Here is a 144,179-nt window from a genome sequence, read left to right on the forward strand (position 1 = left end):
TGGTCGCATAAGTAATGCTTTTCGGTCTTGGTGATGCTCATCTAGTGCTTGAGCAGTAAATATATGCATAAAAAGGACATAAATTTAAGTAGTTTGACACTGAACATATATTCATGAGTCTTGAGGAGGTATAAGCTCCTACGTGCTCTCAAACTATCGCAATATTCATGGAGATAAGAGGAAGAGAAGGAAAAATGTTAGGATATATTTGATTGTTAAACTAAGCTTAACTTATCTCAAATTAATTATTAATGAGATTCATTATTTTTTTAATTTTTTATAAAAAAATTAAACCTATCTCAATCTTTTTATTTTTTTGATACATTTAGAAAATGGAGGTTTTGAACTCTAGACGTCTATTTTAAAAGTTGGAGGTTATGCCAATCAAGTCACAGATTTTTGATAACTTATCTTAATCTACTTCATATATTTTAATCTAAAAAAAATAAATATAACTTAATTTATAAAATATTATTATTTATAACTCAACTTATTTCAACGTAAAAAACAGTAATCCCTTCTTTATATCCCGTCCTTTGTCAGTTGTTATTGTAGCTTCCTGACAGGCCTCTTGTCTTATTCTTTATTCTATTATGGTGCGCTCTAATATAACAAGAAATGGGCTTCAACTGGGCTTTAATTATGGAGAGTTTTATTTCGTACACTCATGTCTCTATTATATTTGGACCGTGTGAAAATCATTGATTGGTAACATTAATGCAATGTTTTTTACTTCGAATGATAGAGATCTAGGAAACCAGTCAAACCACCCATAATAGTCAGCTTGTCATTTTAGTTAAAAGTTGTGTACATGGCTAAGAGCACTGGTGGTGGGTTATTCATTTTCATCTTTAAATTTACATAATATCTCTTTAAATTCATCTGTATTAGATTATGCATCTTTAAATTTTTACATAACTATAAATAATGTTTCTTCAAATTTTAAGAAATACTGTTCACTCTTCAAATATTATTTTTAATATTTTTTTTCTCTCTACCTGAATGACTCTTTCTCAAACTTGTACCCCAATGGAACTCTCTCGAAGCAACTAAACCCAGCAAGAGAAGCAACTCTCTCTCTCTCTCTCTCTCTCTCCACAAATAGCTTGCAAAAATCTCTAGAAAATCTCTCCCATGCGATTGCCTCTTCTCTTGCCCGATACTCGAAGGACCGAAGGTTTTCCATCGCATCAACTCTCGATTATGCAAAACTAGAAATTGAAGAAAAAAATGAAAGGAAAATGATAGGGATCCCATTCATTTATCCCGCTCCAATTTTTATCTTTATTTTTTTAACTTTTTAACTTAGTGATTAAGAAAATATTGTTTAATAATATTATGAAATTTTTCTTTTTTAAAAAAAATATTTAAAAGTGTTAAAAATGATGTAAATTTTTATTTTTGACATTATTTTTAACACTTTTAAATATTTTTAAAAAAAGAAAAAAAACTCACAATATTATTAAACAACATTTTCTTAATCACTACGTAAAAAAAAAGAAAAAAAGAGCGGGATGCTTGAACGGGATCCCTAGCATTGCCCAAAATGAAAACATCTTCAAAATTCTGAAACAGAGCATCCATGAGTGTTACCTCAAACCTCAGGAGATCAACAACGGAAAAATAACCATAACAAGAAAGAATGGAAAGAAAGAAAGAAAGAGCTAGCGACGGAAGAGCAGCTGGTGATGAGGAAGCAGAACCTGGAGAGAAGAAAAAAGAAAAGAAAAGAAGAGAGATGGAGAGAAACAGAAAAAGGGGAAAGAAAAATAAGAAGAGGAAAAGAAGAAGAACTAAAAGAGAGTGGAAAACCTATTTTATTATCAAAATTTTAATAAAATAATCAAATTTTATTTAGTTTAAAGATGCATAATTCAATATGATAGTTTTTTTTCATATGCAAAATCAATTTTCAAAATATGTGATTTTGCATAGGAAGATGCATAAGCCACTGTCAATACTCTAAAGACCTATAAATAGCATCTTCTAGTCTCACTATAAATAGCTTTCCTCTCCCACATTTCCATTCACTTTCTTTCTTTTCCCTCCCTACAAGACTTAAGTGCGACTTTCATAAAATTTTTTAAAAGTTTTAGGATGTTCAAAGATCGGTTTATTACCTTTGAATTTCCATAAAATTAGTGCTCCTCATCACTCAATCCATATTGTCCATACTCCATTTCAATCACAAAGATCTTATCCATGAGTGGCATGGATATCGCCATGTATGTCACTCATGGTCAACCAAAGCCAATTTCAGACAATCTCATACGTCTTTTTATATTACTAATTTATAAAATCATAACTTTTCATAACTCTCGTGATCGAGGACAAGGAAGTGAAGGTCATTGACAATTTCCCCACTGTGGTCTACAAAAATATTTTCCCCGTCACTAGTTCTAGTCTTCCTTTATATTAAACAATAAAAAGAAAAGAAAATGTATTACATGATATTCTAGATTGTTGCATTAATCGCTTTAATAATAACCCTTTCTTAGAAAGAAAATTGGAGATCAAACTATTGACTTGGCTCAACGTTCCACTTTTTTAATCTCAATTTTAGTTCTTTACTGCAATCTGGTGATATGATTATAGGAATTTTGATGGGACTCCCCCTTTTTCCTTCATAAGGAGCATAAGGAGCATAAAAAATTAATGGTATCAAAATCTTGATTTGGCCCCTAAGAAATTCTTGCAGAGAAAACATCTTGAATTTAAATGAGGGTTCATTGAATAATCTGCAACACTTCACACAATTACAAGATAAAGATTGTCCTACACGTGAAAGATGTGACAGAGGCTTAGCAGTATTTTAATGTACTAATAATAACTATTTAATTAGTGGACAACAACTTTAGCTCATAATTGGGCTTATCGTAAACTGAAATATATAAAAATAGATGACAACATGCCCAACAACCTTCTCTTTTAATTTTAAAAAAAAAAAAAAAAACCTCCTCTTTTAATTAATGTAAAATCTCCAATAATATATATATTTTCTTCTGTCTAGTATTCTTTTATAAACACGTTACTAACGTTGCAGGAGCATATTTAAAGAGTGAGGGCCATTGTAAAGTTTTTTTTTTTTGCCTCCTCAAAAGTTTAAAAGAATAAAGCTGTTTTATAGCGGTCGGTCTGTTATGTAGGCTTTAACAGCCCCCAATGAAAGGTCACTATGTCAGAAACTCTACACAAATGAACCTAAGATTATCACACCCGATAATTCCAAAAGTCCTGAAAGTGTGTTTATCGTTCAAGCCTTTAGCCCTACTATCGTCCAAGCCGCAGGAGTCCATAATAGTGATTTAGCCACTAAGTTCCCCGGTTGGGAATTGTTTATCACTGTCATACTCTCTGTCCATCACCGCCGTCCCCTCATCCATTTACATGGTAATCTTCCACTTTTCTATTTCGTATGGGTCTGTCATGTAGAAACTTGAAAGTTTTGTTTGGGATTTTCCTGATTGTTTGGAGTTTTCCTGATTAATCCATCAATTTCGTATAGTTTCGTTGCCCACCACAGTTTTTCTAATTTTGTCTGGGGTATGATATGAACCCGCAGGAATTAAATCCCTTAAACCTACAATCAATATGCTACATTTTCTTATCTTCTTCTTCTTCCTTTTTTTCTAAATGTTTTTTTCTTTTCTCCAATTATGAACCCGCGGGAATGAAATCTCTTGAACCCACAATCAATTGTTGCAAAATATCTTTAAGACTAGACCCACCTTGATTCCCATCAGGGTATTTCTGATTGAACCATCAATTGTTCATGCATTCACGTGTCTGTACTCTCTCGTATGAGGAGAACCAGTCCTATTGTATGTTAAACTGCAATAAATGACATACAAAATTCAAAAACTTCAACCCTTTGCACCACCAGGACATTAGTGAATTTTACTATGTTGGTAACTGTAATTAAAAGAAATTTTAGATGACCAAGTAAGATATGAAATAATGAAAGTGTTTGACAAAGCCACAATGATATTTGTTAAAAAGTTGACAAATCATAAAAGCTGCTAGCCATCAAACTTAAAGTGCAATGGTATCATAAAACGACTAGAAAAAATACTTGATATCGAGTGAAGGGGATAAATGAAAAATGTATTCTATATACATATACACATACACATACATGTGTGTTTGTGTGTATTTTCATAGAAGATGATAGATCAAGAACATTTCTGTTAATAAAAAAGTATTCAAGACATGCTTTGACCTTTTACCTGATATTTACTTAATATATGGTTCTGGTCATAAAGTGAAAACTACAAAACTAGTCATCCAGAACTTAAAACTACAGAACATTTCTGTTGATAAAAAAGTATCCACTACGGTTAAGTAGATTGTTCTCAGACTATTTTTTGTTTCTTGACTAAATTTGTAATGTGATTATTTTGTATTAAATGAAATGGGTTTTGTACTCTGATAGTGATGAAGTTGAGATAATGATGCGTGGAAACAGTCCACAAGTTGAGAATGTGAGAGTTGAGGTTGAAAGTGTAGAAGAACAATGTGTTATGAATACAGAAGACGGAGTGAATGTGGAAGATGGAGTGGATGTGTTAGATGGAGTGAGTGTGGATGATGGAGTCAATGTAATTTCCTCTTCGAGTAGTGGTCCTTTGGAGCCATTCATTGGTATGCTATTTGATGACGTCGAAGACGCCGAAGCAGTTTACAAGGCATATGCAAGATGGAAAGGTTTTGCTATTCTGAACAACCATACTCGATTGTCCAAAGACGAGAAAAAACTAATTGCAGTAGACTATATTTGCTCAAAGGAAGGATTTCGGCGGGAAAGTCACAAAGAAAAAGAATGAACAATTCCTAAACCTACAGAGAGAAAAATTGGATGTAAAGCAATGATGGGAATAAAGAAAGATAAGAAGTTGATAGTACCCAAGTTTGTGCTTGAACATAACCATGTTCTACTTACACCGAGAAGTACTAGTTTGCTCCATGGCTATATGAGAGTTACCAAAGTCTAAAAATTTTTTATTATGAGTTTGAATGAGTCCGGTGTATCGACGAGAAAGATAATGTTGGTGTTACGTAAAGAGTCAGGTGGTGATTTTAATGTTGGTTGTATTGGCAAGGATGTTGAAAATTTCTTAAAAAACAAAAGGAGAAAATTATTTGAAGGGGGATGCACAAATGTTATATTTCTACTTTCTTGATTGACAATGCAAAGAACTTGGGTTTGTGTACTCCATGCAAGTTGATGATGATGGGTGTATGTGAAAATGTTTTTGGACAAATGCCCGATTAGGAGCTGCATACCAATATTTTGGAGATGTTGTCACATTTGATGCCATGTATCTCACCAATATTTATAAGATGCCATTTGGGCCATTTTCTGGAGTTAATCATTATCACCAAACCATAATGTTGGGTTTTGCTTTGTTGGTTAATGAAACAGCCGAATCATATATATGGTTATTAAGAACATGGCAAGAGGCTATGCTTGGGCGTGTTCGTTCAAATATAATTACCGATGATGACAATGCAATGGTGAAGGCCATTGTAGAGGTACTCCCAAATACGACTCATAGATTATGCTTATGGCACATTTTACAAAAATTTCTCGAACATTTGTCTCATGTATATAACACATTTACAGAGCTTTAAAAAGCTTTTCACCACTGTATCCTTGAGACAATTACAACTGATAAGGTTGAGCACGAATTAAGTTCGATCTTAGTGAAGTATAGGATAGAAGATAATACCTGGCTGCAAAATATTTACAATCGACGGGATAAGTGGGTTCTACCTTACTTGGGTTCAACATTCTGTGCTGGTATGTCAACGACTCGAAGGAGTGAAAGCATGAACAAGTTTTTAAGGATTGTGTTCGTTCAAGTACTATGGTTAGTGACTTTGTGCATCAATATGAGAAAGTTGTAATTGCATGTTATTTTAAAGAGAAAGAGAATGATGTGTAGACAAAATCCACACGAGCAATTTTGAAAACATGTCATAAAATTGAAGAGGTGGCCATAGTTTATACAAGAAAATCGTTTATGATCTCCCAAGATGAGTTTTTCAATAGTCAGTGGAACAAATAATTAAAATTTTCCAAATGTGGTGAAAGCAAGATATATGCTGTGGCACCTCATGGCAAAGAAACACCGCTTTATCATGTGACATTGGAAAGTGGTGAAGAAAATGCAATATGTACATGCTATATGTTTGAGTTTATGAGGATTCTTTGTAGGCATATCCTTTGTGTCCTTGGTAAGAAATCGAAGTTAGATAGATTGTCACATCAATATGTTCTAGAAAGATAGACTATTAATGCTAAAAGTCAACCTATTCCCTACATACAATGTTTTGAAGGGCGAATCCTGACACAAGATGATCCTACGATAAGAAAAAGCAAGTTGTTGATACAATTTTATGACATTGTAGAACTTGGGTCGCAGTCAACAAAAAAACTCAACCACCTCTCTCTTGCGTTAGAGAAGGTCCACAAAAAGTTACTTATGATGGAAGATTATGTAGGTATTCAGGAAACGAATTTTGCATGTAGAAGGTTGTCAACCAATGATTTTCATATGCTAAGAAGGCAAGTCGTGTCGAACTTTTCACAAACTGTCCAAGATCCTCCACGGGTGCCAACGAAAGGATGACCAAAAACTTTGAGAGCAAAAAACTCAAAAGAAATGCATACAACAAAGAAAATACGTTGTAGTATTTGTAAGAATGCGAGACATGTTAGGAACAACTATTCAACAATGAGGTATAATAGCATTTCTATAATTGTGTTTTACACCTCTTTAATCGAAGAAGTTAATCTTTTTTGTGTTATATTGTGGTTTACGTAGGGATCTTGAACCAACAATTGACAACGTATCGCTGGATTTGGATTCTTAGTTAAATATAATTTAATGCTGTATGTGCTATTTATTGGTTTTTTGTTATATTAAAGTTAATTTAACCTCTCTTAATCGAAAAGTTAATTTAACACTTCTTTATTTTGCTGTGATAGGGAAGAACGCAGAAGATTGTGAGATTCGCAGAGTGGATTGAAAACTGTTTTGAGGAGGGGATGTTACCTGAAATCTGAATGTAATTCTGTTTTATTCATCCTAGATGTAATTTTGAATGTTTATGTAGTTTTGAATGTAATTATTAATGTAAACCAATGTTTATGTTTATGTAATTGTAATTCTAGGGCTGAGTAAAAATTTAAAAATCTGACTCTGCTCCGGCTCCAATAAGTCGAGTCGGAGAAGTTTTTTTTCCCTTGGAAGTCGGAGTTGGAGTCGGAGTTAGAGCTGTCGATGGATCAACTCCGACTCTGCTTCGATTCGACTCCGACTCTGACTCCAACTCCGCCTCCAATTTTATACATATTTTATAAAAATATATGTTTTTCTATAGATTAGTCATTTAAATTTTATACAACTATATCTTATATAGTTAGTTAAACTCAATAATATACTAGTATGAGCTAATTATTATAAAATAATATTTTTATACTATAATATATATAGACTAAATTGACTAATAATAGTTTAGTATATGTAATTATCATACTATTACAATATTACTACCATGTAACACTAAATTACTAATGTATAAATATAATGACATGTAATACTAATATATATACTATAAGCACTATAATGCAAAATAACATATAATACTAATGTATAATAACATGTAATTCTAATAGATAAACACTAATCTATAAATTTATAATAACATATAGTACTAATGTATAATAACTAAAGTATTAATCATATAAATTTTATATAACAATATCTCATATTAATTACGTTTTTTGGCCTAATAAATTCTCAATATATTCTTTTTAATAAATATATTAGTAATACTAATATACATTAGTATATTAATTACATTTTATGTCCTAATAGTAATACTATTAGTAATCCACTTTTTTTTTTTTTTTTTAAAGAAACTGATCTCACTAATAAGATAAAACTTACATCGACTCTATGGTCCCAAACGATATAGAGCTAAAAGATTACATCATTTCTTTTGCTACAATAGGCAAGATACAAGATGGACACAATTCAATATCATATAGATCCTCTAAACACTTGTGGGCGGCTTTTGAAAGTTGGTGAGCTGTCGTGTTTGCCTCTCGATAAGCATGAGATGTTGTCCAATTGGCACATGAACCCAACATTTGTTGAGCATCTCCAATTAGGCAACCTCCCAAACTCCAGTTAGAATTATGGCTCTCCAACAAGTCCACAACTTGTTTTGAATCTCCCTCTAGACAAACTTGCTGCAGGCCTAGCTCCTTGCAAAAAACTGCTCCTATTAGTAATCCATAAGCTTCAGCATAAAAAAGGCTTCCTCTGAGGGACCTATTAGCACAAAGGGCACCAATGACTTGGCCTTGGTGATCTCTGATTATCACTCATATCCCAATTCTCCCCACCCCAGTTTTTACAGCTGCATCCCCGTGAATCTTAAAACAATCCTCAGCTGGCTTTGACCACTTGTGTACCATTGCTGGAGACTTGACACTGATTTCCCGTGACTCTTTGAGTGCCTTTGTGTGAGATAAGAGTTCTGCTTTGGTCTGTTGACATAACATTGTAGGGTGCTTGAATTCTTTTCCATGAAGAAACTCATTCCTCCTTGTCCAGATTCCTCTCAGTATGGCAGCAACCTCCTTAAGTTCTGTAGAGTCAATAAGATCCACTAGAATAGACCAGATGTCAAAAACCATCTCACTATGGAAAGTCATCTTTTGCATTTTCTTACCACCTAGATTCCATACGTCTTGAGCAGCAGCACAACCCCATAAAGCATAACCAGATGTTTCAGGAACTTGCTTACAAATGAAGCATGAGTTGTCTTCCACTATTTTCCTCCTTCTCAAGTTGGCTAAGGTGGGGAGAGCCTCACTATATGCTCTCCATATGAACATCATGGTAGCAGGAGCCACTTCTAGTTTCCAAAGAGTCTTCCACACCAGTTTGTCCCTAGATCTACTTGATGTCTCCCCTTCCAAGTCCCTTTCCATTTCTTTGTTAAGGTGATAGCCACTTTTTAAAGTATATTGGTCATTTTTAGTGAACTGCCATACGATCCTGTCATCTCTCCCACCCAGACAAATAGGTATTGATTTGATGGCTTCAATCTCTTGTGGGGAGAATAGTTCATGAAGGAGGGGTTCCTTCTACAGTTTTAGGTGGGGGTCAATGAGGTCACTTACTTTCTCACACTAGCAGTCTGCAGCTCGAGAGACAGAACCTTGTATGAAGGAATAGATGGTATCCAACTATCTGTCCATATATTCGCATTGTACCCATTCCCTACCCTCCACATGAGGCATCTCTTAAGCAAATCTAACCCTACATGAATGCTTATCCAACCAAAGGAAGGCTTGACCCCAACTGTGCTTCTAACAACCCAACCTGACTGAAATATTTCTGCTTGAGGACCATGGCCACCAGAAAGGATGGGTTCTATTGAATCCTCCAACCTTGTTTTGAGAGCAAGACTAAGTTAAAACTCCTAAAGTCTCTGAATCCAAGGCCTCCAGAGTCTTTGCAGTAGCTAAGTTGTTTCCAAGTGACCTACTATATCTTGGAGGTGTCTTCATTATAACTCCACCAGAATTTCCTAAGCAACTTGTTTAGTTTCCTTGTAATTGAAACTGGTAACAGAAAAATTTCCATGGCATAGGTAGGTATGGCTTGAAGTACTGCTTTGAGGATGATTTCTTTTCCTACAATAGATAAATGTTTTGTCTTCCAGTTTGCCACTCAAGCCTAAGTTCTGTCAAAAAGAGAATGGAATGCAGCAATTTTTGCTCTACCCACAAATGCAGGTAGCCCGGGTACCTCTCAAAGGTTCTAGTTGACTTTACCCCTGCCAATTGTAGAATATGTTGTTATGTCTCCTGCTGAGTGTTCTTACTAAAGAAAATTGAAGATTTATCTTTGTTCAGTGCCTGTCTCGAGGCCTTTTCATATAGATAAAGTATGTTGAGGATACAAGTGAGTTCCTCAGAGCTTGTTTGACAGAATAGGAGACTGTCATTTGTGAAAAAAGGTGGTTCACTGTGACTGGGCCTTTCCCTATTGGGGCAGGTGTTAAGGAACCACACTTCTCAGCTCGATTCAGTAGTGATGTAAGGGCTTCAACACAAAGGATGAACATGTACGGGATATGGGGTCCCTTTGTCTAAGTCCCCTCGTAGGCAAAAACTTTTGTTGAGGCTCCTCATTTATAACTATTGAGTATGAAACTAAGGTCAGACAGTTCTGGATAATGTTGATCTAGTGCAGAGGGAAATCCATCTTAAGTATCACTGCTTCACAAACCTCCATTCTACCCTATCATAGGCGTTGCTTATATCTAACATAAGGGCCATGAAACCTCTTTTCCCTTTCATTCTTGAAATCATGGAGTGGAGGACCTCGTAGGCTACTAATGTACTGTCTAAAATGAGCTTTCCAGGTATAAAGATACTTTGATTTAAAGAAATGAGATTGGGGAGAATGCCTTTCAACCTATTTGCAAGAGTTTTGGATAAAATTTTGTACAATACAATGCATAGGCTAATGAGTCTGTATTCAGCTACTTTCATAGGATTTTTTACTTTGGGGATGGGGGAGATATAAGTGTCATTTACCTCAGTAAGAGAGCCACCTTGAATGAGGACCTGGAGAGTATAGTTGCACATTTCCTCACCCACCACCTCCTAATGCTTTTGATAGAATTGAGTTGGGAACCCATCAAGACTAGGGGATCCTAATGGGTTCATTTGAAAAACAGCAACTGTGATTTCCTCTCGAGTGAAAGGATTCATGAGCCAAACTTTCATCTCCACAGCCAATGTAGTATCCAGTGCATACAGATATTCCTCAAAATTAGTAGGGAGAGAAGTAGTAAAGAGGGAGGAGAAAAAACCTGTGAAAACATGATCAATGTTTCCCTGCTTAGTAACAACACTCCCATGTGGATCCTCTACACATTTGATTGCATTTGTCTTCCTTTTTTGGCTTGCTCGCATATGGAAGTATTGGGTATTCCTATCTCCATGTTTAAACCAATGCTGCTTTGCTCTTTGGCGCCATTTCAAATCATTTTCTGCAAGTGAGAGCTCCACTTCCTTTTGTAGTTGTTTCATGGGTACTAACTGATGAACAGTGCCAGTGTTTTGGAGATAACTAATCTTAGCTAGCCCTTGTGTGATTGCAATTTGATTATGCTGCTTGGTCTTCTGTTTCCATTGCAGCAGACCCCTTTGACACAATTCAAGTTTATGTCTCATTGACCTGGCCTCACAACCTCCCACATTGTCCTTCTTCCATGCCTCTGTCACAACTCTCTGGCATTCTTCCTTAAGTTCCCAGGCAACCTCATATCTAAAACACACCCCTCTCCTTCTCCTCCCATGTACTAGGTTCTGTTTATTAATATGGAGAGGAGAGTGATCAGATTTAATGGTAGTAAGAGCAATGCATGGGGCATAGTTAAAAAGGTCATTCCATTCCTTGTTGGCAAGGGCTCTATCTATTCTTTTTTTTTTTTTTTGTGAACTCCCTTCCACTCCTGTTGTTTGACCATGTTAATTTCAGTCCCTATGAGTGCAGATCATTGAGACCACATAATTTAACTACCTACCTAAAGGCCTCGATTTGCTTCTAGGGTTTGCTAGCTAAGCTTAGTTTTTCCTTTTGGTGGAGGATTTCATTGAAATCACCTGCACACAACCAAGCCATGGGATTGAGAGGTTTTAACATCCTAAGTAGTTGCCAACTCCTACTTCTCTTGGCAGTGTCTGGGTGGCCATAGAACCCAGTGAACTGCCAGGTAGGTCCATTATCCTCCTCCTGTATCAAAGCACTGATGTGCCATCAAGTATGGTTGATCACTTTGACATGCCAATCTTCTTTCCATAGCAAAGCAATACCCCCACTCAACCCCACACTATCCACTACAAAATAGCCATCAAGCTTCAAACTCCTCCTTACCTCTTCCATTCTTTTGTTTCTACACTTAGTTTTCACAAGGAAAACTAAATGGGGGCACTTTTCCTTAGTTTTCTAAAGATACTAACTGTCCGAGGATTCCCAAGTCTTCGACAGTTCCAAACTAATATACTCATTGATGGTGGCAGGGCTAGGATCTAGCCACTGCCATTGATTTGTGGTTCTCAATGGTCTCATCGTGCCTCTTGATCCTCTTAGGACCAGGTTCCTTTGACTTAATACTCCTTTTACAACCCCTCTTATAACCAATTCTCATGAAGTAATTAGAGATATCAGCCAATGCCTCACTTCCACTGCCTCCTGTGTAAGAGTCCCTCCCTCGAGCTTGTATTTTCCATTTCTTGGTATTGGGCTCCACATCACCCATAGAAGGTGTTTTGCATGCTCACAATGTTTGCGAGCATTGTGAGCATGCAAGTGGTGCCCACCTCACTGTTGTCTAGTCCCTCACGAGTTTCAGTTGAGATATTCAAAGTTACTTGTTGATCAACATGTCCCAGAGGTGCTATTTCAGGGTCTAGCTCCATTCTCGTATTAACCACCAGTGTGTCTTGGACCCTAGGATCATCTTCGAAAATGAATACCTCATGCAGGTACAGTGACTACTTAGTATCTGAGGGTTGACTCTCGACCTGAGCTTTATGGGGGGTCTCGAGAGTAACGTTTGCAAAGTTTCATTTGTCTAAGGTCCCCTCTGTTGACGGCTGTCCTTTGCCACCTCGAATTTATTTTTCCTGTTTTTCCGTTGTAGACACTTTTTGCAAATCCACCGAAAGTTTCTGATTGACAACTTGATTGCTTGGCCTAGGCTCTTCCCTGTCATCTCTCCCCCTTTCTCCTTGATGCCTCCACTGGTGGTGGTTACCACCAGTGGAACTGCCGTATCTACGACAGTCAAAGATGTTGGTATTCCTAGGTTGGCCTCTGAGCCAAGAGCCAAACTGTTGTGATGCCTTCTTGTCACCCTGTTGTTCATAGCATACCCGAGTGTAATTCTTTCCCTTATGAAAAAGCACCCCACACTGAAAGCAAAAGTTTTGTAATCTCTTGTACTTAAAAGAGATTCAGTATTGTTGTTTACCAAACATCAACCATTTTCCTCTCAACAAAGGCTTATGAAGGTCCACAACAACCCTCACCCTAAGACATCTCCCCCATGCACGTCTATCTACCTCAGCTTCTACCCTGATGACATGACCAATAGAAGATGGGAATTGTTCCCCAAAGTCTTCTGTCATGGTGGCCAGTGGGAGGTCGTGGAGTTGAACCCAGAAAGGTTCATAGCCAAACTGTAGTGCATTGATAGATGCAGTTTTGTCAACCTCTAGCAGAGTGAGAAGACTCCTATTGAAAAACCAAGGTCGTCCACTCAAGACCTTCTCTTTGTCCACTAATTTCTAGAACTCAATCAAAAAGCATTGGTCACCTAGCTCCTTGAACCTGACCCAGCCCTCCAACCTCCAGACTTGTAACAAGTGATTCTGAAAACCTCACTTTATACTAAACAATGAAACATGAAGTGTTGGATGGAAGTGGTTTTTTGGTTGTTGACTTGGAGATGGCGTTGAAGAGTGAAGGACTTGAGGTCCAAATTTTGCCTGCCCTTTTTTTTTTTTTTTCTTAATAGTCTTACATCAAAGTTGTAGAAAATCATTAATATTCATATATATATATATATATATATATATATATACCTTCAAGGAGTAATCTTAAATAACTTTTTACTTAGCTAACAAATATTTTGTGTTATTTATTTTCCTACTTTATTTATTCTGATATTAATTGTTTGATTGTGATTGTTTGATAATCTTTCATCTGTATATTGTTATTCCATGAATCTGGTTGTGTTTTTGGGACCGTTGGCATGATTTAAATTTAATTTAGTTGGGGCTGTGTAACTTTTATGAGAATGTTGGTATGATTTAATTACATTTGGGGCTGTTTGGGAATGTTGGTCCAGTTCGTATTTTTTGGACTGTTTTTGTGGGGGATGGTTTGAACGACTAACCTGAACATGTGAGGTTGTTTTAGTGGTTGTAAATCACTAAAACAACCCCAATTTGAGTTAATAATCACTAAAACAACCCAAGTTAAGTTAATATTTTTGTATTGTGCTTTTGGGGTTGTCTTAACCATACAATTTTGTTTGTTTGTTGTGTTCTAATTCTTAAATCATGAATATGGAAGACACAAGCACTCCTACATCCATAGCTGCATCTTGTCCTGTCATCCCATAACTAGAACAGCCTATTGATACTCCCAGTCCAATAGTCGAAGAGTCTAGCGGACCAATAGACTCTTCGACAGGCACTCTTAGTGCCTTCTGTTCTAACTCTCGCCCTCCACCTGGTAGTAGAAATCCTAAGAATTGGTCTAAGGTATGGGCCCATTTCACAAAAGTGTCTGATTATGATCGCGAAGAGCCTATAGCTACTTGTGACCATTGTGGGAGGCGATGAAAATGCCATCCCAAAAGGCAAGGCACTTCGGCCATGAAATCACACATCCAACTTTGCCCCAAAAACCGTAAGAGTAAGTTGGACAAGAGTAAAACATTCTTGGTCCTGGAAGCAAGAAGTGAAGGAGGGAAAATGGAGAAGAGCTTAGGGATGACCAAGTACAATGAGAAAAAAATCCGGATTGTTCTTGCTAGGATGGTGATAGTAGATGAGTTACCATTTAGGGTTCTTGAGGGCTAAGGGTTTTGGGAATGCACTAAATCTCTTGATCCTATGTTTCTTATGCCTTCTCAATTTATCGTAATGCGTGACTATATGAGGCTATTCTTGAGAAAGAATGATAGCTTGAAGACAATATTTTTGATCACCAAACAAAGAGTGTGCTTGACCACCGACACTTGGACTTCTATCCAAAATATTAATTACATGTGTGACAGCTCACTTTATTGATAGTAGTTGGAAGTTGCATAAGCGGATCATTTTATTTGTTCGGATTAGTGACCACAAAGGGGCAACGATTGGGAGGGAGTTGGAGGAGTGTATGCTTGATTGGGGCATTGACAAAATCCTCACAATTACGGTGGACAATGCTACCTCTAATGAATCCGCTATGGATTGGTCGAGAACAAGGGAAATAGGAAGTGGAGATTGTGTTGCAGCTCGCGAGTTTATTCACATGAGATGTATGGTACACATCTTAAATCCTGTTGTGAGTGAAGGTTTGAAAGATGTTGATGAATCGATCATAAGAGTCCAGAATTTGATTAAGTATGTGAAGTCTTCTCTCCAAAGATTTGCCACTTTCAACTCTTGTGTTGATAGGTCAAAAGTTTCATGTTCTAGTTTCTTGTGTCTTGACGTGCCTACTAGATGGAACTCGACTTTTCTTATGTTAGACGTGGCTGAGAAGTATAAAAAATCCTTCCAACTTTTGCTTGATGAGGATCCAAACTCACTAGTTTATTTGTCTAAGGATGGGCATGGGAAAAAGGGCCTAAGAGCTCCTGGGGCTGATGATTGGGAGACCATAAGAAACATTTCGAAGTTTCTTCATGTATTTTATAACGTCACCTTGTGTAATTCTGGTACACTATATGTCACATCAAATTTGTATTTACAAGAGCTTATTAATATTCATAAAAACTTGAATGCTTTTTGTGACAATAGTAATCAACGCTTGAGTTCAATGACTTTGAGAATGAAGACAAAGTATAATAAATATTGGGGTGTTCTTGAAAAAATAAATCAGTGGTTGTTTATTGTTGCCATTCTTGATCCACGGTACAAATTGGTTATTCAAGCATATTGGTTCAACAAAACATTGGGTAATGAGAGGGTGAGGAATTTGTTGCACTCCTCAAAATTGATATGGAATATTTGTATGAACAATATGTAGAGTATGGTGGTGGGCGGGTAATTGGGTCTAAGTCAACTCGAAGTGGTGAAGGTAGTTCATCAATGAGGAGTAGTAGTAGTACTTGTACAATTGATGATCCCTTGGACTTTTTGATAACCTACCATAAAGAGCGGAAATCAACATCCTTGATAGATTGTAAGTCGGAGCTAGAGCGGTATTTGTTGGAAAATGTTGAGATTCTTACGGAGAATTTTGAAATTTTAATGTGGTAGAAAGTCAACTCTACCAAATATCTGGTTCTTGATCTAATGGTAGAGATATCTTGGCCATTCATATCACCACCGTTGTAGTTGAGTCGGCATTTAGCATATGAGACCATGTCCTGGATCCATTTAGGAGTTCTTTGACTCCTAGAATTGTAGAGGCTCTTGTGTGCGTGCAAAATTGGTTGAAGTCCACTCCTATATGCTTGAGTCAAAATTATTCATATACTATTGATGATGCGAAGAGCTATAAGTTAGACTCAAATAATGTATTTAAATATTTTTTTTAAGTTGTTATATATGTTGATTTTGACATTTTGTTATACTAACTTTCGTGAAGATGATTGGCAATTTGACAAATTGAGGTTTGAGTTACTATCCAACAATTTCTTTTATATATGAATCTATCTTTAATTTGCATTATTAGTGTTATTGTTTTAAGGAGTCTATGATTTATCTTTAACATCTTAGTGTTTCTTTGTGTAATCTCTGCCAACAAAAAAGATCTTGTTTTCATTCGAAAGTGCTTGAAGATTCTTATAGTTTTTGGTCATTAATCTTCCACGTCTAATCTCTTGGACTCTTGAATATTAGATGACCCTTAAACAAAAAATTCAGAGGAATCTTCTTATAAGATGATACATGCTTAGTCTCTGAAGAAATGATGCTCAGTTTTTTATCCAAGTAGATTTCACAATTAGAAAAGAAGTAGATAAATTATATGATCCTCACTGCATTGACAACATTGATTATAATAAAATTGATGTGTCTATCTCTATAAAAAAAATAATATCTATGACAACAATTTGTAGAAAACCTTAATTCATCCTGCATGTACATGTGAGGCAACCCCTTTTCCATGACTCCTTATCCAAAGATACTCACTCACTGGAAACAATAGCAGTACTCAGTTGGACATCTTTTGTATACTTATACATATATTGATAATGCATAGAGAGTCTCCATAAAGTCATAAATTAAATTTAGTCAAAGCTGGCTGAATTGTTATTTCATAGAAGGCTCTGCTCCAGTAATTGCCCAAAAATACATTGAGAGAATCAGGGAAAGATGCTTATGAATTTTGGACCAAGATAAAATAGATCTTCTGCATACAATAAGAACATATTTAGGGATTTTGGACCAAGTTATTTAGTGATGCAACAATTCAAATTATTTTTTACTTTACAATTAAAATTAAAGTTGGGGTTGTTTTCCTTACTACTGTTTTCATTTTTTTTTTAGGCACAACTTGGAAGTTTGAACATTTAGAAATTTGTAACATTTACTTTATTGTTGTTGGGAATATTTGTTGGGCATTTTTGTAATTTGTTGTTGTTGCCTTGTTGGGAACATTTAATTTGGTTTGCACTTAGAAAATGTTGGATTTCTTTTTATTTCTTATTTTTAATTTTTGATAGCATGTTACTATGTTATTTGTTTTTAGTTAGTTGTATTTTTTATTATAACCAAAAGTGAATTATTTAGTTTAGGTTGTAATTTTTGAAAAAATTGAAATTTGGAAGCCCACACAAAGTTTTTTTTTTTTAATTTTTTTTTAAAGTGGGCCAAACATGAAGTTAAAAAAGACAAATAAAAAAAAAAAAGCCCAAAATTCGACTCCGCTCTGACAAGTCAGAGTAGAAGTCGAAGTAGAGGTAGTACATCTCGGAGTCGAAGTCGGAGGTCGGATTCGATCTCTGTCAAGGTTGGAGTTGGAGGTTGGCCATTCTGACTCCAATCTGGTCGGTGCTCAGCCCTATGTAATTCTATTAGCTTTTATTTTGTTTGCTGTCCACAATGTATTTATCACATGAAACTAACATCAGCCCAACCACATGTACAAAAAGGCTCTCCAAACAGAATGCTAGCGCATTTACAAAATTTCCATTACATTCACCACATATTCAGTACATTCAAAACATGTCCAAAATTCTCATTACATTTACCATATATTCAGTACATTCAACTGAAAAAAGTGTTAAAAAAATTACAAAGGGTTTCATGAGTCGTAGCACTGGTCGGCATACATTATACTTCTTTTGAAAATATAAAAATTACAGCACCAATTACCATAAAAAATAACCATGACAAGATTAACACTTTCAAGATTCCCTTGTACTTCTTCTCCATTGTTTTAAATTTAGATTATTCGATGCCTAGATGTTCATGAAGTACCCTTTTGTTCATTCGTTGAGCTAACTCTAATGTCATCTTACAATAGTTGTCTCATTCACTTTGAAGATCAATCCATTCAAAAAAGTCACATTGTTTATTGATCTTGTAGTTTGGACAATTGTAAAATTTTCGTCCAAAACTATTAATTTTTCTAGAAATCCGTAGCTTGGATTGCATGCCACAATAGCACAGTGGTCTCTCTAAACTAGCTTTGTCTTTCCCTCTTGAAGTCCAAGAACTTTGCTCGAAATGAGAACCTGAACTTTTCATTTGCTGGAAAATGAAGAAGAAAGTAAGCACTATCAGGTACAAAGAAAAAGAAATTAAGCTTCTCTCATAGATATCTTGATGGCAAAATCTAGTTGGTACAATCGAGGAAGACTTATAGTATAAGCTTGGCTAAAATCTATCACAAGTCACAAAATCCAACAAACCATTTTGTCATTTCCATAACATTTTCTAGATTGTGCGCACTTTTGGTCAAACTTTGCAAGCATTAGGGACCAAGGTCTCAAACACCAAGCCCCATAAGACAGTATTATTTGCAACCTCAGCAGAACATCAAATAGGCTAAACAATTGATATCACACGTTTTTAATAGTTTCATAAGTCAATAATTTAAATATATCATATCAACTGTATTACTAAGAATAATAAAATTAAAGATGAAGAATAGTATATTTTAAAACTAAATATCTAAGTCAATTTTTTTTTTTCGAAGAATCATGATCTAGCCATTGAAGCTAATTAAACTAGTCGCTAATTTTTACTGACTATTTTTGTGAACAAGGCCTACTTATCAGAGGATGAGAATGACACCTAAGCTTATCTATATAGAGAACAAGCCTCTACTTCTCTATCACCAAACAAGATAATGTTTTTGCTTTCATGCATGCAACTTGTTGGCAGTTATCCCTTTGAAAACTACACATTTTCAGTGGTAGTGACCTGTGATATAAGATAAATATATGGGCCCTATCAACCAACACGAGAGAGATATGTTTTTTCACTACTTTAGTGTGTTGAATTTTTCAAATAGCATATAATTATTTAATTAGTTTAAAAGCTTGAAAATGATCATGTAAAGTTGATCATCCTCTTATACTATTGATCAACTTTATAGAATCAACCCACAAGACTAAGTCCAATGTCTAAATAACACTCGGTATTTCTAACAAAAGTAATTTTGTACAAGACTCGATATGGTACAAGACTCAGTACAAGATTCATTTCTAGTGTTCCCATGAGTAGTCGATCAATTTTGAAATCTACAATCAACCCAGAAGTGGTACACGCCACAATGCCAACAAACAACCCACAATCCAATGGCATCAAACCCACAACCAAATCCAAATTCATCTTAACTAATTGCAATCTCAGATCAAATCATAGAATCTAGAGAATAAGCTTAAAAATGCATACCAGAGAGTCTATTTGTTGTCGGTGGCACTGGGTTGATGTCAGGAAGACGTCGTCTGTGGCACTGGAGAGAATATCGGTCATTAGGGTTTCTAGATCTAGTCGAGTAAGACGTGGGAGGGTCACAACTAGAATAGTTGGCCTTGAAGTTTCTGGAGAAGGTGGTGGAGAGGGGGGGGTTTCAGTGTAAGAATCAGGAGAGGGGGCCAGGAGCAATGGAAGCAACAACAGAAAGAGGGGGTGGAGAGAGTGGCAGAGAGGGGGCTAGAGAAGGTCGCATTTGTTCTTCCTTGTGTTTGTTATGTGCATTGGGATGGAGAGGGGATGAGGGACCGTGTGTGATCTCTTGCAGTGGGGGCACATGGTAGTTAAGGTGAGATGCCTACATGACACTCACTAATTGGAGGTTTGTTATTTAGAGATAAACAACCTGACCAGTTAGAAGATTAACTCTTAAAAGAATCCCTTCAACTACCCAAAGATTTGTAATAATATTTTTTTATAGAAAATATTAAAAATATATATTTGGGTTCTTTTTTAAAAAAATTACATTCTAGCCCTAAATCTTAAAAAAAAAATAAAAATTCCCTCCATCCCTAAGTACTTCTTGCACGAGTTTAGTCCAATCTTTATTGGGCCATTATTTTGGTAAAGAAAACACTATTCTCATCGAGGATTTCTATCGATTTTGTATATCGATTTGTTTTTTTTTTTATTTAATGTTTAAGAAAGTATTTTTTAACGAGTTTGTAATTTTTTCTAAAAATATTTTTAAAAAATATAAAAACATATTTGAAAAAAAAAATTACACACTCAATGAGCACTGTCGATGACTCTTTTCGAAGGATGTAACATCACCCTTTTGATAAAAGAGAAAACTTTGAGTTTTTGTTAAATATTGAGAATTCCTACGTGCTCTTATGGGTTTTAACATAAGCTATCGTTATAATGAAAAGTGTTGACATGATTATTTAACGCCACATGTAAAAAAAAAAAAAAAAAACTGAAAACTACAGCAAAACTAATGACTAAAAGAGTTTAATAAACAACGAAGTGGAGAACCCTCAATCTTGTCCCTCTATGATTGCTTGAGGCACTAGACGACGCCCCTCTTGCTACTGTGTATGGAGGGAGAACTCCTTAATTTCTTGTGGCGGAGAGCGTAGGAATCCGAATCCATTGAGCCTCTTGAATGTTGTTTCAGATTTGGAAAGTACCCCCTTCTATAGCACTACTGGAGGAGAGAGGTTTGGGGGTGGCCAATCGTGTTTTTAGTCTTTAGATTTGGCTCAGCAGTCCTCGTATATTGGTTAAAGTAACGACAGTTATGTAAATGCTATATAATCGTTTTAAAAAAATAAAATTTATTATTAAAAAATTAATTTTTTTTATATAAATTTCATATTTATTCACTTTTTTAAAGAGATTATATAATATTTATATACTTATCAACTATAAATATCATTTCTCTCGATTAAAAGTTAAACACATTTCTAATCCCAGTAGGCGTCTTGATCTCTTCTCACATAAGGTTAAATCCCCTTTGTGACGAGAGGTGACCAATTTGAGAGAGTCAAATCACCACAGTCAAGAAAGTGAGGAAAATTTTGCGCATCGACTTTCAAGAGTAAAGTGAACGATGATATAATGTTTATAAAGAGAAGTGGAACCCACTGAGCCATCAGCAATTAGCCAATGATATCCATCCACCACTAATTTTTCACCCATCCCAATCATATCTTCTTTTTTTTTTTATTTTTTTCCCTACCATAAAAGAAAGTAAGATTTTTGGGTGTCAATCATTGATATGCTACGCCCAACCCGACTAACGTCTTATTTGATTGTTAAATTTATCTGAATTTAATTTAATTTAATTTAATTTTAAATTAAATTTAATATTTAAATATTTAATTTTTAAATTATTAAATTTATTTTAAATTTTTAACTCAAAATCTTTTTACACGTGAGACTCATAATATTTTTTAACTTCTCTTAAATACAGTTAAACTCATTTTAACATTCAAACACATTTAAATTCATTTTAGATAGATGTCACAAAATTCATTCTACCATCTCAACTCACTATTATTTATAAAAAATTTAACTCAACTCAACATCTAAATACAATTTAAAATTAATGAATCTGGACAGAAGCAATTTTCATGTCATAATAATAAAAATAATATTTTTTTTCGATATATTCAAAATAATAATAATAATAATAACTGATTTGAATATTTTTAATAATAATAATGACTGATTTGGGGCGACCCTTGGGATCAAAGTTTCAGTGCTAAGGAAAATTATTTGGCCACAAGAGACGATGTGGAGCAATGTCGGGCATCAAATTCGAGGGCTTTTTCACCCGCCTTTGTTTAAGCTTTGACAATTATTTATATAATTAAGGCCGTTTTTTTTATCAAGTGTAACCCTAACCCTAATTGACATTTAAAACTCTTAATTGAGCACAGAATATATGCGAACTATCTAAGGTGATGGAATCTAATATTTTATATAGAAAAACACTATACTTAATAGCTTTATACCACACATCTATTGAGGGAAAAAAATAAAAAATAAAAAATTAAAGTAAAGATTACTGAGTAAAAGAACTATTATATATATATATATATATATATAATATATTCATGGGTTCAAACTCATGATCTTTTCGTTAAAAACATTAAAATTATTCTAAATAGTTTTTTGGCATTAATTTCAAACTAAAAAATCTTGATGATCGATTTATTTCTAGAAAGTAAAATTTGATATTAAAAACTTAGCTTTTCTCCAATTTAAATATCTGACACAATATCCTTTTTCAATGAGTAATATTTATCTTTTTACGAAATTCTATTGAGCCAATTTATAGAACTGTAAGTACACATTTTTCATCTTTTAACTTAAGAGTAATGCAATTTTCACCTATTCCATTTAAAAACATGGGCTCATTATAAAAAAATTAATTTTTTCACGTGGACCTTACGTACTCTAAAATGGTATAAATCGTTTTCCTTAATTTTATAATCCAATAAAAAAACATATGTGTTAGGATTGAGGACCTTTTAATGGAAACAAGACCAGAATAATTACTTTGATGAGCGTATCCGGAAACTTATCTCCTACTAATTTCTGTACGGGAATACACATATATGCAACATATACATACGGACATACACCATAAAGTTAATCTTCCTACGGGTACTTCTGATATTCTCTAAACAACAACATCGAATGGTAGTCTGCCACGTAGACTTCACATCAAGAGAACAACGGTGCTAGTTTGCGATGGTCACTGACGTTCCCAACGAGATCGAGGGTAATTTTTGTCCCTTAAATTCCTCTAAAATTCAAATATTATCTACAAATTTGAACTATGATACAACTGTTATATATTTGAAATTGCTTTGTCCCTTAAAATGAACTTATATGTGTTCATCCACTTTGTTGTCTATTGATTATGGACGTCTAAAGTTTGAAAACCCACTAGCTTAACTATACTTATTGCTGATCAATACCGTCGAGTAATGAATAAGCTTGATTTTAGGCCTTTTGCAACTTTAAATACTCTTATATACTACTCTTATATTACTCATTTGGTAAGTTCCATAAAGTAGATTGATACTTGTTTAGAGAGAATAGACTTTGTGTGCCTACTAATTTTATACATAAGTTGCTTGTGTGTGATAGACATAGTAGTTTGTTGGGTAACTTTGGTGTAAGGAGGACTTTTGATATGTTGCATGAACGTTTGTAGGAGTATCATTTGCCATTCATTGACGTGTTGCATGAACGTTTGTGGAATTATCATTTGTCATTCATTAACATGTTGCATGAATATTTGTGGGAGTATTGTTTGCCATTCATTGAGTTTGTATATAATTAGAGTGGTCATTTTGGTGTAAGGAAAGCTTTAGGTGTGTTTCATGAACGTTTGTGGGAGTATCATTTATCATACATTGACTTGTTGTATGAACGTTTGCGGGAGTATCATTTGTGTTTCATTGAGTTTGCATATAATTGGAGTGGTCATTTTAGTATAAGGAAGACTTTAGATATGTTTCATAAATATTTGTGAGAGTATTGTTTGTCATTCATTGAGTTTATATATAATTAGAGTATTCATGCTACCACTCAATTTTCTCCTTTTGAAATTATTTATAGACTTAATCCATTTACTCCTTTAGATTTAATGCATTTACCAGTTGATGACAGGAGTATCTTGGATGGACTATTCCAAATTATTGAACAAATTAATGATAATGCATATCAAGTGGATCTTGCAGGTAAGTATCATGTTTCTGCTATTTTCAATGTCACTAACTTTTTTCCCTTTGATCCAAGTAGATATTTGAGGTCGAATCCTTTTGAGGAGATGGGGAATGATGGGCACTAACATAGATCTAGTCTTAAAGATCATTTACAAGTTCCAGATGGATCAATTACAAGGTCAAGAGTTAAGAAGATCAAGGAGGCAATGCAATGATTGATGCAATCCACTTGGGATGAGTTTAGCAAGAGCCCAACATTCAAGATGGGCTTGAAGGATGAAAATTCAGTTTTAATTCATTTGATAAGTTATGGAAGAGGCTAACAATATGACTTAAACGCTTTGAGCACTTGAAGGCTTTCAACTTGCTTAATTCATTTAAAATACTTATTTTATTAGTTTAGAATAATTGAGTTTATTATGGGAAGGACTTAAGGGGGCCTATGCAAGGGCATGTTGGGAAAGTTATTATTTTATTGAATTAGGGTTTCAAGAAGTTACTGTAGCGAGTACTGTAGCCGCATTATAGACGTGACACTATTCACTCAAGGGGCATTTTTAAAAAATGAAGATTTATTTTGGCTAGAGTTTAATTAAGTTTTGCTTTAAATACTTTTTGTAGCCTGATGTTAAGAAATTTTATGAAATTTAATGAATTTATTCATTATGAGTTGAGTTTATCTCCTCTTGTTCTTGATTAAACTTTTGAACTTATCAAAGGTAAATCACAACCTTTGTGACATTCCTCCTTGTAATCTAAATTCTTGAGACAAGTTCTTCAATGAGTCTAGATTTTAATATAATCTAGATTCTTGATACGAGTTCTCAATGGGTCTAGGTTCTCCATCCATTGACTTAATTTTGACTTTCTTAGAGAGTTTTCAAATTGATTGTGGGTTCAAGGGATTCCATTCCCACAGGTTCATATCAACTACCCAAAGATTTATAAATATTCAACAAGTGTTTGTGCTGATTCATATGAGCACCACCCAACGATTGATAATTATGGTGTTGAGGGCCATGGTGAATCAAATATGATGCATCAGGCCAAGGTTCACTTGTAATGGAAACAAATTCTCCTACAAAAAGACAGATTTTCACAAGGCGAGAAAATGGGATAAGAATTTTAAAAACCTAATGTTATTTGCATATAGCAAATTCGCCTACCAAAAAATAGATTTTTATTGGCATACCATGTGATTTGCAGAAGAAAGAGGTTGATGAACAAGGAGGAATGGGTGCGGTCTGGAGGGCAGTAGTGCGATGGTTCGTGCGACTACGGTGGGGTGTGCCGGCCTGGTTTGGAGCTCCTCCATCGGGACCGAAGGTCGTAGGGCATGCGGCAGCGTGCATTTGTAAATTTTGAAGTGGATTGATGGTTCACAGGAGAAAAGAATAAATAAGTGTCAAGGGTCCTTAATTTTTGACTTTGCTATGGTGTGATGTGGTGTAGAAATTTTCTATATGCTTAGGTAATGTGTCAGCTCACTACCTAAGCATATATGTATAATTTATATATTTTGAAGGGGTTTTTTTTGGTGTCCAGTTCTATATGACCCAAGATTGATTGCTAAATGATCAATTTATCGGAGTGTCAGTAAGTTTATATATATATATATATGTTATGGAAGTTGCTAATTCTTAAACGTCCAAAAAAATAGTTTAATAATGCCTTTTACTTTATGCATGATGTAGCTGCGATACAAACAAATCTTCACTTCCTTTGATGAAGATTTGTGAGGGAAGTTTGGGGGCCTCATACATTATTAAACAATAAATCTTTTGCAAAAGAGATTGATGAACATCTGCACGAGATTGTTTAAAATATTGAAATAATGGGTCATGCTGATCAACAATATCATGGTGCTTATCGCCAACAGATTTCGTTTTTCACCTTTATCTCACATCATTCTCTATGCATATCTTCCAAACGTTGACCATAATAGATTGTGGCCAAGCAATATTTGATTCAGAGATCCAATCATATTATCAGGCCAAGTTTTTTGGTCATAAATATTATTGATATTTTTATGTGCACAACGTGAAGTTAAAACTTGAAAGCAACTTTATGGGCAGGGGATATAAAGAGAAATGATAATTGCAGTTGTAAGTGTGCAAGTACGATATAATCACATTAAAAAATTGAATAAATACGAGATCTATATAGAAAAAAAATTAATTTTTAATAGTAAATCTTATTCTTTTTCAAAATAACTGCGTGACACTTACATACTCTACGACTATATGTATCATTATTCGAATATAAAAGAGAGAAAAGCTTGTAGCACGTGGAAAAGCAACTTCTTTAATTTAAAGGGTCGCTTCTCAACAAGGTTTATCTAAACACTCAATTAGACAACATAATGAAAAAGGCAGACCTCTTATCTCTATAAATCCTCTTTAGTGAAAGGTAAATCAGATAATCTTTTGTCCATTATTAGTTAATCAGTGAGGAAAAGTAGGTTCCACTTCCTCCCATTCTCCAAGATTAACATGAAATTGAACACATTTTAAGGAGGGTAGAATGAGAAGTACAATGCTGTGTATTTCTTAAGTTTGCTTTCACTTGGCGTCTTGCAAATGCCATATGTTGGGGTGTGTCTACAATATCAATTTTTGCGACCGTTTTAAAAATAAGTCTGCAAGGTATGATATTGAATGTCATAAAAACCTTGAGCGTGTCTTTCTTTAACACCAATTGATTTTAGGTGAATTGACAACTCATAGTCCAACAAGTGATATCAAAGCCAAAAATCCTGAGTTCGAGTCACGGAAGCCCAGTTGGAGGTGGCTTCCCAATTGAGTTGAATGACTCCGAAAATGATCAATACCCACATGCATATATACCAATTATGTCCATGAAACGACATCAACAACTGAAAATCACAGATGAAACGACATTAAACTTGTAGAAATCGAATAAAAGTCTACATATTAACCATTGGGGAGAGTGTTCATGGCCCATTTTAGCAATGACGCAACTAAAATTGTGATACCTCATGTGATAAGGATAAAGATAGGTGATATATGAGATCCCACATTGTTTAAGAACGGAAAATTTTTACACTTTATAAGGTTTTAATGAGGCTCCAATTGTATCATTAACTAGTCCTTTTAGAGTATAGGCCATGTGGTTAATTTGGGCTTTCTATTGAGGCTCTACAAATGATTGTGATATCCCATATGATAATGATAAGGGTATGTGGTGTATGAGTTCTCATATTGCTTGAAAATGAGAGGTTTTTACTTTTTATAAGGTTCTAATAGGACTTCAATTTTACTATTAATTAGTCTTTTTAAAATATAGATCATGTACTATTGACTATTCTTTCTAGAATATATTCTTCCAACCACTGTAATTTTCTTCGTGGAGGGCTTGTCCATCTATTTGGTGAAGAATAAGGTCCATCAATTGATCAGAACCATTGCAGAAATGGCCAGCTGGTGGGCCGACCCCCAACCCAATCTACTTGGCCAGGTAGGTGAAAGGCACCATCAACCTTTTATGTTTCTTGGTATCAATATATTTCTATATTTCATTTTGCCTTGGTAACTTTGCTTTGAGTTTCTTTTTTTTTTTTCCTTTTTCTTCTTGGCAAAGGAGTAACTGGCCTTCAGAAAGTAAAATTAAGTCTGTGATATTCTGATCAGAAATGGCAATTGGATTTTGGGAGACTATGAAAGGTTTATATGAGAGGGAATGATCTATATGGTATTGAGATATATGCAATATTAATGGTAGACTCATGAAAAGTGGAGCCCTGTCTTTATTAGACATAATAAAGAAAAAAAAACAAAAAACAAAAAACAAAAGTAAACTATTGGCTCAGGAAACCACATACCACGAAAGCCTTATAAATCTCTGATTCAGTAACTCAATCTCACCTATAGTTCTTGACTCGGTTCTCTATCTTTTTCTGATATTTTTCTCTCTATTTTTGTGCCTGTGCAAACTTGTAGAAAAGCAACAATGGTGACCAAGAAGCCAAGAATTGTGATAATTGGAGCAGGAATGGCTGGCCTTACAGCTGCAAACAAGCTCTATACTGCCACTGGCTTCAAAGACTTGTTTGAGCTGTGTGTTGTGGAAGGTGGGAGTAGAATTGGTGGCAGAATCAACACTTCTGAGTTTGGTGGTGACCGGATTGAGATGGGCGCAACTTGGATCCATGGCAATGGAGGCAGCCCAATTTACCAAATTGCTCGAGAAAGCCATGCACTGGAGTCTGAGCAGCCATGGGAGTGCATGGACGCGTGCCCTGACGAGCCCACCACCATTGCTGAAGGGGGATTTCAGCTAACTCCATCTATTGTCGAGCCTGTGGCGACCCTATTCAAGAACCTGATGGATTATGCTCAAGGAAAGTCAATCCAAGACTGTGCAGGCAGTGATTACTCTAACCTTTCAGCTAAGGCTTTGAAGATTTCTGCAAGCAATGGTGGCCAAGGAAAGCTCAGTGTCGGTTCTTTTCTACGACAAGGACTAAATTCTTATTGGGTTTGTAAGAAAGATCAGGGAGAGCTCCAAGGATATGGTAAATGGAGCAGAAGGATGCTTGAAGAAGGAGTATTTGCAATTCATGAGAACATCCAGAGGACTTATACATCAGCTGGTGATCTTTTATCTTTAGATTATAGTGCAGAAAGCGAATATCGTATGTTTCCTGGTGAAGAAATCACCATTGCCAAAGGCTACATGAGCGTAATCGAGTCCCTAGCTTCTGTTCTACCACCTGGTTTAGTCCAATTTGGCCGAAAGGTCACAAGAATTGAATGGCAGCCTGAAGAACATGAATCTTCAGACAAGGAAAAAGTTCATGGTGCTAGGCCAGTGAAGTTGCATTTCTGTGATGGTTCCAACATGTTGGCAGATCATGTTATTGTCACGGTTTCATTGGGAGTGCTTAAAGCCGGAATTGGGGAAGATTCAGGTTTGTTCAGTCCTCCCCTGCCTTCATTTAAGTCTGAGGCAATATCAAGGCTCGGTTATGGCCTTGTCAACAAGTTGTTTCTGCAAGTGGAAGGCGATGATTTCAACAAGTTTCCATTTCTCCAAATGGTTTTCCATAGACCTGACTCGGAATTCAGGCATAAAAAAATACCTTGGTGGATGAGGAGGACAGCTACTCTGTGGCCAATTTATAGCAATTCCCGTGTCCTGCTATCTTGGTTTGCAGGAAAAGAAGCATTAGAGCTTGAATCACTCCAAGATGAACAGATCATTGATGGGGTTGCAACAACAATCTCAAGCTTTCTATCACAACCCCACAAGCAAGCCAACTCAAACAGCCGTGAACTATGCAATGGGAACATGAATTCTATGAAAAACTGTCATGAAAGTGAAGTGAAAGTCACCAAAATACTGAAGAGCAAATGGGGTACGGATCCTTTATTTTTGGGGTCTTACAGTTATGTTGCAGTTGGATCAAGTGGCGATGATTTTGATACGATGGCCGAGCCATTGCCAAAACATGACAATGCTGTTTCGCCTTCACTTCAAATTCTGTTTGCAGGAGAAGCAACGCATAGAACCCATTATTCTACAACTCATGGAGCTTACCTCAGTGGTCTTAGAGAGGCCAATAGGCTTCTTCATCATTATCACTGTGTTGAGGTTAAGGTTTAGGACACTTGGTAAATTTTCTTTTAATTTATTATTGGAAAGTGGTTCGTATAATCTCATTCTCAATTTCATCTAAAGCATGTATCTGTTTCTTTATAGCGGCTAAGAATGGGAGGGAAAGGAAGGAAAATTATGAAGGATGAAAGAGAGAGAAGGCAACATTTTTAGGTGTACTGTAAGAACTAAAGAATTTCCTTTAATTTTTATTTTCCTTCTTGTTTTTCTGTTGGGTTCTCTTTGTTTGTGAGCGCAGTTTTGCTGTTCATTTGATCCCTTTAGCTTCAAAGCAAACCAACTGAGATTGTGTTTGACATTTGATATTCTAAAGAAAAGAACAAGGAAGCTTTGGATCCCACCTCTCTCTCTCTCTCTCTCTCTCTCTCTCTCATCACCCAAGTGTGTTTTTGTTTTGTGTCGTCCAAACGACAGGATCCGATGAAACCGGCTCTTTCCAGCTTGGAGCCTCTTCACCAGGTCCTTTTCTTGACCCGAGGCTTGTTACACTGCCCACGACATTGTGCTCTTGGATCAAAACAAGCCCTTATCACTCTTTTATGAGAGAATCAAAACAAAATTCTGAGGCATTCTTCTGTTTGAATTGGATTAGACCTTTGAGTACTTGGGACAGGCAAATGAGCTGGTCACATGAAAATGAGATAGAACCACTACTCTTTAGGTTCCCCATGAAGTATCTTCACCTACTGTATTTGCCAGTAGAGTCAATCAGAGCAGTAACCAAAGTGTCCTTTACAATGAGACAGAATTGGAGATGCTTATGGTCCTCTGATTACATTAATATTTTGTACAGAAGCTCTCTTGGATGGGACCCATTAGAATGTCAGGTCCCATTCCATTCATAATATGTTAAAAATCAGACATACATTGAAGACAGTTTGCTCTTAGTTGACAGCACCATTGGTCTATCCCACTTGCTGCCATTACATTTCTCCACCGAGCATATCCATGCTAGATATGGAAAATCAAATGGTTATGACATGAAATTGTGACATTTCCTTTCAAACCAGACAAGGAAAAACAGAATCACATCATTTAAGGCTCTAAGTTTTCCAGTGACCACAAATTTGCTGAGTCCCCCCCTCCCCCAAGATTTGATTTCCTGGGTCTATGTGTTTTGTGGTACACTAAATCATCAAATCAAGAGCCATTCATAGTGGCTCTATTATTGTAAGAATTTTCGGACTCCCCCCCCCCCAAAAAAAAAAAGAAAAATACTGGAATGCCCGACCCCACCTGCTGTCTCCTCAATTTTTTTTTTTTTTTTGCCTCCTGTGTTCTTCAATCACCCTTGGATGATTACCCATATCACAGACCAATCAAATCGGTCACCAAGATCTTTGTCTGATTCTTAAAAAACCAATGAGAATCTCCATCCTCACCTCACCTAATGGCTAAATTGACATTTTCTTACTTCCCTTTCCCCTCTGTTGCATCTAATCTTCATTAGCATCACCTTTATCAACAATGGTGGCATGTTCTGTTGATAAACTCTAAATAGTTTTCAGTCAATGACACACTACTCATCTCATAAACTAAGGAAATAACCATTCACTTTTGTTGATACTCAGCTCAAGAGAACACATAAGATGTAATTAGGACAGGTTTCAAGTTAAATAAGATTTAAAAAAAAAAATAGAAATGCAATAAAAGCTTACTCGAAATCACCACCTAGTTGTTTATTTAGTTGGAGTTTTTGACCACTGGGCTACAAAGTGCTTTGGATTTGGGGCCATTGAATAGACGACACGTGCAAATTTGACGGTTGATAGTGCAAGATGTTACATCTCACTTCCGTATACTGTAAGCAGTTTGCATGTTCCCTTGATACTCACAAAATTTGGTCCAATTATTTCATTTTGATGGTGACTGAAGGTTTTACTATGTATGAATCTCTTGAATGATACCCCAAAATAAAAGAATTCATGCATCTCTTAGTAAGATGACAGAACTCAGTTCAATTATAGAGAGTTGGGAGAGCTTGAAGAAGCTTGAGTATTGTCCAAAACTGCATTCATCATGACATCTTCCACCTTTGGACCACATCATTTCGTTTCCTTTAGGTGTCCCAGACCACTTTAACCTAATGATCGATGTTTTGCTTTTCCACAACTCTTAGATTATAAAAGTTTAATGATATTATGAGCTATCTGTCTGCTTTATTCTTTCAAAATCCGAATATCTTTTTTCACTATACAGTGACCCAACTGTGCAAATGGAAAGAAAACTGATTTAAGTAAGCTATCATGCATATTTGTATCTGACCCTTCTGCTTTAAAAAGGGCTTGTGATGATAGAAGGAGACCAAAAAGAACATCTAGCATGTCTACAAATTTGTGAGAGGGAATCTAGAGTTCTAATCCTAGGGTTTATAGGGTCTTTGAATGGTTCCCAACTCCCAAATGCTCACAAGCTGATCATTCAAAATTATGGTCTTTTTTTTTTTTTGGAATTTCTAAACAAACTCCCGTTGCAACAAAGATAATAAATAAAAAATAAAAAAAAAAAAAAAGATTTTAAGACCAAAACATTAATCTTCACTCATTCTCTCTAATCTAAGAAGATGGTCATCTAAAATATTTGATGAAGAGATCGACATTTTCATCCTCAAGATCTTCGATTAATGAAAGCGAAAATATAGTGAGAGAAACGGCATCGATGTGCCCAAACATTTTAAATAATTATGGTCCAATTAACACTAAAGTTTACCTAAAATCTCAGACAATGCAAAGCAACCATGGATCTGTCCTTCACAACAGTTCAAAAGCAATATCTTCTTGGATTTGTCCCGTTAATGAATGGTTCAATAATTTCCAACCAGTTGGGAGAATCCCAGTAGAGAACAAAAACTATGATTCATAGACTTGTTGGCATGAGGGACCTCAGGTAACTGTAGGGTAATAACAAGTAATTGGGTGCTGGCACTTTATTTTATTTTTTCTTGTTCACCTGTCAATAGCAGTGTCCTACTGCAGAACCAGAAAAATCACTGAAGTTTGATATTTCATGAATCTCTGAAGCAGTTGTCCCAGTACCATCATTTTCTTGGTGCATTTACTTATATTAGTGAATAATTTAGGAGTTGTAGGTATATATGGTCTGTGCCTAAATGCAGTGGGTGTGAGCTTGAGCCATTGAGAATCTGCCTTGAAAAATCGATTAGGATCAGTTTATGGGTTCAGTCCAGACTCACTGACAATTTTGGGGGATCAATCTAGAAAGGATTGCTTTTCAGAGAAGCAGAAATGATGATTACCAAAGTTTGGTTCTCTGAGTCTGGACTTCAAAAGTGGACCAAGAAAAGAAGTACGTGGCAGATGAAAGAGGATAAAAATACCGTGACATATTACTAAAGGATTTTAGAGTTTGAGAAATTCTATCTCACGGGACGAGAAAGAGAGAAGACTTGCATTTCATTAATATACTGTATTTACAGATCGAGTAATTAGATACAAGAGTGCTGTATTTACGTATTAAAAAGGGAACTACAGCTAGACTTTCCTATAATGATGCAGCAAATATTCTATCGATTTTCCAAGTCTTGATGCGTGATATCCAGAAATATTCTCTTGCATTTTAATGTAACCAGGATCACGGTGCTGCATAATCTTCTCCACTGATGCAATAGTGCTGTCAATTACTTCGCGTCATGAAGAAATTAGTAAATTTATATTTCAAGGTGTATACTCTAGGCTCAGCTTGGATACTAAAATCATCTCAATTTATTTCATCGTTACAATTTTTATAAATTTCTATATAAAATACAATAAATAATTTACTTATAAAAAAAATATATAATAAACAATTCAACTTTTTCAAATTCCATAATAATAATAATATTATTATTATTAAAAAAAATATTTTACTAATATTTTATTCAACTTTCAACTTTCATCTAAAATCATCTCATCTCATCTCACTATCAAAACCCCACCTTAATTGGATTGGTTAGGACAATAACTTGCAAGAAAAGATATTCAAATTCAATGTGATATACCCAATATTGGATGCGCCACTTCAAATTGGCCAATTCTTATCCTAGTAATATATATATAGATATATATTTATATGGAACAGAAATTAGTGTAGATGAGCAAAACAGACATTAAGATAAGGTACAAGTACCAAATTTGATGATGTCTTTCTTACGGCCCTCACCAGCAAATATTGTTCAGAGTTTTTTATGAAAGATCTACCTACTCAATTGAATCTCTGCAACCTGCAGGTCCATTATCAGACTTCGAATTGATATTTGATTTGGGTATTTTTTTTTTATTGTCATCCTTAATTGTATCCTAAACAAATGTGCAACCACCTCCCTCGGCTTTGTCCCCACTCGTTTCTCAACCAAACCTGTTGTCCGAGCAGGGGAGTTGCTCAGTGGCCTGTATGGAACTCCAATCCAACTGACGAAGTTGCTAACTGTGCATGTTCTGGAAGAGGAGATAGAAGCTGAAAAAGAGATAATGGAGGGTTACTCAGGCAATATCCAAGCTCTACTTCAGTCCTATGGTGATGTATTTCAGGAGCCTAAGGGATTACCTGATCATGCTATTAACTTGTTGTCCGGTACCAAACCAATCTCCTCAATAAGGCCTTATCGATATCCTTATTATCAAAAAGAGAAAATTGAAAAAATAGTGAGGGAACTTTTAAATTCAGGGGTTATACAATCTAGCCAAAGTTCCTACCCCTCACTTGTCCTTTTGGAAATGAAGGTAGATAGCTCATGGAGATTATGCATTGATTATAGAGGGCTAAATCAGGCCACCACCAAGGATAAATTCCCCATTCCGGTTGTGAAAGAGTTAATGGACGAGTGATATGTAGCTGTGATTTTTTTCAAGTTGGACTTGAGGTCCAAGTACCATCAAATAAGGGTTAAACTAGAAGATATTTCTAAGACAGTATTTCGAACCCACGATGGTCACTACGAATTTATAGTAATGCCCTTTGGGTTGACCAACACCCCTCCACCTTTCAAAGTTTCATGAACGAGGTATTTAGACCTTACATTCGAATATTTATGTTGGTGTTTTTTGACGACATGCTAGTTTATAGCAAGAGTGAATAGGAGCATAGAGAGCATTTGAAATTGACATTGGACACCTTGAGACACACCGACTTTATGCTAAATGCAGCAAGTGTAAATTCGGTAGCCTACCTTGGTCATTTAGCTTCAACAAAGGTGGTTAGGGTGGATCCAGAAAAATTGGCAACCATGAGGGATTGGCCACTCCCAAGTTCTTTAAAAGGGTACAGAGATTTATAAAAGGGTACGGAGGTATCACTGCCCCACTTACAGATATGTTGAAAGAGAATAGCTTTGAATGGACAAAAAAAATCTAAGGCTACTTTTTATCACTTGAAAGAGGTTGTGGTGCAACTCTAGTGTTAGCAGTAGGGGTGGGCTCCGACTCTGACGGAGTCGGAGTCAAATTGCCCCTCCGACTCCGACTCTGATCGAAGGTCGGAGCTCCGACATCCGATCGAAACTCCGAACAGTGGTCGGAGCTCCGACTCCGAATGAAATTTCCGACCTCCGTTCGGAAATCAGCAACATATATATTTTTTTATAAGTGAACCATTTACACATATTTGGTTTATTCAAGAGTTTTCAATACTTTAAATATTCCTTTTGATTTTGTTACTGAATTTTGATTATATCTTCAATTTGTTTTATGTCCGCCTGAAATTTAGCATTAAAAGTGCTCATGACTCATGAGTCGAAAATTACACAAATTTTTAACTGACTTTAACCCTTGGGTGCACTACAAATTGCAGTTGTTTTGTTGTGGTTAATTTACTAGAGTATGGAGGCTGCTTGTTGATGCAACACTTGCTTTTTCAGTTGGATAATAAATTATAAATGTTTGAGAGAGGATGGATAAGTACTAATAGAAATTATAGAATAAAGAGTACTTATTCCACGTCTTTGCTCGGGATATAACTACATAAATATAACTACATAAATAGTTTAAAAAGTAAATAACATGTATAATGTAGCCATAAGTTATAACAATCTCATTTATAACGTAATAACAATATAACTCAGCCTTGAAATATAACTACATAAAAATTAAATACGAATTTCACTCAAATGACCAACGAGTTAAATCTCAATACCATTCGGTACGTACATGACATCAACTAGAGTAATTAGCTTGCATGGTGTATGCTATATTATATATATATGTATATATACCTTCTCTATATTAATACTTCACAAATGTCTCTATTAATTCACACCTTCAAAGAAATTGCGGGAAAGAATGATTGAAACTCAGAATCCGTAATTCAAGCGGATGATCACTCTATATTAATTGTTTGGTCGGCTGTCATTGGCACTCAGCTCACTTTTTTTCCAATGGTTTAAAACGTACATTACAATGGTATAATCTCTAGTTAGGATGATCTAAGTGGCACACAAAACTGCTAAGCATTCAATGTGCAAGAATCCAGGTCAACAAAGAAGAATTAATTATCAACCCCAAGCAGTTTGCACCTTTATTCTCTTCACGGTATCTAGTGCAGGGCTAGGCAAAATTGACATCAATGAAAAGCCATGTGATATCATCATCCAATGGAGCTATGAAATTGATGGGATTCAGATTTTGACTTTTTTTTTTTTTTTTTGGGGGGGGGGGAATAGTTTGCTTTTGTCTCTAAAAAGTCGAATTAATGGATGTATTGTCAGTGCTCCTCTCCTTTCTATTTCCATAATATGTATGTCTTTATAATATATTCCTAAACCTCTTCTTTTTCTTTTGATTTCCCTTTTCTTTTTTCCCCTTCGTTTGTAAGTCTAAGATTCATCCCAAATATCAATATGCACATATTGATACTTGTAAAAAAAAAAACACAACGTTCACGTGTTGAGAAGATCTCTTACACATTTTATCAAACACTATGCATGCATACAAAACAAATTACAAACCCATCATACATTTCATTAAACACATTTCCTTACTACAAATTTACAAAATCAATTCATAAGAATCACAACAAAATACCAATTCACAAGAGAGTGAGAGACATTTACATAAAATTAATTAATTAAACTACTAAATTTAATTTTAGGGCTCGGAAGTTCGGAACCCGTCACTCTCACTGTAGGCTGAAGCTCGGCTTGAAGTTGCACGGAGGAGCAACGACGAACGGCGGCAACGGAGATGCGAGACGCAAGAGCGACGTGAGACGCAGCACTGCAGCAGATTGCAGAGTCGCAGACGAAGCAGACGAGGTCACGAGAGAGAACAGAGAAGTGAGAACTGAGAAGGAAGAAAGAAGAGGAGGCTCCTGCGTTTTGGCCCCTTTCGTTCCATAAAACGACGCCGTCCCACATTAAGTGGGATGGCGTCGTTTATATTTTTTTAACAAAACCCCAGATGTAAAACGACGTCGTTTTACATCTGCGTTTTGTTAAAAAAATTCGGAGTCGAAATTCCGAGCTCCATGGAGCTCCGAATTCTGACTCCGACACGGGGTTCGGAGCTACTCCGAACTCCGACTCCGAAATCCAACCACTCCAACGGAGTCAGAGTCGGAATCAGAGCGGATGTCGGTCGGAGTCAGAATTTCCGAAATTTTGCCCAGCCCTAGTTAGCACTACCCGATTTCTCTTTTTCCTTCGTGATTGAATGTGATGCATCGGGTTCAGTAGTGGGGGCTGTTTTGATGCAGAAGGGAAGACCCTGGAGTTTTTCAGCCAATCATTGAAGGGTGGAAATGAAGAGATGTCAACTTATGAGAAAGAATGGTCTGCTATTGTGGTAGCGGTGCAAAAGTGGAGACCATATCTATTGGGGCATCCCTTTGTGATAAGGACTGGCTAGCAAAGTTTAAAATATTTGATGGATCAAAAGGTAAGCAACCTTGTCCAGCAAAAAACGAGTCACTAAATTGTTGGGGTGTGATTTTCTAGTGGAATACAATAAGGGGAATGAGAATAAGGTAGTTGATGCCTTATCTCAAAAGGAAGCTGAAGAGAAGTGTTCTCTTTCTTTGATTTCATTTCTCACCGTGACTAGATGGATGAGTTAAAAGAGGCGTATGAGCATGATGAAGATTTTCAACAGTTGATAAAATAGTGCAAGGATAGAAAACTATCCCCAATGTATTCTATTAAAGGGGAGGTGCTTTTGTATAAAAACAGACTCTACATTCCCTAACAAGGATCATTTAAGGCTAAGTTGATTTGATGCACAATAGTATGTGGGGAGGCCACTAGGGGTATAACAAGACCATCCACAGGGTTAGAAAGGAGTTCTACTGGCCAGGTTTGAAAAAAGTGGTTAAGCAGTTCATAAGGGGCTGTGATTTATGCCAAAGGGTTAAAATTGATAACACCATGCCTAGTGGGTTACTACAGCCCTTTCCTATACCCCAACAACCATAGGTTTCAATAGCTTATGTGTAGTCATGGACAGGCTTACCAAGTATGCCCACTTCACTCCCCTCAAACACCTCTACACTGCATAAAAAGTGGTTGAGTTGCTTTTGAAGGATGTCTTCAAGCTGCATGGCCTGCCCCTGTCCATTTTTTCAAATAGGGAAAACACTTTCACAAGTAGGTTTTGGCAAGATATTTTCACTCTCCAAGTAATGCAAATGGACATGAGCACTACCTACCATCCTCAAATTGATTGTCAATAAGGCTATGGAAAACTACCTTAAGTGTTTCTCGGGTGATAGGCCTAAGGATTGGTCAATCTGGGTCTCTTTTACTGAGTGGTGGTATAATTCCACCCTACACCACTCAACAAAGCTCATACCGTTTGAAGCCTTGTATGGATGTTCTCCACCAAGGCTCCTCAACTACATTCAGGGCAGTGCTAGACTGGAAACTGTGGAATCAAGCTAACTAACAAGGGACCAGATCTCATAGATTCTCAAACATAATTTACACAAGGCCCAGGAAAGGATGGAAAAAAATACTTAGATCTCAAAAGGAAAGAACATGAGTTCAATATAGGTGATTGGGTATACTTGTGCCCCCAGCCCTACTGACAAGTTTCCATCTCACACTGCTGTGACCTTAAGTTGTCTCCGAGGTATTAAGACTCATTCCATGTCCTTCAAAATGACGGATCTGTGGCCAATAACTGGATCTACCTCCCACTACAAGGATACTTCCTACATTTCACATATCTCAACTTAAAAGGAGAATGGAGGCTAAGTTCATAGTCATACTTAAGCTTCCACCCATGGATTCCATTGGGGTCTTGAAGCCAGAGCTGTAAGAGGTCTTAGGTTGCCACTTGACCAAGGTTAAAGGCCAAGCACAACCAGAGCCCCTCATTTGGGGGCAAGGGCAGAAGATTGAAGAGGCTACATGTAAATCATATCAGCACCTCAAGAAAGCCTATCCCCACCTTGTGGGCAAGATCTTTTAAGAGGGAGGGTTTGTAATACATCTATTGTGCAAAGCCTGAGGACACAAACTATGGAAGTATTAGGAAGCTGATGGTCAAAGTATAAGAACTGATTAGTTGAGTTTAGTTTAGTTTACTTCATATGGGTTGTGGGCCATTATGTTATTTCCTATTATGTTATTTTGTGGGTTATTAAGACTTTTATGTTTGTACTTTGTCCCTGTGTTTCACGGGCCCGTAAGGTAGAGTAACAAGTATGGGCAAGGCCCTTTTCTTAACTAATTAAGGTTTATTTGCTTTTATGTGTTATCGGCCCATCTAGGGTCAACTACTGTGCATTGAGCCAGAGTCTATTCTGTTTGGCTATGCAGAAAGTAGTCAAAGCTTTTTCTTCCTCTTTCCCTCATTTTTCTTAAGTATCTTGGATTGAATTTAGAAGTAAACATATCATATAGAGCTTGTTAATATTACAAATTAGTTGCCGGTGGATCCTTTCCATTGTGAAAATCTAGGAGACAATGGTATTTTTTGCTCAAAGCAGACCATTATGCGATTTGATGTGATAATCACGTTTGATTTCAATGATTTTTTTTAGATTTTTCCAACTTCAAATGATCAAAGTAGGCCTTTGATGTCCATTTTAAATAATATTAATCGACCAATTTGATGAGGGTATGATAAGTCACTTCCACAAAAAGAAATACCATTTGCGAGAGATTTGAAGATAATTTTACATCACATACTACTCCTATTTATAAGATAATTGAGATTTATAGGATAATTGAGATTAATACTAAATCATTCTTTGAGTGGAAGGATAATAATAAAACACAAAATTTAAATATGTTCAAAGCTTTTTACTCTAACATCTCGCATTAAGTTCAAGATGAAAATTTATGAAGTTTTGAGTTTGAAAAATGGGCAATAAATGAGCCTAGGCCCAAAACTAGGCAGATAAGGTGCTGAATATGGGCCTTAATCAACAGTCCAAGAAAAGATGTAAGGCTTTAAACCATTCTCGTAAAATAATTAAGCTCCATTTAGATAGAAAAATGAGATAAAATGATTTTAGATTAAAGTTAAATAAAATATTATTTTTTAATATTATTATTGTGTTTAAATTTAAAAAAATTGAATTATTTATTATATTTTATGTAAAAATTTAAAAAAATTATAATAATGAGATGAGGTAAAATCGTTTCCGTACCAAACGGTACCTAAACCAGCGAAGAATCTAACGAAAAGGCCTAAACAGTGGCTACTTAAAAGTCTTTCTTTTAAAGAAGATGTGGGATACTTTCTTTTCTTTTCTTTTTACCTCCATGTTTTGCAGTCCAGAAATTCAGCACGTGATAGCATGTGAAGACTTGCGACATGAATGATAGACTTTGTGGCATGTGTGATATAATGTGATATATAGTTGGACGATAGAGATGAGAAGTCCATGAGGAAAATTATAGAAGAGGAAATAAGTAGCTTTTATCTTTCCATAAGCTGTAGTAAATGAATCAATAAATCCAACCAAACAATGATTTTCCCCCGAGCCAAAGAGGTATTTTATCCTGTTCTTCTGACCAAAGAAATTCCTCTTGGGTCACCACCCCATTCTTCAAGCACGACCAATAGGATACCCTTTGGGCTCAGCCATGAGCGTGGAACATGGTACCTGTAATTAACAACCTTATTAGAAATCTATTCCATGTTGCAGAGATGTGGATGCAATTAGGTTTGATTTTAAGAATTATTAAAATTCCTCTCACCATCTTTGAGAGGAGCTCCCACAATCACTTTGGCATTTCTTTTCATTGTAATATCCAGTATAACTGCATGTGCCACAGCTACCATATGCTTTGTTTGCAGCCCAGTGGCGCCCAATGCTTTGGCCATTTATCCATACCTCACCTTTTCCCATGCTGCTCATATCTAGAGCCAATGGTTCATTTCCTTGTGGGGCATCAAAAGCAGTCTGAAAATACCAATAATGAAATCAATATTTCTAGAAAAACTTGCATATTTTTGCCCCAAATTCCGGAGGACTAGAATTCAAAAAGCCATTATCTGGGTACCAGGATCGTTCTAATTACCTTGTACCATGTCAGAGGGCGCCTTGTCACCAGTCCTGCTCCTCCTGCCCATCTCACAAAGGAGCTTCCTCTAGATGAAAAAACACCCATATCTTCACCGTGTAGACCTTTCTGTTCAAAATCATGCACAGGTGAGTATTACTTTCATGTTAGCATGCATACAGGCTTCATCTCAAATGGCATATGTTATTTAGACACTGATTCATTCCACAAGTTACTGTAGAGAACTGTTTTTATGGCTCAATTATGAATTGATTTTCTTTGAAAACTTCAGGTGCCTTTTTACTACTGAGGCTCTATATATGAATGATTCATGTTGCTGGTATATAAGTTTTGAATTCCATTTTTTTTTTCAGTATGATGGGAAGTGACATTTGAGATCAGTGAGGGAGGCTATGGAGGAAACAAACCTTGTAGGACCATTTCCATCGTGACATGTCCCATTTTCCATCATTGACACCCGACAAGGTGACCGGGCCAAGAATTCCGGTATTCCATGACTCAAAGTGCATGCCGATATTCTGAAATCAACAAAAACTAGATGCATAACGACCAAAGAAGATAAATGTGTGGTTCCGGTGCAGCCAAGAATGTTTTGCAAAAGGAGTAGACTGATCAAGAATGCAAATACTGACCTGAAGTCCAACAGTAGCGCTTAACAAAGCAATCTTGTTGACGCCCACTTTTAGATTCACTGCTTTCCAGAATGATAGTTTTGGATTTTCAGCTTTCCCATAAGCAACTCCTACCAAAGAGTAGAAAATCCTTGAGTTAGTAGAATAGAGCAAAAGCTTTATTTCCCAAAACTACTATCGTATGGGCAAAAAAATGTGTACCAACTGATTGGCCGTTGACGAAAACTTGCAAAGCATGGCCAGCAGATTGAATACTGAGGAAAGGAAGCTTTCCGGTTCTTAGAAATCCTTCATTTGCGTTTATAGTCACGCTGTGGGGACAAAAGATCAGATCCAAAAGTGATAAAGATAGTTTAGCAACTGATCACAACAACATTATTTGAGGTTCCATGTCACTCACTCTGTCATGTACCACAAATAGTCAGTGGTGTCCCAGGTGACACTTAGTTGCTCCTTTAATCCATCTGCTGTGAATGAACCTTTATCAGCAGGAGTGGCAACAGCTTCAGTGAATGACTGCCACCAGAAGGATCCCATCACCGGCACCATACTCTTATGCGAGCCATGAAGACGTGTCTGAAAACAGAATAGACGAGAATTTCACTAGTTGAAACTAATTCTTTTGGTCTCACTAGCTTGATATGTTCTCAAAGTTAACAAGCTAGGGTTGAATCCAAAAGTCCAATCTTGAAAGACAATGATTATGTAAATAAGAGATCATCAACAAGGGTATTTTTTTTTTCTTACCTTTGCTGTGTTAAAAATTTCAGTTCTGCAGTCAGGGAGAATGCTGATGGACCAAGCAGGCAGATTGTAACGACCATTTCCAAAGTTCACAGTTACAGAATATCTTTGGTCGTAGTTTGATAGGAATGCAGCACAAAGCCCACGTGCTTTGAAAACATGAGCCTTGTAATGAATAAAAGAATTGTGTCCCAAATTAGTATGCAGTAAAGAACCAGGAATAGAACTTCGACTGTAACAAAAGTGCTTGCTTGCACCCAAACACAGAGAAGCAGAAAAAGGAGTAAAATATTCAGGCTTTGGCAATCTGTAAAGATGAATACCTCTTGATTTCTCCCAAGTGACATGACCATGGGATTTGAGGATACTAGAGCTGGTTCAGCACGCTTGATGGCCAAATGCAAGTCTCTCAAATGGGTATATTTTGGTTCTCTAGGTAGCCCTGACATGCATAGAGTATATCAGAGACAATCAAAAAAGATTATAGAATTCTGCATGAAATATAAAGGTTTCTTTCTATTCATGAAATCTCACCATATTCATCAAGTGGAGCATCATAATCATAACTAGTGGCAACAAATGGACCCCCAGCAGTCCTGCCGAAGTTTGTTCCTCCGTGATACTACAGTGAAATTGGACAAAGAAAACAGAACTCTAAGCATGATTTCTTCCAATTAAACCCCAATTGGATGGATTTACTTGTAGACATATATTAGGAAGGATTGACTCACCATATAATAATTAAAGTATGTGCCATTATTTTGTATGAATTTTAACACTGCAAGGGCTATGTCTTCCACCGGTCTATATGGATTTGGACCACCAAATTCCGTGAACCTGGTTGTAAGATTTACAAAGAGCTAGAGCTTCAGTGAAATTAATTATAACATCAAAATGTCATAATATGTTGGAGAGAATCAAAAAAATTACCAGCTAGTCCAGAGTTCTGTCCACATTTTGGGTTTATAGTTTCTATTTGGAGTGAAGTTTTCACAGTAGAAACCATTGCAAGTGTTTATCTGTAATATGAACAGAGAGAATATAAGCTTAAGACATTCAAAAGTTTAAATTGCCATGCAGAGAAATGTTATAAGAAGTTTTACAATTGGATCAGGAGCATCCTGTTGCTTGCACATGACCCATGGGACTCCAGTGTGTTGATTCACAGCCATTGCAGCTGCCCATCTCGAGTAAGCAACTCCAGGATTACCAATTTCGTATTCCACTAGGTCATATTCATTTTCTATCTGCCATAGACAAGCAATGAAGAAGATTATAAAAACTGCCTGACTGAATGAGCCAATTCCACAGAAAATGAATTGGAAAATAAGGCCTAGGAGCAGCTATTTAGGTTCATGTTCATTGTTATACACATAGATACATGCATGCATGCACTCATACATGTATGTATATGTCTTACAAACCTGACTTAGAATTATTGGGCCTCCTTGGGGTTCAAACAATCTTTCTGCCTTCATGATATCGACGATCTTTGTGGTAAATCTTTGCATTTCAGCCTTTAATAAGAAATGTCATAAATAATCACTTAATTAGTTATACATGACAGAATATCACAAAAAGTAAATTTTAACATATTTCAAATGAACATTAATTAATTACAAGCACCCATATCTCTTACCTTGAATGGCCCATTGTCCGTCCTGAAGGCAATACCAGGAATGTACTTCAACCAAACAGGAAAGCCCCTGAACAAGTTCATAATCAGAATGTTTAATCTAAATCACTGTCACAAAAAATCTTCTTTTATATATGTTTGTAGTGCAGAGTTGTTATGTCTTTACCCAAAATTCCACTCAGCACAAGCGTAGGGACCAATTCGAAGGTGCACATAAAGACCAGCTTGCTGGACTAATTTTATGAAACGAACTATATCATACCTCCCTTGGAAATTGTACTGTAGAACACAGAGAAAATGGATGAAAAAGGCAAATAAATTTGAAGTAAATAAATAAAACTAGATAGGATGACATTTGTTTTATCATGGTTTACCTGTCCTCGAGAAGGCTCATGCCCATTCCAGAAGACATACGTCTGGATGACATCCAACCCTCCAAATTTAGCCTTCTGAATAAGACCAGGCCACATCTGTATATATTCACCAAAGAAACCTGCATAAATTAAGCCATGTCTAAACAGAAGAAGAATGAAGTTTGCATTCGAATGGTACGTACGTCAGGAGTGCTTCGTGGGTAATGAATGGATCCTGAGATAAGAATTCTTCTTCTTCCATTGATGAGGATAGCTTTGTTGTCGTACGAGACTGTCGCCACTGCTACGGTGAAAGCGCATGAGATTATCAGCAAGACAAGCATGCAAAATACGTTGGTTTTAACTACTTTGTCCGCCATAACTGACGAATCTTAAATTTGCATGCATGTTAGAGATTGGATGACGTCCCTACTATTTATACTACGAAAACTGATGTTTGATTACAGCGCATGCACTCTCATCACATAGCTATATATATCCATTCGACGTATCATTAACTATATATACATCTATTTGACGTATTAATATCTATATATACATCTATGTGACTTATCGTTATCGGTATAAAGATAAACATGTAAAATACTCTAGCTAGCTGGTTTTAATTAGTATTAATATTCCTAATTCTACTTCTAATTATAGCTAGATTGAGGATCTGTACCAGCCAAAGGATTTGAACAAGTCCAAGTAGAATCCAACGCCTACAATAAGCAACCCCAACATGGAGATTATGATTCAGTACAACAGATCACTTCACCTCAAACAAGGAGCCAAACTCTACTTCTTATTTGTATTTTCGAGTTCAAGCATTTACCATTGCATGTAATCTTATAAGCACCGAACTATATACCATGCCATAACCCAGATCTGTTTGAAGCCCAAGCTCAGCCCATTTCAAGCCCAACTTTGGGTAAATTAAGGCCCAAAGCCTAGCCCGCATACCCCTTAAACACCGAAAACGTTTTCCCCTCATCTCCTCTCCAGCGCCCCAATACATCTCTCTCTCTCTCTCTCTCTCTCTCTCTCTCTCTCTCTCTCTCTCTCTCATCCTCTGTGAGTTTCCGCTGCCAGCCCAATGCATGCCCCCGTCATCCCTCTCTTGTCTACCTCTCTTTCTTCATCACTCCGACTACTCTCTAAGTTGTTCTCCCTCTCTCATAGATGTTCCCTCTCTTCTTTGTGATTGTCGCTCACTATCGCAACCCAAGCCTTGCCCCACCACCGAACATCACACAAAGCCACTAGTAAGTCCTCTCTCTCTCTCTCTCTCTCTCCCCCGCTCGTCTCCTGCTCTTTCTTCTGTGAATTCATTCTAGCCCCGCCTCACTAAGTCTCCATCCACCCCTCCCATCCATCTCTCTTTTGTTTCTCTTCATATGCATCTCACACTCTCTCGATTTGCTAGCCCGTCTCCCACCCCTCTCTTTGCTAGAACACTGCGTTGTAGCAGCCACCCCCATCACACACTGTCACTACCAAGCTGCTTACTCATTAAGCACCACTCTCCACCAACGGCCTCATGCCTAAGCCTCATGTCGTTTGTCCACTGTCCTTGTTGTCGTCACTGCTCCTCCTGACCACGAGCACTCCATCGGCAAGCGCCTTAGTCTCTCTCTCTCTCTCTCTCAATCTCTCTCTCGGTCTCTCTTTAACTCTCTCTCAATGTCTCTTTGCTTCATTACAATGCTAGTGATCACCATGTTTCCATGGCACCACCGAGTGCCGCCCACATACCATTAGTCTAAGCCACTCCCCAGCAAACACAAATAGCTCCACTATACCGACTAGTCGCAAACCCTCCCTTTGCATTGCAGTGGTTTGCTATGGATAGAATATCTCCTCTATGCCACCTCAGTGCCACTGATCCAAGTTCGATATAAGATGCTCAATGCTCACTCTTTCTACTGTGGAATTCTCGGTCCATCTATGGCTAGTTGTTATTGATCTAATATGAGAGTTCTAAGAGTTTGAGGTGGAGTTTGGTCATGCTGCTTGAAATTACCTAAGTACCCCTGATTATGTATGTTAATGCTGAACAAAAGCTATTAGCACAGATTAGTAACCAATATAAAATATTAAGAGTGTTAACACACTAATTTGGTTACGAAGGGAAACCTTTTAAAGAACTCATCAGAAGTAAAACCCTACAGGGAAAACAAACTCAGGAAAACCAATTTTATTGATTGAGAGTATTACAAGTAAAACGTTTACAAAACCTTTGTAACTAGACAAGTTTACCCAAGACAAGCGACCTGCTTGTCTTCTACTGCAGTAAGTAGCCAGAACCTTTGACGCTCTCTAATCTTTGTCTTTCTTACTGGAACCTCTAGTAATTGAACTTGAACACCCCCTTGAAGTATGCTCTCACTCAATCTCACAGACTGAGCGTTTTGGAAAATCCTTCTTTCAAGAATTTTCTCTTACACGATCTCTTGAAATTCTACCCAGATCTTCAAGCTCTCAATGCTTGTGAATATGTATTGTTCAAGTGTATTTCTAAAACCCTCGGCCGACTCTTCTATAAATTGGCAATGTTGTGATTGATTTGGAGAATGACTGTACTGATAGGTCTATCCGGAATCTCAGCCAGATACGTTGCTAACTATTTGCGAACATCTTAGACTGGATCACTTCTTTTGGATTGCATCGAGTTCAAATATGCTTCAGTTTCTTCAATAAAGCTTGCGTCTTTATCATTTCAACTGACTCTTAAACTTGAAACATACATAGGACTCTTGTAGACTCTTATCTTATATATAAACAAGATTTGAGAAGAGTTACCATTCAAACACTTATCCTCATCGGATAACTTCTATTCAAATATTCATCCTTATCGGATGCAATCCTAGAGTCCTATTTAAAATTACATTCATCCATAATTCAAATTTAAATACAAACTCACATAATCCTAGCCAAACATAAATTACATTTACAATCTCCCCATTTGACTGATTGATGACAAAAATATATATTGGATGAATGTGATTTAAACCAGCAAAGATCTCATATAGACAATTATACTTCATATCAAAAAAATTCATCATAGGCAAAATGTTTGAAGTATCACAATGAGTCTTAACGTAACCACACACATATCAGTTTAATGTAGCAAGTGAAATCATTGTTCAATATGTAGACCAAACTGGAAAAAAAAAACTTTTCAAAAAAAAATAAAAATAAAAGGTGGTGGTGGTGGTGGTGTCCGCATTCTGTCAGCACTGCCCTGCTACTCCCTCTACCGACAGATTCATCCCATCTCCCCCTATGTGTTGTCAACATCAGTCAGAATTTGATTTTTGTTCTTCTTCAGGTGGATTTACTATCTTTAGAATCTGATCCACATCCAGAACAACTTATTGCAGCCTATCATTCACTTTCTCTGACTCATCCTGTAGGTCTGCTAACATTTGTTCCATTTTTCCCATTTTTTCTTCCCACTTATCCATAAAAGAATCAAATTTTGACTGCAAAATCTGAAGTTGTTTCAAGCACTTCGGTAGATTGTCCTGGGGTAGATGGGAAGATGTGGATGCCTCAGCGTCGCTTCTTTTCTTTCCACTAACTATAGCTTCTGACTTCGTGACTGTTTTAAAGGAGATCTTCTCATACATCTTTATTATGGCCTCTGTGCTCCTTAAATGAACTTTAGCAATTCTAGCCAACTTCGTGATGAGACCTCCAAATGGCAGATTTTCCTTGTCCGTCATGTCAGCCCTGGCCTTGGAAATAACATCAATAATATAGGAGGGAAGATCTATAGGTACACATTTAACTAGAGCATACATAAACTGGGATTTTTCAATTGTCAGCTCGATATGCCTAGTGATGGGCCAAAGATTTGTCAATACAACTTTGGCAAGAAACCTATATTTATGGAGCATTGACTTCATAGAGATTCTATGAGTCATCGGGGGCTATGCTGGTGCGTTGGACTGAGCAAACAAATCTTTCATTTGGGCTTTTGATGGGGTCCCCATACCCTTGTATGGAAAACCTGCTATGGTGTTCATAGAACTCTCTAATAATCTCGGGAGTTATGATCATGTCAACATCCCTAACAGTGGATGTAATGAAATTATTGTCCTCACTCAGTAAAGAGTTGGCATAAAATTCCCTCACAATTTCAATATAGGGGCAGGGGCTCCCTTAGTAATTTTCTCTCATTCTCTGTCAGCAAAAATGTGAGTAATGAATTCAAAAGCAAGGTCATTCACATCACTTAGAGTTACCTCTTATTCTCCAAGAACATTCCCTTTGGAGAACACAATCTTGTAGGCTGCCTCTGCTTCCTCACTAACAAACTTTGGTGGTTTTGACCTTTTGGTAGGAGGCTTTGATATACTCTCCACTCCTTCAGAAGGGACAGATTCTTTATCTACCGCCTTGGATTTTTTTAGGAGAGTTCTTTGGAGTTCTACATGAGAGTCAGATTCTCCCTCACTGGAGGAATTTATTGGAGGTGCTTTGCTATCAAACTTTGTTTCCTTTGCAATTGACTTGTATTTCATCTACAAAAAAAAAAAAAAAAAAAAAAAAAAAAAAAAAAAAATCATTTCTAATCATGATAAATACACAATGTAACAAAGTAACCGGATTCACTTTTCTCCCAAAATATCGACGTAACAGGGCCAAGAACATGAAGATAATTCTAAAAAATTAATCCAATCACACACATGTTTCTAGGAAATTATCCAGAAAGCACATACATGTTCAGCGATTTTTACTAAATGAGGAAAATATCTAAACCTAAGCACAGGATCAACACAGCACAGGATGAACGACAACGACATTGAGAAAATAATCTAACAAACTCACATGCAGCCTTTGTTCGTTACCTTCTACAACAAGAAACCACCACGAATGCTTTTCAAAGAATTATTTAACCCCTTCAAAAAGATTTTCAAGTCCCAAGCCAACTAGGTTTCCAAAAGATTTCAGAGATCTTTAAGGAATCAGAGATTGAGAGAACCCTAAAAAGAGTCCTAAAGCAACAAAAACTTAAGAAATACATTCCAAAGAGAAGACTTACCTTGATTTTGTGCAAAAGATAAACATAAATTTCTTGAGATGCACGGACTGAATATGATGTGTTTCTCTCTAAGGGTGTATCGAGAAGACAAATAGAGTGAATAGAGTAGAGAACCGAGGCTTAATGGAGATTAAAGGTGATTGACGTGTAGTTAATGCTACAAAGTAGCTTTTTCATTTCCAGCCCAAAACCTGGAACGTGCCATGCACGCGGGCCCCCCTTTTTCTAACACGTAGAGCATGCCTTAGAGGTAACACCCCACTCCTATTCTAGTTACTCATGCCCCTTTTCTTTGTTTTCAAATTTTTTGGTTTTTTAAGAAAACAATTTTAAAGGACCAAAAAGCAAAAATATCATGTATTTTTTTTTATTCACAAAGCTTGGGCCTTTTTGAGTAATTTCCTTATACAAGCTTTATTACACTCAACACTTTTCCACTTATTTAGGAGAAGTATTTCTTATTGGTGAGTCTTCACAATTGAGCATTTTTCTTAATTGATGACCTGCCAAGAATTCGTGTGTATGTGAGTGAGGAAAAAAATATTTCCAAAATATTCTTATTATTTTTCTTTCTTTTCTGTACTCCCCCTTTCTTTTATAATTTTTTCAGGTTTGCTCCAATAAGGGTGAACTTTCCTTGAAAGTCAAACTTTATGCTAGGGCCTAGATACCCTAAAAAGCAACTCCCTCTAAGCACAAAGCCATATTTACTCTATATGTTCATTTTGTATTGCTCATCTTTTTCCACAGTGATTGAGACAACAATTTTTTCTACAAAAACTTTTAGAGTTTAGATCCATGCGTGAGTGTTCGTCTTTTTCCACAATGACTTTTGAACACCCGACTTTTTCTAGAAGGATCAACCTTAATGCATGACAAGAGGAGACCTTTTTCAATTTGGTACTAGGTTGAACTAGTTTTAGTCAATTCAAGGCATAGATTCCCCCCTTCTTTGTGCATTGTATGAGTATACGCATGTTGTCACCAAATTGTTAGGAGGTCAAATTTAAGCTCCTCACAATGTAGAGAATAGAATCCTTGTGTGGTCTTCCTTAAGAGTTGTGCATCAAAAGTAAAAACACATGCCAGACAAAATCTACCTCGATTCCAGCAAAATGAATTGGTGGAGTCACAAAGCTCAAAGACTTGGTACACTCATAATGCTTGTACCTTGCAGAATGATAGCAACATGAAGTTTTTTTTAAGAAACAAGCAAAACAAACACCCTCTTTTTTTTATTATTATAAAAAAAAAATTAGGGCATGTCACACACACCAATGGCCTTCCTTAGAAATTCAAACCTTAGATCATCTAAAGGTTTAGTGAACAAATCGGCCAGTTGGTGATCAGTATCAACGTGTTCCGAAGACACTACTTTTGTTTAAACCAAGTCTCTTATGAAGTAATGTCTTATATCTATGTACTTGGTTCTTGAGTGTTGCACAGGGTTCTTCGAGTTACTAATTGCACTTGAATTATCACTGTAGATAGTCATAGTATCTTGAGAAAACCCATAGTCCTCAAGCATCTTTTTCATCCAAAGAAGCTGAGTGCAACAACTGCCAGCTACAATGTATTTGGCTTTAGCAGTGGACAGGGAGATGGAGTTTTGCTTCTTGCTCATCCATGCTACCAGATTGCTACTGACATAAAAACACCCACCTGTGGTGCTTTTTTTGTTGTCAGCATTACCAGCCCAGTCAGCATCAGAATAGCCAATCAAACTTAGATTTGAATCTTTTGAATACCATATGCCATAGTCAACAATAGCACCCAGGTATTTCAAGATTGTTTTTACTGCTATGAGGTGTGATTCTTTAGAATTAGCCTAATATCGTGCACAAACACCTACACTAAAAGCAATGTTAGGTCTGCTAGTAGTAATGTAAAGAAGACTTCCTATCAGGCTTCTATACAAAGTAGGATCAATTCTCTTACTTGTAGAATTCAAACATATTTTAACCGAGGTGCTCATCGGAGTGTGAGCATATGTCTTCCCTTCCATGTCAAAACTCTTAACAAGATCTTTAGCATATTTAGATTGCAAAATAAAAATCCCTCCTTCAGCTTGATTAATTTGAATCCCAAGGAAAAAAATTTAATTCCCCAATCATACTCATTTCAAACTCATTTTTCATTTCTTTAGAAAAGTCATGTGAGAGTTTGTTAAGAGTGGAACTGAACACAATGTCATCTACATAAATTTGAGCAATAAGTAGATGCTTACCAGATTTTCTTAAAAAAGTGTTCGGTCAGCTTGACCTCTTATGAAGTCATTTTCAAGCAAGTATTTCGTTAGTCTCTCATACCATGCAAGCGTCTCTCATCCATAAAGGAGCTTTCTTTAACCTGAAAACATGGTCAGGATACAAGTGATTAGAAAATCTCTTTAATTGTTCTATATATACTTTTTCATTGAGTATGCCATTCACAAAAAACACTTTTAACATCCATTTGATAAAACATAAAATTTAAATGGCTTGCAATTGCTAGCAATATGCGAACAGATTCCAAAAGAGCTACTAGTGCAATCAAAGTCAGTTCCTTCAACTTGGGTGTATCCTTGTGCTTCCAGTTTGGCCTTGTTTAGAACAATGATTCCATGTTCATCTAACTTGCTTTTGAAGATCCACTTTGTTCCAATGATGTTGTGATCCTCAGGTCTTGGACATACTTGATTTCGAGTGAACTGGTGCAATTCCTCGTGCATGGCGTTGACCCAGCTTTCATCTTGTAAGGCTTCTTCCACATTTTTACGTTCAACCTGAGATAAATAACAAACGTATGAGACTTGATTTAAAACACATTTTCCTAATCTCATACTTTTATCCAATTCTCCAAGGATGCTCTCATTTGGATGATTGTGGCTGATCTTTCTAGAGTGCTCTTTTTCATGGTGTGAAACTGAGCTTGGTGTAGCAGGTTCTACTGGACCCGTGTCCTCTTGATCAGTTGAGTTTTCTTCAGCCTTCCTGATAAAGTTGTCAAGTTCCTTTTTGGTCATCTCCTTAGAGTTGTCATCCACAACTACGTTGACTGACTCCATCACTGTCTTAGTCCGTAGATTGTAAACTTTGTAAGCTTTTCTATTTGATGAATATCCAAGAAATATTCATTTCTCACTCTTACTATTGAATTTGTGGGGCATTCTCTCTGTCTCTCATAATGTAGCATGTACTCCCGAACACCTTAAAGTACTTTACGTGGGTTTCTTTCCATTCTATAACTCATAGGGAGTGAGTTTGGTGCCTAGATGAAAGACTACACGGTTTAAGATGTGTCCAATAGTGTTGATAGCTTCTCCCCAGAAGTATAAGGCCAACTTTTTGCTACTCAGTATGGTGCGAGCCATCTCTTGTATTGTCCTATTTTTCCTCTTCACAATTCGATTTTGTTGTGGAGTGATTAGGGCTGAGAACTCTTGATGTATCCCCTGTTCATCATAAAAAGAAGAGAAATTAATATTTTTAAATTCTCTACCATGATCACTACGAATACGAGAGATAGAGAAATTCTTCTTTGTTTGAAGTCGTCTAAACAGTTTCTTCGCAAGGTCGAAGGTTTCTATTTTGTCTCTCAACAGAATGATCCATGTGTATCTTGAGTAGTCATCCACAATGACCATTATATACTTCTTTTCGTCGAGACTCTCAGTCTGAGTAGGACCCATCAAATCCATGTGTAACAACTCAAGTGGTTTTGAGGTCTATTTATATAAACTATTTTGTTAAGCTGTGCCTTGGTCTGCTTTCCTTCCTGACAAGCTCCGCACACCATCTTCTTGTTTTTCAAAATTTTAGGTAGTCCACATACAGCTTCCTTCTTAGAGATCTTTTGCATGTCCCTATAGCTGATATAGCCTAGACGGTAGTGCCACAACTCAATTTCATCAAACTCTACTTTGTGACAACATATCGTGTTCATAGGAGAGACTCCATAGCAGTTGTCAGCAGTTCTGGTTCCTTTCAAGATCCATTTTCCAGCACTACTGTAGACTTTTCTTTCATCCTTTGAGAACTGCATAGAAAGATGATCATCACAAAATTGACTAATACTTAACAGATTGGCCTTGAGGTCATTAACAAAAAGAATATTATGAAGAGTAGGTAAACCAGGAACATATACACTTCCCTTTCCTTTCACTGTTGTACTTCCATCACCGAAAGTTACAGATCCTCCATTGGTGGACTCAATCTTCTTAAACAACCCTTTATCTCTTGGCATATGTCTAGAATAAGCACTGTCCAGATACGCCATGCTAGTGTCTATAGCTTTGAGTGTTGTGTGTGCTACTAGACATACGGCCTTTTCTTTCACTACCCATTTGGTCTTGATATTCATATTATTCATATTTTTAAGAAAACACAATTTAGATAGTTCACCAAGTTTCTTACCTAGGGTGTTTATTTGATTGCTCAATTTGTCCACCTTAATTTCTAGGTTTGTATCCTTGCTCGAAAACTTATTTCTATTTCATTTTTCTTTCTTTTTTTTTAAGTCTAAAGCAATTTGTTCTACTGTGTCCAATAATTCAACAAAAATGACAAGTTCGGACAAACATACCTTTAGACTTACCTGGAGAAATCATTGTTGACTTGCCTTTGTTCACAAGTTTTTTTGAAACATTTTCTACATTACTTCCTTATACAAAGGTGATGATAACTTTGGATGTAGAGGCAAGGTAAGCTTTACGATGTGGATCTTCGGAAGTCTTGTATCCCAACCTTGTGCGATCGGAACTATCTCTTTGAACTTTCAGTAGTTCAATGATTTTTTGAGTGAGAGTCTTTTCTTTGACTTCCTAACAAGTTGCCAACTTCTTTTCCAGCACCTCTTTCTGTGCACGCAACCTTGTCACTTCCAGTTCCTTTACTATCAGTGCCTCCACCAAATTGTTCTTCTTATTCTCTATGGTGGTTAGGATTTTGTACAAATTTTTATTTACCTTTTGGATTTTGACGAACTCTTCACATAAGTCCTTATATGCTTCATGCACACTTCATTCATGATTAGCAACTTCTGTGGCAACATCAGAACTAGTATCACAAACAACCATGTTGTCGTTAGCACATTGTTTGCTCGTGTCAGCACAATCAGTAACAGAGACAGAGAAAGTAATAAAGACAGTTTCATTATCAGAGGATGTATCTGAACTTTCAGAGTCAGAATCATAATTCAGAGTAATATTCAAAACTTTTACCTTTCTTTTAAAATTTGGTCATTCCATTCTTATGTGACCAAAACCAGAGCATTCATGACATTAGACTTTATCTTTAGACTCGGTTCTGTCTTTATTCCACTTTTCAGATTCATTTTTTTAGTGAAATTCTTACATTTTTTCATCTTACCAGAATTTTTTATTAAACATGAATCTTTTAAATTTTATGGCCACAAGAGCTAAGTCATCATTACAAAGATCTTCATCATCAGACTGATTTTCTTCCTTAGCAGTTTTGAGTGCGATGGACTTACCTTTCTTTTGTTGTGAAAGCATAGATTCATAAGTTTGTAAAGAATCTACCAATTCTTCTATCCGAATTGTGTCTAAATCCTTTCTTTTTTTCTATGGCTATCACCTTTGGTCGAAACCTTTCAGGCAAGGATCTCAGGATTTTTCTCACAACTCATGCCTCCTCCACCTTTTCACCGAGATTGTACCTACAATTAACAATGTCATTTAATTTAGTATAAAACTAATTAAAAGTCTCATCATCCAGCATTTTTATCTCCTCAAACTTTGAGGTCAACATTTGTAATTTGGAATTTTTCACCGTTTTGATCCCTTCATGTGTAGTTTTCAAAATATCCTAAGTATCTCCTTGGATGTCTCACACATAGAAATTCTCTTGAATTCATCAGGAGAAACTGCCATGAAAATGGCATTTAGACCTTTGTTGCTCCAATTACAGCTGCTTGATTGCTCTTTGATCCACTCTTCTATAGGTGTTGTGAGCCTTGTCCATCCGGACTCCACGGTTAGCCAGACTTTCTCATCAAGCGACTTTAGAAACGTTCTCATCCTTACCTTCCAATAGGCACAGTTATCACCAACGAAATGTGGCAGTGATGATAGTGTCGCCATGATCTTTTAAGGGAACGGAACACACTTAGATTGAGTGAACCACACTCTGATACCAATTGAAATTACCAAAGTATCACTGATTATGCATGTGAATGATGAACAAAATCTATTAGCACAGATTAGTAACCAATATAAAATATTAAGAGTATTAACACACAAATTTGGTTATGAAGGGAAACCCTTTGAAGAACTCCTCAAAGGTAAAACCCTACAGGACAACTAAACCCAAGAAAGCCAATTTTATTGATTGAGAGTATTACAAGTAAAATGTTTACAAAACCTTTGTAACTAGACATGTTTACCCAACACAATCGACCCGCTTGTCTTCTACTACAGTAGATAGCCAAAACCTCTTATTCTCTCCAATCTTTGTCTTTCCTACTGAGTAGGAACCTCCAGTGGTTGAACTTGAACACGACAACTCTCCCTTGGAGTATGCTCTCACTCAATCCCACGGACTAAGATTTTTGAAAAATCCTTCTCTCAAGAATTTTCTCTTACACGATCTCTTGAAGTTCTACCCAGATCTTCAAGCACTCAATGTTTGTGCATGTGTTGTTCAAGTGTATTTCTAAAACCCTCAGCCTACTCCTCTATAAATAGGAAATGTTGTGATTGATTTGGAGAATGACTCTGCTAACAGGTTTATTCAAAATCTTAGTCAGATATGTTGTTAACTATTTGCGAACATCTCAGATTGGATCACTTCTTCTGGATTGCATCAAGTTCAAATCTGCATTAGCTTCTTCAATAATGCTTGCGTCTTTATCTCTTCAACTGACTCTTAGACTCGAAACATACATATGACTGTTGTAGACTCTTATCTTATAATATAAACAAGATTTGATAAGAGTTACAATTCAAATACTTATCCTTATTGAATAACTTCTATTCAAATACTCAATTCTTATCAGATGCAATCATAGAATCCTATTTAAAATTACATCTATCCATAATTTGAATTTAAATACAGACTCACCTAATCCTAACCAAACATAAATTACATTTACACTGCTTATTGAAATAAGGGTGTTGGTTGAGTTGTGAAAAGTCGAGTCTTGGAAGTCATATTTAAGTGTTTTAGACAGAGAGGAAACAATGACATGTTCAGAATTGGAGTTTGTGGTGTAAACATAATTGATGAGATGTCGTTAGATTTGATTACATTGGTCGGCCTATTAGGTAGCAAGTGTTTATAAAATACGTAAATAGACATATTTATAATTGTAGTAGTTTGGACCAGCCTCAGAAGTTATTTTGGTTGACTTGAAGTTGTGGGGTAATGAGTTAGAAGGCTGGAGATTTTGGAGTTACCATGTTTTATCTTATTTTTGAGGTTCTAGTTAAATTCTATTGACTTATAGACTTTACTAATTTTTTTTTTCAAGTTTCGATTGGTTTTGGCTCGGTTATGTTTTGAGACAAGTTTTGGTTGTGCTAAAGAGTTCAGATAAGCAGTGCTCCTATGCTAGACTTTGCCTAGAAATTGTCTGAGGTTGATTTTATGTCAAACTTTCATATTTTGTTATGAAAACAACCTCGGTCATTTTCTGCACTATTCTTTATAGACATGACTATTTTTGGTACTTTGTTCTCAACTGTAGAAAAGGGAGAATATGAAGTCTAGAATTTATATATGATTATATGATATTTATCTACTCAGTACTCTGTTACTATATGATGTTGCATTTAAAAATCTCTAGCATGACATTTTGTTTCTACTTCTGTCCTGACCTTACGACATGTGTAAAACTGTGCCCTCTATTATTATGTTAGTACCAACATCTCTGTTTCTAAGTGCACCATGCACTTTGAAGATAAAGTGGTTTTCTATATGGTATTTCCTATGTGCACACTCAGTGCACTGAGTTTAAAATGGAGAGATTTGGCTTCTTTTTTTGAAGCCCCAATGGAAAAGATTCCATATGAGTAATAATTGATCGGTTGACCAAGAGCGTCAACTTCTTATCGATCACCACTACGGACACACTGAGTAAACTCACTCAATTGTACTAACGGAAATAGTTAGTTTACACAAAGTTCCTAAGAGTATCAAATCGAGATTCGAGGTTTATGTCTTATTTTTTGAAAAGTTTGCAAAAAGCAATGGGTACCAAGCTGGAGTTTAGTAGTGCTTATCATCTCCAAACTGACGGAAAATTGGACAGGGACCTTGGGCTGAGTGCATGTTGAGGGCATGCATGTTGCATTATAAGGGACCTTGGGAAGGTCATGTCCCACTTATTGAATTTGCATACAACAACAGTTATCAAGCAACTATCCAAATGGCCTCTTAGAAGGTGTTGTATGGGAGAAAGTCTAGATTGCCGATATGTTGGGGTGAGGTAGGAAAAGACAAGGTGATTAGACCAAAAAATCATCCAGGAGATAACAGAGCAAGTCAAACTCATACGCGCGAGATTGGCCACATCTCAGAGTAGGTAGAAGAGTTACGCTGACCATAGGAGAAGAGAGTTGATCTTTGAGGATGGCGATTGGGTGTACCTTAAAGTATCACCTATGAAAAGTGTTAAGAGATTTGGGCTAAAAGGAAAATTAAGCCCAAGGTACATTGGACAATACCAGGTGGTAGAACAAGTCAGCCCAGTAGCATACCGAGTCACCTTACCGACAAAATATGAAGGGATTCACAACTTGTTCCACGTTTCCCTGTTAAGGAAAAGTTTCAAGAACCAACAACCTCGAGTAATTTTTCCAAATCTGGAAGGATAAGAGATTGGAATCTAAAGTTGTACCATTAGTGAAGGTGCAGTGGGATGATGCAAAAAATGAGGAGTTTACATGAGAAAGTGAGTTGGTCACGCGAGAGCGCTTTCCATATTTATATTAGCCACACTAATGACCTGTAAAGCATGATTTAAGGATAATTTGAGTTGAGTGGAAAGAAAGATGAAGGACCACTCCATTGGTTTGGTGGAAAATAGTAATGTGTGCTATAGAGTACATCTAGTCCAACATATGGGCGAGCATGCAACTTGTAAAAAGCCTGGTAGACACATCCCAATGCAAGTTAGAGATGAACGTCTCGCCTTATGGTAGGAAAGCCAGAAAAGTCGCCTACTGTGAGGGTGAAAACACGAAACGGAAAAGGCTAGTGAGTCTGATGAGACAAGAGTTACCTGCCCAAGGCGAACAATGGTCTAGGATAGACTAGAGCAAGTATGGGAGCTTTCCAGGACAATACCGAAGTGCTCGGATGAGTGGCAGGTCATACGCAAAAGCCCACACTCCACCTGAAGGGTCACATATGGAGTGGGTCTGTAGAAGAGATTATGACTCAGCAGGTCATATCATCTGAACCCACATGTATGGGCCAAAGCCACATGGAAGACCCTCATTCAATGAAAGACAGAGGAGTTGGCAGGCCGTAAGGAGGTGTGGACCATGCCCTAGCCATCTATCTCTATCAACCTGCAGTATGACAGTTGAGGTTAAAGAACTTATATCCAAGCATACATGGAGTCAGGAGTATGTCAGAATGACGTCTAATAGTTCCACCCTATAAAAGGAATTTGGACATGTAACAAAATATCACTTTTGGGATCCCAAACACCTGTAATCTTGTATAGTCAAATTCTTTAGAAGAAACATGGAAGGAATAGTATAGTGAAGTAGCAATCCAACGCTGAGAGGTAGATTAGCTTCTAAGATAGTACTGGAGAATGTGTGGTGAATGTTGTATGTAAGAAGCATATGCATATTTTGTAATCTTTCCCTTTTCCGATCATGAATAAATTTATTTTTCATCACTATGTTTATCCTTGTATTTACTCCCTGATTTTCAAGATTTTAATGTGTTTACTGCTTTTATTGATGCATATCTCTGTGTGAGAAACCTTATTTCTGTGTGAGGAATCCATAACATGTGTCAATCATGATGGGACTGGACGGAGAATTCCCCAAACCATTCTTACGAGACGTCTCCGCAAGCTTTATATAGGAGAGAGAGTCCTCGTGAATGATTGGCGATATCGTGTTGGCCTCACCTAATAGTCGGGATGAAGAATCCCCGGTATATCAGGTGTTGGTGCCTTCGAGTCAGTTGACGAGGTAGATGTTTTTCCAGTATAATATGTATATCTTTGTGTGAAAGTCGACATGTGTTGGAGTATAGGCAAGTTGACTTGCACCATGTTAGTCGGGTGGGAGAGATTTCACGATTTCAAATGGTGGAGGAGCTCATCCCTTGTGGGCCCATTAGGCGACATATGTATATGTGACGAATGTTTATATTATAACTGTGAAATGCTATGTGACTAGTGTTACAAATTTTACAAAATGGAACAAAGGTAGATTCCTCACCTTTGAAATACTTAAGTTTTAAAGTATGTTGCAATAGAGGAAAATTCCTTGGAGGGTAATTCCTCAATATGCTTATGTATATATGTGTTTCAAAAAGAGAGTGATTCCTCACCATGTTTATGGATCCATGTGTCTACGCCAAAGAGAGTGATTCCTAGCCATGCATACATATATGTGTCTTTTCATTGTTACATGAAATTGTTCATTATATCTTTTAGAGCATTATCTCTCATTAGCAGTTTGGACATGGCTGCCTAACCTACATATAGTTTTATCCTTGGAACCATAAACTTTGATACAAAATTAGATCCAAGGGTGATGCCCAAGGAAGAATAACCGATCTTGCTCGAACCCTAAGTATGGAGGCTTGTCTCTGTTGTAGGAGCCGTGTGACATTTTGAATTATACATATTTCTTTCAGAATGGGTGAATACTTGTATCCAGTCTACCGCCCTTTAGGCATTGAATGATGTATATGGGTTGTATATATTTCTAAAAGCGGAATTAATGAGAAATGATCTAATTTATTCTTAGTACTACAAGGCCTTAGTTTACCAACTAAACCTTTATCTATTCTACTGCGAGTGTACATCTGCGACCTCATTCGTGCATTTCCGTTTGGATGAGGTACGCCTGACCCGACTCAACCCTGGGTGTTGATCAAAAGGCCAGCACTCTTGGCACCACGAATTCTCGCCAAGTCCTTTACAAACGAATGGAGTGCCACAATTGTTGCAGGTCTTGTTCTCCAGGATAAACGAGTGTATCTATCGTATGCAATAAGACAGTGGATTAAAATTAATTGGGAATATCTTGTATTTGGTGACATTTAGGATTTTGAAATATGGAACATAATATCAGGAAGAATTGAGTTCGAAGAAGTGAAGGGTTCAATACATGTAGATGCTTGAGTAGAAGAGTCGTGGTAGCGCGTGAGTTTCATGTGTGTTGAAATAGAACATCATTTGTCGTATTGACTATTGTTCATATCCATGGCCTGGAATGCTAGTGTTGGTGTTTGTGTTGCTTCGAGGTTTCAAACACGTAGGAAATTGGATTTCTCCATCCCTAGAACAAAAAAGCTAGAAGAATAACTAAGTTTTTCATGTGAAGTGAAGGAAGAGAGGAAAAGAAAATAAATTGAGGTGCTTTCTGCTTTAGGGGTGGCTTGGATTGAATTTAGGAAAATGTACGGAGAGAAAGTTGTTTAATGTAGGTTGGCTAAGAGAGAAGTTGACTTCCATTACTTTTCCTAGGAAAGTTGCATTGAATTTAAAAGTAAACATACCATATAGAGCTTGTTAATATTACAAATTGGCTGCCGACGGATCTGTTCCATTGTGAAAATCAAGGTGGCAACAATATTTTGTTCAAGGGGTTGCTTTCATATATATAGTTCAAAGTAGACCATTGTGCAATTTGATGGGCTAATCCTTTTTTATTCCAATGAATTTTCTAGACATTCCCTACTTTAGATGATCGAAGTAGGAGTTTGATGTCCATTATAACAGCCTCAATCAACCAATTTCATGGAAGTATGACATGGATTTGCCTTTGCTGCATCTAGGAAGTCTCCTAGTATCATCTTGTTAAGCTACATTGTGGCGGCCTCTTTAACTACTATTTTGGCCACAAAGGCCTCACCTTTATTTGTATCTGAGTTGTACAAGCAATAAATCACGACAAATACTAGTTCTTCCTTTGATAATATGTAAGCTGTAACTATATTGATTAAGATCATTTTCTACTTTTTCTTGAATGGAGCGTATACAAGATAGTTATGGAAGGTTTTTCAACATTTAAAAAAAAAAAAAAAAAAGGAAGTTTCTTTTATAAGGTCAATTTTTTTTTTTTTTTTTATTTCTGATCAAGATTACTCACTTATAAACAAAAAATACATTAAGATGGGTGAAGACCCAAACAAGCACCCCAAAATTGGAGATACAATGTAGAAAATAAAAACAAGTCTAAAAATGATACCAAATAACTAGTTCGAGCATCCAACTGGTTGAAGGTTGTTGTAGAAAAACCCACCAAGTTCTTACCAACGATGATACATGCAAGTAAGAGGCAATGAGAAAAGTAAACAATCACACGATACAAGATTTAAGTGATTTAGTGATGTGCCTACGTCTACAAAGTTGTAGATGATTTTATTGAGAAGAAAGTAGGAACACTATGGAGCAATAAAATGTCTGTCCCTCACTTTCTCTCTCTCACACATACAAGGGTTGCCTCTCTCTTTCTTATATCTCTATTTTAGGCTGCTCTCCATGCCTTAAAATCTGTCTCAAAGCATATATAACATACATATATATAGCAAGTGGTGAAAACCCTAAGAAAAATAGATTTTGGATTATTTGCTCTAGTGGAGTGTCAAGCACGCCCCAAGCAAACGTTCTGTCCAATGTTCGCTCGAGTGACCTATAGAGCAAGCCTCAAGCAAACTCTTTACTTGAACTTCGCTCGAGCAACCTATCGCACAACTATCGAACAAACTTTCTATCTGGCGTTTCTTCAGCCCACAAACTAGGCTCCATAAACCCAACAATCTCCCACTTGGAGACTCGTTTAATCACATGTCAACCATTGTCTCCAACACATGCCCTTCACCTTTACAAGCAGCTCTTGTTTTCAAGCTAGAAGACCAACTGAATGACTTTAGTTCCTCAAGTGTAGTTTCCTTAGTTAACACATTAGCAGGGTAACTCACAACTCCCACTGCACTGGGAATATCTGGTCTCATACCGACCCTGGCACACATCAGCGACCCTGTAGTCTTCAGAGAACCTGAAGTCTTCTCTGATTTGAGTTACTGATCCCACCTCCCACTGCCATCCTGTTTAGTCTTCGATCGACGTGCCCACCTTCTATGCAGTTCTTGCTTCCTCCTTGGAAGTAGTTAGCTTCTTCGTAGCTAACTCCCACTTGCTTGATCTCCCATCTTGCAAGATTTTACCTTAGTTTCGTGGTTCACCACCTTCAGTCAGTAGGATATCATTGTGGAGGTTTGGTTTTCCTGGTAGCCCTACGAGTAGCAACTATAGGTATAGATGACCCTGGATCACCAGACGCGCTTTTCCCACTCCCACATCTCTGCTCTGCACAGTGGTCTCAGGAAATTTCCTCAGGCTTACAAATTTTGATTCAAATGGCAAAACTAACTCCATTTTGCTTCCCCAACCTCACATTCAAAAGTGGCTTCCCCTTCTGATTGATGTAACCAAGCCTGTTATATCGAAACTTTGTATTATTAGGCACTTCATTGGATCCGGATGTTAAATACAAAGTGTTTGTTCTCTGACCATGAACCGAGACGATTGCACCCTTCTTGACCTCCCATGCAGCTCCCAAAAAAACTACCAAATGATTGCTATCGTCAAGTTGTCCCACAGAGATTAGGTTTTTCTTCAACTCAAGAGTGTGTCTGACTTTCTACAAGTCCACACATTCCTGTTTGGGAGTATGATGGGCACATCTCCTACTCCCACTACATCCAATGCTTCTCCTTCAGCCATGTGCATCTTACCAAAATCACCAGTAACATAGTTTTACATGATCTCTCGGTGTGAAGTGGTATGGAATGAAGCTCTTGAATCCAACACTCAATCGTAAACTAGACTATGCACTGCAAGAAATAGAGCAACTTTTTCCTCAGCCACCTCATTCACATCATCATCCTCATTCTTCTTTAGATTCTGGCAATCTCTTTTGACGTGGCCCATCTTGCTACAATTACATCAAGTCGTTTGTTGCCTAGACCTTGACTTGCCCTTACTCTTATTTTTGGACTTTCAACATTTAGGGTAGAACCCAAACCTGAGATCTCACTAGAATCTCTTCTATGCACTTCCTCAGCAAGAATCAAATCTAGAATATCATCGTATTTCAACTTCATTTTACTGGTAGAATTACTCACAACCATTCTCATGGCCTTCGAACTATTCGATAATGATGTCATCATGATTAATGCCCGAATCTCACCATTAAACTCAATCTCAACAGACAAAAATTGGTTTGTGATAGTGTTAAATCATTTATATATTGGGCAACAGACGTACCTTCTATCATTTTCAGATTGAACAATTTCTTCATCAAATACACCTTGTTATTAACCAACGACTTTTCATACATACCAAACAAAGCTGCCATGAGATCCACTGTGGTATTCTCCTTAATAACATTGTGTGCAATCGATCTTGACAGAGTGGGCCATATAACCCCTTGACCTTTCGATCTAACAGGTTCCAATCAGCATCCTTCATGACCTCCAGCATTTTTCCTAATAGAGAAAGATAGAGCCTTTTCCTATAGAGGTAATCCTTGATTTGCATTGTCTAGTACCCGAAATTTGTACCGTCAAGCTTCTCGATTCCAACCTTCACATCATCTCCTGCCATCATTCTCCTTGGCGCTATGATACTAGTTGTTGTGGAAAAAGACACCAAGTTCTTACCAACGATGATACAGACAAGTAACAAGCAACAAGAAAAATAAACAATCACATGACACAAGGTTTACACATAGTTCGGCAACATGCGTACTTCTATGGAGTTGCAGAGGATTTTGTTCATAAGAAAGTAGGGAGAATGTGGAGCAATATAATGTCTCTTTCTCATTTTCTCTCTCTCTCTTTGACACAAGGGCTACCTCTCTCTTTTCTTCTCTCTATTCCATTCTGCTCTCTGTGCCTAAAAAAATATCTTGAACCATACATAACACACATATATATAGCAAGAGGTGGAAACCCTAAGAAAAATAAATTTTGGATTATTTCATTCAAGCACAATGTTGAACAGAACTCGAGCGAACTCTCTGCCTAAGCTTGCTCGAGCGACTTTTCAAGCGAGCTTGAGCAAACTCTATGTCTGATGTTCGCTCGAGCGACCTATCGTGCAACTATTAAGCAAACTTTTTGTCTGGCATTTTCTCATCTCACAAACTAGGCTCCACAAATCCAACAAAGTTATAGGTAACCTTTTACTATGTGAAGACAATAGTTGAAGATATCTAATCTTCCATCCTTTACATTTTCAATAGGGTAATAGGATAAAAGGTTCTTTTCAGAAAAAGAAAGCTTATAAGTGCTTTAAAAAAGTGGAGAGAGAGCTAGACTAGTGTGTTGGCGCATGTGGCACATGCATTAATAGGTGAGAGGGGTGAGTAGTTGATTGAGGAGGTGATGAAATGGAAAGGAGTTAGTAAAATGCAAGGTGTGTATGAGGCTAGAGTGTTACGATATGGACTTGTTTCAAGAGAGGAAAAGGGCGAACATGAGATTCAAGTACTCCAGATTTGGTGTATGTGGATTGTGATTCGCATCATTTGGAGGGATCCTCAACACATTACAAAGAGGACGGAGACGAACCTTGAGGGAAAAGTTTGTGTAGTGGGAGGTAAGGGTCAAATGCCAACATCTCAAACTTATGTAGCTCTTCTACAAAAGCAAAATATGTATCTAAATATTTAGGAAAAGTGTTGGGAAAAAAATAGATAGATTGGCTAAAAACTTGATTAGCTAGCTAGAAGGGGGGAAGGAAGACCCTTCCTCCACCCTGATGATGGCCTTTGGTGTGGGATAAGGGCTATTCAGTGGTCTCAACGACATAAGTTGGGGTAGGGAGGCAAAACAATTTTTTTTTTTAATCTTACTATAAAGAAAAATAAAGTGGAAAGATTTTGAAACTCAGAGCCTACTAAGTGTTATTAAAAGCTTCTAGTGAGTAAAGAGATTTCAATCTACTTATTTGGCCGTTCCAGACTCTTAGCAAAGGTGATTAGATTATTTTACGAATCTATTTCAATCTACTTATTGACGCCGCGTCATCTCAACAAACCTTTCGAGGGTTATGCTAAATTCTCTTTTGTTTCATTTATTGAGGTTACTTTTGTTTCATTTAGCATTTTGCCTTATGCAGAGTGATTTGGATTGTTGTAATGCCCCGATCCAGGATGGGTTGAAGAGATACTTTTTGTCACCTAAAATCATCTCCTATAACACAATTATTTATACTCCAAAAACTTCATAAAATATAAATTTACTTGTTCAAACTAAATATATACGTTCCTCCACAGGGACATCAAATATAAAACTTAACATAATAAAGTAATACCTCCATAAAGACTTAAAAATATCCACGTCTCAAATTATCCAAATCATTAGAAAATAATAAATCTACTGAATAAGACTCTCTAGTAATTACTTATACCATTTGGCACTTATTCATCTACGATTATCTAATCTTGTTCGTGTTTCCTACTCTTGATTTCCAGCTGAACTATCAAGACTATTTGAAAATATTGTGGAGATCAAGAGTGAGTTATCAACAACTCAGTAAGCAGAGAACATATACTAGTATGTAAATATAAGTATTTACAAAGTTCAGAATGCAAAACAAAACATTTTTAGTTTCAGAATGCAGAATCACAACATGTTATCAAAATATCAGAGTGACAGTTCAAAATATTCATATTTAAAAGTCATTTGGCATAACATAACTGAGGATCATATCAGAACAGAATTCAATGTTTAACCCCCGTGGTAGGGTTGTGCAAACCCCGACGGCCAACTGAGTAGAAACAGAATGTGTTATATTCCCTTTATCATTCTCAAAGCCCAGAGTGTGTACACAGGAAAGTTCACACAAAAAACCACTTTACTTCCAAAGTGGGTGCACCAGAAATAGAAAAGTTAGTACCAACCCAAAGAGAGACTGCAGTTTTATACCCGTGGTAAGGTCAGAATAGAATAGAAAAAGAATGTCATCACAGAGGTTTCTAGAGATCACATCATATCATAACAGAGTACAAAACAGAACAGAACATATTTAGATCATCTTCATATAATCATGCACAAACTTTCATATTCGCTCTTTTTGCATAGTTCAGAAATAAAATGTAAAAAATATAGCTCATGTCTAGACAGTCATGACAGAAAACATTTTTCTCTTCATATACGAATTTCATGAAAATGTAGATAAAATGATCGAGGTTGATTTTAAGTTTTTTTTTTTTTTTTTTCATAACAAAACATGCATATTTTTCATAAAATTAAACTCAGTCCATTTGTTTTATGTAAAGTCTAGCATATGAACCCTGCTTACCTAGACTTCTTAATAAATTTTCTGAATTTTTTCACAATAGTACCACACAAATATCAATCGTCATCTATAAAATAAACATATAACTTACTTAAATCTCTTATTAAACACATATTTTAATATTTAAACTTGAAATGCTAAAATAATCTATTTTTCCTAAAAATCTAAAACTCTCGTAACTCTAAAACATCATCACTTCCCAAAGTCATTGATATCCACTTAATTTCTCTAACTAATTTATGTAAAATAAAGTTTTTGGACTGTCCTGAAGTAAAATAAGTCCAACTAAAAAAAATAGTTTCTAAAATAATTATTTTAAACACATCTACAACAAAAGTCCACAAGAGTTCAGTCCATCTAAAAGAAAAGTCAGGGTCATCTTGATCAATACACTTGGGAGGTTTGGATAGTGAGTTAAGATGAGATGAGATGAAATAAAAGTTAAAAGTTGAATAAAATATTGTTAGAATTTTATTTTTTAATATTATTATTTTAGAATTTGAAAAAATTGAATTGTTTATTATATTTTATGTGTAAGTTTGAAAAAGTTGTAATGATTAGATAAGATGAGATGAGTTGAGATAGTTTCTAAATCCAAACAAGTAAAAAGGTTCAAAACCTTTGCAATGAAGCCACACGGAAAAGGGTTATTAAGGGCAATCTTGTAAAAATTTATAATATGTGGGTAAAAGTGAAAGGCTAGTAAATAAGTTTTGAACTACACATACTGAGAGAAAGAGACCGTGCGTTAGACTCACCGAGAATAGCAACGAAGTCGTGGCAAGGTGGCTGGGAGAGAGAGAGAGAGAGAGAGAGAGAGAGAGATAGTGAGAAACTGAGAGAAAAGGGATGTAAAAGAGACTGTGGGGGGGATCAGGTGGGCGCTTACCGGATTGACACGGGGTGATGGAAGGTGACATGGCCAGCAGTTTCTATGGCTTGTCTTGGTGGTTCATAGTTGTTCCATCATGGGCTTCGAGGCTGAGCTACTAGGCTGCAGTGGAGGAGTTTGCTCTATTTTTTGTTATGAAAACATAGGATGTTTGGGGATGTGCGTGGGTGGCTGAACATGGGGCTAAGCATCGATTGGTGGTGATTTACAATGGAGGAGGGCAACGGTGCAACTGGGCTTGTGAGTTATAGGTGATGGCTGGACAGAGGGGCTTGAAGTGGTTTGCGGTTTAGGGTGGCAGTAGTGGTCTTCGATGGTACTGTGACTGCAACTGGGCGTGGAGGTGGACCCAAGTGATGGAGGTGCTGCGGCTTGGACCACAACCTTCTGTACGAAGGACTTCCAGGCAACATATGTAGCTTAGCAGTGCACGGTGGCTGAGCAAAGGAAGGAGATTGCAGTGGTGCAGGGAGGGGCCTGACCCACGGTGGTCTATAGATAATACTTGTAGTAGGTTAGGTGTAATGGAGTGGGTCTTCACCTCTATGGGGAGCAATTGGCATGACGGCAACTTTCAGTTTCACGTTCATGGAGGTTGGCCATTGTTTTGGTTTAGTGAACGTATAAATAGGGGAGGTTTGTCATGACTTGATAAATTGATAATGGTACTATGGGGATTTTCTCCCCTTTCAAAACCCAGTGGGCCTGTGAATGAAAGCTAAGGGAATTAAGACCAAAGGTCCAGCCTAGAATAAACAAAAGTCTCCAACCTAGTCCATGAGTAGGGTCCTCTGGACACAACCTGTAGGAGGGAGGCTGTTGTAGGGATGAGACTCGTCAATTTGAAGGCCTATTAAGTAGTGTCCAACTCTCAAGTGTCCATCTGCATGGTAGGGGTAATGTGCGGGGAACCCTTGATCACCCGACAGGAAAGACATCAACGGACCATCAAGGATATTGTCTGGGAGAAGCAAATCGGCTCGAACTACACGCCAAATTAATGACTCAGTTACAGAGCCACGCCGCATTAAAGGACTCTGACACAAGGAACATTATGAAGGACATGGACTCCATGAGGGTAGACACGATCTGTCCCCCTCAGGCTTATAGTATAAATAGCAGTTCCCAGGAACGAGAATACTTTCTCTGATCCTTAGAAATCTTTCACTTATTTACAAACTTCTAAGAATATTTAGCATCGAAGACTCTCCAGCCCTAAAGTCATATTTTCCTAGTTGAATTCTCTCTCATCTTTTGCAGGCCCATTTCGCAAGACTTGAATTGTCGGAGCCTGGCCTAAAGATGTGTGAACCACAACGTTAATAGTAGCGTCATCTATGGGATTCGAATAAATCTTACACGTCTTTCTCATGGCTGTGACAACCCGTTTCGAATAACTCAAGAGAGACGTAGGAGACACCATGGAAATAAGATTGAAAAACATGGAAGAATGGGTGACAAAATTAACTAATGAAGTGCAAATACTTCATAAGGAAAATTTGGAACTTAGAAAACCTCGGCAGGAGCGAGACGGTGAAGCAGAGTCCAGTAATAGTGAGCATGCAAGGTCCCAGAACACACAAACTGAACCAAATAAGGAGGAGAAGCAGAAGAACATGCAGTACAAGCTCCGTAACCTTAAAGGAAAATATGAGGAAATAGCAAGAAAGGCGGGTACATGGTCAACGGTGGACCAGTTGCTCACAAGTACTGGCCTACATGGAGGAGGTGATGGTGGTGCGCTTACCACCAAAGTTCAGGGTCCCAGCCATGAAAATATATGACAGAGGAATGAACCCTCTTGAGCACCTGGAAAATTTCAGGGCTCATATGACGTTGCATGGCTTCCCAGGTGAAGTAGTGTGCAGAGTGTTTCCACTAACCCTAAAGGGGCCGGCAAGCATATGGTTCGAGTCTCTGGCACCCAGATCAAAGGACAGTTTTGGCGAGCTAGCTCAATTGTTTCTAACTCAGTTCATGTCGAGTCGAAGGAGGCGGCGTCCGACGGCATACCTCCTCACCATCAAACAAGCGGAGGATGAAAGCCAAAAGTCCTACCTAGCCCGGTTCAATAAGGAGCGCATGACCACTAACGACCAAGACGAGAAGATAACCTTGGCGGCACTTCTGGGAGCAGTATGGCTACGATCCCAATTTATGGCCGAGCTGACAAGGAGGACTCCTGTGACATTGCAAGAGTTCATCGACTAGGCCAATAACTTCATCAACGCAGAAGACACTCTTTAGGCGTTAACAAAGCCAAGAAGGAAGGAGTTGGAGCAAGCAGAGAAGAGAAGAGTGGAAAGGCCCCGGCTAAAGCTAAGCCCCATGAGAAGCCGGAGAAGAGCTCTCAAGATAAGAGGCGAGAAGCAGTCCCGACAAAGGGACTGGGACCTTGATTTGACATGCCCACATTCACCATACGCAAGGCCGACACCTCTGCCACCCGAAGAGAGGATGATCAAGGTATAGTGTGCCGCTATTGTACATACCACAGGTCCACCTCATATAATACCAAGGACTATTTCTCCCAGCAAGGAAGGAGGGAATACGCGGAGTAGGAAAGACAACGCCACCCCCAGGCCCAAAGAGTGGAGCAAGAAAGAAGGTTGGGCAGAGGAAAGAAAAATTGGAAAAATGAGAATGGTAAGAAGGCTACAACGTAATGAAAAGAAATGAAATCCCAATTCCAACTTTATATAGAGGAAAGGCGACGATTAGTCTCCCACACCCCATGCAGAAGGAAGAAGTATGAGCCGTTTCAAATTCTGGAAGTGCAATCCACAAAGCGACGCGAATGCAAAGAGCCACTTGATATTCTCAGCATTAATGAGCTTGAAAAGATATCATCATAATCATCAAAAGGTGAGCCAATAAAAAATGATGGGAAAGTGTTTCGAGGATAACCAAACGACGGGAGTCACTCTGAACTTTGGGGTCGCACGAGCATCAACAAAGGGATCTCGACTTTAGAGGCAAGGCAGGTTCGAATAGTCATAAAGTCCCATCATACTCATCTGGTGAGAATTAACGGAGTAACTATAAGAAAATTTTTCCTCCTTTCTAAACATAGCGGGCCTGTGAATGAAAGTTAAGGGAATTAAGACCAAAGGCCCAGCCTAGAATAAACAAAATCTACAACCCGGCCCATGGGTAGGGTCCTCTGGACGCAACCTGAAAGAGGGAGAGTGTTGTAGGGGATAAGAGTCGTCGATCTCAAGGCCCCTCGAGTAGTGTCCAGCTCTTAAGTGCCTGTCCACATGGTAGGCGTAATGTGCAGAGAACCCTTGATCACCTGACAGGAAAAACATCAACAGACCACCAAGTATATTATCTGGGAGAAGGAAATCAGAAAATCACGTTGCATTAATGGCACTACTACCCGGGCTACACGCCAAATTAATAATGCTGTCACAAAGCCACGCCGCATTAAATGACTCTGACACAGGGAATAGTATGAAGGACATGGACTCCATGAGGGCATACACAATCTGTCCCCCCCCCCCCAAGCTTATAGTATAAATAGCAGGTCCCATATACGAGAATACTCTCTCTGATCCCTAGAACTATTTCACTTATTTACAAACTTCCAAGAATATTTACTAACTGTGGCATCGGAGACTCCCCAACCTCAAGACCACTCTCTCTTAGTTGCATTCTCTCCCATCTTTTGCAGGCCTATTTCGGAAGACTTGAGTTGTCGAAGTCGAGCCCAAAGGTGTGCAAAAAACGTTGCTAACAGGTAGTTTCTAAAATGTGAATGATATGCTTGTACCTGGGAGAGATATAGAGTTAAGGAAACTGAAGAGATTTTATATGTGCGGCAACCCTAGTTGAGGGAGATTTCTACTTGTATAAAAAGGTATATACTTTTATATATATATAGGTAGAGGAGGAAAGGGGAGAGCAGAAACGTGCATGGAACTTACATGTAAGTCAAGATATTGAGTATGGGCTTTTAGCAAAACTTCTTGGGCCACTACCGATTAAAAATGGCCTACTTGGTCTATAAAATAGGCTTTAACACATTTATAGAGTCCAAAGTCATCCGCTAAACCCTAACAGACCTAAAAATCAACTATTTGTCTCTAGGGCCTAAAAAAAAAAGAAAAAAAAAAACCAGCTAACCAAAAATCGTAGCTTGCCGACTTATACAAAATTATCCAATTAATCTCAATAAGGTTTCTGAAATATTGGCCCGATAAATGTAATTTATGCCCAAAAAAATCTATTTATCACAAACTAAATTTTGGACCCGTAACCTATTTTAAATTACTCGTTAAGTCTTGAATGGGCTTCCCATACATATTAACTTCAATAAAAATTATTAGTTCGTGGGCTTGGTGCTGGGCCTGGCCCGGGTGTTAAGTTGTGCTAGTCTCTTTCAAAATGTGCATGCTCTTGTTCAAGTACTTCCATGCTTATTTCAACCATATTTATTTTCCATCCAAAACAAAAACAAATATTAGATCTCTTTACTTTGATGAATGAGTTTCGCTTTAGATAAATATTTTTCTTTTATCCCTAATTTTATTCGTTCTTGGGATTTCCTTTTGGTGTTTGGTAGTTGGAGGTTGGGAGTGTAGAAATAGCTGTACTAGGATTGAAGTTTTGTCGTGCAGAACTCATATGTAAAATTATTATTATTTTATCCAAGAGGGTTCGAGGGATGCTTTTGTAAGAGCATTTACATTAACTTCATATAAATTTTCCTATAATTTGATTAAAAAATACCATTTTTTTTAAATCTTATTCTAAATTTTAGTCATCTTTTCAAAACCTCCTGCATCTCACTTCATATTCTTTCTCTATTCTATTAAAATAATTTTTCTTTATTTTTTCTTTATTATTTTTTTACTCATTTATTTGTACATTTTCAAGTACTGCTCATTTTTTCTTTTAGAGAAATAGCAGAAGAAAATTTTTTAACTTAATTTTTTCACATTTTTATAAAAAAAATATATATATAATTTCACTAATAATCATTTTCTTGAATATTAAGTAAAAAAAAATTTTTAAAAAGAATTAAAAATAAAAAGAAATAGTAAAAAGATAGTAGAAGAAGGATAAGGCTATCATTATTCTATATTTAATTGAACTTTACTTATGTTACACGTACGAGAGAAGCTGGGAACCGGTTCCGGTATAAAGAGGGTATTTACACCCACCAATAACCGATTAACACGTCATCATTTTAATAAGAAAAATATAGAACCGGCCACGTTCAAACAATATCTCTCTCCCTCTCTCCCTCCTCAAGCCTCTCTCTCTCTCCACCCCTTGCTGCCAACTAGCCTCTACAATCGCAAAGGGAAAAAAATGCCCACTTACTATTATGTTCGAAATTAAGAGACTGATGACAAGAAGATAAACTTCTTTCTTGGGTAAGCCTAATTTTCATGCTTTAGTTTGATTTTCAATTTTGATTTAGAAAAGAAGAGAAACGGAAGGTTATACTTCTTTCTATGTTAGATTTTTAATTAGAATCTGTTATATCTATTTTATAGTAAAAATAATTTTATAATTTAACGTATTATATCAAATCACATCAATTTATAAATTTATTTTTATATTTTATAATTTTATTTTTATGTAATCATTTTATAAATAAAAAATTTTTTAACAATTTTTTCTGAGACCAAATAAACAAACACAGAGAGAACTTTTCTTTCTCAAAATCCAGAAAGACTTGGGAGTTGGGACTGATGAAGGGCAAGGGAGGTCTCTAGAGCTCGAAATCAGATTTTATTTTTGTTGGCTATATATGATTCTCTGAGACGCGGCTCAATTTAAAACTAACGAAATGACTGATGTGCCAGCCATATATTGGATGGTGTTAAATGGAAGTTGACACCATGTCCAATTTGAAGATAAGGGGCGCTACTCTGTCGTTCGAGTAATACTGTTTGATATTATCGTTAGTTATAAATTTTTTTTTTCTATTCATATTTTTTAATATATTTAAATATTTTAAAAAAAATATATCAATACATTTAAAATCATTTTCTTCATCATTCGGTAAGTTAAAAAAAAAAATACCGTACAGTCAAACCGAGCGGTATGATTTGGACGGCATAGTAAACTTTTCCTTTGAAGATACTCTCTACTCATATTTATAAAAAGAAATGAAGACAATTTTAGATCAGATACTACTCCTATTTATAAGAGAATTGACGATAGTATAAAATCATTCTTAAGTGGAAGGAGTAATAATAAAGCATCTCTCACTATAAACTCAAGATTAAGATTTTTGAAGCTTTGAGTTTGAAAAAACGATAGGTCTTGTTTATTTTCGCAGATGAGATAAGATGATATGAAAGTTAAAAAAGTTGAATTATTTATTCTATTTTATGTAAAAATTTAATAAAATTGTAATGATTAGATGTGAATAGTTATGAAAATAAGTGAGGCTAAATGAGGGGCAAATATGGGTCTTGATTATTAAATAAGACCAATATCAAGAATTAAAGAAAAGTTCGAAAACATGAAAACAATTAAAACTAACAAAGAATCTAATGAAAAAGCTCGCAGGGGTTAAACAATGGCTACTTGGGTCTCAATTATTTTTTTTTTTAAAAAATGCTTGAATACTTTCCTCGTCTTTTAACCCACAATTTTTTTTTTTTGGGTTTTTAATTTTTTTATAAAATAGTTGTAAGTGAATCAATTTTTCTTTTTGTATTATAAGATTCCATAAACGACATGTTTTTGAGATTAGAAATGACAGAAGAAATTATACGTTGCTTCAAATATATAAATCCGCTTAAAATATGTCATATCAACAAATCATTTCATTATATTGGATTGAATTGTACATACACCACATACTACTCCTATTTACACAGGAGAATTGGGCATAATTCAATGAGGATGATATAAATAAATGGAAGGAATATCACAAAACATAAGATTTGCTAATATGCTTCTGTAGAAGAATCAAAGGATCAAGACCAATGATTTCCCCTCGAAGAGGTATTTTATCATATTCTTTTGACCAAAGAAATTCCTCTTGGGTCACCACCCCATTCTTCAAGCACGACCATTAAATTTCCCCTCGGGTTTAGCCATGAGCGTGGAACATGATACCTGTAATTAACAACAACCTTGTTAGAAATCGGTTTCAATGTGTAGAGATGTGGATGCAATGAGGTATGATTTTGAAAACTATTAAAATTCCCTCTCACCATTTTTGAGAGGGGCTCCCGCAATCACTTAGGCATTTCTTTTCATTGTAATATCCAGTGTAACTGCATGTGCCACAGTTACCATATGCCTTGTTTGCAGCCCAGTGGCGCCCAATGCTTTGGCCATTTATCCATACCTCACCCTTTCCCATGCTGCTCATATCTAGAGCCAATGGTTCATTTCCTTGTGGGGCATCAAAATTAGTCTGCAAATATCAACCACGAAATCAATATTATCTACAAAAACTTGCATATTTTTGTCCCAAATTCCGGAGGAGAATTGAAAAAGCCATTATCTGGGTAGCAGGATCGTTCTTACCTTGTACCATGTCAGAGGGTGCTTTGTCACTAGTCCTGCTCCTCCTGTCCACCTCACAATGGAGCTTCCTCCGGACGAAAACACACTTATATCTTCACCGTTTAGACCTTTCTGTTCAAAACCATGCACACAAGTGAGTAAACCATGCATCCAGGCTTCACCTCACATTGCATATGTATTTTAAGTTTTATTTAAACACTGATCCATTCCTGTGGAGAACTGTTTTTATGTCTTAGTTTTGAAGACATTTTCTTTAAAAAACTTCAGGTGCCCTTTTACTATTGAGGCTCTATATTATATGAATGATTCATGTTGCTGGTATATAAGTTTTGAATTCCATATTTTTTTTCAGTATGATGGGAAGTGACATTTGAGATCAGTGAAGGGAGGCTATGGAGGAAACAAACCTTGTAGGACCATTTCCATCGTGACATGTCCCATTTTCCAGCATTGACACCCGACAAGGTGACCGGGCCAAGAATTCCGGCATTCCATGACTCAAAATGCAGGCCGATATTCTGAAATCAATAAAAACTAGATGCATAACGACCAAAAGAAGACAAATGTGTGGTTCCGGTGCCACCAGGAATGTTTTGCAAAAGGAGTAGACTGATCATGAATGCAAATACAGACCTGAAGTCCAACAGTAGCGCTTAACAAAGCAATCTTGTTGACCCCCACTCTCAGGCTCACTCCCTTCCAGAATGATACTTTTGGATTTTCACCTTTCCCATAAGCAATTCCTACCAAAGAGTGGAAAATCCACGAGTTAATAGAATAGAGCATGAGCTTTATTTCCCAAAACATCTATCTTTTAGGCAAAAAAATGTGTACCAACTGATTGGCCGTTGACGAAAACTTGCAAAGCATGGCCTGCAGATTCAACACTGAGGACAGGAAGCTTTCCGGTTCTTAGAAATCCTTCATTTGCGTTTATAGTCACGCTGTGGGGACAAAAGATCAGATCCAAAAGTGATAAATATAGTTTAGCTACTGATCTCAACAAGTTTTGATTAAAATCTTCTTAGAACACCATAGTTTGAGGTTCTAAGTTACTCACTCTGTCATGTACCACAAATAGTCAGTGGTGTCCCACGTGACACTCAGTTGCTCCTTTAACCCATCAGCTGTGAATGAACCTTTATCAGCAGGAGTGGCAACAGCTTCAGTGAATGACTGCCACCCGAATGCTCCTTCCACCGGCACCATATTCATATGCGAGCCTTGATGATTAGTCTGAGTACAGAATAGAGATTAATTTCAGTTTGTTGAAATTTCTTTGAGTCTCACTAGCTGGATAAGTTCTCAAACTTGACAAACTCGAATGGAGGCCGAAAGTCCAATTTTGAAAGACAATGATATTACCTTCGCAGTGTTGAAAACTTCAGTTATGCAGTCAGGGAGAATGCTGATGGACCAAGCAGGCAGAATGTAATGACCGTTTCCAAAGTTCACAGTTACAGAAGAACTCTGGTCGTAGTTTGATAGGAAGGCAGCACAAACCCCAGGTGCTTTGAAAACATGAGCCTTGTAATGAATAAGAATTGGGAACCAAAATTAGTATTCAGTAAAGAACCAGGAATATAACTTCGACTGTAACAAACGTGCATGCTTGCCCACAAACACACAAGCAGAGAAAGGGGTTCAATATATATTCAAGATCTGGCAATCTGTATAGAAGAAAACCTCTTGATTTCTCCCAAGTGACGCCACTATGGGATTTGTGGCTACTAGAGCTGGTTCAGCACGCTTGATGGCAAAATGCAAGTTTCTCAAATGGGTATATTTTGGTTCTCTAGGTAGCCCTGACATGCATAGAATATATCAGAGACAATCAACAAAGAATATAGAAATTCTCCATGAAATTCGAAGGTTTCTTTCTATTCTTGAAATCTCACCATATTCATCAAGTGGAGCATCGTAATCATAACTCGTGGCAACAAACGGACCTCCAGAAGTCCTGCCGAAGTTTGTTCCACCATGGTACTATAGTGAAATTGGACAAAGAAAGCAGAGCTCTAAGCATGGTTTCTTCTGATTCAAACCCCAATTGGATGGATTTTTTTTGCAGACATATATTAGGAAGGATTGACTTACCATATAATAATTAAAGTAAGTACCCTTATTTTGTATGAATTTCAACACTGCAAGGGCTATATCTTCTACCGGTCTATATGGAGTTGGACCACCAAATTCCAGAAACCTGGTCGTAAGATTTACAAAGAGCTAGAGCTTCAATGAATTGAAGTATAACATCAAAAATTTATAATAAGTTGGACAACATCAAAAAACATTACCAGCTAGTCCAGAGTTCTGTCCACATTTTGGGTTTATAGTTTTTATTTGGAGTGAAGTTTTCACAGTAGAAACCATTGCAAGTGTTTATCTGTAATATGAACAGAGAAAATATTAGCTTAAGAGAGATTCAAAAGTTTTAAATGCCATGCAGAGTAATATTAAAAGAAGTTTTACAATTGGATCAGGAGCATCCTGTTGCTTGCACATGACCCATGGTACTCCAATGTGTTGATTCAGTGCCATTGAAGCTGCCCATCTCGAATAAGCAACTCCAGGAGTTCCAATTTGGTATTCCACGAGGTCGTATTCATTTTCTATCTGCCATAGACATGTAAGCAAGCAGATTAATCAAAAGTACTGCGTGTCTGAATGGGCCAATCCCAAATAAAATAATATCAGAAACATTAAAAATAAGGCCTAGAAGGAGCTATTTAGGTTGATATGACATAGGCTACAACTATATATATAAGATTGTTGGCATGTTTACATAATCCTTAAAAATGGGGTAACATTCACACTCTCAAATCAGTCTCCTTCATAAATTGATTTAATGGTAAGGCTAGCTTATGCCTTACGTATGGGGCAAGATATCCACCGGCCTCGTTCTTCTCCTACCTAAAATTCGAGCTAGCAGTTGTATAGACAAGGTTGACAGTATTGTTCATTGTTAAACACATACATACATATATTTTTTACGTACCTGACTTAGAATTATTGGGCCTCCTTGGGGTTCAAACAATCTTTCTGCCTTCATGATATCAACGATCTTTGTGGTAAATCTTTGCATTTCAGCCTTTAATAAGAAATATCATAGACAACTTAATTAGTTATACATATAATGTCATAAAAAGTGAATTTTCACATATTGCAAATAAACATATATAAATTACAAGCACCCTGTGATCTCTTACCTTGAATGGCCCATTGTCCGTTCTGAAGGCAATACCAGGAATGAACTTCAACCAAACAGGAAAGCCCCTGATCGAACAAAGTTTATTAAAATCAGAATTTTCAATCTATATATATATATATATATAGGGCAGAGTTGTTGTGTGATCTTTACCCAAAATTCCACTCAGCACAAGCGTAGGGACCAATTCGAAGGTGCACATAAAGACCAGCTTGCTGGACTAGTTTTATGAAATGAACTATATCATACCTCCCCTGGAAATTGTACTGTAAAACACAGAGAAAATGGATGAAAAAGGCAAACAGATTTGAAGTAAATAAATCAAACTAGATAAGATGATATTTTGTATTTTATCATGGTTTACCTGTCCTCGAGAAGGCTCATGCCCATTCCAAAAGACATAAGTCTGGATGACATCCAACCCTCCAAGTTTAGCCTTCTGAATAAGACCAGGCCACATCTGTATATACATTCACCAAAGAAACCATAAATTAAGCCATGTCTAAACAGAAGAAGAAGAAGAAGAAGAAGAAGAAGCTAAGTAGTCATGTAAAGATTGCAATATTCGAATGCTGGCCGTACGTACGTCAGGAGTGCTTCGTGGGTAATGAATGGATCCTGAGATAAGAATTCTTCGTTTTCCATTGATGAGGATAGCTTTGTCGTCGTACGAGACTGTTGCGACTGCTACGGTGAAAGCGCATGAGATTATCACCAAGACAAACATGCAAAGCACGTTGGTTTTAACTACTACTTTATCCGCCATAACTGATGAACTTGGATTCATCGATCTGAAATTTGCGTGTTAGAGATTGGATGATGATGCTACTATTTATAATACCAAAATTGATCGATATTGTTGATTAAAGCGCGCGCATGCTACTCGCTCATCACATAACTATATCTATATATATCTATTTGACGCAGAACTATGTTCTTATCCTCTTGTTTTCATCTATTTCTCGCTTATTCTAATTAAGTCTGCCTAACTATATTCTTAATCAAGTTTGAATCGAAAAACCTGGCTATAAAAAAGCTGTACCTGTAACATCTGCCATTCATATTTTTTTATTTTTTATTTTTTATTTTAGCCGAAAATATGAATAAGTTTCATAGCTAACTACCTCTCAAGCCCTCCATGCATGCATGCATCCATCTTATTGAAGTTGATTTATGAATGTCTACTTCTAGATGTCGGCCTCCATGAAAAACTTTGCTTCCACACTTAAAAAACACACCTAACACTTTGAACAACTTCAGAATAATATTAATTGGTAATTAAGGATTATATCAATTAATGCAAAACTAAAAGATTCCCTGCTGGCCAGTACCGTGAGATCCACGTAATTATATATAGGATATATATGTTAAGGTGGAAATTAGATATATATATATATATATATATATATACGTACAATGTCTGGAATGGAGACAAATGATATACAGAAAATTAGGCCGAAAAGCGACAGATCATCGAGCACGATGATTGATTAAGTTGAGATTCTAGCAAAAATAAATTATTACATATTAGTGTTTTTATTACAAATATCATTACTATTTTAATTCTAGTATTTTTTGTTGCAAATAATCGTTATTGTCGCAAATAATTCGTCTCAAATGCTTTTTTTTTTTTTTTTTTTTTTTTGTAGAATTATTCTCATTCATGTAAGGTAGAGGAGATTAATGGAATTTTCTTTAACTTTTTTTTTTTGTGGCAAAAGGTTCTAATAAAGAAGATAATGGAAACCAAATTGTACGTTGAAGAACCAAAGGTTGTAAAGATCGATGTTTGAATTCAAAGAAGAAGCAAAGGCGTACAAGTACGCTAAGCAAGTGGGTTTTGGTATGCCAAGGAATTCATGCTTCAAGTCTATGCAAAGCAAGATACAAATGTCATATATATTATGGGATTAGATCATAGATCCTTATGTGGAAAGAAGACTTGAACAAGATGATAAAGTTGGAAGAGAAATCATGCTATTCATTGTTATTTTTTGTCATCATCCCCACACCATCTTCTAATTTATAATCAACGAAACGAAAAATTATTTATCATCCAATCATTTGATATCATATTATAAAGAATTCGTACGATAATGATGATTAAGAAAGACGGTGGCGAATACAATTTTCAATCATTTGATACCATATTATTATTATTATTGTTAATGTTACTTCCATTGTTTAATTAATGAAAAAGTTTAGTTCACACAAAGAATTTTAAAGGTAAAATTTATACATTAAGAAAACTATTAAGAACTCAATAATACTTGTACCTTTTTATTGATTATGTAAGCATTATTTTTAATTGGCATGACATCTTATAATAATATCAAAATATCACTTATCCAAAATTTGAAAATTATATGCAATAATTATTCAATAAATTGATACAATTTGTTATGATATATTAGATTGTAAACTCTTTCCAAGGTAAAAAAATTCTATGGCATCACAATTAGTTACATCAATTTATAAATTTTAGTTATCTAAATAGCTTTTAATATTTATTAACCTAATTTTTGTTAACCTAATGCTTCTATATTTTTTATTTGAATAATGATGTATACATGTTTATATGTACAAGGATCCTTGATTATTAGACTGTTACTTTTCATTTATTTTTATTATTTTTTATTACTATTTTTTATTTTTTATTTTTTATTATTTTTTAATTATTTTTTCACTATTATTTACAGAAGAAAAAATCTAATTGTAAGCGATTCTGCGCATTAATACGTGCACTCATTCAATATGATTGGTTAAAAAATAGATTTTATTAAAAACAGTTCTAATTTGAATTTAGAATATGAAAACAATAACATTAGTAAGCAGATTAGTATGCAAACTTACTTATACGTAGCAAAACTCTTTACAGAATATTTGAAATTATCTTTTACGGTGGATTTTAAAAAAAAATAATAATTTACTTTATTTCCGCCATTAACGAGCCAGACTCGACCTTTAAATCCCCCTTTTTCTTTTTTGGCGCGAATTACCATCGAGTTGTCGTCTCCGATTCTCTCGACTATGACCACGGTACCAGAAGTGACCGATCTATTCGCAAGGCTCGCTTTGCACCTCAAAGCCCTAAATGAAGAAGACGTAGAAGAAACTCTCGGTTGCTCCATTTCATTGTTTAACAAATCTCTGAACCTTGATGAAGATTCTAGGGTCAGGGTTTTGGACACAGCACTATCCCTAATGTGCTTCAAAGCGCCCCAGGTTTAGTTCTTTCCAAGCTTCTAGGTTAGGCCTTTTGGAGAGAGCGATCTGTTCTAGTTTCTCATCGTGTAATTGTTCTCGTTTAGGTTTTCAATTCGATGCTCGAATATTTGGTCCAGACGATTGTCACTGTTTTGTCGTCGTCGATTTCTTGCAAAGTGTTTAGAGTTCATACGGACGAGGTTTTGTGGGTCGGGAGTTCATTTTCGCGCCATGATTGTTTGGAATTGATTGAAGCGTGCGCCGATGTCACATGGAAGTTGGAGGGACACGGTGGGTTTGTTTAATTTTGTGAAAGTACGACTTTCAAACCGCTATTTTTCTATTGGCTTCTTAGTGAGTTCCTTATCTTTATGATTTTGCATGCGTGGGATATGTCTTGGTTCTGAGAATATATGTCTAACCTCTTTAAGTTCATTGCTAACATATTTTGTGATCGGATGAACAAAGTTCTACCGAGAACCAGAGCTGCGACTCTGAATCAATGCTTGTCATTTTTCACAGATCTCACAAAGAAGTTTTTTTTTTTTTTTTTTTTTTCATCTGGATTTGACACTTGAATTATGTGATTTATGGGACCGTTACAGTCCTCTTCATTAAGTTTTTAACACATTTTTCAAATCCTACAGGGACGCTTTCGCAAATGTTATCATGTGCTCTTGTAAGATTAGTGATTTCAGCTTCTTGTTATCGATACTTGTTACCATCAATTCCTGTTCTTGATCCAAGATCAATTCATAGAAGAAGCATAGCAGTTTCACAGCTGCTTTGCCAATTTCACAGAGATTTATCATTTAAGAATTACGAAGTACCTTTCAGGTTTGCTGTTAACAGAGTTTCTATAACTGTTTTTCTTTTTCTTCCTATTGTGGGGGACGGAAGCATTTGATGGGGCAAAATTCCTGTCACTTAAATACAAATGTTAAACATTTTACTTAAAAAATGTTAGTTTCCACGGGTTCCATTGGTCTCTGAAAATGACGTCAATGTTATTGAAATCCCAATTTTTAGTGAAAAGGCGAATGTAGAATTTGCAGAGATATATACCTTCTTACCAGCAAATCTCAGCCCAGAACCTGATTTTAGTTTTCCTAAGTTATCCTTCCATTGACACTCTTTTCTTTTGGGCTGTTTTGAGTTTTACACTACCCTTTCTTCAACTTCATTAAAGACAAAGTACTCTTACCCAATATAAAATGTTAAACAAATTTATCCCCATTGTTTGCATAAAAGGTTACGGGTATTCTGGCTCTCATAAGATTGCAGCACTCTTTAAATGTTCTTAAGCACTTCTACATTTGTAAATAATTATTTATACATCATCCTTGTGCAGGTTGCTGTCCTGGTATCTTGACCCATTAACTCTAAAGCGTGATCTTTTGAAAATTTTTCAAGATACTACGGAGAGGCCTTTCATTTCTTTGAATGAGGAACTTCATGAGAGGATGGATTGGCGCCATACAATCCTATGCTTGTTACTTTCTCCTACTATGTTTATTGAGACCAGAGCTTTGTTACATAGCTGGCTTCTATTGACGTGAGTACATACTTCCTGATCACATGAAATGCTCCAGCCCTTTGCATTGCTCATTGTTTTCTGTATCATTCTAGAAGGAATTGAAATATCAGGTTAAGTTGCTTCTAAATGCATAATAATTCTTCTGTGCTTGTTACTTTCTAAAACAATGTGCATGGTTGTACTTTATTAAAAATAAAAATAATGTTCAGAGCTGTGTCGTGGTGGTCTCTAATTGGTAGATTATTTTTCAAGCTATATATAAACATGCTTCCTTTTTATAGGTACTACATATCTTATATTGGGATTGGAAACAAATGATGTATAATGAATGTTCATCATTTGAAAATTATGTCCTGGTTTCGTGTTTCATGGGTTTACCATCGATGAAATAGAAATATTTACTGATAAAGATAAAAATAAAAAAAATGACATTTTATTTTTGAACAATGTGTCTTTGGTTGGAATTCCCTAAGTAACCAGCTTATAGAATCTGTTTTTCTGATTTTTGTGTGCAACAGGGGTCTGGTCTCTGTGCAAGAATTTCTAACCAAGTTGGTCTCAATAATACTAGATGTAATCTCCAGACCCAATTGGTGGGGCTTCTCAGTAGAATTAGGATCAAAGCTTCCATTTTCTAATGCATATTTTCCCTACAACCACCACTTATTGAGGATCTTGGCTGGACCATTATCGACTGAACGCCTTATGCAGTTTTCTTGTTCTTTAAACAAACCAGCTTCACATGCTTGGAAAGATCACGTGGCTGCAATCAAGCCAGCTGTAATGAAGACTAAAACGATTGATCACAAATCTTCTTGGTAAATTCTTACACCACTGGTCCACATGAATGCAATAGGGCTTTTACACCTTTTTGACCCAACTTCCAGAACTCATCTTTTAAATATTGCATAGCAGGGCTCTGGCAATCAACTTCCCAGATTGGTTCTATTTTGCTTCTGTTTTACTCTTCACTGAGGAACGTCTTCCAGAATATTTTCATTCAAAATTCAAATTGGTGACCGCTAAAATTGGAGAAACTCATGACATGGAACCACCTTATTCTGCTGCTGCAGCAAGGTACATTGGATGGATTCTGAGCCCCACTAGTAAATATCATCAGGACATTCTTGTTACTTCTTTAATTAAAATATCAGACTCGTGGACACCGAAACAATTTGGTTCAGTTTCACATGACAAAGATCCAGTAAGTTACAATGAGAAACCAAAGAGACCCAATTTGGGTGACAAAAGAGATCATACTCTCACAAAAGTGCGTGATTGTCAAACCATTGGACTCTGGCTCAAAGAATTCCAAGACATAGGAATGTGGTACTGGAATGAAACAATCAACAGTCAGGTGTCTTGCGAGGAAAAATCACCCTATGGTCTTAATTTTCAGCAAAATGTGCTGTTCAGAAGAATCCCATTAGGCGCCTTGATTGGGTGCTCGAATAATATAGATGAAGATGGATGTCAGATGCTGCTACATTATGCTGCAACTGGGAGATTACTTCAGCCAGTAGAAACCCAATGCACTAAATTGAAACATGTAAAATGGAGCTCCGTGGAGTGGGAAGAATCGGTTAGATGGACAGATAAATTTAATAAGAGGGAGGCTGTAGCAGGTGCCTGTCTTGTTTTCAGTTTAACAGATACAGTTGAGAGCATGTCTGATTTATCATTTGACAGTGAAGAGAGTGGACTGCAATTTATTTCCCGGTTTAAGTTAAGGGCTTGCAAGTACTTGATTAATTGTATTAAGAAGTTAATCCAGCTCACAATTGATGAAGATGTAGTGATGTTAATGGATCTCAGTAGTAGATTGGCAAAGTGGAGGCATCAAGGGCAAGAACTGCAACAGGTTGATAAAGATCTAGATGGTGTAATTAATAGGTTGAGTCATAAATTATCTTCACTTTAATAGTAGATTTTGTAAAGGAATAGACCCCCAGTTTATGCAGAAGTTGTTCTTTGTATAGAGATGACCAAGTTGTAAAATAACACGTATCATTCTGTTGTTCAATGAGCACCTGTAACTTGCAAGAATGTGATAGTGTAGACATTGCCAGAATGTTGCAGTACGGTGTTGTTGCTCATTAAATAACTGCATGAATGTGATAATACAAGATCATGTATTTAAGAGAGTAACAAAGTGTGATCGAATTTCAAGTATTAGGAGGTAGAAGAGATTATTATTGAGTTCTATGGTAGAAATTGGCAAATCAAAATGCTATTAAAAAGGCCAGCACTTGTTACTTTCACTTGATTCTCACAAGGCAAACTGCTTTCCCCAGAACGATACATGACAATCCACAAACAAGTTAAAACTTCTGCCTTCATTTGTGGAGACTCTAAAGTTGTAGTAAACTCCATGAATAACGTGTAAAGCTATTTGACATATGACAGCTTTCCTATACATAATACGGTATCTTTGATGCATGTTTAGAATCATCTTCACTATTTACATTTGGCTTTGGCCAGGTGTTGTGTGTAATGGCTACACACTTATGCCCTCGTGCAAAGTCAAATCAATTGCCTTTGGCTAACTCAGATGTGTAAGTATCTATATACTGAAGATGAACTCCTTGCTCATCATTTATTGTGTACGTATGGAAGCTGCTATATCTAGCTGCAGATGGCCTCAACTGAGAGCTTCTTCATGTTACCTGGACATGGATCCCCTCCAAAAACTTCAGGAGCTACGGTTACAGAACAAGATTGTTTTCCAATGCAATTCTGCAAGAGAGAACCTAGTTTGATTGGAAGATAAGTATAAAAAGAGATGTTCGCTAACAATACTGGATCTCTAGAGGGACTTAAGAATCTAGAATCAGGTAAAGGAGTGATTTAACAAAGCATGCGAAGATTTGGGACCAGACAATGAGTACCCATGTTCCTTCAGTAACCATGGGTCTATGGTGATCCAAAACTGCAGGCTTCCAAAGAGATTATAAATAGTGGATGTTGATTGCAAAAGAGTCTTTGAAAGTTCCACATATCTTAGAAAGAAAAAGGAAATGATGATATAATAATATACCCTTTGAGGCGCATCATAGGACTTATGTGCATGACAACTTCCTTCTCGAAAGCTTCCACATGTTCCTTGGGGTAGTCCATAGCTAGCAAACTTTATTTGAGAGATTTTCTGCCCAGGTGGGCACCATAAATGAGCTTTGGGTCTATTGATCTTGCCAGTGGTTAGCATGCCCCAGTTCTTAAGTGTCGGCTGCCCTTCAAAGATATCAGCACAGACACTTGCCGCTGTTCTTTTTACCAAAGAAATTCCAGTTGGGTCACCACCCCATTCCTCAAACACGACCAGTAGATTGCCGCTCGGATTCAGCCATGAGCGTGGTACATGGTACCTGAATATAGCAGCTTTATCATATATTTAAAAGTGTAATAACAAATTAAACTAATGATGAAGAACTTTTTTCACCATCTTTGAGAGGCTTCTCCACAATTAGTTCGACATTTCTTATCGCTGTAAGTTCCAGCATAACTACAATCGCCACAACCACCATGTGCTTTATATCCAGGCCAGTGGCGTCCAATGCTCTGACCATTTATCCATATCTGACCTTTTCCCATGCTATTCATATCCAAAGCTAATGGGTCATTGCCTTCTGGTGCTCTGAAAGTAGTCTGGAGATATCACAATATCAAGTTCATTATAATAGATTCAGAAGTGTAACCGGAATGTGTTAATTGAGGTGCTGAAATTGTTCTCACCTTGTACCATGTCAAGGGTTGTTTTGTAGCCAGTAATGATCCTTCCACCCAATCAACAGAGGCACTCCCACTTACGGTATGAAGACTTGAAGCTTCACCTTTTAGACCGATCTGCTCGGGAAGAAATGCAAAATAAGTCATTTAAGTTTTTGTGAGTTGTGACCATCGTAGTGGCAAATTCTCGTTGAGAAAAATCCACTTAAGATCCTTAATAATATCGAAAATGCTTGTCAAGATTTGATCAAGGCACTTTAACTTTTTTTTTTTTTTTTTTTTGAAGTACCTACCTATTTGCTATGAAGGTAACCTACCAACACATTTAAAAAGGAAAAGAAAAGAAATCAAGCTAGCAGGGGAACAGGGTGGAACAGAAATCATATAGAGAACAGACCTTGTAAGACCATTTCTGCTTTGACAAATCTCTTGTCCCCTCATTGAGGCCCTTCAACGTGACTGGGCCTAAAACCCCAGCATTCCATGTCTCAAAATGCAGGCCAACATTCTGATACATATCAACATGAATGCAGAGATCATAAGCGTCATATCTTTCTGCAATTAAAAGCATTGTAAAGAAAATGAATCCAGGTGAGAAAACTTACCGGAAGACCCACGGCAACACTTAGTAAAGAAATCTTGTTAATGCCAGCCGTCAGCTTCACAACGTCGCTAAAAGTTAATTTAGGATTATCCAGTCCTCCATAAACAGTTCCTGCATTGAGAACAAGAAGCTAATGAATTAATCAAATCAAAGTTAATCCAGCAGAAGTGTTTGGCCTAATTTCACAAGAAATGTTCTTACCTGATAGATGACCATTGATGAAAACATGCAGGGCGTGGCCTGCTGAAAATATAGTGAGAAGAGGAGCTTGTCCATTCTTCAGAAATCCTTCATTTGGATCTATCTGAACACTGAAAAAGAAAGTATATAAAAATTGGGGTTAGAATATATCAGTACAAGTACTCTTCTTGCTTCGTCTCAAAGAAGGCAATGCAGTGATTGGTAACTTTCTTTTTTATTCGTTGACAATTATGTACCACAGATTGTTTACCAGTGATTGTTTACTTACTCTGTCATGTACCACAAATAATCTGTAGCATCTCTTGTGACATATACTTGTTCCCAGAGTCCATTCCTTGCGGTTGAATCATCATCATCAGCAGAGGCAGTTTCCTCGTTATATGACTCCCACGAAAATGCACTATTTACAGGCGTCATCTTCATCTGCGAGCTTTGAGCACCAAGCTGTATAGAAGTAACACTTATGATTTTGATAAAAACTAACAGATAAAATATAAAGCAGTACTAAACTTTATATTTCAAAATAAATAGACACTTAATTATTTTGTTAAAATATCTTGCAAGGCATTTCAAAAGTCTTTCCATAGACGTTTTAATAGCTTCAGTAGGAAAATATAGTTCTTCCTAGATAGGTGTTTCCTCCATATATATTTGGGCTTCTATTAATACTAACAAGATTTTTACTTCAAAAAATACAGATCTAAGAAGATAGATGAGAAAATATCATTTTTGTGAAGAAAGTGAAATTTGAACTATATAGACGCGCAACACACTTTTACTGAGAGAGAATTGAGATTTCATGACGTAGCGAAGAGCGTTCTCATACCCTTGCGGTGTTGAAAACAACAGTTTTGCAGTCAGGAAGGATGCTGATGGACCAAGGTGGCAAGTCATATTGTGCATTTCCAAAGGACACCTTTGTGGATGATTTTGTGTCATAATTTGCAAGAAATGCAGCACAAGCGCCTGACTTTGATTTGAATACATGAGCCTAGAATATGACACTGAAGTTGAGAAAATATTGGGAAAAAAATAAAGACAGTTAATCAATAGTTCCTATATAGCTGATAAACCTTACCTCTTGATTATCTCCCAGTGAGTTCACTGTGGGATCTCCAGAAACTAGAGCTGATTCACATAACTTGATGGCTTTGTGCAGATCTCTCAAATGTCCCCATTTTGGGTCCCTTGGCAGTCCTGGAATAGAATGGCAACATGTTCAGATAATTATGACATATTCCTTTCCAAGTACATAGGGAAAAGTCCAGTCAATTTGCCTTTAATATGACAGTAGGTTTCACAATCGAGAAAAATAAATGAGACAGGTAGACAACTTTAGCACAACCAACTCAAATGAGCTAAAGTAAATGCCCTACCAAATTCATCAATAGGAGCATCATAATCGTAGCTGGTTGCAATAAAGGGACCCCCAGCTGTTCGGCCAAAGTTGGTTCCTCCATGGTACTATGAGAATTGAGAAATGTTAAAAGGGAATAATTGAGATGAATATTCATTTTAATTGATTAACACCAGGTAAATTAGATCAACATGGAAAGAGAACAAAGGATTATGTACCATATAGTAATTAACAAAAGAGCCACCGTTCTGAATGAACCTCAATACCGAAAATGCCAAGTCCTCTGCTGGCCTATGAGGAACTGGACCACCAAACTCAGTGTACCTGGGGATACAACAGATGTAAGAGGGAATTCAGTCTCCAGAAAGACTCTAAATGAAAAGCACAACGTAATTGAAGTTTTTCAGACGTTTACAAAATTAGATATTTAATATTGATATTTTGTTCAGAGAAAAGAAAAAAATCAAAATGGTGTTTTGTTTTACACCACACAAGCAATACTTGTGACTTACCAACCGGTCCAGTTTTCTGTCCACATTTTGGGTTTATTGTTGTTGTTTGGCTTGAAGTTTTCACAGTAGAAACCATTGCAGGTATCAATCTGTCCCAACATCAAAAACATAAAATTTAAGTGAGAGAGCAATATTTGGAAGCTTTTGTTTATTAAAAATAATAGCTGAAGTAGTTGATAATAGAAATTCCAATGACTAGAAAAATAAACCCAAACACGTGGCTTCTGAAAGAACACGTAAATATCTTTAAATGATTCTTCACCATAAAACATGAAGCAATTCGATAAAGTAGAAAGGAGAGTCGAGGCATGCTCATCATTGCATTTATTAGAAAATCCAAAACCCAAATCCAAGATAAATGAAGAGAAGACAAAAATAAAATAAAAAATAAAAAAATAATAATAATAATAATTAAAAAAAAAAATTGGGCAACATGGATAGGACCTGAAGTATTTGTACAGGGAAAGGTAACCACGGCCAACAAAGAGTCTCAGTTAAAGACCACCTTCTAGAGAGATAACATACTGTTAAACGCCCCACCAATAAAGGTAGGTGCCACTATAAATGAAAGGCACCTAGAAATAATGAGAATGACAGGCATAAAAAAAAGCTAAAAAGAAAACGTTGAAAATTTATGCAGGCTAACTTACAACAGGGTCAGGGGCATCCTCTTGCTTGCACATAACCCAGGGCACGCCAGTGTCAAGACCTAGTGCCATTTGTGCTGCCCATTTGGTATAAGCTTTACCAGGGGCACCAATTTCCCATTCTACTGGTCCAAATTCATTCTCGATCTGCCCAAATATAGACAATAACATATAAACAAGATTGACCGGCACATATCAACAAAAATAAAATAAAAAAGAGAGAGAGAGAATTGACTGCCCATCTTCTGAGAAAACTAAGAACATATTTTATAAAATTTTTTAAACCCGTCTGTAGAAATATGAGGGAGACTAGCTGAGCTGTTTTTCTTACCTGAGACAGAATGATAGGACCGCCCTGAGTTTCAAACAACTTTTCTGCCTTCATCATACTGACAATCTTCTCTGTGAATTTTTGCATTGCCGCCTTCATTGTGGCCAATTAGAAATCAATAAACAATTCAAAATATATTTTAAATAAGTTGATAGAAAATGATTATGGATTGAGAAAATCAAAGTGCTAACTTTGAATGGTCCGTTGTCTGTTCTAAAAGCGATGCCCGGAACGTATTTCAGCCAAACAGGAAATCCCCTGAATCAGAAACAGAACAAAAACAGAGCTTCCGGATATAAGGTCGTAAAATGGAACCAAAATATACCCTTTTTGGTTTGAAATTTAATTTTTCGTTAGAATACAGCATAATTATGAATAATTAGTACCCAAAGTTCCATTCAGCACAAACATAAGGGCCTATCCGGAGATGAACGTATAAGCCTGCTTGTTGTACCACCTTAATGAACTTAACCAAATCATACCTATCCTCAAAGTAATACTGAAAATCAAAAGAAAAACGAAAATGCAATGAGTGTTTCTCAACCAGAAATGAACACAGTATTTAAAGAAGAAAAATTAAATAAGATTCATTTGCATTACATTTCCTGGAGAAGGCTCATGTCCATTCCAAAACACATATGTCTGTATAACATCCAAACCGCCTGCTTTGGCCTTCTGTATAAGATCAGGCCACATCTGCCACAACCCAAAAAATCCACAAAAACGAAAAAAGATTTGAGCTCAGAATCGACAAAAACATGCAACAGTGAACCAGACACCCATGACTCAAAAAGTCACGAGAAAAGGCAGAAACGGGAGACAGAAGGACCCCGTGAACCACATTGGCATTATATATTACCTCAGGAGTGCTTCTTGGATAGTGAATGGACCCAGAAATCAGAATCTTTCTCTGCCCATTAATCACAATAGCTCTGTGATCATAAGTCACAGAAGCTGCAGCACAACAAGCCAAAGAAAACAAAAGCAATAACTTGAAAATGTCAGGTCTCAACATGTTCCACCAGAAAACTCTAAAACCCATATCCATATCCCTCTTTTGATCCTCAAAGCAATGGCCTTTTGTCTTTGTATCTCCTCGCTTTAATTCTTCATATCTCGATAGAGGGCGGTAAACAGAGTTTGTTTCTGGGTACACTTTCTTTTTAATTCTTTTGAGACTGAAAATAGGGAAAGAAAGCGAGTGGCAGGTAACTGCATGGAATGGAAGAGTGTTTGAGTTTTGGCTATGAGATGTAGAAAACGGGGAGCTCCCCCAACTGCTTTATAAACATAAGAAGAATTAGGTTGTAGGGTCCAGTTTTGGCCTTTCGGGGGTCTCTCACTCTCATCTTCTCTGACACGGAACTTTAGGCTCTCTGCCTATTAAAAGCTTAATTTAGTTTGATCTTTGGTAAGTGGAAGTTATAAAATACGGACCCAGCATTTAAGACAAACGTCTAAACTGGTGACCAAAACGAAATGCCATTCTCCTGCAATATGTATGTTTTTTATACACACTGATATCATTTTATTTTTATACTATTATATAAGAGGTGACATATTTATTATAATTAAATAATTTTTTATTAGATAATTCTTTATCATCTAATGTGATATATGTGTCACATATTATATAGTGAGATAAAAATAAGATGAGAGTGTGATGTATAATATTACTTCTTTTTTTTTTTCTATTATACACATCAAGATTCCCTCCTTCCCAATAATGTTTTATTTGTTTGGACAATGAAAGTAGAGAAAAGCTTGTATGCCGTCCAAAATGTACCGCTCTAGTGTACCGCTGCAGAATTTTTATATATATATATATATATTATTTAGTGATTTTAAATGTATTGGTGTATTTTTCTTATTTTTTAAAAATATTTAAATATATTAAAAAATGTGAAAAGAAAAATTAAAAAAAAAATTAAAAAACAAGAAGTAGTACAAACGAGCGGTACTACTCAGAGGGCAGAGTAGCATCACTCATGAAAGTATCTCATTTTATTTCATCTTATTATTTTAATTTTTTTAAATTTTTACACAAAATATAATAAATAAATGAAATTGACTTAAATGAATTAGCAAAACAAACACAAGTAAAAATGAAAAGAGTCATTATATTCATAAGTTCATGTCAACAAAGCACCATCTACATTATTAAGGTGACACAATTTAATTTATAAAATTTAAATCTATAAATATTTTTTATAAATTAAATTTTGTCACAACAACAATATGGTGTGTATACTCCTCACTAATTTATTGATAGAATTATTCATAATAATACACTATAATTTTAATAAAATATGAAAATTAATACATCAATAAGAATGCGTACATAACAGAGAAATTACTATATATTTTCAAGAAAATATTAAAATAGCTTTTCTCTTTTTCTAAGGGTTAAAAAAACAGAGTCGGGTTGCAGCATTGAGAACGTGGACAGTTTGACGTATTTTATTTGACTTATCCATCCGCTTTGCGACTACTACGCACATTAGGGGAATCACCTACCGTACACTACGTGTCGAGTATCCATTGGACAATGGAAGATCTACGAAAGTTTCAAAACCGTAGAGAATATTTAACTCCAGTGCTTCACGGTTGGTACAGTTATTTTACAATTTTTACAATTTTTCTTACAAATTCATGTGATTGGAGCCTAACAAATTATTATTATTATTTTTCCTTACCTTTGAAAATTAACTTTTTATTATTTCACAATCAATTTATAAAATCCATAAATACTAATTATGGTTATTTCATCATCTCTTACATAATTAAAAAAATTATTTACTATTTATTATTTTTTTCGATATACTATCAGACCAGTTATACTAAATTTTCTTCGTTGGTTGTCGTCATAAAGAAAGAAAAAAAAAAAAAAGAAATATTCTTTGTTGCCTCCTATACAATTTTGAGTGACCAACAGCTGCAGTGACAAATCATAGCTTGAAAAACAAGCTATTTATTTCATTATGTGAAAGATGTACAATCAAAATTTACAAAGATGTATTAAGGAAGAAGAATCCACAACAGAGAATACAGCAGGACATAATATATATATATATATATATATATATATATATATATATATATGTATATGGGGGTTGTTAGAGAAACTATGATTAGGTTACCCAATACCTACCCATAAAATCTCCTTAATCAAGTTTTAATACTTTATAACAAAAAATTTGTAAAATGATGTGATCTCTATCTTTCTTTTGCAGTACAACAATATGATGTATCCTTTCTGTGTTGTGTGTCCCTCAATATATGTGACAGAAAGTAAAAAAAAAAATATATATATATATATATATATATTTATATTGCATGAAATCATTCTAATCTTTTCCAGACTACTTCATTTTGCATGATTGAAAGCACCAAACTTCTTCAGCTAATTTTTTTTTTTTTTTATTTCACTTCCCAGCTTTCAAGTCAATTAATTTTCAGGATTCTTAGTTTTATTTTTATGATACTGTTGCTGAACTGTACAGGTAATTAAAAAAAAAAACAGCAGAGTGCAAGACCATTGACCAGTCATTTTTAATTAAAGATAAGGGAGACATGATAGAGATTTAGATTATTAAAATATTAGTACACTTGCATTCTTTTGAGCCCAGGATCCATTATTTTTGGATAATTATAAAAAGAATTAAAATTTTTAAAGTTATTAAAATATTAATACACTTGCATTCTTTTGGGTCCAGGATCCATTATTTTCGGAGAATTATTAATTTTTTTATTTGGACCTTCTCAATTAGGGATGTGAATGAATAAAAGCTCGCTTGGATAGTGAGATGAGATAATATAAAAAGAGATAGTTTTAAATGAATTGAAAAAAATATTATTTTTTAATATTATTATTATTTTTAAGATTTGAAAAAATTGAATTGTTTATTACATCTTTTGTGAAAATTTAGAAAAATTATAATAATATGATGAGATAAAGTGAGATAGTTTCTGTATTCAAAAGTTTAATTGTTTTGAGGTCACTGTAAATGCTGTGTTTTATTTTTTATTTTTTTTATTTTTTTATTTTAAGCTATTTTCTATGTTGGTGAAAAATGCTAACTTATATGTATACGAAGACAACAAAAGGAAAATATTTTAGCCACAAAATGATTACACAAAAATAAACTCACAAACCGATATGGCTTGATGTGGTACGTCAGATTGTAAAGTTATTTTTATTAGATCTAATAGATTTTATGAAATCATATTAGTTTGTTGATTTATTTTATATAATTTTTTTGTGTTTATAATAGTTCTCAGAACAAAAATGCTTCCAAAAAATTATTTTTAAAAAAAAAAATCAAAGGATGTTCCTAGATTTATTTGGGTGGTCACATCACTAAAATTGGGACAAGAATCCTACTTTATTATTGGGAAGTAGATTATGGATAGAAATTAGAATTAGAGAGAAGGATCAGCAGCTTTAATGGATGGTACTTTTTCGTAATCTAAAGTTACAAAAAGTCTTGATTCTCCGAATAATTATTGCTTAACTCAGTGATGTGGGAATATTTATATATATATATATATATATTCCATTGCTTCATTCAGTAAGTAATCTTTAAAAATGCATTAAGGGGAGAAATAAATAATTATTCGTTATTCTTTCTAATATATTTGCAATAAATATTTGATAAATAATAAATAATTTTCTAATAATTTAATATCACATGAACTGAAAAAAATTACATATAGCTAAAAAATAATTATAATAATTTTTTTATTATTTGCCTATTTTCTTTCATTACAATTTACACCTAATCTTAAACAGCCACCCATCATCAAAACGTAATAAAAAAGATGTCTGAATTCTGATTCTCAAAAGGGGAGAGGAAGTAGCTTTGAATTTTTTAAAAGACAAAAGGATGCAACTGAGGGTTCCCCAATTAAAAGATAATATTAGCACAACCAGGTGGCTGCTCTTCCACTAATTAAAATTATCAATTTATCAAGAAGAATTCTTCTCATCAGTTATTATTCACTATCTCACACCCCACATTCTATAAAAAAAACCTATAAATATGAGATGTAATAGTAAATAATAACTGATGTATAGCATTCTTCTTAAATAAATTAGATCTATATATTTGAGATACACCCACAATTATGAATATTCCATCCCACACTAAGATGTGATGCATGCAAATCAATTCATTCACAACTTGTGTCATATATCTATCTATTTTGGCTTGTCAAATCAAGCCTTCTTTTTTTTCTTTTCTTTTTTTTGCTTTTGGGTTGTCAATTTATTCCTTTTAGATACAAAATGAGAGGATCAAAATTCCCCATATTTTGCACTAAATGGATATCATGCATTTGATCAGCTTATGAATCATTGAACATAAGAATTCGGATTATGTTTATCCAATTACGTGTATTTCGGCTTCGTGTTCTTCATTATTTTGGTCTTATTTCTTCTCCCTATAATATAATGTTGTAGGGCATTCATTTATATACACATTAACACATATATAATGTGAGTTTTTATTTTTTTCACTCAAGAAATTTGTGGCATAAAGCTGTTGATCAGTAGAATTTTGCTTTGTAGATAGCATCACTCTTGTAAATATTGCTTGAACAGCCACAAATTACGTGTTTTGGGTGGGTTGGGCCCATCCTATCCAAAGTATTGTTAATACCCTCACGTTTCATCCATTCCGCAGCCCCCCAAAAAAAATATAGTACTTAACATCTCCCCTAACCATTTCAATTCATACAAACTTGGCAAATTAAATGTGTGTATATATATATATATCTTCCACAACAATATATATGCTTTGCCTGATAGCTCCGAATCTTGCCTTGTTAAGAGGATGATGAGAATGCCACGTCCGGTTAGTTTTCTGTTGCTTTCATGCAACATATATAGGCATTGGTGGCCGTCCGATTTGCATTAAATCATATCCAAATTTCCTTGATCGAGTGGGTCCCCCAAGTATTCTATATTATAGTTAAGATTGGTGGGGTCAGATCCAAAATGCTTATCCAAAGAGAAGGATCGATGCATGGGGCCGGTGGCAAAGGTGAAGCTGTTGCCCCCAAGCAAAGGTTTACAGTGCAACCCCACTGCAACAACTTGTTTAAGAACAATGAACCACCCATCTAATTTCAACCTCCAATATGCATGTTTTAGCTCAATCTAATGACATTTCATCTTAAATCTATTACATTTTAACTGAAACTAGATTAGTGAATACTTAGGATTTGTTTAAGAAATTAATCTAGTCATTTAATAGATATTTGAATACTTACCATCATCGTGAATGACCTATATTATTTGATATACATTCCAGTGAAAATCGATGCCTTACAGCATTATTTTGATTTACATCGATAATTGTTACACCAACATTGTGTCCTTATTCGTCCTCTCTGTTAAAGAATAATCTCATATTATCTGTAGATAAGGTCTTGGATATGTTTATAAAGATTGAACAATTCTCTTTTATAGAATCAATTTTATGAGATAAGTAATTAAGTCCATGAATTTTTTCACTTACGTACTAGAAAAGGTTCTCTCAATATTATAAATCTCACACGGTATATGAACTAAGTTGTCTGGTGACATTCCAACTCATGTACCGTTTTAATGGACAAACAACCGGACCCTTAAAACATTCTACAATCATCAGTTAATTTAATATAAATACATGGAATATTTGGATGAAAACATGCGGGAGATAAATAGTGGAGTTAGGATTTATTCAAGAAATTTAATAATCTTATGATTAATGATCAATTTGATGTCTGTATCATTTGACAGGTATGACCATATAATGTCTGCTGCACATGAGATCCAATGTGTTCAACTGTTAAACACGGGAATAAAGCTTGGAAACAAAGGGATAAAGCCCTGTGGCTATGGCCAATGGCCAACTCATTTTGACAAAACGGCCGTGACAATCCATGAAAGGGACAAGAGGATTGCTCTCAGCTGTCTCTGCAAAAAAGCATTAATGATGTGTGTCTCTGTTTCTCTCTTATTGTTACATTGGCCGGCGTAGGATAATATCCTCAAAACATATATGATCAAAAGATTATATATGCATGCATGTAAGACATCATCGGAATTCAATAAAGAAAGTCAAGACCTAAAAGATCACGGGGAATCCTTCAATTTACATGCATCTAGTTAAGTTACGCAAGCATGCATCCAATCTATACATATATATATATATATATATATATATATATATATGCATCAACATAATGTTTGAGAAAGGCGGTTGCATGAGTCATGTTTTCAAAGTTCGGAGTTTCTTTATTTAATAATGCATGGCAACCAATTAAGTCCTACATGTCGTAATCAATCATCTAGACCTGAAATATATTGTAAGAACCATCAAAGTTTTTAAAGGTTTCAAGTTTGAATACAATTACATGTGTCCGAGAATCTTTTTATCCATAAAAATAGATAAAGATAGAGCAAGTTTATAACGTGTAAGCTGTACTTATCCTCAAATAATTTGAGGATCGAGTAGTACTACCTAAGCTTAGCTAGCTGCTTAATGTAACAACTGATCCAATATATAAATTTGCATGGAACTTCTAGCTAGCTAGCTGCTAAGGAGTCCACATCGATCTCTTGCAAAACAAAAACCCACTTGCCCTTTGTCGTTTTGTTTCGATTCCTTGCCATTCCAGCCTAAAAATATAAACATTTCTTGGGAAACATTAATGGGGAACAGAGAAAATGACATAATAATCATTTGACTTCATGCTTTGTCATGCATTTATTTTAATTAGTTAGCATGAATTAGGTTTGCTAATTGAAGTCTTAACGAACCAACTAATTTTTCTTTGGTTAAACATCATGCAGCCAGCTGATCACTTGATATATATATATATATATATATATATATATATATATTTATATTGGCCAAAATGTCTTAATTATGATCTCTGTACTTGAGCCCAAAAGAAAGAAAGAAAGAAAAAAGTCATTAAAATCTCTATCAGGCTTTTATTTTCAGCACAGCCCTTTGGTTGACATTGATACTGCTGCATCTGCATGCTCAACCACTACCAGATCACCTAGATCAGAGAGTTCATCAGTACAATTTCTCTAAAAAGTCCTGACTAGTTTTAGTGTTCATATTGACAAAAATTTACTGTAAGTTTATTAATATTGCAGTTGGAGATTATCTTCCACCTAACGCTATTATTTCTGTGATGGTAGAAGTTGGCCAAACCAAACACACCTCTTATCTATGTATCCAACCCATATATATATATATATATATATATATATAGTGTGGGGTTGGTTGAGTTGGGACCAGATTAATATCATAAAAGTATTGGAAATTGGGGTCAATCGATCCCATCTAGGCATGCATAGATAGCTATCTAGCTAACCACTCCTGATCTCCATCTGTAAGTTCTTGTAATTGCATAAATAATAGGTCGGTTTTATGCCCAATAAAAAGTCTAAAGTTAAAGAGTATTGCTACTTAAAAGTCAATTTTACAACACATCACTACTTGTTATGAGAATCATTTCAATTATAAAACAAGAAACTAATAATACTATCCACCCAACTATATATATATATATGATGAAGTCTTTCCTTTAAACTTCTCTTGTATATATCTCTCTTATAGTTTATCTTATTAATGAAATTTGCTATCGGTTCGAAAGAAAGAAAGAACAAGAATAATCCCAATTGGAATGTAAATGAACAGGTTTGTTTTGAACATATCAATTGTGTTTTGATCATGTCATAATTCATCAATCAGTTCACGTACATGTCCCCCTGCACATACTTTCACTAACACTGATTTTTAGTAAATACATACGTCTGTAAAGATCTGCACTTTCGACTATCATAAGTCGTGTCAATCGAAAACACTCATCCAACTTATTTAGCCCAAATCTAGAGCAGAAATTGATGTGTAACATCCTAAACTCTAGAGGTAGATTACCTTAATCCCAAATATTTCTATACGCTAGCTTATGATTCAACATTTAATTCATCCTTATCTATCTATGTGCGTATACAATGTACATCCATCTTTGATTAGAATTTAGGGGATAAGTAGTGCAGTACTTGTTGATTTGACACCTTTCAACTAAAATCTGCAATCTGCATGCATCCATGGCTCCACATCATGTATTAATCTTAATCCTATGCAAAAGTAGTCCTCAATATATATTCGCATGATATACATGCATGCAGCTTTCCTTGACCCACTTTTAGAGGCTAACCAAGTGGGTCTATGTCCTAGCTAGTTGACATGTTGTCAAATGTCGATCATCTTGTTAGGAGGTTGTCCTTTTTTTCTTTTTTTTTTCTTTTTAATTTTAAATATTTAAAAATTAAATAACAAAAAAAACACTTAATATATATATTGATTAATTAAAAGTGGATCGATTTAACCAGTACACGAACAGTGACACACTACTTTTGATCATGGTGGAGCTGCAAATTTGGAGGGGATGGCTTTCGGCCTAGACTGTGCAGTGTGCAATACTATTTTTCGAAGGTCCTGGGTTTTGAAATTAGCCCAGAAAATAACTTGGGCTTTGTTTGGTCCACTGTGGCTTAGCAGATGGAAGTCCAACTTAAATTCCAAAGCCCAGACTGTCTAATTATATAGTCTTGGGCCAACAGTACTCGAAAGTTACTCCTTTCCTGAAAATTAAAAAGGGTACAATTTTAAGAGAAAATATATTTGCAGTCGTGAATTGTGTAACCACTGAGTGATTATTTTGAAAAAATTGAATAAAATATGAGATCTATATAAAAAAATTAATTTTTTAATAGTAGACTCCACTTTTTTTCGAAGCGATTATGCGGCGTTTATGCATTTCACTGTTGTACGTAGAATTACTCCAATTTTAAAGTTATATATGAGAAAAAAATTTATATCATCATCCTCACATCACATACAATATATTATTTTTTATTATTTTTTTCTCTCACCAAATGTATAGTTTTATGGATGATAAGTATAAGAAATCAATTAGTTTAGGAAGAATTAAAAAAAAAAAAAAAAAAGTATAGTGTGTGGTGTGTGTGAATGATGAGTAGCAAAACTCATATCGCCTGTTCGCTTTCTAACAAGATATATTTAGTGAGAAAATCACTCAATGTAAACGCAACTTCTAATCAATATGTATGTATGGTTTTAGGCACCCCTTCTATTATTTGTCAATGCTGTTCCATTAAGAAAATTGATGTCTTTTACCCCTAGTATCAATGTAGCAGTAAAATCACCCTTGCCATGATTTGCTTTCATGTGGCTTTAAATAATTAGCATAAAAAATAAAATAAAATCACCAGCTCAAATGGAGGATAATATATTTTCAACCATATATTTCTCCTGGATCATTATTTCCTACTCTCTCTTTTTGGCTTATATATCTAAACAAGTTAAATAAAATAAAAAAAGAGAAATAATATTTGCAATTTTAAAGTATGCAAGTCTTATGCATTCCCTTTGAAAAAAATGATAAATTTACTCAATTTTTTTTAAAGAAAATGAGCAGGACTTGCATACTTTCCGATTGTATATAGCATTACTCAATAAAAAATCATCGGCCTCAAATTGAAAACAAACTAAAGTGAAATAACATTAATTAAAAGAAAAATGATATTTGAAGTCATAGAGTACCACAAGCACCGCACACTTCTTTTAGAAAAGTGAGGAAGTAAATATGGGATTCACCTGAAAAATTAATTTTTTTAATGATAGATCTTATTATTTTAAAAAAAGAATGTGTAACGTTTACATAATCTATAATTGTATCTAACATTATTCTAATTAAATAGAAAATGTGAGAGGAGGACTCCAACAAACATTCATGAAGCTATTAGAGAGCAAAGAAATAAAAGTACATTGTTGGGGATAAGAATGGTTAGTGGGCTCCACTCACAAAACCCACTACATGATGAATAACCGTAAAGCCCACTTCTTAAAAAATGGTCACTGAGCCTTATTTTTACGGAATTACCACCTCCCAAATATCTTACCGATCCAAAGTTTACACACATAACAAACATTTATGAGCTTTGAAAATTCTATAAAAGGCCATTCCGTAAGATGGAAAGGACAACTGAAGAAAGGGAAGAAAATCCACTCTCTCTCTTGAATTTCATTAGAGATAAAGAAAAGAACTTAATCGTCAGGGTATCCTTGGATCTACAGGAAGAGTTCAAATAGCAGGCAATAAATGAGAGGGTCATTTGACCATGCTGTTGGCATTCTACCTTGATAAAAAAAATGCACGAACAATTTGTCTCCGTCTGTGGGATCGATTTTATCACTATGCAAATAAAAGGTCGTATGAACAAACAAAGCAAAGTTCTATACAAAGGAGGCATCTAGTGAAACTATACCAAAACAACTACGAAGATAGAAAGTTCTTTATCACTATGATATTTTATGATTTAAAGTTTAAAGTAGCTAGTGCCGAGGCATGAGATGCATATGTAGGCACTGCTTGCCCATGCACAAGCAAGGCAGGCAACCAGCCTTCGAGCAACAAGCTTTACTGGTCCTCAGCCCACCCACATGACGGGCAAGCAATGAAGCTCGTCCCAAGCAACAAGCTTACCTCCTGAGCACTACATATCTCCCCGATCAACCAACATGACGGGCTATGTACTCACCACATCACGGGCAGCAAAAAAAATCTCCCTGAGCAAAAAGATACACTCATGAGCAAGCAAAGAAGTTTGCCCCAAACAACAAGTGTGTCAAACACTTACCTCCCGAGAATTGCATTTCTCCCGGCCCTATGCAACTAGCATGGCGGGCTATGTGCCTGCCCCATCACAGGAAGAAACAAAGCTCTTTCTGAGCAACAACGTACACTCACGGGCGAGCAAAGAAGCTAGCCCCGAGCAAGAAGTGTGTTGGGCACTTACCTCCTAAACATTACATTTCTTCTTGAGCAACTAGCATGACAGGCTATGTGTCAGCCCCATCGCAGGAAGCGACAAAACTCAGGTGAGCAATGAAACTCCATTGCTGCCCTCCAACAGTAGGGCCAAAAAAAAAAAAAATTAAAAAAAAAATCAAAAGAGGATGTAAAAAGGTTTGAAAGAAAGGGCCCTAAAGAAGAAGATGAAAACAGGACCCAAAAAAAAAAAAAAAAGCTACTAAAGTTGAAAATGAAGACATTACGGAAAAAATACAATAGGATGGAAAAAAAGGTCCTAATGCGAACAATACATTAGGGCGAAAAAATGGAGATAAGACAAAAACCTACCCGAGCTTTTTTACCTGAGCAAACTTTCACTTACGAGGAAGGATATATCTTGTATTCGAACTTCACATACGTTACAAGTCTAGCATCTAGAATGGTTTATCCCTATAAGCTGGTAAGTTAATGTATTTTGCCAAGCCTGTTCATCCCTACATGTGACTCCATGAAACTAATAGTTAGGAGAAACATTCCTACATGGCTATCGAGTTTTATTGAATCTTGGGGAAGTATATTAAGTCCCCGTAGGTATGTGGAGTTACTCTCTCAACTCCAAGCTCAAGACACGTTTTTCTCAAACAATTTTATATGTATCAGTTGATCAACTCATCTTGATGGATTTTAGTGCAGCAAGGACAACACTTTTACCATAGCAACAGCCAGTATGTCAACTGTGTTAACTAAGCACCATGCCAAACTTAAACATGCACGAGCTACGTGTGAAGGGTGCCGACCGTATAGCTCAGCTCTAACACTTCCAATCTGAGCCGTGCAAACGCTCCCAACCCATGTGGGCCACCATTCTGTTTAGTTGGGCATATAGGCATTGCCCTTCGTTTGATCTTTTGCACTACCACTTGTCTTGGCAAGTGGCATTCGCTCGATTTCTTTAGCATGAATCTTGCCATTTGAGACGGTTCAGCTGATGACAGTTAATACACAAAGTTATTACCAATACAGAAGACGAAGTTGGAGTTGGGGAGGCGAAGGTCAAACCCAACCACCACTAATATTGATCTTTATTTGACAAAGCATCCTACCTGTTCCACTCAAGGAAAGATAAAATTCTTGGAGTGGTTCATGCACTTGAAGTCTCTGAGTAAACCTCAACTACCATGGCTAGAGTGGTCTCCCTCACACATCAAATCAAAGATATTCTCAGGAAGTGAAACAAAGGCATTTCCGAGCTAAATTTGCTAAAGCTAGTCGACGAAGCTTGTAACTTTTACATAGACAAAGGAGTGGAGCCCTCTCCGAGCATACACGCACATCCCGAGCATGTGAGCCAACTTTTCGAGCTCCCAAGCATGCAAATTGAGTGGCAAATTAGCTCGTTCACTACCACAGTTTCACGTCTAGAAAAATGGAGATCATTAAAGTTAGGTTTGGACAGTGAGTTGAGATAAAAAGAATTGAAATGAAAGATGAAAGTTGAATAAAATATTGTTAAGAAATTATTTTTAATATTATTATTGCTTTGGAATTTGAAAAAGTTGAATTCTTTATTGTATTTTATGAAAAAAATTGTGAAAATTGTAATGATGAGATGAGATGAGATAAGATGAATTGAGAGTGTTTCTCAATCCTAACTGAAGAGCCTTAGTTTTCCATTATAGTGCATCAATTATTCAGATGCATACATAATGAGCTCTATCCCAAGTTCAAGCAAATCTGGTAATACCGAGCTATATAAAATATGTTTACAAACATTCTTGATACGAGCATTGTAGCTCTATAGAAGCGATTGCCGAGAAGCTTCCCCTTGGTTTTCGAACATACCACAGATCTGATCAAAGTTATGGTCTATTTCTCAGCAACTTTTGAAAAAGGTCGTTACTACTGAACAAATCAAGAAGGTCGTGAACAACGGCCTCCACCTTTCTCGAATCATCAATCGAGGTCTCTTGGAAAGATGCTTGTGTTTGCTGGAAAAATGAAGTAGGTCAGAATTGTTGGAGGAGAAAAATTGATATTCTATTCTAGAGGGAAGAGATGAGAGACTATTTTTGAAATTTCTCTAAGTGAATTACTTCTCAAGTGGCTTGCTCTGTGCCAATGCATACATGGTATTTATAGGCTTGTAGATTCACGTAGCATTTACTCTAATACATGAACTTATCTAGTACATGAATTTCCAAGTACATGAATACCCAAATACATGAATCTCCAAATACATGAATTACTTCTTCCAAGATGAACTTGGACTTTAGTTCATGAATCTACTAAAAGACAACTCTATTTACTAAATTAAGTTTATTATTCAACACCCGCCTTTAAACTTAATTCTTGGTAACTCCGAGCAACATCCGAACTTGTTAAAAGTATCATACTTGAGAGGCTTTGTAAAAATATCTGCAACTTGATCATGGGTCTTCACAAATTTGACTTGTACTTCATTCTTGACAATGCATCCTCGAAGAAAATGAAATCTTGTATCAATATGTTTGCTTCTATCATGAAAGATCGAATTTTTTGCCAATGCAAGTGCCGAATTGTTATCAACAAAAATCTCTGTGGCTTCCTCTTGTGGCATGAGTAGTTCCTTCATAACCTTTTAGATAACGTAGAATCCTCTTAGCCGCTTTAAAATGCATTGTACTTGGTGACTCCATATATCGGCTAACAAGTCCAAGTCCATAAAGTATATTAGGTCTTGTGCAAGTCAAGTATCTCAAACTTCCAACAAGACTCTTGAATATTGTGGGGTCTACCTTCTCTCCTTTTTTATGCTTGGACAATTTCGCTCCATATTCAACTTGGGTGCTTACGGATTGCCTATCTTCCATCTTGAATCTTTTGAGAATTTCCTTTGCAAAACCTTCTTGAGAGATAAAAATTCCATCCTCCATTTGTTTGATCTCAATGCCAAGATAATAAGACATAAGACCAATATTGGTCATTTCAAATTCTCTCGTCATAGCTTTCTTAAATTCTCCAAACATGTTTGAATTGCTTCTAGTAAAAATTAAATCATCAACATATACGTAAAAAAGCAAAATGTCTCTATTTTCACGTACCTTAGCATAGAGTGCATATTAATGCGGGCACTTGGTGAATCCATTCTCCTGAAAATATTTGTCAATTCGACTATTTTATGCCCTTGGCGCTTATTTTAAGCTGTACAAGGCTTTCTTTAACTTTAGTACTTTATCTTCTTGCCCTTTGACCACATAACCCATAGGTTGCTCTACATAAACTTCTTCCTCAAGGATTCTATTTAGGAAAACCGATTTGACATCCATTTGATAAATCCTCCACTTCTTTTGAGCTGCAAGAGAAAAATCATTCGGATCGTCTCTAATCGTGCAACGGGGGCAAAGACTTCTCCATAATTAATACCGAGACGTTAGCTATATTCCTTGGCCACCAATCTCGTCTTGAATCTTTCTTCTTCTCCCTTTGCATTCTTCTTTACTTTGAAAATCCACTTCACACCAATGAGCTTTTGTCCCTCTGGTAAAGTCGCCAATTCTCAAGTATCATTCTTCTTGATTGATTTGATCTCCTCATCCATGGCAATTCTCTACCTTTTCTCTTGTACCGCTTCTTCAAAACCTATTGGTTCACAATCGGCAAAGTGATAAAAAAGAGTTAAATCATCACTTAAATTCTTTGTTACCTTATAAAGATCTTGGAGACTTCTCATTCAGGATTGCTTTTCACTAGAACTTCCTTCATAAGAAGATGATGAAGGAGTACTAGGAATTATTGGTGATTGAGGAGGTGTCATAAGTTCTTGTACATCATTTCCTTGATCTTCATCTTCAAGCAAGGGAAAGAAATTATATTTTTCATTTTCTTGATCACTCCAATCCCACGAACCTTCTTTGTCAAATTTCACATCTCTACTAATGACCATCTTCTTAGTGCTTGGATTATAAAGCTTGTAGTCTTGGATCTTTGATCATAGCCGATGAAGATGTGCTTCTTGCTTTTATCATCAAGTTTGGATCTTTCTTGATCGGGCACATGCGCATAGCCAATACTTCTGAAAACTCTCAAATGGGAAACACTTGGCTTTCTTCCACTCCATGCTTCTTGGGGAGTTGAGTTCTCTACACTTCTTGTAGGATAACGGTTTGATAAGTAAACAACATAATCAACTGCTTCCGCCCAAAACTCTTTAGGCATCATCTTCATCTTCAACATGCTTCGAGCCATATTGAGAATCATTCTGTTTTTTCTTTCAACCACCCCATTTTGTTGAGATGATCTCGGAACCGTCAAAGCCCGACGAATCCCATGTGCTTCACAAAACTCATTAAATTCATTAGATGTCAACTCACCCCCTCTATCTGATCTCAAAGCCTTAATCTCATAGCCACTTTGTTTTTCAACAAGTGCTTTGAATTTTTTGAAAGCACCAAACAATTCAGATTTTTCTTTCAAAAAATATACCCATGTTTTTCTACTAAAGTCATCAATAAAGAGGATGAAGTATCGATTTTTACCAAATGAAGAAGGCTTGATTGGTCCACAAACATCGGTATGAACAAGTTGGAGCGGCTCACTTGCTCTTGTAAATGATTCTTTTGGAAAGCTCTTCTGGAATTATTTGTCAACAAGACACCCTTCGCAAAGTTGATCGGATTGATCAATAGGCGGCAAACCTTTCACTATCTCCTTTTGAGCCAATAACTTCAATCCACCAAAATTCACATGCCCGAGCCTCAAATGCCAAAGCCAAGACATATCTTTCACACAAGCTTTGAGGCACTTAGCCACATCAGTTTGAATATCAAGCAAAAACATCATGTTGTGTGTCATGGACACTTTAGCAATCAAATAACCCTAAACCCTAAAACCCTAAACCTTAAACCCTTCTTGTCATTTCTTAGAAAAAGACTACGATTTTTCATTTCAATCTCATAGTCATTTTCCAAGAGTTGCCCCAAACTCAAAATGTTGTTTTTCATACTTGGAACATAATAAACATTTGACATAAATTGATTGCTCCCATTTTTTAACCGAATTAGAATCGTACATTTCCTTTTGATGGGAACTTTTGACATATCTCCAAAAGTGACATTCCCGCTCACCGATTCGTCAAGCTCTACAAACTTACTTTTGTCTCCGCACATATGATTACTTGTAGCATTATCAAGATACCACAAATTCGATTTACTAGTTTCTTCTCCTTTGTAGGCCAGTAGCAAAGTGGGCTACGCTTCCTCATTTTCAACATGATTCGCCTTCTCTTCAGCATTATTAGGAGAACTCCAGCATTCCGAAGCATAGTAGCCATACTTTTGACAATTGTAGCATTTGATTTTAGACTTATCATATTGTCTCACATTCTGCCTTAAGTAATTTCCTCTTCCACGACCTCTTGAGTATTGACCTCTCCCTTCATGGTAGGCATTTTGATTGCTTTGTCCGCCTCTTCCTCGTCCTCGTCCTCTTCTTCCTCTTCCTTGCCCACGTTTGTGTTCTCTTTCTCATTGACTTTTATCGTTCTCTCATTCCTTCTATTTTACAGATAGCTTTGTGGTTAAAACCTGTTCAATAGGTTCTTCATTCTTCTTCTTAAGTCTCTCTTCATGGGCTTGGAGAGATCCCATGAGTTGATCAACCGTCATCGTCTCCAAGTCTTTCGACTCTTTAATAGCCACCACAATATAATCGAACTTTGAATGCAATGAACGAAGAATCTTCTCAACCACCCGGACATCCTCCAGCTTTTCTTCATATCTCCTCATTTGATTCACAATGGCCAACATTTTTTAAAAATAATCTGCAATCGTCTCATATTCTTGCATACGAAGGACTTCAAACTCACCTTGTAGCTTTTAGAGCCGCACCTTCTTCACTTTATCAACTCCTTGATAGGAGTTTTGTAAGATCTCCCATGCTTGCTTGGAAGTAGTGGCATTGGCAACTTTCTCGAACATTGCTTCATCCAAACATTGATGGATGAGCGTGAGAGCTTGTTGGTCCTTCTTCCGTAACTTTTGCAGAGCCTCCTTTTGATTAGGACTCAACGAAGCTTCATCTCTAGGCTCCTCATAGCCTTTCTCTACGATCTCTCATGCATCTTGAGATCCAAGCAAATCCCTCATTTGAATGCACCAATTTTCATAATTCTCTTTTGTCAAATGTGGAAATTGAAACAGAAACGTCGAGTTGGCCATTTTCTGGATCTAGAAAATTGTTGCCCTGATACCAGTATGTTGGAGGAGAAAAACTGATATTCTATTCTAGAGGAAAGAGATGAGAGACTATTTTTGAAATTTCTTTAAGTGAATTACTTCTTAAGTGGCTTGCTTTGTGCCAATGCATACATGGGTATTTATAGGCTTGTAGATTCACCTAGTATTTACTCTAATACATGAACTTCCCTAGTACATGAATTTCCAAGTATATGAATACCCAAATACATGAATTTCCAAATACATGAATTACTTCTTCCAAGATGAACTTGGACTTTAGTTCATAAATCTACTAAAAGATAACTCTATGTACTAAATTGAGTTTATTATTCAACAGGAATCACAGCACAAGACCTTCTCACAATTACCAAGGATAGAAAACCAACACTTGCTTGGGGTTATCGAGTAAGCCCATTTTTCAACAAGCAGGCAACAAAATAAACCCTTACTCGGGATCATTGAGCAATGCCAGTTCCTAGCTCACGATCAATGAGCAAGAAAGAAAATAAGCCCTTGCTCGAAAATATCGAGCAAGGCCACTGTCTACAAGCCTCCTTGCGATTACCAAGGAAGAAAGAAGATGATCTACACCAAAGGGTTAAAAAAGACTTATACACAAAGGCACAAAAAAAGACCTCTATAGAGGTATCAGAAAGACCTTCATAGAGGCAACATGAAGACCTCCATATAAGACCTATTCAGAGGCATCAGAAAGATATCTACAAAGGCAACATAAAGCCTCCTTAAAGGCATTAGAGAAGACCTCATTCAGTATTAATGAATGAGGGCAACAAATTAAGGTAAAATTATTGGTCAAATTTTAGAATAGTTTGATATATAGAATGATTTGAAAATTTACCAAGTTGTGAGCATAGGGCTTGAGCCCTTGGATACACACTGCATGGACACTCCGCCTAAGTGACTAACACATTGCCCACAACGTTGAACGGTAGAAATTACCATGATTAAAAGCACATACAAGATTCCAAAGTTTGATCTGCTAAGCATGCATGTCAAACATTGGAATCAGGGGTAACTGTTGGGGATAAGAATAGTTAGCGGTCTCCACTCACAAAACCACTACATGATGAATAACTGTGAAGCCCATTTCTTAGATAATGGCCACTGAGCTAGCCCTATTTTTAGGCAATAACCACCTCCCATCTATCTAAGATCCAACTATATTTCTTAGAGGGTCATCCGATTATATTATTATCCTTCTCCCTTGACCAGAAAATGCACCAACATATATACATGAATGAAAACAAAAGATCATCGCTTGTCGATATTGAAGGTAGTCTAAACTAGGATTAATGCAGTAAGGTTTGCTCCGTAGAAGCATGAATTGGGGTAGCTTTCATTAAATTCCAATAACACATTGTAGGTAGAAGGAGTTTGAAACTCATAGCAAAAAGGGTCGACAGAGAATTTGCAGTGGTGCATGACAATCGCGTGCTTTGAGGATTGGTGTGTGTGGTCCACATGCTGATCAAAATGTTGAAATTGTGGGTAATTGAGTAGTACTGTACTACTTAAATACTAGGGAGCTTCCTACATGGCATGTGGGTGGGTGGTGATGGGTAGCAAAGGAGGTTGGGATTAAAAGAGGTGCATGAAGACCATGCGCCAGCATGATGGGGGTGGATGATCGCCGCCAATGAGTAGTCGGTTCAAAGGAGGCCGGGTACTACTCGCGATTTCAATGATGTGTGGATATATAGTGGGTGAAGCCAAATTTTTTTTCCATCTTGCCTTCAATGTCTTGAAGGAAATGAGGAAAGAAAGTAAAATAAAGTTGAGAGAGAGAGAGAGAGAGAGAGAGAGTGAAGGGGGTGGATGACAATATTATTGGAGGGGTACTCATTTTTTTCTGTTCTTTTTTTTTTGGGGGAGGGTATTAAGAATAGAGAAAATATATTTGTAACCGTCAATTGCGCAACTGCCGCATAATCATTTAAAAAAAATGAATAAAATATGAGACTGAAAAAAATTAATTTTTTAATAGTATACTCCATTCTTTTTCAAAATGATTACATGTCATTTACGTACTTTGTAGTTGTATATAAAATTACTTTTAAAAACATTTAATAAGAAAACCAAGTTATGCTGGCCATCTTAAGAAACGCATGCAGAAAAACCGTTTGATAGAAATGATTTTTAAAACCTTAATTTTGGGGATATTTTTTTTTTAAAATCATACAGTACTCATGCAAGCCTAAGCATGTATATACAATTATACATCACTCATGTTGATTTCTATTTTCCTCATGAGTAACTACAATGAAAGCTTAAAAAAAAAAAAAAAAAAAAAACCTACAATGAAAGAATATTATGAGAGAAACTTTTTACCTTTAAATTAATTAATTAGCCCTTAATTAAAAACTTGAAAATAAGCCTTAATTATTATCTACCGTCGATCGACTTCATCACTATATTCGTTCTGTTCTTAAAACCTACGTACAGTACTACTCCATATAATATACCCAAACTCCCATAAAATATGGTCCAAAAGTATTACTTGTAATATATCCAATACTAATTATATATGGAGAGAGAGAGAGAGAGAGTCGTAGAATGCAGCCATTTGCATTAATTAATGACCAGGGCGGGACTGTGTGTCGTCATGTAGCTGAAAGGTGGACAAGGCTCCTATCTCGATCTTGATGATCAGAATTGCATGAAAGCCTCAACAACTTGATATATATGAAGACTGCATGCCCCATGTTAATTTGGACTTACTCTATCTTTATAAATGACAGATCAAAAATACATTATCATTTTTCAGGACGTACTTACGTCCCTATCCATGTCTACTCTACGTACCTTTCAACATGCACAGGATCAGTGACTCAAAAACCTCATACGTTGCCACCCTCGTGATCGTTCAAAATTTACCTTTTTATTTATTTATTTTTTTCATGCAGTACTTATACTCGACGTGGATATTATGTATATTAATAAGAGAAATTCTATGCATCTGTAAGTACTATATTTACTTTCACTTCTTACACTTATAAATTTTTTTTTATAGATGTGAGGATGCTTTTCATAAAATGCAGAATATGAAATAATAAATAGTAATTGATAAGAAGAATTTTTTTATTAATAATTATCATCTAATTGCTAGCTCGAGGTAATTAATTTATCTACTCTCAAAATTATTATTTATGGATACTAATTCAAATGCAGATGATCTAGAACATATATAATAATTTCCAGTTTTATGTGGCATGTATAGTAATTAATTGGGCTAATTTATAATAAAAAATATTTATAAATTTACATAGAGATCTTACAAAATTAAACATAGGACAAGTCTTGATCATATGTAGTATATATTATAAAATATACTCTTATTATAAAATAAATTTAATGTACGTATAGATCACATTACTACCTTTAAAAGAAAAAATCACATTAAACTACAATATCATTATGTAATTTTGCTTTTATAAGATTTTTGTATCGATCATTTAATTTCAATCTCATATTCTAAAAAGGTGGACCCCACTTTGTCTGTAAATGGTTCTTAATTACGTATTTATAACCTAGAAAAAACTTGCCGTTTCGGTATTTTATCACGTACATATTGGTGCATGCATGGGAGTTTTTCTTGATTCAATACCTCAAATTAAAGACCTGGAGAAAGATATATATTCATGTAATTAATTAGATGCTGACAAGTAGTATTGTTATATGTACTTATAGTTTTACTTAAAATACTTATTTTGTTAATTTTTTTTAAAATTTAAATTTTGAATTTTAAGTTTTATGATTTTCAACGTATCAATAATTGATATGTGGAGAAGTAGGTATTTTTGTAAATTTTTATTAAGTACATTTAATATTTTTCATATAATTAACTGCAAGTACTGGAAAAACAATCTCTTACAATTACTATATATATATGATATGTGCATGCATGAGAGTTTTTCTTGATTCAATACCTCAAAAGAACTGGAGAAAGATATATATTCATGTAATTAATTACATGCTGACAAGTAGTACTGTTAAATATAAAAAAATATTTTCTATATTATAAGATCATGACTAATATTGAGGTGTTTATATATGATGATGGACACCTGATTGATATGATGCGATTATATACAACGACATCATGAGGATGATATGTTAACACATAAGCACCATAAAATGGTAAGAATAATACAAAATTGGATATGTATGGTTCATAACATACCTACGTGGAAGTTTAATTAATTTAGCGATACCTGCATACATGAGGGCGTTAAAGAAAACAAATTAATTAAATTAATGATCATCAGATCAATCGTGAAATTAGATATTAAAAATAGAAGGAAAGAATCTTATCTTCTATGTACATGATGAGTATATAGTCTGATACTACTTTACCAATACGGCAATACCAACCACAATTATATATAGTACGATATCGCAAGTTAAGATACTACATGCACTTGAGATCATTGTAGTATGGTCGAGACAGCTACAGTCGACTGGCTACCCAATGTGTGAATTTTTATTTTTATTTTTTCAAATTTTTTTAATTTTTTCTTTTTAAATACAAACTTATTAAAAAATCATTTCATTTTGTTAACCATTAAGTAAAAAAATAAAAACCAACAAGTCGGTGTGTAGCTTTTTCGTACTATTAGAACATTTTCCTTGTAGTACGAAAAAATCTTATAAAATTTATACATTTATAAATTGGTATAACTTGATATGGTACGTTAGATTGTAAAATTATTAATATTATAAAATAGATTTAAAATATCATATATAAAATAATATCAATTTATAAATTTATTTTTATAAAATTTATTTATAACGGTAGTACTTTTCATATTACTTTTATTCTATTAACCCTTCCTTCCTCATCGGAATGGATTTCAAGTCATGATCTACGAGGAGAGATATTATATCTTAGGATAGGCCGATTTAGCATTAATCTAAACTACTAATTATTTATAATATCTATGATCTCCTCCCAAAAGAAGAGGAGAGAGATTTTAAAAACAATATATAATAGAAAAAAAGTTCAGAAATAGAAGAGTTTTTTTTTTTTTTTTTTTTTTTCGGGAGACGAAAGTTTTCTATAATAGAAAAGTTGAGAAATTGAATGTGATAAAAATGAATACAAAAAAATTAAAATTTATAAAACTATTAATGACGTGGAAATTTCTGTTTATAAGTCAATATATATAACACACTCAATAAAATATTTTCATGATATAATTTGATTTAAAAGAAAAATTTTAAATTTTGAATCTTATAAATTACATTTAGTGATATAAATAATATATTTTACACGTTAGTTTGAGAATAGAATATTTTTTAATTTTTAAAGTAATTATAAGATTATAGGGATGACGTACGTACGGCTCATTCCATGATAAAAAGTAAAAATTACTTCTTAATGTAACTAATTATATATATATACTATTGAAAATATATAACTAATTAGGTAATTAAAAATATATATATATATATATATATATATATATATATATATATATATTATAAGAAGGGTTGAGCTAGGGCAAAAGTAATGTGGGGGAGCGAGGCTGAAACTGTCCCCCTGCCTGCCTTCAGAAGCATTCAATGCCTTTTTGGCAATACTACCGGAAGGGCCTGAACGTACGCGTTCCTTGCCATTCGAGCCCGATCTTTGTCTTCTGGACAATCTTTCTATCCTCTTAATTCACAAATTCAAACGTTAACTATTATTTATTATTTATTATTTATTATTTATTATTTTATCATTATTTTTTATTATTATTTATAATTATTTACAGTTATAAAGAATGTAAGTATCGTATATTTTTTTAAAAAACTGAATAAATATAAAAAATATAATTTTTTAATAATAAATCTCACTTTTTTTAAAAAAGAGTGTACAATATTTATACAATCTATATTTGTAACTAGTAGAGTTTATATGCTGTATAAGTATATAGTTTTGGCTGGAGTAGTGTTTCTCTTTGTCTTGACTGATTTTCCTCCAGTCACATGACCAACTGATATGAAAAATTTAATTACATGATTTCATAAATCAACATCCATTTTAATAAAATGCCACTTAAAATATATATAATCCATCAACTAGTCATGTCATTAAAAATGATGAAATTCAAGATGAAAAAATTCCATTACTCAGCTAGCTTGACCTTACAAAATATACTGCATGCGCCGAGAAATAATAGTATTTTAATAGAGAAATGATAGTAACAGTTGTGGATATGCAAAATGCTGTATAATCACTTTGAAAAAAGTGAATAAATACGGGACCTACATGAAAAGATTTTTTTTTAATAGTGGATCCCATTCTTTTTCAAAGCGACTGCACAATACTTACGTATTCCACGATTGTATGTAGTATTACTCATTCTAACATGCATTGCCACAATGAAGAGAACATGATCTGATCATCTGTTACAAAACCTATGGGATTTTTTTTCCCCAAAATCTGTACACGTGGTTGGTTAGATGGAGATGTATAAGAACATCATGATCAAGGTTTTATATATGTGGCTATGATGCATACAACCAGCTTGTATATAAATGTTTTTTCTTCTTTACTTATTTAGAATAGTTAGGGCGTGTGTACATGCAGGCCAGGGGTGAAAACTTTTAGAGATAGGGTTGTCGTATGAGGCTGTGAAGTAGCATTCCACACATCTCCTTTTAGTTTGTCTTTTTAACTTATTTGTTTGGCTCTTGTGTAGTCACGTGAATGTCTTATTGTGTTATTATACCTTAGCCCTGATCTCTGCCACTACCTGATGATCTCTACTGCTTTCTTTCATGCCCTCTCTCTTTAAAATAGGTTTAGCTCTCCATCATACAAGCCTTTTTGCACTCTCTTTTTTGCTTCCGATTGATCTCTCTCTCTCTCTCTCTCCTCAAACATCTTCCACCTTTACTGGATAAGAAGAAAAAGGTTCTGCTAACTTTTGCCCTTTTTTCTTTTCTTTTCTTGATCTTTCTTCTTCTTCTTCTTCCTCCTCTCTCCATGACTCCACCTTATCATAGAACACCACCTTCTCCTAATTTTCCTTTAGATCTTAACGAAGATCATCAGCATGACCACCACCTCTTTCTTGCAAAACCGCAAGCTTCCTCTTCATCCTCTTCTTTTTCCAGCCGTATTTCCTTCAACCATGCTGATCAAGATCAACGAGGAAGTTACTACTATAGGGAATCAAAGCACTTCCAAAATGATCAAGAGGTAAACAGACCCTATTTTACGTGACTGAATTATATATCTATATATATATATATATATATATATATATCTTAATGATCATTTCTACTTCTAATTAATGCTTTGTGTGCGATCTCACTGAATCATGATCGTTTTCCTGATTTTAGGTTGATAAATTTGTTTCACAGGGTGATGGATCATGTGATCCTCTAACGCTGAAGGATGAAAGTGCGAATAATGGACTCAAAGTCACTATTTTGAACAAAGAGATCAATAAAATTGAAGACCAAAGCGAGACCAGTTCAGCAAAGTGGATGCCTTCAAAGATGAGAATGATGAGGAAGATGATAACTTCAGAACGAACGGGTTTGGATACACCACTTAACCCTATGCAGAAGTACTTTGAAGATCAGAAGCAGCCAAATCCTCCAAATAATTCTGAGAATGATAACATGAGCAGGAATAATTCTTTGAACAGCAGCAGCAACACCGCAATAAGAGTTTGTGCAGACTGTAATACAACAAAGACCCCTCTTTGGAGGAGTGGCCCGAGAGGTCCCAAGGTATATAGATTTTTCAATGCTTATCTTAAAGATCACGTTGAAATAGTGGGAATATTATGTGTTCCATATATGTTATCTCTCTAATTATCATCACAACCGTCCAACTTTACTGTTGTTATTAGAGGTAATTAAGCACAGCCGTCCGTACGTACAACTTTTTATCCTTGCTGTTTGAAACTCATCCATTAATGTTCTACCATTGTTATATATATGGTGCAGTCTCTTTGCAACGCCTGTGGAATTCGGCAAAGGAAAGCGAGGCGAGCAATAGCAGCAGCTGCCAATGGAACGATTCTTGTAGCAAAGCCACCATCTATGAAGAGTGCTGCTTCTTCTAAGGCGCAACACAAGGATAAAAGATCCAGCAATTGTTATGTTCCGAAATTCAAGAAGAAGTGCAAGCTCAGTACTACTACTACTACTACTACTACCACCACCACTAGTACTACTACCCCATCTCATCATCATGGCAGAAAGAAGCTTTGTTTGGAGGATTTCACCATAAGTTTGAGTAAAAATTCAGCCTTTCAACGAGTTTTCCCTCAAGACGAGAAGGAAGCTGCGATCCTTCTCATGGCTCTATCTTATGGCCTTGTTCATGGTTGATGATCAGTACTCAAAATATGATCTCTCTTTTGGATTTAACTAGATTATTTTCTCTTAATTAGTATAGTTATATTAGAACTCGAGAACATCAGTGTGAGTGAGAAATTAGGAGATCATGTTAGGATCTATAATCCAAGCAAATAACAGTTGTGGGGTACATGAGCTGAGTACTACCATACATGAGGCTATGGTAGATTTGAACATGTTGATAACCAAAATATGGGTACCTTGTTCATCTATATATCTCATTAATTATAATAAAATATCCAAGCTGGTTGCTTTTCACTATTGTCACATGATTTGTTTTGCTATATGCTTTTGTGAAAATGTCTTTGTTTGAAGACATATGTACATTCCCATGGATCATTCATAAGTACTTGTCAATTATGAATATCTCTTGGAATATAGGTATTTATTTCTCCAAATATCTTAGAATCACACGATCAACTTTGTGAACAGCGAGTGAGTCGACGATGGAGTACGTACTACTAGTGCTGCTGCTGCCATGCTGCACATTGTCTACTGTTTTTGAGTTCAAAATGTTAAATATTTTAACATAAACATTAATAATTGGATCTTTGATTTTCTATAATCCACGATAATAAATAATAACAATTAGAAAATGTACCTCATTCCATTATAGTTTGATAAAAAATCTGACCTGACTATGAGAAAATGATCACCCTAACAACTTTACCTTCGAGTGTCTCCCGATGGGTATAGGCACAATGATGTTGTAAGTGAGAACCCTTAACCCCTCAGTACTATTTATAAACATCTGACAATTAAGAAATCTAGAGACTTTGTGTTCCATTGTGATTAGATATAGAATTAATCTTATTTCATTGGAGTTAATCTTATCTCATTGTGACTTATTAATTAAGTGATAAGTATTGAGTTATTCTAAATCCATTAGGATATGGGTGTGTGAGACATAGAGTTTAAATAAAGCTCTTACATTCTCCCACTTGACCCATACGCTCATAAAATAATATTTTCCGTTCATGGGTTTATTATAAGAAATTAACTATACTACACAAATTCATTTCCAGAAAACTTTCATATATAGCTCAGAATACATTATATGAGTTCCGTAATATCAATGTCAAAACAGCTACGTACCAATGCGAGTTATGACGCTCCTTTATTATATGACCAAGAAATTTCCTTAGCTTCCATGTACCACAACACTAGTAACTTAATTCAACACGCTTTAATTGAGATAATTAAGGCTAAAACTGTAATGCATTGGATTCCAATTCATGTCTATTGTAGACATTATCTTATCATTATTCATCTACACCATTTAATGTACATATAAAGTGGAAAGACAAGAAAACAGAAACAACCATAATATATTATATCTTTCAATATTCAATAACAAAATACTCAACATATTAATGATTTTTTTAACATGTTCACATCATAGGTATAAGCATATGACTCATCTTTTCAACACGTCCTTTAAGGTATAATCATTAACATACTATTGTTATGGACATATTTATTTCTATACTTTCTCTTTAACACTTAGGTATTTAAAATTCCATTAAATACTTATTATTCGGAGAAAAATACTCTGAGAAATTCTTGCAATACATTCTTAGCGGCTTGACTATAAGTCAACAATTCCAAGTCTTAAGATAAATTTTCTCAGTCAGATACCATATACCGTGGCCTCAACGCATATCACAAACTTAGTCTCTATTGCAAATGAAACAGTAAGAGATTTGCTTCATACTTTTCCATAAAATAACTCTAATAGATAGTAAAATATATAACCATAACTGTATTTTTATCATTAAAGTAATCCCACAAAGTAGTGTCAAAATATCTAGTTACCTTAAGAGTATAAGTTCTTCTTAAGACAACAATATAGTCTTTAATTTCTTGCAAATAACTTTACACTCTTTTAACAGCTTTTGGCTCAAACATTCTTGGGTTACTTTGACAACAGCCAAGAATGCCAACTGAAAAACTGATATTCAACCTTATACAAATTTGTGCAATTATCAGATTTATTATACATAATTTCCTTAACAACCTAATCAATTCGAGGACACTGTAAAATACTGAGCATGTCACATTCTATTTTTAAAGCATATGTTGACCAACAATTCTGAATGCAAAGTCTTTCAAAACTCTATGCAAATATACTGAGATAATCCTAACAGTTTTCGTCTTGGTATTAAGATTCAATCCCAATTATGAAGGATATCTAATTCATAAATTTCATTTTTAAAGTTCTTTAGAGACATAACTTTAATGTCATATACATGCATGACCATAAATATAAATATACTCACACTGATCTTAGGGTATATACATTAACAATAGATATTTTTTTAAATCCAAAAACAGTATTGATATTATCAAATTTCAGATACCAATTTTTAAAAAATCTATTATCTTTTCTAAGTAATCATTTTATTTGTTTTTGTAGACTTCGAACTTTCACTCTATAATTGTTTTCATATCCATTTGATATAACTCTAGACTATAATGAGCTACTAATTCCATAGTGGTCCTTAATGAGTTCATTCAGGTTTATTAGAAATCTCTTTCTAATCAATACTCACTTCTGAGTGAAATCCTTAATTACAAGTCTGACTTTATATCGTTCAACATTGCTTTTAAAGTCAAGGTTTTGTCTCCAACACCTATTTACATTCGACTTTTTATACATTTCATACAGTTTATACAAAATTACAGACTTTACATTGATTCATGGATTCCAATCACTATTTTATACATCGGTGTTTTATAAAATCACTTATTTCTATAACTTGTGAAAACATATGCGAACCTTCATTTATTTCTGTCAAATTCAAATTTTGAAAATCCACGTAACCTAACCAAAAATCAAATAAAGAAAATCACATGAGGTTACCTATTCTGATGTCTCAATGGCCAATTCTTCAACGGTGTTTCTCTGATAAGGTAGATGATCATTTGCTTGTTATTCTATGTTATCATTAAGATAATCATAAAATGAACTATAAGCATTTTCGAAGTATAAGAATGCACTTCACAATAATTGCATCTCTAATTTCTATACTCCCACTAATTTTGCCAACCATAAGGAATTTGATATTTCAATTTCCTCAAAATTTAAACTATGAATAGAGACAATACAACCTAAATCATTTAGATCTCCCTGAGTAATCTATAATGTACCTAGTAACTATTATACGATCCAACTTTCTTTCATTTGGATTGTAAAGTCTTACTTTAGATTGACTATTCATACATGTATATACCTTAAATCAAATATCCTATCACTCCACAACTCAAAATAAGTCTTTCAGACTACTTACTAGGAACACAATTTAAGATATATGTCATTGTCTTTAATAATTTTACTGTACATCTTTTCAAGAAGTTAACAAAATATATCACGGTTATGGATTGACTCATAATACTTTTCTGGCACTCACTATTTCAATCCAATTCAATTCAATGATTTTTCACATTTCTATCTAACTGCAATTTCTCCCCATGAGAAGTACCTCAAGAATTACTAATAACTTAATACTTATTATGTATCAGATAGATACGTTCATACAATTAAAATCGTCTATAAAAGTAATGAATACTTCTATCTATCAAATATTATAGAGAAAAAGGTTTACATGCATCTATATGCATTATCTCAAGAAACTCTCTATTCTTTGTACTATTTTTTCTTAATATGTTTCATTTGTTTTCCTTTTATATAAATCAACACACATTCTGAGATTAAAAAATCTAAATGCGAAAAATATTTTATTTACTAATCTCTATAACTTTTCTTGGAGATATTCTCCAAACTTTTATGTCACAAATTATGTTTTAAATTCTATGCCACAAATTATAAAAAAATTCCATAAATTATTTTTCATTTGGTTCCAATTCATGCCTCATGAGTGAAAAGGAAAAAAATTTAACAAAAGTACTATTATGAAGGCATGACAAATAAAAATTTTATTGGAAGGAAAAATGGAACAAACATAAATGACATTTTGAAACAATTTAAAAATTTGAGTATTTGTGCTCGAGTTCAACCACAAAAATAAGTATCAATATTTATAAAGTTTGATTTGAAACTTATATAGACAAAATAAATATGAGCATTTGCACTTGAGTTTAATCTAATAAGAATGTATAAACATGTATAAGATCTGATTGAAATTTATACAAAAAAAAAAAAAGGTTTTCCCTTCCCTTCAAATCATATCTTATGCTTAGGGCACTTAAATCTTTATGTGTATTTGTTTCTTTCAAACTTTAATTGACACAATTCTTATATTTTCATCATTTCCTTCATTTCCCAAAAGATATTTTCATACAAATTAGCAAAATAAATTTGTATCTACTTAACAACCATGCTATCAACTTATTCATATCTCATTACTTTAATGAAATAATAATGTTTCTGAAATAAACCATTATGTACAAAAATAAAAAATTAATTCAACTTATTACTATTCTCAATAATAATTGATGTTAGACTTAAAATGAACAAACGAGGGTCTTAAACTCTTAGTATAAATTTGACATGCTCATATTTCTCTATACTAGAGTCCATTCCATATAGAAAATCTTCTAAAAATATTTGTATACTTACTGCAAGAAAAATATTTTAAGCACATAAATGTTTTGAGTTCGACACTTATAAACAATAACAGAAGTTAAAGCATTATGGAAGAACTAGTAGTGTCATCGAGATCCCTCTTTTGGGAGTGAACCCCAATACATAAAATGTTCTCTCCAATTTTAAATTCTGTGGATAAACTAGTTGTATCATAAGAATTCTCTTTTGGGAGTCAATTTTGTCATATAAAGTATTCCCTTCAACATTAAATTATGTGGATGAACTAGCTGTATCACCATAATTCTCCTTTGGAAGTAAAATCTAACATATAAATTGTTCACCCCAACTTTACGTTAATGGATGAATTAGTAGCCTCATCAAAATCCTCATTTAGGAGTAGATCTTAACACACAAATCATTCACTCCAATCTTACTTTAATGGATGAATTTTTTATGGATGAACTAGTAGTGTCATCAAAATCCTCATTCGGGAGTAGATCTTGATACACAAAATTGTTTACTCCATATTCATTTTACTATGGTTACATTAGGATGCAAATAATTTTTGTCGGCATAACTAATATTTGCGACTAAAAATTTAGATCGCCGGAAATAGTATGTTACAAAAAAAAAATAGTATTGAAACCTCTTACAAAAAAAAAAAATACTCATCTTGCATTATATTACTTTACATAAAGCAATTACACAATTGTCCAACTATACTAGATTTCCAACCAGAATTTAAGAGAAGAAAAAAAGAAAGTATGCATATTAGATACATAATCCAAAACATAGACTTAGAACATGAGAAAGCAAATACAAAAGCTTATTAAAGCTGAAGTACATGTGAACAGATAAAAATTACAACAAAAAATAAAGAAAACTCCTAAAACTCAAGGAAAGGATAGAACCAAATAGATAGGCTGGCATTTGCAATAAGTTTCCACCCAAAGAACGGTGCATTGACAATAGTTGTAACATATGAGTTTTGTAATATAAGGACCCTACATTCACAAATTTGTTTTGATAAGTAAAGACTCTACATTCACAATGATAGTCTGATATTCAATATTGAGAATTCTAAAGCTATTTAGAATGTTTACTACTTAACAAACTGGACTAAATACTGTGAAGCCTGACCAATAGTAATAATTGAACACTCATTTTCAAAACACTAACATGTACCAAAACACAATCATTTCAAGCAAACCAGATTTCAAAGTAGCGTATAAAGTGATAAAACTCGTTACATAGCAAATTAACAAAACTCAAAATCATTCAAGCGCCTCACCACAATATGCACAAGATAAACAAAATGGTAAAAGAGCTTTTTAATATCATTCTTCAGACCTAAAAAATTCAGCCAATGACATAATTTGCATACATTTGTTACAAAAGTTAGAGATAAAAGTTGAAAAGATAGAATCGGTGTGGCATACTTGAGACGGATTGAACTCTGGAAGACCGGGTGCACCAAAGTGTATAGGAAGCATATTACAAACCATATGAAATTTAACTTCATCTCCCAACAGCTGGTACCTGCAAAAAAGGTGGCATTTAAATATAGAGTAAACTATTCAGGTGCAAAAAATACATATATCTCTTTAACTGACTGTCTAGAATAGGTTGATATGACATATGCTTCAGCCACAATTGATAAGTAAAACTTACAAACATTTTTTATAAGTAATAAAAAAGATAATGGCTTTTTTTAAAATATTTTATTAAATTTTCATCTCATTTTATCATCTCATCTCACTATCCAAATGGATTATATGTTTGGCATTTGAAGCTCGGCAAAAAAAAAAAAAAAAAAATGAAGAAGAATAAGATAATGACTTACATTGTTCTGAAAGTTGCTCTTTTTTGTAGCAAAAACCAATCACCCATGGTTAGGAAGCTAGAAACATATACCCTTAAGGAAAGAACAATTGAAGACCCAAAAAATTTAGGACACTCTATAAGGATAAAATATCAAGTGATCTAATTAGATTCGTTTTTATATATCATGAAATATGAGAATTTTGTAGTAAATTAGATTTTGACCTATTAATATAATTTGTGAGGCTTCCTTCCAGCAACATATAAATTAGTTCTTGACACAAATGCTTGAAAGCAATACACGATTTAGGCAAGGAACAACAACTAATTTACTGCATAGATACACAGGAGCTAGTGGAGAAATGTAAAAAATACAACGCGAGGAAGGGCCAGGTAAACTCACAGAGAAGAGGGAGGCAAAATATCAGGGTCTGTGGGGGGGGGGGGGAGTAAAGGGAAATGATTTATGTTTGAAATTTCAATCTTTTGCGGCTGTTTAATTTGCCTCAAATAGTACAATAGGACGAGTCATTTTTAGCGGCAAATCAATGTCGCCGTAAAAGATGAATAAAATCAATGTCAGACTTGCTTTTTTTTTTTTTTTTTTCATCCAAATCTTTGCGGCTACATGATTTCACCTAAAAAAGTAGAGTTTAGTGTTGACTTCTTTTCGCAATAAATGAAATGACGTCAATGCACAAAATTAGCTTTTTGCGTCCAATATTATGGGCGCCACAAAAAATTGGTTGAGAAAAATCATATTTTATCGACGCAAAAGAATTGGCCGAAAGTTATTTAGCACATGTTGTGGCGGCGGCGATTTAATGTCGCCGCAAAAGACTATATACACGTCATAATTTAAATTTTTTGTTTTTGAATGTTTTGTGGCGAGTTAATATCACCACAAAAAATTAAAAAGCACACAAAATTATATTTTTCGTGCCTTTTGCAGAGTTTCACCGCAAAATGTAGCTTTTAGCGACACGCTCTTGTTTGCTGAAAATGAAACAAGAGGAACATGAAAAAATTAACCTTTTGTGTCTACAATTATATTGGCCGCAAAAAGTCATATATTTTGAAAATATTTTGAGGTAAATCGTTTGCCCCATATTGGATAAAAAATTATATATGTCATAATAATTTAAATGAGAGCCAAAATAAATATTAAAAAATTTATACATGTATTTAACAATAATAACATGCACATAAAAGAAAAATAAAATTTAATATTTTTTTCTTTTATTTTTTTTCTTTTATCGGGCTGGGTCACAACAGTGGCCCGTTGGATTTTCTTTTCTTTATCTCGGACTGGGCTAGCGCCCATTGCTCGACCCTACAGCCCAACCCTTTTGTTTTGAAAGAAAAAATCCTAGACTCTTTCTTCTTCATTCGGCAGCCGCCGAACCAAAGTTCTTCCAACTTTGGGCTCCCACAGCTGCAAGCGTCGCGGACAAAGAGAGGACGACATAGTGTCCCCGGCCTCCTTCCGCCACCGACGTCAAACTTACTACCCCCCATTTTCTTTTAACTAGAATACCGCTGCGGCTAATGGGCTTTAAAGCCCTCTGCTGCAGTTATAGAGGCGTCGACGAAGAGGTTCTTAACCTCTTCTTGGCACCAAACATTGTACTTCATAGTATTGTTTTCCAAAAAACCCATCTAAGAGATGGATCGAGCCACCATACCGATAATTTATACGATGGTGGCGACGGTTTCCCATCTCGGGGTGCCAACGTAGCACTCTGACCACCTTGCGCCACCCCCTCCAGTCCCTACTCAGTGGATCCATCTCTCTGATTTTTCTTTTGTATCAACGGAAACTCACAAAAATTTCTTATCAGCCGATTGAGGCTTCTAAGCCAAAGTTTTAAATTTCGTACCGTACCGGCCGGTACAGCCGAAATTTTTCGTTTCGGCCATCCGGCCGGTACATGTACTATACCTGTTCCGTACCGGCCAAAATACCAGCCTTACCGGCCGGTACCGGTCATACCGGCCTCAATTTCGGCCTGTACCGGCCTATATTTCGGCCGGTACCGGCCGATATTTCGGCCTGTGTTTTTTTTTTTTTTTTTTTTTAGTTTTTTCGTTTTTTCAAACTACAAACTTATTTTTTAACCCTCAATTCAGACTAGACTATTTATAATTTATATATATATGTATTTGTATATAATTTATTTATATATAGACTATTATTTTAGAATATAATTTTTATATATATTTATATATATATAATTTATTTATAGATCGACTATCCCGAAACGCTATTCCGAAACGGTACCGGTACCGAAATATTTCGTTCCAGTACCTTGACCGGTACGCTATCCGGTACGGTATTCAAAACATTGTTCTAAGCCCCTTTACGCTGCCTTTTAAAGTCATCATATGTCCCAAGTCACTGGTAAGGGACTTCGGCCACCTTACACTGTATACTTTCAACATATACAACAGCTCCTCAACTACCAACACTACCAGCATAGTGCAAATAATGAGGGAGAAAATAAAATAAAACCAAAGCAAAGATTGAAGCAATTGCATCAATACTTCATGGAATCGTGAACAATCACATGTGAGTTTTTCTTTTATAGAAATATATCAACATAAAATGGGAGAAGTATACGGTATTATGATGTTAAATTAATATACGATAATATCAAATCTATATTTTATCATGACTATAAAAAATCTATAATCTAGTTCTAATACTACATATTAAAGATTTTAATATGAATATTAATAATTAGATTTTCGATGTTTATAATTCACGATAATAAATAATAACAATTACAAAACGTATTTTTTTCTATAAAAAATCTGACAATTTTAATAGTAGTTTAATGGTCGTGCTCTTATAATAGTAGTTTGATCTTTGAAGAGACTGGATCTAGTGTTAGGGCTAGGGGTACAGGGCTGGCTAGCATCAGAACATGGGTGGGTTTGGCCGAAGAAAGCAACAACACTGATAACGAACTGGGGTTAATTATCAAGATTGATGGTGATGATTCAGAGATAAGAGTTTCAGCTTTTTGGCGTTGCGAAATGACCTAGATCAGTATGGTACTTTTGTCTCAGATGCTTTCTGCATTATTCATTGAGTCCATATACCTACGTATATGAAAAGGGTTACTGTACCGCCCGAAACGAACTGCCCAAATGTATGGTTTGAAATTTTTTATTTTTTTATTTAATAATTAAAAAAATGATTTTAAATATATTGATATATTTTTTATTTTTTAAAAATATTTAAATCTATTAAAAATGTGAATAGAAAAAAGAAAAAAAAAATTGAAATATAACTAGCGGTAAAGTAAAACGAACTATCCTGAACAGCAGAGTAGCTCGACTCTACGTATATATATATATAAAATATATTTTCGTAATATATTTTACAATAATATTTTAAAATAAAAATATTTTTATAAAATAATTTTACTTTTATAAAATATTTTTAAAAAAATATTATAAGTGGAAGCAAGTACAGCTGAATTGTGGAAGCAAGAGTTGATGTTGTAGGTGGAAACAATTATAGAGTTGATGTTGTTGTGCAGAGTTGTACCCAATTTAATGGCAATGAAAACACACCCACAAACAGACAAACCTCCATTCTGGCTCAACTCTCTGGTAAAATGAACTAATTAAATATTAGAAGTTTAGTCATCTTTCAATTTTGGTTGGCTAATTGGAAAAATGCAGAAGAACTTGATAAATAGAACAAAATTAATAAATCCTTGTCCGCAAGCAGCCATCCTCACTATAAGAAAATTATTTATTTGTGATCAGTTAATTCTAACAAAATGATTATATTTATAATTAAAATGAGTCTGTTTTGATCATAAATAATCTTTTCGTTACAATTAAATAACTATAAAAATCTGTTTTTCTTATAGTGAACTTGAAGGCTATGAACATTTGGAAAGACATCCACGTTACCATTTGTATTTTCACTAGGATAGAGATTCAGAATCTAAGTTTTTTGAACTATGTTTGGACAAAAATAATATTAATTGGTTAAGATATATAGTGACCATTGAAGAACAATCGGGGTTGAGAATCAGATTTTGGAGGAGAGAGAGGATTCTGAGAGAGGGGAGAAACACAGTTGTCGTCTAGTGGCATATTTAAATTTTGACGAGACGATATGTCACAAAATGCAACATGCATTGTCGTCAGAGAGAAATGCCACATCAACTTGCTATATATGTCGTTGTGAAAAGAGTCCCCACAATCGCATCAATACTTCTCCGGGCATGCTTCTCGTGGGTGAAAACAAGCATTTGCGGCAATTGATGATCCGCCAGAAAAACACTTGGCCGTGTAACTTCTAAAGATGGTAATTATATTAATTAATGCTATTGAATTTCTACAAAACTAAATTTGAATTTTGTTATATCAAGTTAATATGCACACATTAAACATATATTGGAGAAACTATTATATTATATAGGTAAGTTGGTCCACCAACTTGACAAAAATTTTTAATGTCTTATTATTTATAATTCATTTTTATCAACGATAGCATTTATGCTTGAAATTTATAAGTTTGACATCATGCGCACGAACAACCTCAACTCGATCGTTGTCTAAAACAAGCTGCATGGGTCTCATGATCAAGGCCACTTTATCAACTATATATAGGCCGAGAATCCAACAACTCTCGAATATATTGTGTACCAAAATTGTTTAGTACGTAAAAGTGGTTGATGATGAACATTTTCTCTCTGACGTTCATCTTCAAATTTGAGAGCATACGACTGTAGCTCATAGCAAAAGTAGTAGCAATGGTCAATCGGAGCATGAAACTCACACCTTACAAAGAGGGATGGCAAGTAGCTAGTCTGCTGTATAGCTTGTGGTGATGACGAACATCGACCGCAACTCGTTCGTTGCCGTCTATCAAGGAGAGTTGGTTTGTCATGTGAGTGGTGCATCGATCGAGTTGGACTCTACATATATGCATGGGCCTCCAACATGAATGTAGTAGTTTTCAATTTATATATACATGGTCATGCATGTTGCACCACTACAAGAAAATTATTTATTCATTGCTAGTTATTTCTTGCCAAAAAAAAAACTATATATTCTTGCCACAAATATTCATTTTCGTCGCAAATAACTTGTTTCTTGTATTAAGGTGTGCATTTGCCATTATAGAAAGATGAGTAAATTTCACTCATTTGGTTTTCAGAGATTGCAGAAAAGCTAGTAAGAAAAGAGAATGAAAATTAAAATGGAGAAGAAACTAAAACAATGGTACGGAGGTGCAAAATTGTAAATCACGACTAATAGATCAGAGTAACTTGTATATATAGGGTATTTTTTTAGTGTTGGTTTCACACAAACATGCACCTGGGCTTTTTTTATATGCGGATTTAATTTGAGAGTTTTAGGAGGGAAGATTCTATGTACTAAATCATCATTTTACTTTTATCTCACTATGATAAGATATTTTTTTCTATTGACTTGCATTTTTCTTTTAAAAAAGAATAAAAGATGGAATAATAGCGTGCTATACAACATTAATCTTTTTGGATCTCACATTAAGAAGTCTAGTATTTAGTATATACCTCAGATTTGGGATTATTATCAATTTTGAGGGCACTTCTACATAATTCTAGAATTATGTACCTACAAGAAAATAGGCATTTTGCGACGGTTTTCAATTTGCCGCAAAAGAAATCGCTGCGAATGAACCTTAATTGCAATGTTTGTCTTTACGCCGTTGAATTCGAGTGTGAAGTTGGGAAATGCCGATGAGGAATTCACTGTGTAATCTTTTACGGCAACTTTATAGCTATTGTGACCTTTTTGTCATTGCAATAAACATCACTACAAGAAAATATAGTTTTTGCAGTCAAAATATTTTGTGGCAACTCATATTTAGCTGCAAGAAGTATTTTACGACAACTTTTTGTTGCCACAAATAATACCGACAGAAAATCAACCGGCTGGCCAGGTTATAATTCTTTTGCAGCGACATGTTGATCGCTGTAAAAAGTCCTGAGATGCCTTATTGACGGAAAAATCCCCAAAATCAATTCACTATGCACCTGATACCCTCTCTCTCCTCTAGTGAAATCTGAAACTCACCTCTCCTCACGTCGACTGTTGTTGCCGTGTTGTCGTCTCCTCGCCTCCAAGGTGACTCTCTCTCTCCGTCGTCTCTCTCTTTTTGGTTCTCATTTTGTCTATCTGTCTCTCACTCTCTCTCTCTCTCTCTCTAGATCTCTAGATCTCTAATTGATCTCTAACTTAGAGCATGGTTTTCAGATTTTAATTTTTTGTGTAGATGGTTGGATACTTAATTTTTTCCTTAGGCTTTCAATTTTACTAGATTTTGGGGTTAGTCTTGTAACCCTAGCTTCAATCCCTTGCTTGGGGTTCATTGATCTTGTTTGGGTAGGTTAATTAGTTGTTAGGATAGCTCAAATATCATATGCTGCCTCTATTTTGGTTTGTAGTTTGCCTTGTACATATACTCAAGTAGCTTTTGTTTTCTGTGGTATCCACCCCTGATTTAACCAATACTTTGGGGCTTGAAGCTCTTCTCATGCCGTTAGATATTAATATGCTGTGATTTGTTGTCTTTACACTAAGTTATATGTTGAACGTGTTGTTATATAGCTTTTGGGATAAGTTATTATAGATTTTGGGTTCTTTATTTAAGTTGCAACCATAAAATGCATATATGAAGTACCTGACTTGAGTTAAAATATTGTAAAAGATGCAACTTTTATCACTGACATGCGTTGATTGATTATAAGCAGTCTTTTGAAAGTGTTGGATTGGGCAATTTTTCCTAGGTAAGTTATATTCGTAATCTTTTTAGATTTAATATTAAAATGTCTTTCTTTCCATATTTTAGAAGCATTAATTCTTGGGTAAGTGGAGAGTCTAATGCAACACTTTTGAATTAGACAATGGGTTTTTGATTTAGGCTCAAAAGGTTTGTGCTTTGTACTTTGTAGTTATGTTATGTATTTGGTATGATTGAGATTCGATAACAAGAAAACCTATTAATTGATGTTGTGATGTAAAAGCATTTCTCCTTTGATATTCTGTTTTAAAGACTGACCATTGAAGAAAAGACCACTTTTCTCAACATGTGTAGTAAACTTGTATTTATTTCATCATGTGTTTGCAGATAGTATGTCTTGTCATAATTGACTATATGCAATCATCAATAGATAAACAGCGAAACCGCGTTCTCCACATGCATACCGAAATTTTACTCGGCAGATGAGTGCCCCAAATCCAGTCCATCCATGGAAAGTGCTCTCCCTTAACACATATCAACTCCCACACACTAGCAAAAGTGAAACATCCATCTAGTGCCGGCTTCCAAAGCAGGATATCGTTGCCGGTTCTACTAGCGCAAATGTTCCTGCAAATCTCAGTAGCAAGCTCCTTTCCCAGCAATTGCACAAGTATATCAAAATTCCATTGATCACTTATCCAAACCTCACTGATTTTTAAATAAGGCTGCGCCACTGTATGAATCATATCACACAAAGGTCCATCCATAAGCCATCTATTAAACCAAAAAATGCCCGACCCTCCCTCACCTTTACTTTCGGAAACTCACAAACTTTTGGGACAACAACAACCAATGATCTTCATAGCCGAGAGCTAGACCTCCGAGAAACCATCAAGGATAACTGACATCTTCTCCCATATTTGGACAACAAAAATCGTGACCACAAAGATTCCGTGTACAAAAGACGCCATGCCAATTTCATATGCATTGCGCGCTGAATTTCCATAAAATTCCTCAGACCCAACCCTCCTTCATTAGTTGGCTTACTAATCTGAGACCATGCACACCATTTAGTCTTAGCTTTACCACCGTGCTCCCCCCCAGAAAAATGTCAATAAAATGGCATTAAGTTTCTTGATAACCACCTTGGGCACATCCATAATAGCAAGCAAGTGTGAGGCCATGCTAGTGAGAACATGCTTTAATAAAATAAGTCTCCCTTCTTGCGATAGTAGTTTAGCCTTCCAACCTGCTACTTTGGGTCTAACTTTAGCAACCAACGGCTCCAAATGACATACATTCAACCTCCCAAAAACCAATGGAACCCCCAAATAAGTCACTAGTAAATGACCTTCCATAAAACCAGTAATTCTAACTAAATCACGAAGGCGTACTGCACTGATATAGGGAGTTGTAAAAATCGCCGATTTAGCTTTACTAATCCGTTGCCCAGACCACTTTTCATAAATAGAAAGAGTGCATACAAGTCTTTGCATGCATCTCTTCGTACCATTCAGAAAAATCAGAATATCATTTGCGTATAACAAATGTGAAACCAGTGTAGCCCTATAGGATGATAAAATTTTCCAAAACGACCAGTTTCAAATTGGTGACGAAGGAGTCGGCACAAAACTTCTTGCGTCAAAATAAACAAATATGGAGAGAGAGAATCACTTTGCCGAAGTCCTCTACGAGGCTAGAAAAAACCTTTATAAGAGCCGTTCATTATGGCTGAATACTAAGGAGTGGTCACACGCACAGTAACCAGCTTGCAAAATCTATTTGAAAAACCATACCCAGCAAGAACTTGGAATAAAAAATCTCAATTTACTTTGTAGTACGCTTTAGCCATGTCAAGTTTTACCATAGCATTTCCACCCTAGACTTTCTTTTTAAAGCCATGCACCATCTCTTGGGCAAGAGAGATATTCTAAGAAATATTGCGCCCTCGAAAAATGCCTCATCAAAAGACTAGTCAAATGGGATACAATGATCTTCGAAAAAAATCTTGTATGCAACTAAACAAAGGCTGATAGGCCGAAATTTCTCAAAATTTTTTGTATTTGGAACCTTAGGAATAAGAAAAATATAAGATGAAGCACAAAAAATGGGTGATTTGGCTCCACCAAAAAACTCCCTCGCCGCCTCCACAACATCGTCTTTTACAATATTCCAGCAGGAAATATAAAAAGACGAACCAAAATATCCATTCCTGAACTACTTTGCTACGAAATAGAGAACACTGCTGCCTTTACTTCCTCTTTCGTTGGCGATCGACATAACTCAGAATTCTCATCCATCGACACCTTCATGCTCAAAAGAGTTGTCAAGTCCGCCTGCTCAATCTCCAGCTCTTTAGCTAGGAAATTCTAAAAGAAAGCCACAGCTCCTGAGTTGATCAACTCTGGCGAATTCAATAAAGTCCTATCCTCAAGTCGCATTTGATTAATAACCGAGCTATTCCTTCTCTGATTAACTACCACATGAAAAAATTTTGACTTCTTATCCCCTCTCCTTTAACCATTCTTTCTTGGCTATTTGTGCAAGTCTGGTCTCTTCTCTCTTTTCCCAAACATCAAGCTCCAACTTAGTAACAAGCTAGTCAGTTTTAATGTCTTCAGAATATTCCACTTGAAGATGAGACTCTAAGAGTTCAAGCCTATCTTCCAACTCTTTGATATTCTGATCAACCCGTCCGAACACAGATTTGTTCCAGGCTTTGAGTTCAATCTTAGTACACTTCAATTTCGCTACCAACTTAATTAAACCTGAGCCATACACAAGTCTTTCCCAAAACTCCTTAAAAAAACTTTGAAAAGAGTCATGCATACACCACATCTTTTAGAACCTGAAAGGAGAGGGACCATACCTGGGAGCAAGTTGAGATAAATTCACCACTAAGAGGCTATGATATGTGGTCTTGCGCTTAAGATATTCCAACTTTGCTAACGGGAAACTTGCCGAGAAAGCCATGTTAATGAGAGCCCTGTCCAACCGAGCCCATTTCCTGGCAATGCCCTTTTGACCATTACACCATGACAAGTGATAACCATGATAATTCAATTCAACAAGGCCACAAGCATCTACACACATTAAAATCATTCATCGCTTGACCAACTCGAGGACACCCTCCAACCCTTTCCATATCCTCTCTGATGATATTAAAATCTCCTAGGAGAAGCCATGGATGATCCACTAGACAAATATCCACTAATGTCTCCCATAAATCTTGATGCTCGGCCTGAGTACATTTAGCGGATACAAAAGTCATCAGCGTCTTTTTGGCCTCTAACACAAACCATCCTGTCACCATCTAATTAGAAACATAGACCACTTCAAACTCATACAGCTGTTTCCGTAAAATATAAAATTTCCCCCTAAATCCTCATTACAGTAATACCCATCAAAACCCAAACAATGAGTAAGCTGCTGCAATTTATCTTGTCTCATAAAAGGTTCAAAAAGTGCAAAAATGGAACCATTATAATTCTAAATCAAATGTCATAAAGTACGTCTATAACTGTCCAACCCCATGATATTCCATGCAATGATGGATTCCGTCATAAATTTAATTTCGCAGTGTGGGTAGACACCCATTATGAGTGACGCACTAGCAAATTTTTTAATTTTGAATTACTGACAGAACCTTGCAAAGTATCAAATTCATACCCCTTTTGAATCTCATTTCTTTCTTCTCAGTAAATATAAATGTTTATGATGCATTTGTATTTTTTATTGACATTGTTATATCGGTTCTGTTTGCTAGATAAAATTAGTATAATAGATTTGTGAGCTTATTTGTGATCAACTAGACAAGATATATCTGATGTGCTTGCATTATGTTTCCCTAGTATGATGTGCTTGCATTCATCACCTGCATTTGCCTACTCTAAGTAAACCACCAAAATAATAGTCGAGAAGTTTTTCTATCTCTCTGTCTTTGCCTGCTCTCAATAAACCATCAAAACGATGTGCTTGAATTAGGATTATTTGCTTTGCTCATCTTTGGCAATTTATTTTGCAGGATTTTCTTGGATTAGTTGAGAAGTTTCTCTCCCTCCCTCTCCGACAGATATGACATCCAGTTAATTATTGGTGATGCTATCATGGTGAGCATTGCTTTTCTTCCCAAGTTTGTTCTCTCTTAATACACATTAATAGTGCAAGCAAATTTGTTGAACTCTTTTCCAAGAGAACTTTGCTTTTGGTTAACGTGGTTTCTACTTGTTTGTTATGAGTTGATACCTAGAGTCATATATACTTCAGTTTTCAAGTATATCTTTAATGTTTTCGTGTCACATATATTCCAATTATTGTACTATATTTGCTTTCCTTTTTAGTCTCCTCTGTTAGTGTATTTATAATGTATTGTTCACATCCTTTGTGTGTTTTAAGCTATGACAGCCATACAGTTTCACTAATATTTTTTTATTATTTTGTAATAGACTATTTTTGATGAATTTTAGTCGTCGAAAATGAGTAGTTTTGTCGAATTTGTATTGGCGGTATAAGTTTTTTGTAATAACATGTGATTTTGCGTACCCTTTTTCTCACGCTTGTATATCTATTTGCTATTTGCGATGGCAACACATTAGCACTGCAAATAGTCGTGTTTTTGCAACATTTTTTTTTGAAATCGTTCGTAAAAGAATTTTGTAAAGCAACTTTTGCATCCAACATGCATCGAAGCAAAAATTTTTGAGAAAAACTAATTCTTGCGATTCTCACCACTTTTAGCAACGAAATATGGCACTGAAAAATGCTATTTTTCTTGTAGTAGTTGGAGGCATGGAAATAAAGAACATTGAATAACAAGGCATTTATGGAGATTACTTGGATGCTAAGAGAAGTTGGCTGGGTTTTGGTGCATTTTTTGGGATGCTATATTGGGGATTAGGGCACTATAGTTTTTTCATGTCAATTCAATTATTTTGTATCATGTGTAGGGGAAAACAATGTGTACTAATCATGGTAAAAACCCATTTACTCTTCAATTCATATGATATTCTTTCAACTGTCTGCACAATTTGAGGTTTCTATGTTACTGAAATCCTATTGAAATGAGGTTTGAAAATACATATATGAAGAAAATATTTTAAAGGATTTGTAAAAATTGTTTAATTTTTATTTTTTTTATGAACAAATTTTGAATATTTTGAGATCTCCCATAATACATCTTTGTTAATGCACTGGATGTATAGCTGTGAAATTAATACCTGTGTTTGAAACATGATTATGGCAAAGAGTAGTAATATTCCAGGCAAGTTTTGAATAGCAGGGTGCAGTTTGCAACATCATGGCAAATTGTTTTATAGATCAACACTAAGTTCCGTACACTTGTAGGAGTCACATGTCTAGGATATAGTGGGATTACATTAACAAGTTATAGATTCCAGAATATAGATTTGTTCGAAAATTTCAACCACAAAGAAAACAAGATAAAATAATTATCAACAGTCCTTAATACCTGCCAAGTATTGACGAATGCTTAATTAACATCTACCATTTGCTTTTGAATCTCAACTCGGTCTTTATGCAGTCTGATCTCCTTCTTTTGGATCATTTCCTCTCTATTGGGGTTCTTACTACTTCAACACATTATTCTCTCTCTTCGCAAGTTCTTTCTCCTTTTCTCCACCCGTATCTACCCATCTAAATAAGAATGAGATATCAAGCAAACTTTTCGGTATGTTAAGGGATTTCCAACATTTGGATTGGAGAATTGTTATGAGTGTTGTAATTAAAAAAATTTACATGTAAATGTATATGCCTATTCGAGGTGCCACTGGCCTCCTATTGCTCACAGAAAATTGAGATGCAAAACCTTCCTCTTTTCATTCGACAGGCTTAATGGACTTAAATAAAATATTACATAGACAACCTACTACCAACACATTGGGACAATCCAAAGGCAGTTACACACGTTAGACACTACTCAACCCACTGAAACAAACAACTAGACTTAGTCAACATAAATGACCCACCAACATAATGGCCCACTACTGACTTAACCCGAATGGAAACATAATGCTACTTGAATACCCTTATCAAAATAAAATAATTACATGAGTCCCTGACCTTAGGACATACCCCGACTCATACTCAAACCTAGAACATAACCTTAGCCGCCGCACATAGCATACTCCCCTCCTTAGAGAACCTTGTCTACAAGGTTGGGACAGAGCCGCTGTAGAACCTCCAGATCTTTGCATGTGGCATCCTCCTCCTCCATTCCCTTCCACTGAACCAGAACCTCAACTCCTGCACAAATTTCCTTCTTCATAAGTCTCCGTTGTAACATGTTCTTCGACTCTAGGGCTAAGCTCCCTCCTAGGTCATGATTGGAAGATTTTGCAAGGGTTGAATGACACTACCGAGCTTCTTCTTTAAACACGATGCATGGAGTACCGGATATATGAGAGAATCCATAGTATCGGGGCGAAATCTTGACGTTTCATCACATAGACATGGACATCTGAAGATTTAGGCACGATCTAAGGTAAACCCACTCCCTTTCATGGTACTCTTTATCAGTGTTGCCTCTTGCAGGTTTTTCTTCACCAGAGTTTCGATGAAGTCCCTAGTTTGTAGCTCTTCATCAACAACTTGGATCCTCATCCCTCCCAGTTCATATGGTAATAAGCTTGGTGGTGGCTGTCCATACACAACTTCAAACGGTGAGATTTTGGTTGATGAGTGGGTAGAGGTACTATATGAGTATTCGGTGAGAGGTAACCATCGCACCCAATCATTTGGTCTATCACTAGAAAAGCATCTTAAATAACACTCAAGTATATTATTCATTGCTTCAGTTTATCCATCCATTTCTAGATGATATGCTGAACTTAATAACACTTCAGTACCATTGATCCTGAATAATTCCTTCCAAAATTGACTTGTAAATATTGAATCTCTATCACTGACAATTGTGAGGGGCAATCCATGCAATTTGAGTACATTATTCATGAAAACCCATTCTACAGTATAAGCTATGTAAGGATGGTTAAGGGTCATAAAATAGGCATACTTACTCAGTTTGTCGATCATCACCATAATAATTGTTTTTCTATTGGAGGTTAGTAAGCCCTTAATGAAATCCATACTAATACCTTTCCAGGTTTTTGAAGGAATTGGCAATGGTTGAAGCAACCCCACTGGATGGATGGCTTCAGTCTTGTTCCTTTGGCATATGTTGCATTCACGTACAAAGGCCTTGAAATCACTCCTTAATCCAGGCCAAAAAACTCCTTTTTATTCCAGCTTGTGTTTTTTACACCCTTGTGTGGTCCCCTAATGGACAATTGTGGAACTGATGTAGGATCTGTTGCTGGAAACGCATCAAAGACTCGAGATGTAGCCTCCCTTTGTAAAAGAGGAGCCCATTTTAGATTTGGTAATGATTTTGGGGTGTTGGAGGTAAGCTTTCTTCAATTCATGTACCCATTGTGTTTGCATTATGCTTACTACTTGTAGTTGCATGGTTGGTGTTTTGGTGGTTATGGGTGTGGTGAAGTCTATGGTGGTTGGGTGTGTTGGGTTTTGGAAGTTGTGGGGGTGGTTTGAAGTTAGGGTTGAATCTATTTGGTCATGAAAATGGACTCGGGATAGGGCATCAACTACCACATTAGTTTTACCACTCTTCTATTCCATTGAAAAACCATACCCTAATAGCTTAAAGATCGATTTTTGTTGAGCAGGTGTCCCCACTCTCTGTTCCAGCAGGTATTTTAAAGCCTGTTGATCAATACGCACTTTGAAGGACTGCCCCAATAAATAGTACCTCCACTTTCTCACTACCATCACCAAAGCCAACAGTTTTTTTTTCATAAGTGGAAAGATTTAGATTCTGCCCCTTGAGTGGTTAATTGAAATATGCAATTGGCTATCCTTTCATAGCTTCCTTGAGTTTGTCAAATGCTTCTTGAGCCTTGCCATCCCAAATAAAAGAGTTTTTCTTCAAGAGAGATGTGAGAGGTGCTACTATAGCTCCGTATCCTTGAACAAACATTCCATAGTACCCTATGAGGCCTAGAAAACCCCTTAAGGCCATGAGAATTTTTGAATTGGCCAGTTTGTCATGGCTGTGAGTTTTTTAGGGTTGGTCTTTACGCCATCTTTGGAAATTAGATGCCCCAAGTACTCTATCTCCCTGCTGTAAAAAATACACTTGGATTTCTTCTCAAAAAATTTGTGGGATTGTAAGATTTCCAACACCATAATGAGGTGTTGTACATGTTCTTGCAAAGAGTTGCTATAGACTAGAATATCATCAAAGAAAATAGCACAAATTTCCTTAGATATTGCCTAAAAACTAGGCCTGCAACCCGACCTGTTACAGTTGGATTTGTGACCGAACCGACCCGACTGGGAACTTATATAACAGCACAACAACCCAACCCGACCCGAACAAAAGCAAAACGGGTTCAGCCCGTATGACCCCGACCATTAAAATCAACATGATCATTTTACTTTCCGAAAGATGCTTTCAAAAACTTGAATATTTCACAAACCTTCCAGAAACTATATGGTCTATTTTGGGTATTGGGTAATGGGTACTCATAAGACCATTCGGTTGTTAATCCCCTTGATCTGGGTATTAAAGAAATTTTTGATTTGGTTGTTCTCGATACCAGTCTCTGCAGTGTTTCTGTTAGCGGGTTTTGTCTATTGCATCACAGTGTTCATTTTGATCGAGGACTAGATCGGGTTGCGGAGCTTAGCTGGTTCTGAATGCACTCTTTTGTGCTTTCTCTGCCTTTTCTCCTTCTTTGCTTGTGTTCTCATTGACCTGGTCAAATTTCGGCTTCTTATGTCCCTGGTGTTGAAGAAAGGAGGCGATCTGATGTTAGGAATTTGTGGGTTTTGGTTTGAATAATCTGGAGAGGAAAGTCCAATCCGTCAACTTTGTCCTCATGGTCCTTCTATAGGGTTGGAATTGCAGAGTTCGTGGCTACCTTCTTGTTCCTCTACATCACCATCTTGATTGTTATGGGTGTGGGCAAGTCTAAAAGTAAGTGTAAAATGATGAACAATACAGTTGTTTTCTCAATTTTAGGCATTTTATAAATATATATATATATATATATAGAATCTCACTAATGGAGAATTAGGTTTCAATAATTACCCCATTTAGCTCACGAAATTAAAAATAAATAAAATATAAAATCTCATCAATGGAGAAGTGGATTTTGGAGGTGGAGCTCATCAACAAGTGAAGAAAGGTGGACATGAGAGAGAGAGAGAGAGAGAGAGAGAGAGAGAGAGAGAGTAACCTCTGATGTGGACGCAGGAGAAGCTATGAAGCAATGGAATGGAGGCCTGGAAGCTCGAAGTCGGGAGTCGGAAGATGGAGAACACGATGATGATTACTGTTCCATAGGGCGGTTACATTGTTTAAAACCTGCTATTAATTTTTGACATGTTGAACCCGTATTTGATCGGGTTGGAAAACTCGAATGTCTCGAACAGATCGTGCCAAGCCCCTTTTTGCACAGCCCTACTAAAAACTTCATTCATCAACCCTTGAAAGGTTGATGGAGCGTTGGTAAGCCCAAATGGCTTTACCAAAAATTCGTAATGATCCTCATGGATCCTAAAGGTAGTTTTAGGGATATCATAAGGATTCATCCTAATTTGGTTGAATCCCGGCCATAAGTCAAGTTTGTAAAAAATCATTGCACCACCTAGCTCATCAAGTAATTCATCAATATTCCCATATCAGGTACTTTTCTTTGGCCATATCTTTGTTGAGAGCACTATAATCCAAGCACATTCGCCATCTATCATCCACCTTTCTTACTAGTAATACGGGTGAGGAATAAGGACTTTGACTGCTCCTTATATTACCACTACGTAGCATCTCAGCTACCAACTTTTCTATTTCCTCTTTCTGGTAGTAAGGATACATATAGGGCATTACACAAGTAGGTTTGGCCCTATCATGCAACTGTATTTTGTGATCAAAACTTCTAGGAGGGGGTAACCCAGTAGATTCAATAAAAACCCCTTGAAATTTCTCCAACGCTTGCTTCACTTCAAGCAGCACATCAACTTGAGAATTTCCACTAACTCCATCCAAAACTTGCAGCCATAAGCCTTTAGCCTAGCCTTTCTTAATCGTTTTGATGTGGTCCTCTTCTTCTATACTTCTGGTAGGTATTTGAATTCCCTGTAGCTTAATAGGCATATCACCTAGTTGAAACTACATGGTTCAATCAGAAAAAATCCACAATACTGAGCCCAAACTTCTTAGCCAATCAACTCCTCATACCACGTCACATCCACCAAGTGACAATAAATAGAGATTAGCTAAAAAATAGAATTCCTGTAACATAATAGGAACTACCTTACAGTGACCAAGGCAAGGGAGGGTGGCGCCATTTGTTACTTTAACTGTCAAGTGGCTATCTGCCATTTACAGTTTAGCCTTCCTTGCTACATATGGATCAATAAAAATATGAGTGCTACCAATATATATCAAAATCAGCACCTAGAACATAACCCTAGCATGTAGTGAAATTCCCAATAGCTCTCCTATTTCTTCTCTAGCGAACTCCTCTGTTTGTATAACAGCCGAGGTCCCATCTCCTTTCTCAACTTCTTCTTCTTCTCCCTCAGCCCCTATTCCTTCTAGCATAAAAATCTTGGGTTTATTGCACCTGTGCCTTGGGTGGAACTTCTCATCACAATAATAGCATAATCCTCTCTCTTCTTTCTTGCATTTGAGTGGGAGTAATTCTTCTAATAGCTAGGTATGATTTTATGGGCAGATAGGGTGGTATGGGTCTCGAGGCTGGTCTGTTTGGTGGTGTAGGAAGTCTCAATATGGGAGCTGGTGCCGGTAACTTTGTGGGGAATTTGGGTTAGTGGTGTTTTGAGTTTGCAATCTAGGTAGAAATCCTTAAGTACGGTGCAACACCTCTTCCCCGTAACCTAGCTAAATCAAAATCTACAGAAAGTGTGGAAGGTTTAAACATAGTAACAATAATTTTGAGATCATCCCGCAATCCACTCAAGAAGGTACTAATGCGAAACTCTTTTATTATTCCATTGATTTTATTTGATAATGCTTCAAACTGAGTCTGATACTCCTCCATTGTACTGGTTTGTCTTAACTTTGTAAATTCTCCAACTAGATCCTCATATGCTAAGGGCCCAAACCTAACCTCTATTACGAACTCATCCCAAGTGTGAACTCTGCTTGAGTCCATAAGCCAATAATATTAAGAGAGGGCCTTGCCCTCCATGTGAAAGAAGCTATTTATAGGCAAAGAATTGTTGCGCCTTAAGAACCCATTCCATAGGTTCTGATCCATCAAACTCAGAGAAATCCAACCTAAGTGATCTGGCTTGTATCCCTCCATTCCTCTCAAACAAAGGATTATTACTAACCTTAGCATTCAAATTTAAGGACACTCACCTAAATGTTGATTTCCAGCTATCACTACTAACTGCTCATAGCTAAATGCCAAGTTATTAATCTACTGCAACACAATTTCTAGCATGTTCTTCTGCCTTTCTTGTTCTTCTTGCAGGTGCAAATTCTCCCCCTTCAACGACGCCACTACTTAGATAGCTGGGCCTGCCAAGTGCCTTTTGCCATGTTTCAGGAACTTTACTCTGAGACCATTGTTATGAGTGTTGTAATTAAATAAAATTTAGATGTAAATGTATATGCCTATTCGAGGTGCCACTGTCCTCTTATTACTCACAGACAATTGAGATGCAAAAGCTTCTTCTTTTCATTCGGTAGGCTTAATGAACTTAAATAAAAGATTACATAGACAACCCACTATCAACACGTTGGCACAACCCAAAGGTAGTTACCCACGTTAGATACTACTTAATCCACTAAAACAAACAACTAGACTCAGTCAACATAAGTGACCCTCAACAAAATGGCCCACTATCGACTTAACCCAAACGGAAACATAACATTACTTGAATACCCTTACTGAAATAAAATAATTACATGACTTAAGATCTCGACTGTACTCCAATCGGGAAGATCTTGATTCCTTGGTTAGCAACATTGAAAAGGCTTAATTGACTCATCTGTATCAGATATGGAAGTCACCGAAATGTCTTTTTTGTACAAAAGAATTTGTGACTGACTTCTGTGACACATTCGCTCTTTTGAAGCGATGTCAAATTCTCAACCCATGGTCTAATCAAAGATCTTATCGATCTCATCAAGGATTTTTTCCTTTGTACGTGAAACTTCAGCATGCATCTCGAACCAAGTCTCCAACTGGCACTACACCACATGATTCTTTTGCGAAGTGCTCTCCGAGACATTTACACTCTTGCCCCTGCAAGCAAAAAGATTTCAATATACCAGGCAAACAAGTGAAAGTAAGAAAATGCCATAACTTGGTATGTGTAAACTAATGTTTAATTTTTAAAGCATTTGCGGGTGTTGCTTCTTCAATATTGCATTATCAACATACAAATAGTGTTCATATACTAATTGTTGCACGACCTACAACTTTTTAAGGCCTTGACAATGAGGATTTCTAACATTCAAGTTTAAAATATAATTGCCAAAGCCAATACCTTCGATGCATGCCATGATAACAACATATCTTAAAAATTCACCCAAGGTAGTTGAATTTTTATGACTATCAATCTAAAAATATTTCTGCCAAAGTACTCAAGAACTGTTGTAATCAAATGGGTTAAATTCTAATTTGCGCTTTGTTTATAAACACTTAAAAGGGACAAGTATCCTCTCCTGGAAAGACCGAAATCTCGTATCCTAAAAGGCCCATCGACCTAGTACAACAAGTCCACCTAACGAGGGGTCATGATCATAGCCTATAGATGTGCTTGTACGAGATTCTAGCTTGGTCCTCATTAATAACTACGAATCATTCCCAACGAGATAAAGGCCTATATTGATCGCCTAGGATATTAATCCCACCTGGCATGGTAGCAAGTTCAACATGCTAAAACTCATGTTCTAACCTAGATTGGAGGGAGTTAAGTTGTTAAAGCAAGTCATATCACTTAAGCACTCACTCTAAATGAGAGGGAAGCACACACCCGAGGGAACTTCAAAAATCATTTTTTTCTAAGAGTTAAGATATCATACGAGCTTATCCTAACTTAGGCACCAGAGGTATCCTATACTACCCCAAGCCTTTCTCTGGTTTCTTTGGTGTAGGTCATTGGACATCGTCGGTAGGAGTGCGAAATACATCCTTAATAGCTGGCATCGTTTGTGCGACGTCCTATGGAGAGTTCAACGTGACAACGTGCTCCCAAGCTAGCCTAGATCAGGAGGCCACTTCAACAAACATGGAGGGGAGGTTCGTAGAGATGGAGGATAGATTGAGGAATATAGCTTCGGAGATGAAGACTCTCCAATGAGAAAACGAAGTCCTAAAGTGAAGGACTTCTGGTTAGGGAGAACATGCCACTTCGAGCCATAATGAGCAAATTGAAGCGGAATCGCAGAGCGCAAGCAAACTCCCCCCACTAACGATGAAGAGAAGAATAAAATGCACCATGATTTATGCAGCCTGATGGACAAGTATGAGGAGATTGCCAGGAGATGGCTAGGAGAATAAGTTCATCCTCACCTGTTGATCAGCTACTCACCAGCACAAATTTTTCTTACAACACCGAAATAATGATGATGCCACTCCTTCCAAAATTAAAGTTCCACAGGTCAAGATCTACGACAGGTCTAAGGATCCAATTGAACACCTGGAGACATTTAAGGCTCACATGATGCTTCACAACATTCCCGGGGAGATTGCATGTCCTATTGACTCTGAAAGGATCAACAAGTGGGTGGTTTGGTGCAGTGTAACTAGGTTCCATAGACAACTTCGAGGAATTGGGTAAGCAATTCATGACCCAATTCATGGCTAGCAGAAGAAGAAGGTAACCCGTCGGAT

General features: G+C 35.8%; 7 protein-coding genes across 10 annotated transcripts; 3 read left to right on the top strand and 4 right to left on the bottom strand.

The window, feature by feature from the left end:
• Window positions 1-8,395: 8,395 nt before the first annotated feature.
• On the bottom strand, window positions 8,396-9,007 carry LOC121249464. Its single transcript, XM_041148175.1, has one exon. It carries the CDS (start codon window positions 9,005-9,007, stop codon window positions 8,396-8,398), a length of 612 nt encoding a protein of 203 aa, XP_041004109.1.
• An 18,662-nt stretch (window positions 9,008-27,669) lies between these two features.
• Window positions 27,670-30,394, top strand: LOC121250930 (probable polyamine oxidase 5). Of its 2 annotated transcripts, none has more exons than XM_041150192.1 (2): window positions 27,670-29,544; window positions 29,653-30,394. In XM_041150192.1, exons 1-2 carry the CDS (start codon window positions 27,901-27,903, stop codon window positions 29,719-29,721), a joined length of 1,713 nt encoding a protein of 570 aa, XP_041006126.1. In that variant the 5' UTR covers window positions 27,670-27,900; the 3' UTR covers window positions 29,722-30,394. The 2 variants fall into 2 exon arrangements, with proteins under 2 accessions (XP_041006126.1, XP_041006127.1); XM_041150193.1 differs by having other exon boundaries at window positions 27,673-29,564.
• Window positions 30,395-40,484: 10,090 nt separating this feature from the next.
• LOC121248479 (beta-galactosidase-like) lies at window positions 40,485-91,940 on the bottom strand. Of its 2 annotated transcripts, XM_041146952.1 has the most exons (19): window positions 91,534-91,939; window positions 91,275-91,370; window positions 91,061-91,173; window positions 90,866-90,932; window positions 90,675-90,767; window positions 90,347-90,490; window positions 89,697-89,785; window positions 89,403-89,508; window positions 89,204-89,291; window positions 88,906-89,024; window positions 88,654-88,818; window positions 88,096-88,271; window positions 87,828-87,937; window positions 87,628-87,737; window positions 87,420-87,530; window positions 87,029-87,139; window positions 86,736-86,941; window positions 86,334-86,661; window positions 85,525-86,032 (listed from the first exon to the last, which is right to left on the bottom strand). In XM_041146952.1, exons 1-19 carry the CDS (start codon window positions 91,720-91,722, stop codon window positions 85,922-85,924), a joined length of 2,532 nt encoding a protein of 843 aa, XP_041002886.1. In that variant the 5' UTR covers window positions 91,723-91,939; the 3' UTR covers window positions 85,525-85,921. The 2 variants fall into 2 exon arrangements, with proteins under 2 accessions (XP_041002887.1, XP_041002886.1); XM_041146953.1 differs by lacking the exons at window positions 85,525-86,032; window positions 86,334-86,661 and adding an exon at window positions 40,485-40,608 and having other exon boundaries at window positions 91,534-91,940.
• Window positions 40,699-44,774, bottom strand: LOC121248482 (beta-galactosidase-like). Its single transcript, XM_041146956.1, has 17 exons — window positions 44,598-44,774; window positions 44,416-44,511; window positions 44,208-44,320; window positions 44,045-44,111; window positions 43,830-43,922; window positions 43,509-43,652; window positions 43,336-43,424; window positions 43,137-43,242; window positions 42,940-43,027; window positions 42,729-42,847; window positions 42,409-42,570; window positions 42,062-42,237; window positions 41,863-41,972; window positions 41,662-41,771; window positions 41,437-41,547; window positions 41,027-41,137; window positions 40,699-40,908 (listed from the first exon to the last, which is right to left on the bottom strand). Exons 1-17 carry the CDS (start codon window positions 44,772-44,774, stop codon window positions 40,699-40,701), a joined length of 2,082 nt encoding a protein of 693 aa, XP_041002890.1.
• Window positions 74,589-79,532, bottom strand: LOC121248480 (beta-galactosidase-like). The gene is made up of 18 exons (XM_041146954.1): window positions 79,139-79,532; window positions 78,917-79,012; window positions 78,706-78,818; window positions 78,554-78,620; window positions 78,343-78,435; window positions 77,817-77,960; window positions 77,642-77,730; window positions 77,442-77,547; window positions 77,243-77,330; window positions 77,031-77,149; window positions 76,710-76,871; window positions 76,405-76,580; window positions 76,179-76,288; window positions 75,978-76,087; window positions 75,752-75,862; window positions 75,345-75,455; window positions 75,026-75,231; window positions 74,589-74,927 (listed from the first exon to the last, which is right to left on the bottom strand). Exons 1-18 carry the CDS (start codon window positions 79,337-79,339, stop codon window positions 74,822-74,824), a joined length of 2,208 nt encoding a protein of 735 aa, XP_041002888.1. The 5' UTR covers window positions 79,340-79,532; the 3' UTR covers window positions 74,589-74,821.
• Window positions 81,504-85,270, top strand: LOC121248481. The gene is made up of 6 exons (XM_041146955.1): window positions 81,504-81,777; window positions 81,864-82,050; window positions 82,407-82,596; window positions 83,111-83,314; window positions 83,815-84,114; window positions 84,212-85,270. The coding sequence occupies exons 1-6, from the start codon at window positions 81,583-81,585 to the stop codon at window positions 85,215-85,217; spliced, it is 2,082 nt and encodes a 693-aa protein (XP_041002889.1). The 5' UTR covers window positions 81,504-81,582; the 3' UTR covers window positions 85,218-85,270.
• Window positions 91,941-115,339: 23,399 nt separating the features above from the next.
• LOC121250702 (GATA transcription factor 21) lies at window positions 115,340-117,412 on the top strand. Of its 2 annotated transcripts, none has more exons than XM_041149889.1 (3): window positions 115,340-115,982; window positions 116,147-116,521; window positions 116,741-117,412. In XM_041149889.1, exons 1-3 carry the CDS (start codon window positions 115,767-115,769, stop codon window positions 117,125-117,127), a joined length of 978 nt encoding a protein of 325 aa, XP_041005823.1. In that variant the 5' UTR covers window positions 115,340-115,766; the 3' UTR covers window positions 117,128-117,412. The 2 variants fall into 2 exon arrangements, with proteins under 2 accessions (XP_041005823.1, XP_041005822.1); XM_041149888.1 differs by having other exon boundaries at window positions 115,367-115,982; window positions 116,126-116,521.
• Window positions 117,413-144,179: the final 26,767 nt, after the last annotated feature.

The sequence above is a fragment of the Juglans microcarpa x Juglans regia genome, chromosome 2D (genome assembly GCF_004785595.1).
Source record: "Juglans microcarpa x Juglans regia isolate MS1-56 chromosome 2D, Jm3101_v1.0, whole genome shotgun sequence".
NCBI lineage: Eukaryota > Viridiplantae > Streptophyta > Magnoliopsida > Fagales > Juglandaceae > Juglans > Juglans microcarpa x Juglans regia.

What these genes read in the sequence shown, in the direction of transcription:
- LOC121249464 (XM_041148175.1), bottom strand. Translation starts at nt 9,007, where the DNA reads ATGGAAAGGGACTTGGAAGGGGAGACATCAAGTAGATCTAGGGACAAA.
- LOC121250930 (XM_041150192.1), top strand. Translation starts at nt 27,901, where the DNA reads ATGGTGACCAAGAAGCCAAGAATTGTGATAATTGGAGCAGGAATGGCT. An exon ending in ATCATTATCACTGTGTTGAG is followed by an intron (nt 29,545 to 29,652) that starts GTTAAGGTTTAG and finishes GTTTCTTTATAG; the next exon opens with CGGCTAAGAATGGGAGGGAA.
- LOC121248482 (XM_041146956.1), bottom strand. Translation starts at nt 44,774, where the DNA reads ATGGCGGACAAAGTAGTTAAAACCAACGTATTTTGCATGCTTGTCTTG. An exon ending in CATACTTTAATTATTATATG is followed by an intron (nt 43,028 to 43,136) that starts GTGAGTCAATCC and finishes ATTTCACTGTAG; the next exon opens with TATCACGGAGGAACAAACTT. An exon ending in AAATTTTTAACACAGCAAAG is followed by an intron (nt 42,238 to 42,408) that starts GTAAGAAAAAAA and finishes TTCTGTTTTCAG; the next exon opens with ACACGTCTTCATGGCTCGCA.
- LOC121248480 (XM_041146954.1), bottom strand. Translation starts at nt 79,339, where the DNA reads ATGAATCCAAGTTCATCAGTTATGGCGGATAAAGTAGTAGTTAAAACC. An exon ending in ACCCACGAAGCACTCCTGAC is followed by an intron (nt 79,013 to 79,138) that starts GTACGTACGGCC and finishes ATGTATATACAG; the next exon opens with ATGTGGCCTGGTCTTATTCA. An exon ending in ACAGAACTCTGGACTAGCTG is followed by an intron (nt 77,548 to 77,641) that starts GTAATGTTTTTT and finishes TCTTACGACCAG; the next exon opens with GTTTCTGGAATTTGGTGGTC.
- LOC121248481 (XM_041146955.1), top strand. Translation starts at nt 81,583, where the DNA reads ATGACCACGGTACCAGAAGTGACCGATCTATTCGCAAGGCTCGCTTTG. An exon ending in TGTGCTTCAAAGCGCCCCAG is followed by an intron (nt 81,778 to 81,863) that starts GTTTAGTTCTTT and finishes GTTCTCGTTTAG; the next exon opens with GTTTTCAATTCGATGCTCGA. An exon ending in AATTACGAAGTACCTTTCAG is followed by an intron (nt 82,597 to 83,110) that starts GTTTGCTGTTAA and finishes ATCCTTGTGCAG; the next exon opens with GTTGCTGTCCTGGTATCTTG.
- LOC121248479 (XM_041146952.1), bottom strand. Translation starts at nt 91,722, where the DNA reads ATGGATATGGGTTTTAGAGTTTTCTGGTGGAACATGTTGAGACCTGAC. An exon ending in ATGAGCCTTCTCCAGGAAAT is followed by an intron (nt 91,174 to 91,274) that starts GTAATGCAAATG and finishes TTTGATTTTCAG; the next exon opens with TATTACTTTGAGGATAGGTA. An exon ending in CAGACAACGGACCATTCAAA is followed by an intron (nt 90,768 to 90,865) that starts GTTAGCACTTTG and finishes GCCACAATGAAG; the next exon opens with GCGGCAATGCAAAAATTCAC.
- LOC121250702 (XM_041149888.1), top strand. Translation starts at nt 115,767, where the DNA reads ATGACTCCACCTTATCATAGAACACCACCTTCTCCTAATTTTCCTTTA. An exon ending in ACTTCCAAAATGATCAAGAG is followed by an intron (nt 115,983 to 116,125) that starts GTAAACAGACCC and finishes TCCTGATTTTAG; the next exon opens with GTTGATAAATTTGTTTCACA. An exon ending in GTGGCCCGAGAGGTCCCAAG is followed by an intron (nt 116,522 to 116,740) that starts GTATATAGATTT and finishes TATATGGTGCAG; the next exon opens with TCTCTTTGCAACGCCTGTGG.